This window comes from Centruroides vittatus, unplaced genomic scaffold (assembly GCF_030686945.1).
Source record: "Centruroides vittatus isolate TY-2023 unplaced genomic scaffold, ASM3068694v2 contig_679, whole genome shotgun sequence".
In the NCBI taxonomy this organism is placed as follows: Eukaryota; Metazoa; Arthropoda; class Arachnida; order Scorpiones; family Buthidae; genus Centruroides; species Centruroides vittatus.
The window spans coordinates 1-102774 of NW_027122425.1; the positions used below are offsets into that span (position 1 = coordinate 1).

General features: G+C 31.1%; 3 protein-coding genes across 3 annotated transcripts; 2 read left to right on the top strand and 1 right to left on the bottom strand.

Annotated features, from left to right (window-relative positions):
* Nucleotides 1-4252: 4252 nt before the first annotated feature.
* On the bottom strand, nucleotides 4253-5137 carry LOC136980092 (uncharacterized). Its single transcript, XM_067276131.1, has one exon. It carries the CDS (start codon nucleotides 5135-5137, stop codon nucleotides 4253-4255), a length of 885 nt encoding a protein of 294 aa, XP_067132232.1.
* A 1829-nt stretch (nucleotides 5138-6966) lies between these two features.
* LOC136980095 (uncharacterized) lies at nucleotides 6967-8214 on the top strand. Its single transcript, XM_067276133.1, has one exon. The coding sequence runs from the start codon at nucleotides 6967-6969 to the stop codon at nucleotides 8212-8214; it is 1248 nt and encodes a 415-aa protein (XP_067132234.1).
* A 14030-nt stretch (nucleotides 8215-22244) lies between these two features.
* Nucleotides 22245-70040, top strand: LOC136980093 (cytochrome P450 4V2-like). Its single transcript, XM_067276132.1, has 3 exons — nucleotides 22245-22412; nucleotides 69658-69724; nucleotides 69790-70040. Exons 1-3 carry the CDS (start codon nucleotides 22257-22259, stop codon nucleotides 69981-69983), a joined length of 417 nt encoding a protein of 138 aa, XP_067132233.1. The 5' UTR covers nucleotides 22245-22256; the 3' UTR covers nucleotides 69984-70040.
* The last annotated feature ends 32734 nt before the right edge of the window (nucleotides 70041-102774 follow it).

The window sequence follows — 102774 nt, forward strand, 5'->3', positions numbered from 1 at the left end:
CTAGCAGTGATTTGGTCAATTAAACGTTTTAGACCTTATCTATATGGAAGATAATTTACGATTTATAACGGATCACAGACCTCTTAGGTGGCTTATAAACGTTAAAGATGAAGTGGTTTGGAATTTAGCATTACAGGAATACCAATTCAAGATAATACATAAACCAGAGAAGGCACATACAAATGCAGATGCACTTAGCCGAATGCCCTTGTCTAAGATTGGCAAAATGCGACCCATATATAGTAAAAAACAAATTAGCGAACAACCAGTGAAACGATTTCTTTGTACCCAAATGAAGAAACGATTAATGAAAAATCCGTCCTCTTCCTGGAAACAAACCTAAATGCAGCAAACTTTTATGTAGACTCAGATCAAACCCTTTACCATAGGAAACAACAATAGCTGAAAAAATGAGGTTTGAGACAGATTAGTAATTCTTCAATTAATGATAGGATACATCTAACCTCTTAACAGTGAAAGACGTAAATAGTCGTTCAAGGCGATCGAGTGGCAGTGGTGAGAACGACTATAGTCGTTAAAAAATTCTTATAAAATACCTGGACCATTTCGTGAAGTCGTAGAATTTTCACGAGTAGTTGGGTTCTCCAACTTTGTTTTGGGAATATCCTTTAGTTCTCAAGAAATTACAATAAAAAGAGAAAATTAAAATAAATATGAAATTTTAGACGGCCATCTATCGACATAAATCAAATTTAAATTTCCTGTTGTCATCTGACTGGTTATAAAAATAATATTCCTAATTAGCTCGCGTCAGAAAAAAGTAGGTGTGACTTCTGTAAATGACGCTAATGCGGAGAGCACCGATACAACCCGTAAATGTAAACAGCCTCGCGTCATTATTCTAACTGTCCTTGTCTGACCTACTTTTTGTAAAATCAACATTAGAATAAGACGTAGTAATTTATAGTAAAACGGTCTTCTCTAATATTCATAGTACTTTGTACAGCTTGGATTTCAATTTAATGAGTATTATTTAGTTTTCAGAAACATTGCAAATACATCATTAAGTAGGAGAATAACGAAAAACTTTATTTTTTAGTATAATACAATTTACAAAATCAAAAGTTTTTATATCGTAATATTACAAAAAAATTACATCGAAACATACAAAGTCAACTAATTTACTTAAGTTCAGTTCATTATACAACTGTCGATACTTTTGCCTTCCTCAGTTTTGTCAAACAAAATTCGAAATCTTTAATTAATCCTATAATATTTAGGCGCCATTACTATTCGAATGATATATCATTATATCAAGCTGAATTTTACATAATTTGCGACTGTGTTTACAAATATAACTGAAAAATATTTTTGATATAAACACTAGGCCATAATTATCAAAACAAAATTCTTCAAGTATAAATTTTTCGAACATTTTCTGATCGAGTAATATGTAATAATAGTTTTATCTATTAGTCTTGCCATATTCTACATTCTATGTTCACATCCATTCAGTTTCATCTAATTACACTTTAAATGTAAAAAAATCTACCAACAAATTAATTTGCTAATAAAGGGACTACTTGCTAATATTCTTCTTTGACGTAGTTCTAGGTTTTAGCACTAAATTAGTAGATATGTCTAAATAACACGCTTATAAACACTAAAAACCATAAATGTTTCGAAATTAGAACTAGATAATTATATGCACAAATAAATTAGTACACCTATAATACATGCCTTCATTTATATCCAAACAAAGATCAGTTCTCGCTAATTGTCGAAAATAAATTATTTTCAACTTTTCTTTCTGTAAAGTAGCATATTCTGAAAAACAAGTTCTATATTCAGAAGTAAAATTTTCACCTTTTATCCAGTTAAAACGACGCAAAATGTATGAATCCACGGAATAAAAATTTATCGCAGTGAACTTCGAAAAAACGAGAAACACAGAAAAACCAAACCGCACTTTATAAATATTTGCCGCCAGTTGATTCATATAGTGATGCTTCTTTGAAAAATTTTATCACATGACGAAAAGTTTTTGAATAAATGCTAAAAGTTTTAAAAAATTCTTTCGTGAAACCCGATGAATTTAATTAATACACAATAACTAAACCTGTTTAATAAAGATAAATAATCTACCGCTATAATTATGAATATTAGATGTAAAAAAGTTTACTGCGCAAATTCTCCCGCCAACTATACCTAACGGAAAAACTTAAGATGTCAAATGGATTTAAGCTTTCCCACTAAAAACTGAAAATTTAATATAATTATTTATTTATTAAATTTCGTCGTTAGATAATTTTTTAGTCGATTCAGGAAGACGTAGTCTGTTCAAAAAATGATTTTTGGGTCCACCATTTATTTCTTAACTGTGTTCTAGAACACCCTTTTTGACGACCAGACCTTTCCTTTGAGGCTGCTAGGCCGCCGGGTTAAAATAGTTCCTTTAAAAAACACAATAAAACATCCAAATTAAAACAAAAGTAAAAATTCAGAAATTGGCGGATCTTACAGACATCTTCAATTTTAATCTATCCAGTGGCAGACTTCCAGACTTTTATATCCACTTGAGAAGCGCTGTTTAATGCAGATTTCTGGTGTCCCCCTGGTGACGAATTAACTTTAAAATTTTGGTTATTAAATTTCGTCGTTAGATAATTTTTTAGTCGATTCAAGAATTTCTTCATAATTATTTAATTAATCCAGTCAAATTTTAATAATATAAATTGTCTAAATCTGTTTAATAAAGATTAGTAATGTACTATCACTAATATGCAAATTAGATATGACAAAGATCAATATGGGAAAATTTCCGTCAAGATAAAAATAGCTTTCGGGCACATGATCACTAAGAAATACGAAGAAATATGTCTAAAGTTTAATATTTGTGTACAAATTAAAAAATTTTAACTAAAGTCATCGTTTAAAATTTAATGTTTTTGTAAAAATTAGTAAACTGTAACAAATTTCATCAAAGACAACAGAATAATTTTCAGCTTATAAAAACTCTACAATAAATGATTATTTCTTCGAAATACGTCGATATGCACGAATAAATAATAAATATGTAATAATGCTTTTATCCAGTTTAAGTGGATATTGTAAAAATTAAGCTATTTAATTTGTTTGGCCTTTATAATTTAGTTCCCGAATATTTTACTGTGAAATTCCATTTAGTAAACAGAAACAAAGACAGGCTGTTAATATAAACAGGACAATAGAATAATTTTTACGTAAATTGAGTGTAAATACAGAAAAAACGAATTATATTAAAGATGGGACAAACAAGCTTACATCCCAGAACAGAGCTTATAATTCGTTGTCATTTTAGCCTGTTCCTACTTCGATGTTTTATGTTGGTAAAAAGTTAATGTTTTAAGATGTTCTTAATAAGAAAGAATAAAAGTATCGAAATATAATATTCACACACACAAAACTATTCATGTATGTCAACATTAGAAATTTGAAATAAATTATAAAATGTCTTCGATAGACATATCGAGTGATTGTCTGTTTCTTCAGTCTTATTTTGTTTTTCTACGTAAAAATAAGATATCTTTTAGAACTATTGATAATATAAACATTTTGTTTCGTTATATATTACCTTCAATTACAGATGCAAAGTTTAATACATGGAGCATGTGAGAAAAGTCTTATTCTATCGATTATTACATTTTTATGAATACATCTGAGACTAATGACAATATATATTAACCTTACTGTAAGTGTTAATATTTTATTTAAAATCATTTTAAACGTTATTATTACATCAAATTATAAAATGGAATGTTCCAATTAGAAAAGTAAGAGGGAGGGGAAAAAAGCCATGCGTGGGGAAAAAATGAGTTTTTATCTAACTTATAATACAATTATACTTAATATTTACGAGAAATATCGATAATATCTTCTTTGGAGAAATGTATTTTGATATAACACAAATCTAACACCTTAATCTTTGCCGAGAAAGTTTAATTTAAAACGAACGTTTTCGACCTATTCTATAGGCCAACCTCAGGCTACATCGAGAAATGGAACAGTTCCGCTTCCAGAAGATCGAATATAAATTATTTTAAATTTCAAAAAATTAACAACGGATTAAAAGATGATACATAATTAACTAATATTGTATAAAATTAAAAAACAAAATTAACAACGGATTAAAAGATGACACATAATAATAGTTAAAATTAATATGGTATAAAAATTAAAAATAAACTCAGAAAAACTTTTTAAATACAAGCATCAACTAAAACTAATGCAAACCAAAAGATAAAGATGTAAATTAAGAGTTTCTTGCAGAGTTTTTAACTATATAATTCCAGGCCGATGGAAGGCCCTCAGCGTTCCTCGCATTTATACACGCCCTTTCAAGTTTGCTCTTGTAAATCTCTATCTTCTCAGCGGTCCTTGCCAACGTTGGGGAGCTCACGGGTTTTATAATGTCCGCTTCATCCCATTTAACTATCGAGCTTTCGGTCTGAGCCATTTGAAACAGTACCGTGGCGTTGGAGCTTTTTCTGATGTTATACTTGTGCTCCTTGAGTCTTACACTCAAACTCCTTGTCGTAACGCCGAATATAATCTTTCTTAATTCCAGCTGTGCGTTCTCGTATGGTATCATATACACACCTGCTTTTTCTTCCTTCTTAATGCTATCCTTGTCATTTCTTAAAATCTTATAAAGGTTCGGGGCTTTTTTCAGAATTATTGATGTCTCATTGCGGTTCGCAATTTCTTTCATAATGCTTTTGGCATATCTGTTATAAGTGAATTTAGTGATCTTAGCGGGACCTTGTTTAGAGCCTCTTGCTACGTTCTTCTCGTACCTTTTAACCATTCCTGTTATTGCGCTTTTCCTTATCCTAAGGTTTTCGGCTACCCGTAGAATTCTGTTAATTTCCTTTGCTCTGTCCATAACGTTGTCACAATATAGAAAGGCCCTTCGGATTAGAGCCCGGAATGCCGCCATCTTATAATGATATGGATCATTTGATTGCGAGGGGATATAAAGCGGACTGTGCGTTGGTTTAACGTAAACACTGGTAGATAAATGCCCGTTTTTGAACTGGATGTTGATGTCTAAAAAATGAATTGTTACGGAACTTTTCTGTTCTAATTTCAGTTTTAGGCCGTCGTTATTACGATTTGATGCTATCAATGAACTCATTAATCTTACGATTATTCTTCCATAATATTAAAGATATCATCTACATATCTTTAAAATATACTATATCCTTACGGAAGTCAAAGAAAACATATCTCGATGTAGCCTGAAAATGACCTATAAAATTAGGTCGAAAACGTTCGTTTCAAATTAAACTTTCTCGGCAAAGATAAGCTGTTAGATTTTGTTTATATAATTTTTTGCTGAGCACGTTTTATTTAATGTTATTATGGCGGCACTGGTGCAACATTACAGAACATACAGGAAGTTAACGATTAAGCTGATCAAAGCTAGCTGTAATTGAAGTTTTTAAGAGAATGTTTGAAAAACAATGTTTTTCTTCATGTCAATTCATAGTATCAGTGTCCCAAAAGAATGCCTTTCACTGAAGGTGAGTTTTGTCTAGCATGCCTTCGAAAGTGTATCAGGATAGCGAAAAACAGGAAATATGGTCTTTTGCGTGAGATTATCGACTTTGAAAATACAGTCAAACCTGTTTTTATGCGCTCTTTTTATGTGCGATTTTTATTTGTGCGATTTTTTTAATGCGAATTTTTAATTTGTGCGGTATAGTTGGCGACTAGTCTCGTGCGATTCGTCGTGTCTCACGTTGATTTATTATAGCTAAATAAACTTATTATAGCATAAATGCACTTATTATAGTAATATTATTGCATAAATATGCGAAAAATGAAATAATTTACTTTTTAAGTCAACAAAACACCACCTGGACAAAAATATGTAAAACAGACGATAGACCAGACGATGCAGTCAAGTGCTGACATCTGTTGTCAATAAATTCTATTTCGTACGGTTTTGAGTTATTTTCTATGTGAGACTTTTTTTATGCGGTCCCTGTTGACCGCATAAAAAAATTATTTTTTTAATTGTGTTGCGAAAACTATTATTTACAGCCATTCGTGAAGTTTCGTGAGATTTTTTTTAATGCGTTTTTTTTTAATGCGGTCCCTATCCCCCGCATAAAAACAGGTTTGACTGTAGTATATATAATGATGATCTGGAAAAGTTAATAGAAATTAACAAAGGAGTTGTTGGACTAACGGACAAGTTTCATAAGAATTTGACGAGAAAAGTATATTAAGAAAATGAAATGGATTATCGCTAAGCAAGCATAAGAAAGAATAAGAAAAATCTTGCAACATTTGTTGTGTGGGACCAGGTAGAGGTACCAGAGAAGATTAGGGAAGTTCTAGAAAAAGGCCCGAACTTCGTCCCTGAGAATCCAAGAAATTGGGAAACCTCGATTCAAGAGATTGAAAGAGGAATCGTTGGGCTAGATTCGTTAGAAAAAGATTATTTTAGGTGGAAAACGGTCATTAAAAACCAAGAACGTTGGAAGCTAGGAGAGCTTAGGAATAACGATATTCGGGTTACTAAGCGTTGGCTGGATGTAAACGATTTACTGGTAACAAGAGCGGACAAAACTAAACATTTGGTGATCATGAAAAGAGAAACTTACAAAAAGGCGATAGAAGATTACATCGAAAAAACGGAATGTGAAAAGGTTAACGTTAATATTATTGAGAGCATTGATAGACGGGTCAAGAAGCTAGAAGGGACAAAGCTTTCTACTGTTTTACCTTTTATTAAGAAGTGCCGGAACCCAAGGCCTGCTATTCCAAGGTTGTTTGCATTCGCTAAAACTCACAAGGAGGGTAAACAAATTAGGCCGATAGTAGAAAAGTGCAGAGGACCGACTTTTGTCTTAGAAAAAAGATTACACAAGTTTATCTCCTCCCAACTTGAAAGCAACGCACTAGTGGCAGCAAGATCCTGGAACTGTGGTTAAGGAAATTCAACACATATCGTTAATGGAAAAGGAAGTAGGAACGGTATTGGATTATGAGAGCTTATATCCGTCCATAAGAATTCTATCATGCAAGGAAGCACTACTCGAATTATTGTTCAGCAGAATCCCTGAATTGTTACATTACAACAACGAAGTAGTAGAACTGGCTAACCTGATATGCTACGAATCTATCTTCAGCTATGATGGACAAGCATATAGACAGAAAAGGGGGATTCCAATGGGAAGTCCGATCTCAGGAATTCTTTGTGAGTTGGTTGTGAGGAAACTGGAGAAAAGAGTTTTGTTTGACTTCCGTAAGGATATAGTATATTTTAAAAGATATGTAGACGACATCTTTATATTATGGAAGAATAACCGTAAGATTAATGAGTTCATTGAAAGCATCAATCGTAATAACGACGGCCTAAAACTGAAATTAGAACAGAAAAGTTCCGTAACAATTCATTTTTTAGACATCAACATCCAGTTCAAGAACGGGCATTTATCTACCAGTGTTTACGTTAAACCAACGCACAGTCCGCTTTATATCCCCTCGCAATCAAATGATCCGTATCATTATAAGATGGCGGCATTCCGGGCTCTAATCCGAAGGGCCTTTCTATATTGTGACAACGTTATGGACAGAGCAAAGGAAATTAACAGAATTCTACAGGTAGCCGAAACCTTAGGATACAGGAAAAGCGCAATAACAGGAATGGTTAAAAGGTACGAGAAGAACGTAGCAAGAGGCTCTAAACAAGGTCCCGCTAAGATCACTAAATTCACTTATAACAGATATGCCAAAAGCATTATGAAAGAAATTGCGAACCGCAATGAGACATCAATAATTCTGAAAAGAGCCCCGAACCTTTATAAGATTTTAAGGAATGACAAGGATAGCATTAAGAAGGAAGAAAAAGCAGGTGTGTATAGGATACCATACGAGAACGCACAGCTGGGAATTAAGAAAGATTATATCGGCGTTACGACAAGGAGTTTGAGTGTAAGACTCAAGGAGCACAAGTATAACATCAGAAAAAGCTCCAACGCCACGGTACTATCCCAAATGGCTCAGACCGAAAGCTCGATAGTTAAATGGGATGAAGCGGACATTATAAAACCCGTGAGCTCCCCAACGTTGGCAAGGACCGCTGAGAAGATAGAGATTTACAAGAGCAAACTGGAAGGGGCGTGTATAAATGCGAGGGACGCTGAGGGCCTTCCATCGGCCTGGAAGTATATGGTTAAAAACTCTGCAAGAAACTCTTAATTTACATGTTTATCTTTTGGTTCTGCATTAGTTTTAGTTGATGCTTGTATTTAAAAGTTTTTCTGAGTTTATTTTTAATTTTTATACCATATTAATTTATTATGTGTCATCTTTTAATCCGTTGTTAATTATGTTTTTTAATTTTATACAATATTAGTTAATTATGTATCATCTTTTAATCCGTTGTTAATTTTTTGAAATTTAAATATATATATTCGATTTTCTGGAACGGAACTGTTCCATTTCTCGATGTAGTTGAGGATGGCCTATAGAATAGGTCGAAAACGTTCGTTTTAAATTAAACTTTCTCGGCAAAGATAAGGTGTTAGATTTTGTTTATATAATTTTTTGCTGAGCATGTAATATTTAATATCTTGATAAAATTAATTATTTATATGAATGAAACTTTCAATAATACATTAGTTACAGTGAATGACGTTCCTTTCTTACCCTTTCTGTAGTATGTCTTGTGTATTAAATATAGTTATCTTGATTAAGCATAATAATGTGTAAAAAAACAGAAAAATTTTGTTAATTTGTAAACGCAGATACTATTACATAACAAGCATACTGTATCTTCTGTATATTTACAGTCAGTTATTCGCGATTCAATTTTTCTAAATAAACCTGTTTAATCCGTAATTTATTTGATAGAAAAAAATTGTTCATGGCTGTTTTTCATATATCTAATGTTTTTCTCGTAATATTATTTCTAATATCAGAAAGAAATATATATTTCTAATATAGACATACATCATTATTTTTTAATTCTGAATATTATTAATATTATATTTCGATACGTTAATCTTTATTCAGTAAAAACAAAGTACGTTTATTTTGAAAAAATTAACTTTTTACCAAGATAAAACATTCGAAGTGGAAACCAGGCTGAAAATGACAATGAGTATATAAGCTCTGTTTGAGAGATGTCAGCTTATTCGTCCCATGTTTGACATAATTCGTTTTTTCTTCTATGTACACTCAATTTCGTAAAAATTATTCTATTGTCCTGTTTATAATTAATAGCCTGTCTTTGTTTCTGTTTTACTAAATGGAATTTCACAGTAAAATATTCGGAAACTAAATTATAAAGGCCAAACAAATTAAATAGCCTAATTTTTTTCAATATTTACTTAAACTGGATAAAAGCATTATTACATATTTATTATTTATTCGTGCATATCGACGTCTTTCGAAAAAATAATCATTTACTGTAGAGTTTTTATAAGCTGAAAATTATTCTGTTGTCTATGATGAAATTTGTTAGTTTACTTATTTTTACAAAAACGTTAAATTTTAAACGATAAAAATAGTTAAAATTTATTAATTTGTACACAAATATTAAACTTTAGACATATTTCTTCGTATTTTTTGGTGATCATGTGACCGAAAACTATTTTTTATCTTGGCAGGAATTTTCCCACATTGATCTTTGTCATAACTAATTTGCATATTAGTGATAGTACATTACTAATCTTTATTAAACAGATCTAGAAATTTTTAAATTATTCAAATTTGACTGGATTAGTAAAATAATTATATAAAATTTTTAGTATTTTGCAGGAAACCTTCAATCCAGATTACGTAAGAGTTATCCATTGGTTCGCGGGAAGAATTTGCGCAATGATCTTTTTTATATCTAATTTTCATAATTATAATGGAAAATTATTAATCTTATATTAAGCAGATTTAGTTATTGGTATAAGTGTATTAATTAAATTTATCGGATTTCATGAAAGAATTTTTTAAAACTTTTAGCATTTATTCAAAAACTTTTAGTCGTGTGATGAAATTTTCATAAGAGCAATACTATATGAATCAGCTCGTGGCAGAATTTTTAAAAGTGCGGTTTAATGTTTCTGTGTTTTTCGTTTTTTTGAAGTTCACTGCGATAATTTTGTATTACGTGGATTTATACATTTTTCGTTGTTTTTAACAAATAAAAGGTGGAAATTTTACTTTAAATATAAGAACTTGTTTTTTAGAATATGCTACTGTACGAAAAAGAAAAGTTGAAAATAATTTATTTTTGACAATTTGCGAGAACTGATTTTTGTTTGGATGTAAATGAAGGCATGTATTATAGGTTTACTAATTTATTTCTGCATATAATTATCTAGTTTTAATTTCGAGACATTTATGGTTTTTAGTGTTTATAAGCGTGTTATTTAGACATGTCTACCAATTTTGTGCTAAAACCTAAAACTTTGTCAAAGAGGAATACAAACTTTTATTAGCAAGTAGTCACTTTATTTCCAAACTAATTTGTTGGTAGATTTTTTTACATTTAATGTGTAATTAGATGAAACTAAATGGATGTGAACATAGAAAGTAGAATTTGGCAAGACTAATAGATAAAACTATTATTACATATTACTGGATCAGAAAAATTTATACTTGAAGAATTTTGTTTTGATAATTATAGCCTAGGGTTTATGTCGAAAATATTTTTCAGTTATATTTGTAATTACAGTTAATTCGAATAGTAATGGTGCTTAAATATTTATAGGATTAATTGAAGTTTTCGAATATTGTTTTAAAAAACTGAGGAAGGCAAGAGTATCGACAGTTGTATAATGAACTGAATTTGAAGTGAATTAGTTGACTTTATATGTTTCGATGTAGTTTTTTATAATATTACGATATACGAACTTTCGATTTTGTAAATTGTATTTATACTAAATAATAAAGTTTTTCGTTATTCTCATACTTAATGATGTATTTATAATGTTTCATGAACTAAATAATACTTGTTAAATTGAAATCCAAACTTTACAAAGTGCTATGAATATTAGAGAAGACCGTTTTACTATAAACTACTACGTCTGTACTACAGCTTACTCTAATGTTGATTTTGGAAAAAGTAGGTCAGACAAAAACCGTTAGACTAATGACGTAGGCTGTTTACTTTTTCCGGTTGCATCGGTGCACTCCAGATAGCGTCATTTACAGAAGTCACACCTACTTTTTTCTGATGCGAGCCAATTAGGAATATTAATTTTTTTAACCAGTCAGATGACGGCGGGAAATTTAAATTCGATTTATGTCGATAGATGGCCGTCTAAAATTTCATATTTATTTTAATTTTTTTTCTTTTATTGTAATTTCTCGAGAACTAAGGATATTCCAAAACAAAGTTTGAAAACCTAACTACTCATGAAAATTTTACGACTTTACGAAATGGTCCAGGTATTTTATAAGAATTTTTTAACGACTATAGTTGTCCCTCACCACTGCCACTTGATTGCCTTGGATGACTATTGACGTCCCTCATTGTTAAGAGGTTAATGCACTTAGACATTAAATTTGCTAATTCGACATTATTTAAGCGAATGAATATGTTTTTAAAACTATCTAGCAATAAATATTCTCGAGAATTTCCACTTTCATATAGTAAATCTATGGAAGATGTACATGCTGTTAATTGGCTTTAAAATTTTTGTTTTTACGTTTATTACGCTCTAATTGGTAATTTATATTATGACTGAATTAACTTAACGAATGAGTTTTTTTAGACCCATCTAGTTAACATTTTCCGGTGAAGGACCAATCTATGTGATTAAATCAGAATGTAAACAAACGTTAAAAAAAGCTATATTCTTTATTTTAGAGCCATAATTCTACTACTTTTAATATTATTTGACTTTACTTAGACAAGAAGATATTTTTATCAAATTTCTACTAAGTACCATCTATCTCAGGCTACAGTTTTTTTAAATATGCAACAATCATTATAAAATTGCTAGTTTTTATCGTTTTTCAGCTCTAATTAGCTAATTTATTGTTTTTAGAGAGTATTTAGGTGAGTAAACATTATTTTAGAACTGTGAAGATATCAATTTTTTTGTGAAAGTGAACATTTCTCTTTGCTGTTACATAATATTAGAAATTATGTAAACAATTGCATGCAAAACTGTTTAGTATAATTGAGTTATTTTAGAAAATTGCCGAAATAATATAAAAATAATGTTTTTTATACATTATAACTAATAAAACTTGTGTTGACTTTAATCCTCGTATGACTCATCTACTCCCCTCCTAGGAGAGTAATTACAGAAGTAGGTGGTAAAATGACAATAACTTCTCACTTGCTGTAGCTAACAGGCTATGGTTTGTTTCCTTTTCAAACGAAAGATATGTGTAACTAATGAATCTACGATATTTTAGCGAATTTCTATAAATAAATAATTTTTTTCTTTTTAGTTCGGAAATTTAAAATTTTAATATAATTGTAAATTCGTGAATAACATAATACAAAACTACGATAAACTGTAATATGACTTTGCTAGAAAACGAAAAAAAACAGACTGAATGTAGCGCGAATTTGAAGCGAGATACCACATTTGAAACGACACTTGCATCTGTAAACATGCTTTTCTTGCGAAACATCGTGGTTTTGATAGAAGAACGCAGAGTTTTTATGAAAATTCTGTATATGAATATTTTTCATTATCTTATTATCAGAGAAAGATTTTTATCTGTCTTACATTGCTTGAGCCACACTACCCCCTGGAGTTTGTCATGAAGAGAGAAATAGTATATTGTAAACAATGACATTTCACACCATGAGGCTATACAAGGGTGCAGTTCGTTTAGTACAAAAAAGAATTTTTACACAAGTACAAACAATTTCTTATATCACAATAATACTTATTCTATAATTATTAGTTTCTAGCTTTATATGCTGACATAAAAGCTTAACAAAAAACCTACAGAAAATCAGAATAATTTATATTACGCCATTTTATAAAATGCGTTTCTAAAAAATTTTAGTATAAAACTTTATTTATTTTATTATCTATTATTTAGAAACTTATTATTTTTCATATAACACAAAACTGGCAAGGAGACACTTAGCACAGGCTTCAGTGCAGATACACAGCTTGAATGACCTTGAGAACAGCTGATTGTAAACTTTTCGCGGGATGTTCCAAACAACGCCTGAGGGGGTGTAAGTTTTCTACACACGTCTGAACTAGTTACTGTAAATACTCGAATGTATTTCGTTATTTTCTATTAATTTTCATACCAGTTTCTTCTTATTATTTATATTATTTGCTAAGCCTAATCTCATTAACCTAACATTGTTTTTTTTGTGTTTTACAGGAAAAACACCCACAAAAATTTAAAAAAACATTTTAATACACCAATTTATGAAATACATTTCTAAAAAATTTTAGCATAAAACTTTATTTCTTTTGTTACGTATTATTTAAAAACGAATTATTATCTGTCACATAACAAAAAATCGCAGAAGATCACGTGACACGCGCCGCAGTTCGGTGTACTAAGCTTAATGTCTTTGAAAACAGCTGTTTTGTTCAAGTTGGTGGGTTATTCCCGAGTAAATTTCACGAAAAGACTGGTTTTTAGCCAGATGTGCATCAGTTACCGTGAAACACTCAAATACATGTCACGAAATTTTCGATCATGAATACTCTTTCAATAGGTGAAGACCGCAAAAATGGTTCAAAATATAAACTTCTATTGGATGTATAATTTCAAAATTTGCTGAGGTCATAAACAACATCCAATAAAATGTATCCAAAGCCTTTTCTGACTTATCTCGTCCATAGGGAGAATAGAAACGATTTTTGAAAACTTGAACGTGCATAGACGTCAACGAGACTGTAGCAATTACGTAACGCTTGACGGCTATAGACGTCAATTGGCGTTAAGGGGTTTTAAGCACCATTTCCCTTAGTCACGTAAATGATTTAAATAAATTCTGTTAACCTTTTTTTAATAGGGTTGTTTATTTATATAGCACAAATTTAGTACAGCAACGCATTTATATAAGCTGTTATTCCGTGTTTTTAACTATCAAAGCAATAAAACTAAGTGAAGATAGTAAATGTAAACAAAAACGCAACACCCCTTTCCAATTAAAAATTCTCATAGTTTTTATTGAATCCGTGTCTTCTATTTCTTGTTTTGTTTGATGTTACAACTTGGTGAATTTAAAGACACGTGGCAAGATTTATCGATATTTATTTCATCAAGTAGTGACATCAAACAAAACAAAAATTAGAAAGTCTCTGACAACGTCAACCCTCTGAGAAGATAATAAACACTGTGGGGAGTCAATTGCTTCTTGTAAGGGGAGAACTAATGCATTTAGAACCTTCTGACTTCTTTCGTTCGAAAGATAAGAAAATAGTATGGTAAAAATTTCTAAAAAACTTTAAGTTAAAAACCAAGTAGAAAAAACTACTCTTTAATATCCGACTTTGAGTGAGTTAAGAAAACAAATAAACAGAAACGAAAACATGCTATACTTTTTTCATAATTTTATTGGTTCTATTTCCCAAATGCATTTCGCCAAGCCTCATCAGTGAGTAGTTGAGTTTTGGTAACCTCCGTTCCTTTTATGCTGAATGATGTTTTCCCAGCATGCATCTATCTGCATACCGTCATTCAGATTGATTAAATTTGCATATTCTTTAATACAAAAATGTTCTATTATTCTACGTTTTAAACAATCTTCTTCTTTATAAAGTATTTTTATATTATTTCTGTCTATGTTACAAAAATTATTTTCATAATGTAGGTACCACGGCGATTCTTCTCTTTTTAATCTTATTGCTGCCTCGTGCTCTTTTAGACGTACTTCTAACTTCCTTCCGGTTTCTTTGACGTAAGACTTCGTTTGTGGACAAGTACAAGATAATTTATAAATTACACCTGCAACATCAAGTTTGTTTAACATATTGGCATTATCTTTGTTTATGACATTAACTATATTTAACAATTTGTTTTTTTGTTTTGCCACGATACATATAGAATACTGTTTGAAAATTAATTTATATCTCTCATAAAGTTTATGTACATACGGAAATTTAACATATATAATATTATCAATATGATTCTTTACATTATATCTGTAATTTACAAATTGATTGTACCACTTACATAATAAATTCTTTGGATAATCATTCAATAAATATTTTTTAAAAAGTTGTTTTATTTCTTTATCTATGTCTTCTTGTAAGGATGTCCTGTTCACTATTTTTTTAAGGTCCATAGTAAAGACGTTTTTTTTAATTTCTACGGGACAATATGATTTGTAATTAATAGTCTTTTTTGTATTACATGATTTTTCGTATTCCGTAAGTACGAAAAATCATGTAATACAAAAAAGACTATTAATTACAAATCATATTGTCTCGTAGAAATTTAAAAAAACGTCTTTACTATGGACCTTAAAAAAATAGTGAACAGGACATCCTTACAAACAGACATAGATAAAGAAATAAAACAACTTTTTAAAAAATATTTATTGAATGATTATCCAAAGAATTTATTATGTAAGTGGTACAATCAATTTGTAAATTACAGATATAATGTAAAGAATCATATTGATAATATTATATATGTTAAATTTCCGTATGTACATAAACTTTATGAGAGATATAAATTAATTTTCAAACAGTATTCTATATGTATCGTGGCAAAACAAAAAAACAAATTGTTGAATATAGTTAATGTCATAAACAAAGATAATGCCAATATGTTAAACAAACTTGATGTTGCAGGTGTAATTTATAAATTATCTTGTACTTGTCCACAAACGAAGTCTTACGTCGGAGAAACCGGAAGGAAGTTAGAAGTACGTCTAAAAGAGCACGAGGCAGCAATAAGATTAAAAAGAGAAGAATCGCCGTGGTACCTACATTATGAAAATAATTTTTGTAACATAGACAGAAATAATATAAAAATACTTTATAAAGAAGAAGATTGTTTAAAACGTAGAATAATAGAACATTTTTGTATTAAAGAATATGCAAATTTAATCATTCTGAATGACGGTATGCAGATAGATGCATGCTGGGAAAACATCATCCAGCATAAAAGGAATGGAGGTTACCAAAACTCAACTACCCACTGATGAGGCTTGGCGAAATGCATTTGGGGAATAGAACCAATAAAATTATGAAAAAAGTATAGCATCTTTTCGTTTCTGTTTATTTGTTTTTTAACTCACTCGAAGTCGGATTTTAAAGAGTAGTTTTTCTACTTGGTTTTTGACTAAAAGTTTTTTAGAATTTAAGATTTTACCGATCCATTGGCTTTTTTAAATTATTTGATTAAGTTTTCAAAATATATGTAGCTAAGAAATCTTTCAAATTAAACAGAACGTTGGCAGTTTTTTAAATTTTTACGCCTTTTCCTGAAAAATTTTAAAATTAAGTATTTTTTAAAATTTGTATTACATTTAATTATCGTAAACTGTTAGACTTTTTGCGACAAAAATTGAAAAAATATCGATTCTAGCTTCGATTTTGAAGCGAGATATCGCAATTTATTATTAAATTCAGCGGAATTCTGATTATATGCTGCGAGAAATCTCGTTCTCGCGCGTGAAAAATAACAGCGACAAAAATTTAAAAAATTAATTTCGCGAATTCAAATTGTGCTAACTGTACAATTTTTGTTTCTCGCGTAATTACTTTATTTACGTATTGTCACAAATGCATTTTTTGATGAAATTTCGAGAATATTATTAGTTATAAATAACCGAATTTTCGCATTCGACATCATGTGGTAAATTGCCGAATTTTCGAAGGTTATACATTATTTTTTCGATTGCTTCATTTCGTGCACAGAAAACATTTATATCTATACCATCAACAAAAAGTTTTGATAAATTGAATAATATTTTAAGCAAGGTCAAGTTTTATATTTTAAGTCGCGGTCGAGTTAAGCCTAACACACGACTATATCATATTCAAAATTAAAAATAAAATTCATGTGTAGAAATATAAAGAAAATATCTGTTAAATTTTAAATACAACATTCATGTGAGTAAAACAAAATAATAACTTTGTCAATTGGTCGATTTACAAGTCAGAAAGAAGCATTTGAAAATAGGGTCATAAAACAATTAACGTTTATTGACTTTTGCGATACGGCGTACAGCGAGGTATATTGACAAATTTTTGCAGTAGTACAAAATTTTTTACTGACTTCACTTGAAAATGTGATATTTTTTCCGCATTTACAAACAAACCCGCTGGCGATCAGTCAAACTTGAGAGAAATTACGGCGAGTTGAAATTTGATATGTTTATTTTTTGCGTTTTACGTATCAAATTACATTAAATTCGACACAAATAAAGCATTTGTGTTAATAAGAAAATATTTTACACTGTTTAAAAGTAGAAAAAATAAATAAAACAAAGATGTAATAATAATTTTTGAAGCGAAGCCAAAAGTTTTACAATTTAAAGATAAAAAATGGATTTCTGTCAGATGCCGCACGATAAAGGGGGTGGAATAATCACGCGACTATAAAAGGGATATTCACGACTATATGGTTAAATATATAGTTTATTGTAAAGTAGGGAAAAAACATTTCATTGAAAATTATTAATGTTTGCATTTTAAAACTGTTACTAACTTTCTCTTTCAAAACGTCACATTAATACAAGTTTAATATTTGATTATATTTCAAATATGTGAGAATAAATACAACATTAAATACACAATAGGAACTTGAAACAGAATTTATTTTGAAAATCAAATATTTTTATTACTGAACAATTTATCATTTGATTTTTGATGATAATATATTATTATTAGTCTATGAATGTATACGTGACGATTTGTATGGATGTTTTTGATATAGTGTGTTAGTTATTGACAGATTTGGATGGATAGGCACGGGAGTATAGATTTGCAAGACATATTTCAGTGATGAACTGGTAACTGATTGAGATATGAAAACAAGAATAGTGATTTATTTACAAGTTTAATCAAACTCGAATTCATTAAACTTTTAATAACTCAAATGCGGTATTAATACAGTATTGTGGGAAACGCCGGGAGGTAGGACGGAAGTCGGACCTCCTTGTTCTCGGCGAATAGGTCGGCAAGACCCGCCCCACTGTCAAGGATGGCTAATTTTGCGCGATATCCCGACTTGTCGGGATCGGTCAGTTACTTGTCAGGTCGAGTGGAGGAGTGTGTGTGGGGTCGTCGATAAAGAAAGGCAATATCCGTATAACAGGACAACACAGATAATGGTTTATTGGAACATAGGAACTACTACAGAAACGCTACGCATCCCGTCCCTAATCGCGGGAGAGAGAGAGCTCACAATTGTTAGGGGATTCATACCTCTCGGTTATCGATTTTGATCGAGAATATACTTCGACTCGGACGTCTTTCCTGGCGGAGCGACAGGTGGGCGGCAGGATTGGCTTGTCGGCGGAGGCTTCGGCGTCTCGACTTGGCCTTCGAGTCGGATACGGTGTCGCCGGGCAGTTCGTCTTCTTCGGACGTCAGCTCCCCGTTCTTAGAGATCTCCCCCCTATTTATACTCTAAGTCCCTTCCGCCACGATCACCAATCGCGAGGGAGGATGATGACTTGAATTCCGTGACTCAGGTCGGATCCTGAGAAGGAGGGAAGTGAGTTTGACGGCGGAAGATTGTACATCCTTCGAAACTTGATCGTTATCGCGGATCTCGATCGTTATCTCCCGAGAGGACTTCGAAATAATTAAAATTTAACATTGGACCGGCCTAATACGGGTCTCACAGTATTGTTCATAAACTTGCCAAAATTATCATTTATATAAAATAATTGATGTTCGTCTATCGAATAAAACTAATCAGAAATTTTTTGTAAAGCGTACAACGAACAATAAATGTCGTGTTATATACGGCACACGGGAGTGGTTTTTCTGTGACTTACAATTTTAAATATATGACTCGATTTGAAGCGGCTAAGAAACCAAGAAATTATTTTCCTGTTTTACTTCATTCGAATAGATTTTTCGGACTAGCCGATGTAATAAATAAATAAATTTTTTCATAATTAATTTAAGAAACTATTATAGTACAATTTTAAATATAATTTTTAAACATGCAACAATCTTTGTGTTATATTTATGATAAAAAATAAGATACAGATCGATTCTAAGCGCGAAATATCGCAATTTGAAAAAAATCTTTATTAAATTATGAAACATAATGAAATAAATAATTGATTACGAAAATACTGTTATAAACGTTATTGTTTATTAAAATAATAAACAGAACATTAACATAATTTTTAAATATTATTTTAAACGCTTGTAAATATCAAAATATTTAAAAAATTTTATTACAAGTTTTTATTAAAGGAATAAAGTATTTAATTTTTCTAATTTTATTCTATTTTTCCTTAAATTTATATTTGAACAGCTTTTTGAAAATGTTTTCTCTGTCCATACTGAAGAGCAATTTCGAAAAATTGATAACAGGCATGAACGCTTTTGTCGTCACAGGTCTTCTCAAAGGTCAAAAAATTCTAGACAAATCTTTAAGAAGTCAATAAAATTAACACCAAACATTTTAAAATTATTCGACACTTTAAATAATTTTTAATTTTCGGATTTGTTCAATTAATTAAAATAAATAAAATCATATAAGAATTTTTGTTTTAATTTAATAAAGATTTATAAATTTTAAGTTTTCGAAAGTATTTTTCTTATATAATACTTCAAAAATTTTATTGCTGTAGGAGTATGCAGAACCGTCTGAATCAGTTGATCTTAAAAAACAATCGAATTATCGTAGTTACTCACGTATATGACAAAGTTTTTATATGTTTTTTACTGCATCAAAAAGCTACGTTGTCCAATACGCCCTATCAAACTATTCTTTGCATTTTTGCTATAATTTTTGTGAACCGTGTAGAGTTTATGAGCAAGGTGCTATGTATGTCAAGAGAAACGTCGCTTTCAGAGATTGTACGAAAATAGCTGGTCACATAGCAATGATTATAAGTGTAGTGATTTTATATTTGTTAAATTGGTATTTTTAATTAATATTTGCACATTTTGAATCAATAAAAATAAAGTTTTTCCAATTATGCTCATTATAATTTTTAGGTTTTTTTACTTGCGTGGACAATTCAGGAGATTCCTTTGTTTGTATTTGACCTTAGGTCATACATGTGTTAAATTAATTCAGTTTCCTATTATGACTTATACACAATTTTCGCCATATATCGTGATATGCTTTTGAAATGATATAAATATTTTATAGTGCAAAGTAATTTTATGGTATATTATATATTGGTAAATGAACAATGCTAAGAATTTTTTTGTCATAAAAATGCAGTATATCATATGTAATGCACAAACGTACAGAAACAATTTTACTAGTAAAAAATATAACAATAACATTTTCATAATTATTGGATATTATTTATGACATCAGGATGTACAGTATGTTAAAAACATTACTAAAGTGAAATATGTGCATTGGTAGTTTAAAACGATTAAATTAATTTAATAAAAAAATTCCATTAAAAACAATTAAGCGTTAATCGTGTTTCAGTAAAAGTAATTACCTAATTACTAAAATAAATCGTAACTTGCAGTAAAAACACATTAATATCTAATGTTTTTTCATGAAAATTCACAAATTTTTAAATATTTGACAAGCTTTACGTGTGCCATCTTTGTAATGAAATTTTAAAACTAAAGACTTTCCTAAATTATTTATTTATCTGTTTATACATTATGATATAAATTTTGTGTGTTTGCATTAAGAAGTGAAATATTTATACAATTATTTTTAAAGCCTCTCTTTTTATTAAACAAAAAAATATGCTATGTATAAAGTTAATATCTAAAAATAAAAAAAATGTTACTTTTCATATGTCTCATAAAATTATTAATATTTATAATTGTGTATTTTCACAAATTTTGAATTATGTTGAAATATCTAAATTTTTTATTTAAAACACAAAAAATAACAACAGAATTAACATATTATATACATTGGTGCCATTTCGAGATCAGAATAGTACCTATCTTTTACATATTCAAATAATATATTTAATATATTATACAGAAAAATAAATTTAACTTATTTATATATTACAAGATAATAATTAAAAGTTATTATCTGTGTTTTTTTATATTTATAACTTATTATTAATTTCACAATAATAAATTCATTTATTATTCTAATATATTTAAATTTAAATGTCATAAATATCTAAACAATAAAAAATGAATTTATTTACTGAAATCATGCTTTTTAAATGATGGAAAACATTTAATAAATTTTAAATTATTTTTAATTTCTTAAATAGCTTCTACATCATAGGAATGTCACAGAAATAGAATGGTGTCCATCTTACCTGTTGCAGGTGTTTCTGCGGTCACATGACTTGCCACCAGTCTTCAGAAACACGTGTTTTTGTTTACAATGTCATATTTTGGAAATTAATTAACAGAATTGAAACAGAAATGTGTAAAATTGCGGAAAGCGATGCAGTACAAATATATAAAGGCATAAATTAGTACAAAAACTAACAAAATAATAATAAAATTTACAAAAGTCATACAAAAGTACGCTTGTATACATTGCATGTATGATTAAAAAACATTAACCAGAAATCATAAAAACTATAACCAAAATATATAATGAAGTAAATAAATCTGTGGATATTACAAAAATTATCAAAAAGATTAAAGAAACAGAGAGGAAAACGAACATTTACCTCAGTACTAACATGACCTTAAATAATTTAAGCCATGGGTTTATTTAAAAAATCGAAAATGACAAATTTATTTTAAAGTAAAATCAAAAAATTTTACCATGTAAAATAAAAAACAGAAGAACATAACCGCAAAAATGCATACATCTAAGATGTATAGTTCAAAAAAAAAAAAAAAAATTGTTATTATAGCCTTTACTCTTAGCCAACAGAAAATTCTGCAATTTCAGCATTTCTCCTCGAGACTCAGCTGGCAAAAAATTCTGCCAGGGGTATTATATAAGGAATAAGAATAAATTTTAATAAGATAAACTTGATTTTGTAATAAAAGTAAATTAAGTAAATGAGCATTAAATTTACTTTTTACATGTAGCTAAATCTTTTACTGTAATTTACTTTTTACATGTAGCTAATTTAATTTACATGTACCTAAATCTGAATTTATTCTTATTACAAGTGTATGATAACTTTGATAAAATTACATACTTTCATAACTTTACATTTCTATTAATAATTTTTTTATGAAGGTTATCACACATCTGCGATGACTTTATGCTGGTGTTTATATGAACTGGGAAGAAACAAAGAAATACAATCCAGAGTTCAAGAGGAAATGGATTCAGTATTTGTTAGTGATTTTCGACGCCCTATTTCAAAAGAAGACTTGGACAAATTAATTTATTTAGAGTGTGTAATTAAGGTGAGAAACTTCAAACTAATGCATTTTATACTAATTTCTCCTATTAAATATACACAGGTGTGGCTGGTATAATACCGTAATTAGGTTTCGAAAAAGTGCCATGTTATTAAAATCCATGCTATCCAAAAGAACAGAGTATTTATAAAACATTAAGTTAAATGTACAAAAGTGTATTATTGTTTTCTGTTACTAAGCGTTTATTAAAGCGGTTTGTTCATGTGTTTTTTTAAAGCAATCATTCATGTAGAATAAATAATTTAATAACAGCTATAATTAAAATTAGCGTATGATGCTTTTATATTTAGTGTATTTGAACGAGAGCGTTTTTTCACAATGTATTGGCATCTTTCGAGCTTTCTGTACATCTGAATTTGAAATATCACCAAAGTTTTTATTTTTTAATATTTGAATTATAATTGTTAAAAAATGACAAAAATATAAATATTATGTTATTAATTAAAACATTGTTCTTGCGGCTCAAATTCAGCCAAGCACAGAGTTATTTTTTTTCTAAATTTCTGTTTAGAATCCAGAATTGTTTGAGTTTATAACAGTTCGAGTACCGAGATACCGCTGTATTTCATTTGTGATTATTATGAATGATTGCTTAACCATTAACCCTTCTAGTACCTGCTGAATAAATTTATGTCGTGTGCTTGGTGGGTTTAGAAGACCCTCAAATAAAACACTACATTATATGGCCTGTAAAAAAATTGAAATATTACGTTATTATATATATATAATAGATTTATATAAACATATTGAAAATTAAAACAATTTATTATTTACGTAAACTATTTATTCACACGACTACATAATAAAAAACATTAACTCTTTCTGTCATAACGAACATAAAAAGTATTTTTCTTTGGAAATCATGAAATAATATAATATAATCATATTCTAAGTATTTTGCCTTAATTTTAATTGCACATAATATAATTATGTGTTAAGGCATTAAAATTAATCTCTTCAGTTAAAACTTGAAACCGAGAATTCAGGCATTTTTCACATAGTAATTTTTCATGATCCATGCAAACAGGTCTGAAACAATTTTTACAGATTCCCAGCCGCTGTCTAAACGTTTATCTACTGACAGCGTGAACGTGTTAAAAATCAAACAAACATAAAAATTAAAATTTTTTACAAAAAATATTACTTCCACTACACTAACAACAACGAGGAAACTATCAGGCACATCCTCACCAGCCCTTACCCTTCAGATGACCCACAGCAGGATGACACTACATAAGTGGTTATCCACAGTTATACGTTCACTCCACCTAAAACAGACAATCACCTACTTCACCTACATCGAGTTTTCGAACGCCATTCATTCTCTCACCTATAACAAAAACCTAGATCTTGACAACATAACCACAAACATGATAAAACACGTGTTTGTGGCCAATACTACAGCATTTGTAATTCTGTTCACTATCTGCTTAAACTGGTTTTTTCCTACTCAGTGGAAAAATGCTAGTGTCAAATTGATTCCCAAATTCACCAGTGCTAACACTAACAAACAAAATTCAGATCATTCTGCCTTCTCCCAACTCTGGGAAAAGTGTTAGATGGTGTAATGATTAATACAAACACTTGGCATCTACACAAATGTAGAGCCCTGCATCAGAGTCTGTTTTGCTTTTTTTGAAAACAAAAGTACAGCAGATGCCATCGACCAGGTCGTTAGTTACATCTACCAGGCTAAACAAAACGATCGGCATACCGTAATTATTATTCTTGACTTTAGAGGCAGCTTTGATCACGCTTGGTAGCTTTCTATCTCGCACACATAAAACTCATCACTGCTCTCAAAATCATTACAAACTTCTTCAGTCCTATCTTAGCAGCAGAAGTATGGGTTGTTTGATACAACACAAAATAATCATTGTCATATCTATCACTCGATGCTGTCTCTGGGATCTAGGTCTGGTCCTGGTATTAGGCTGGTCCAATGTTAAATTTTAATTATTTCGAAGCCCTCTCGGGAGATAACGATCGCGATCCACGATAACAATCAGGTTCGAAGGATGTACAATCTTCCGCCGTCAAACTCACTTCCCTCCTTCTCAGGATCCGACCTGAGTCACGGAACTCAAGTCATCATCCTCGATCGCGATTGGTGATCGGGGCGGAAGGGACTTAGAGTATAAATAGGGGGGAGATCTCTAAGAACGGGGAGCTGACGTCCGAAGTAGACGACCTGCCCGGCGACATCGTATCCGACTCGAAAGCCAAGTCGAGACGCCGAAGCCTCAGCCGCCAAGCCTATCCTGCCGCCCACCTGTCGCTCCGCCAGGAAAACGCCCGAGTCCGACTCCACTCCTCGACCTAAATCGATCACCGAGAGGTATGAATCCCCTAACAATTGTGAGCTCTCTCTCTCCCGCGATTAGGGACGGGATGCGTAGCGTTTCTGTAGTAGTTCCTATGTTCCAATAAACCATTATCTGTGTTGTCCTGTTATACGGATATTGCCTTCCTTTATCGACGACTCCACACACACTCCTCCACTCGACCTGACAAGTAACTGACCGATCCCGACAAGTCGGGATATCGCGCAAAATTAGCCATCCTTGACAGTGGGGCGGGTCTTGCCGACCTATTCGCCGAGAACAAGGAGGTCCGACTTCCGTCCTACCTCCCGGCGTTTCCCACAAATTGGTTTACAGGAGTGGGGTTCGATAAAGGAGAAAAAGGGCCATATTCGAATTCGGGACTTAAAAATAAATTGCGATAATGGAACCCAATCCCCAACCCGCGGCAGGGCCTGCTAACCCAGCGGATCCGCCACCGCTCCCAAATCCAGGACCGAACCCTCTGACGTTAGGCGGTCTAGGCGGGATAATCCCGTTGCTGCCTGTATTCTCAGGAGACCCGCAAGGCTCCCGTGTAACGGATTTTTTTGATTCGTTAGCGGATATCATGAAGGTTGCAGCATGGTCGAAAGCGCAAATGCTAGCAGTAGCGAAGTTAAAACTAGCGGGAATAGCCCGAGAATTCGTACGAAAGGATCGGCGAATTAAGGAAGTCGACGATTTCGACGAATTTAAGCGACTTATGCTCCAGCGTTTCGATAGAGTGCCTCTCACTTTTCGATTAAATCGGTTTTATTCCTGCGTGCAAAGACGGGATGAAGATGTCCAAGCGTATGCCGCACGGTTGCAAGCGCTAGCGACGGAGATAGAAATCACCCCGGAACCCGGTGCGGATGCGGCTGAAACCGCTATCATACAGCGTGTGCAAAGAAAAGAGTTGGACGAACGCCTAAAGGTCCAATTTTTGAACGGAATCACGCCGCGGATCCAACAAAGGGTAATGAGTCACGCCCCAAAAACCTTTGACGAGGCCTTAGATGCCGCAATTAACGAGGAAACAATTGAGGAACTCACCGCGCGTTCACGCGGAAACTTGCGGACAATTAACCTGCGCTCAACCGAACATCCCCCGTTAGACGATTTAACGCAATTAACAAAGACGCTGGAAGAACTTAAAGGTAGAGTGGACGGGCTCACTCGAGGTACAACTCCACGCAATTATAGAACCCCCTCGGGAAGACGAAGCGATCGGGGCAGTTTCCGGAACTCCACCTATGCTAGGACACCTACCCGGCAAAATGACTATCGGCCGACTACTTCCCGACGCCGGTTCGATCAGTCGAATGTTCGAGCTACCCTTAACTCCGATAGGAACAGGAACTCGCCCTCTCCCTCAGCTATTAACGAAGGCGAGCGTGCGACACCGCCTCCGCCTCGAAACTATTCGCCTGCGAGACGGGAAACCGGTAACGAACAAAATAGGGTCCGATTTCGATCCCAATCACCGGAGAACTCTCAGTCCAAATGGAGGGGCAGAGTACGAAGCGTTGACGGGCGACGATATCGATCGCACCCTCGAAGGAACCCTTATCCTACGGCTAGGATTCGGCCGCGAACCCAGAGAAGGCGAAATCAGCAATCAGAAAACCCCTTGAAAGCAAGGAACCGAACCCCGTCGCCTCTGGCCTCCATAACTTCCTTTCCGGCGCAAAGCGACGCCATCTTTGAGTGTTTTATCGGAGGAAATCCGGCCACAGTTCAAATAGATACGGGAGCGAAAGTGTCTCTCTTAGCCAAATCTTTTGCTAATTCAATGATAGAGAGGGTAGATATCGATAGCGATAAGGAAACCGATTTAAGAAGCGCGACGGGCCATTCTATACAAACCTACGGTATCATGAGCCCTACCTTCGAAATCGGTCGATTACAATTTCCCTACACTTGTTGTTTGGTAGATATGGATGTTACTTGCCCATGCGATGGTATTATCGGTCGGGATATGATTACTGATAAGGGCTTTATTATTGATTTAAAGGGAGGAGAATTAACAATTCCCCCTCAGACCGTAATACCCTTTATAACCTCCCCTAGAGCTAGCGACCGAAGAGAACGGGAACAGTTTAGCGATATAGATCGGGAGAAAATCCCCGACCATAGGAGAATTCAAAAAAAAGCGGAGGATAGAGAGGACGCCCAAAGGAAGTGTAGTAGAAAGAGACAATTTACATTCTCAGGTGAGCGAGAACGATGGAAGGGACATCGTGTTAGTGGAAACCTGTCGGCTTCCCCCTTTAACCGACAATATAGTCACCGCCACTATTAGAGGGACCAGAGGGATAGGAAAAGTAGGAGTAATAGAGTCGATCCCCTTCTCTCAGGAAGGAATATCGGGAGCCGATGTGTTAGTTGCCCCTAATAAGAAGGGACAGGTACCCATTCGGATTTGCAACACTACTCGTAAGACTATTAAATTAGAAAAGGGTACAAAGGTCGGAAACTTTTTCGAAGCAGAGGAAGAGACCGACCCAGTGAGAGTCAGAAAGGAAGGGAAAACGGCGACAATGTCGAAAGCTGAGTTCAGCCAGCTTTTTGATTGGAGTAATATCCCGGAAGAAGAGAAACAGGCTCTTCTAAACTTACTATACAAATACCGACATGTTTTTGCTATAGATGACTATGATTTGGGCTATTGCGATATTGTACAACATAAAATCGATACTGGAGACGCCGCGCCTATATACTCGCCGCCCTATCGAATCCCTTACGCTCAACGGCAACAATTAAATGAGATTATAGACGAACTCTTAGCTCATAATATTATCGAACATTCCACTTCTCCGTGGAGTTCGGCCGCAATTTTAGTTAAGAAGAAATTGGGCGGGGTCCGATTAGTCATAGATTATCGTAAGCTTAATAAAATTACGAAGGTAGACCCTTATCCCCTTCCTTTAGTGCATGAGTCTCTTAGTCTAATGGGACAAGCGACCTATTTTTCGACAATGGACACTATTTCGGGATTTTGGCAACTTAGCGTGTGCGATAAGGAAAAGACTGCTTTCTCCACCATTGATGGTCATTATCAATGGAACAGATGTCCCATGGGGCTTCGTAATAGCCCTGCGGCATTCGAAAGAGCTATGGACTTTGTCCTTCATGGTCTAAAGGGAAAGACCTGCCTCGTCTACATGGACGACATTTTAACTTTTAGCTCTGACTTCGCTAGTCACCTCAAACGATTGGAACAAATCTTTCAGAGGTTAGGAGAAGCGGGAATTAAATTAAAACCGAAAAAATGCCACTTCCTGCAGCGCCAGATAAAGTTTCTAGGACACGAGATCTCCGCGCAGGGTATAAAACCCGACGCCGATAAAATACAATGCGTATTAGATTTCCCAAAACCGGAAAATGAGCGGGACGTTCGATCCTTTTTAGGTCTAACAGGGTATTATCGACGACATGTAGACGCTTATGCGAAAATCGCTAAGCCCTTAACAGATTTATTAAAGAAAGATACGCCATTCGAATGGGGACCAACCCAACAGGAGAGCTTTGAAACCTTAAAGACAATTTTAACGTCAGCCCCTGTATTAAAGTCCCCTGACTTTACTAAACCCTTTATCTTGGCTACCGATGCCTCCAACACGGCCTTAGGAGCGATTCTAGCACAAGAGGAAAATGGTAGGGAGAAACCCATAGCATACGCAAGCCGGCTGCTGAGAAAGCCCGAACTAAACTATAGCACCACGGAAAAGGAGTGCTTAGCCACTGTGTGGGCTGTGAAGTACTTTAAACCCTATCTATACGGACGCAAATTTACGATCATAACCGATCATCGCCCCCTACGATGGTTACTCGATTGCAAAGATTCCACGACCAATTCTAGGCTATCGCGATGGATCATTTTCCTCCAGGAATTTAATTTTGATGTTGTTCATAAGGCAGGCAATTCTCACAAAAATGCTGACGCCCTTAGTCGTATACCCATCCGACAAATATCGGAGGTTGAACCTATTTTCTCCGTGAGCCAATTAGCCGCGGAACAGCAACGCGATAAGCGGTGGAAGTCTCTGTTGCAACTTTTACAAGACGGAGTTACCACCGGAAGTTATAACAATCTCGAGGTAGAGGAATTTTATATTAACGAAGTCGGTGCTCTATGCCATAAAGGAACCGACAAGCGACACACGGATTGGTGGGAACAAATCGTCGTTCCCGTACAATTAAAGGAATATATTCTCTCTACATTCCATGATAATCCAATAGCCGGACACTTGGGAGAACAGAAAATGCGAACAAAAATCGCTAAGTCCTTCTATTGGCCTGAAATGGCAAAGGAAATACGCAATTATTGTCAGAGTTGTCAAAGCTGCGCAAAACATCGTCGACGAGGACGACGCACACAAGCTGAATTACAATTGTTCTCTCCTCTTTCTTACGTGTTCGAACGAACCGCGATGGACATTATCGGACCACTTCCTCTTACCACTTGCGGGAACAAGTACATATTAGTATTTGTTGATCATTTTAGTCGATATGCGGAAGCGATCCCACTACCGGATGTTAGTAGTAAAACAATAGCGAAGGCTTTCGTCACGAATGTCGTATTACGCCATTCGACGCCGACGCACCTACTCACAGACCGAGCGCCTAATTTAATTTCCAAGATGTTTACAGAAGTATGCAAACTGTTACAAATAAAACGCCTTCTTACCACAGCATACCACCCCGCCTGTAACGGCGTAGTCGAGCGATTTAATAAAACCTTAGTTGATATTTTATCGCACTATGTAGCTAGCGATCAACGCGATTGGGACGAATGGATTCCCTACGCTTTATTTGCCTATAATACCTCTATACACGCATCGACCAACGAAAGTCCTTTCTTCCTTTTGTACGGACGGGACCCTACATACCCATTTGAATTGGTGACCAGTCCTATCACGAGAGTCTATGATGTTGAGGAAAATTTTGCTTCCGAATTAACCCAACGCATGAAACATGCGCACCAGACCGCACGTCAACACTCCGAACACGCGGCAGAGCTAAGGCAAGAAAGACATCGAAAACAAAATAAGCCTCCCCAATATAAATTAGGCGATAGAGTACTGTTAAAGGAAGTCGTCACCCCGCGAGAGAGTCGGAAAATCCCACTTTACCGATCTGTTCCCGATTCCTCGGACCTATAACCATGAATTAATTGCCATTACGTATAGTCTTTAGGACCCGTTATTTTTGGATACCATAGTACAGTATCAGCTAACAGCCACGCCAACGGGATGTCGACTTATCCAACGTGCACCACCATTCGCACATTACAACCCACTCAAATTCCAGCCATCTACTCCTCAACCGAGGACCAACTCTTCCTTCCTCCTAGCACTTTATCAACATTCTATCAACACTTACCTGTGATTTCCGTCAACCATCGCCATCTAATATCCAGTAATATCCCATCAACGTACGAACCGACAACAACTGAACAAAGGAAATAACACACCCACGTGTTTCCTCGAACTACAACCTTTGTCTTCGACCTCCAGACCTCCAACCAATCACCGATGTTTACTGCTAATTACAACAGGCATCCGTCCACCGACGTCGACGAATTACCATTGTATCAATCCGATACTACCAGACAACAGAACGACCCATGTTAACTCAGCCTATGTTTTGTATATCCTATTACTGTATCGCGATCAACTCTGTACCGCTTTATAATATGTATCTATATATGTATCGTTATAGATGTATCTGTAAAATACGTACGAATTATTTCTCAACGATCTGAGAGAGAGCACCCTTCATAAAAGCGAACACCCGCGACAGTCAATAAAATCAAACTGGTCCCGTTTAGGACCAAGTTCGATTTCGAAAGTCCGAGGCAGTGTGAGACACGTATTAGGCCTGTCCAATGTTAAATTTTAATTATTTCGAAGCCCTCTCGGGAGATAACGATCGCGATCCACGATAACAATCAGGTTCGAAGGATGTACAATCTTCCGCCGTCAAACTCACTTCCCTCCTTCTCAGGATCCGACCTGAGTCACGGAACTCAAGTCATCATCCTCGATCGCGATTGGTGATCGGGGCGGAAGGGACTTAGAGTATAAATAGGGGGGAGATCTCTAAGAACGGGGAGCTGACGTCCGAAGTAGACGACCTGCCCGGCGACATCGTATCCGACTCGAAAGCCAAGTCGAGACGCCGAAGCCTCAGCCGCCAAGCCTATCCTGCCGCCCACCTGTCGCTCCGCCAGGAAAACGCCCGAGTCCGACTCCACTCCTCGATCAAAATCGATCACCGAGAGGTATGAATCCCCTAACAATTGTGAGCTCTCTCTCTCCCGCGATTAGGGACGGGATGCGTAGCGTTTCTGTAGTAGTTCCTATGTTCCAATAAACCATTATCTGTGTTGTCCTGTTATACGGATATTGCCTTCCTTTATCGACGACTCCACACACACTCCTCCACTCGACCTGACAAGTAACTGACCGATCCCGACATGGTCGCTATCCGCGCAAAATCAGCCATCCTTGACAGCTGGGCGCGAGTCCCCCTTGCTGACCCTAATTCGCCCGAGAACAAGGAGGTTCCGACTCCGTCCTAATCCTCCCGCGTTTACCCACATATGGGTGTTGATACAAACACAAAATAAACATTGTTCATATCTATCACTTCCGATGCTGTCCTCTGGGATGCTAGGTTCTGGTCCTGGTTTCCTGGCAACATAAGCGCCATAACTCTATTCTGGCACGTTAGGCGTCACTCTGCCTCCTGGCTGCCTCATATCAGGCTGATGCGGACGACACAATTATCCTAGCGTCACACAGGAACAGTGAATCCTTTACAGGACCTATGCCAACCGACATGGTCTCAATTCAACATTCTTTAGTGGAGCATTGAGCATAGGCAATCACATTAACACACATCAAATGCGAAAGCATGACAGTTGGTAGGAAACTGCGCTACTTCTGCAGAGAAGCTTACCCTTCGATTAGGTGCTTACAGAATAAAGCAAACAACAAAATTAAATTACTTAGTCGTTATTGCTTGTATGATGAGACTTAAACTTCACACCTCACACTCGAAAATACATTTATGCCAATGGCAGTAAAATAATGGCACTAGCGCTCTTTATTTATTATTGATTAGGAATACTTGGGATATTAACCTCTATAACACTAATAAGCTTATTTACAGGCGGTGCAGTTATAGCCAGCACTTGTCTTATGCCATTTCGGACACTGGAGCCACTGTGGCTGCAGTCTATAACCATAGATATACTGTTATCTGTCAAAAGATTGCAGCTAAATCCACATTTGTATAGCTTAATAAGACCTCACCCACTAGTGCCCTCTAACGTAATGTCAGGGTTGACCCATATTGGACGTTATAAATTAAATGCATTATTTTGGCAAGAAATCATTGTCACCGTGACCCTTGGCTTAAATTATAAGTTCGATTTCAGATGTCAAAAAATGATTAGACGTAGGTAAGATTCCTCCTCGGTTCTGAATCTTTAATCGATGAATATCCAAAATAATTCAAGCATCCAACAAAAAATACCCTCAATAACTTAACAATTACCACCCTCCCACCAGTCTGCCCTGACATTTAAGCTTCAAAAGATTCAGATGATCATGGTCCCTGTTTAGGATTTAACCCTGATGCGTTTTCAAGACACGTGTGATGATGGTGGGTGTCTGCTTTTGTAACTTACTCAGCGTTTAAGATCTTCAACGATCGCTCTTTCTGTCTAGGTACAACACTTGCTAATTTACAGGCAGAAACTTTTTGATATTTATATGAGCTTAATTCACATTAGCCATAAAAAGTACTGAAAGATAAACACTTACATCTATCGGCATTTATTCCGACAGTTAGGGGTATCTTTTACAACAGGGATTGCAAAGTTCTGATAGCTGCTTAAAACTTCAATCCGCCCTCAATAAATCACATTCTCAGACACTTAGTCAACAACATTAAAATAGAGCTTCAAGATAAGGTTCCAGGCTCATGCGGGAGAAGTTTTTAGGCAACAAAACTGCTGACTTCTTGCCAAAAAAGCTGCTAAGAGTCTTCTACTCAACTTAGTTACTTTCAGTTACATTCCTTACCTCTGTACATCAACAATCATGTCAGAGAAGCAAACCTTGTTCTCTGGTGGAAAACAGCTGGGACTTTGACAACTTACTGGTAGGCCTCATCTACCTCTTGTCATTTCTCAAAATATCGACACTCTACTGTGATTCTTTGCCACTTTTACCCTAGTTACACCCTCACTTCAGCTAGCTTAACAGGACAAGGCAACTAAGAAGCAATACTTGCATAGTTTTAACCTGGGGACAAGTCCACAATGCAAATTTGTAGTATTTCAGGACGGACTTAGACACCAACATCACTTAGTGTTTCACCTGGCATATGTGACTACCGAATCACATTAGGTTATAGTTTTAATGAGAGGTCTGTTATTTCTTGACGGTTTACCAACTGCCTAAATATTTTTTCAAAAAAATTTTGAAAAAATTAATATCTCTTCTAACTTTCTTAACCCGAATTAGACCATAACTGGTAAAAAATACCCCCCCAAACTTTTTGAATAGCCAATGCTCATTTCTGAAAATAAAAATTTATTTTACGGTCTGACAGGCCGGTGGGACTCACGGTTGGAAATTCTAGAATAGAACGAATTAATTTGTTGCTGTTGCCGGAAGCGGATGCGTTGCCCAATAACTTTATCGCATTTAGAGTTGTCACGTGGTTGTTTATTAAATACTTAACGATATTAGTATTTGTTTATATATTATCCTATATTTGTTTTTATAATAAATGTTTTCAAAAGTAATGCCTCAATTAATTTTATTAATTATTTAATAAATTTTTAGTTTTCTCTGTTTTTTCACAGTCTCTTTGAATATCCCCCATATATTTATTTATAACTTTTATAATTAATTTATGATTACTTCCTTTGTATATTAGAACCGATGCAAGTTCGACTTTTTTCCAAATTCTTACTAAACTAATCAGAGACTCTGTGAACTACAGAGATGGTGTTCGGTGTAGTTTATAAATTGCCAGGAAAATATCTCTGTTCTCCATTGGCAAAAGATTTCTTGGAAATCAAATGTAATACAACTTGCTATAAAAATTCAGCCATTGTCCTTATCACCAGTCAACTTTTCCAGTTAGACAATTCTGAAGCAAGAGTCTTACTCCGTCAACACGTAAATAAATAAAGAAAATCAGAAAGTTAGCTAATTATACACCTGAAACATTTACGGAATTAGATAGAAAGAAAACTAATTATCAACTACACGACAATCAAATATCACATAGCTATCCTTATTCTATTATATTCTGATAATTCAAATTAATCTGATATAAATACTTTTAATTTATAATCTGCATTGTATAATTTATCGCACTTTCCTGTCTTTCGACACAACAAAAAACAAACTGAAAAAGTCAGCTTGAATCTACATAACCAAGTATCTAGTAAATGAAATCACTTTGCGTTTGATTCATGTTAGCAACTTTTTTGTCGTTGCAATACACAACACGCAACAAAAAAACTCAAAAATAAATTATGAATAACACAAATCTGTGAATTATTATAGATTTTGAATCAATTGCATTTTCACAACATTAAATGTACCTGTATGGAGATGCATTTTTTACAGTTCTTACCTTTCGAATCTCTTTTTTCTTTTCTAACTATGGCAGAACATTTTTTAGAGTAAGGCAGGATGTGTATCTTTGCTGATTTTCATAGCTATGGAGTATAAATTTGTACCATTACAGTACTCTCGATGATCGTCATTTCTGCAACTGTACACATGCTTTTTTATCCTCGGCGTAACCTTTGTGAGTGTGTCCAAACCGCTGACGTTTAAAGCAGCACAGCAGAATTGTAAAGTATAGGCGAACTGGGTAACGGAAATAACCTGCCACAAAAAAATAACAATGTCAGTTTGTTAAATGTCAATATAATGAATGTCAATATTCTGTAGGTATTAACTTGTCATCTGACAATTGCAAACGCATTGGGCTGCAGTGACATTTTGTTTCTGAGAGGACGATCTGAATATCTGATTTGTACTTCAGACATCAGATTGATCTCAGACTTAACCGCACGTGATGAGTTTAAACTCCTGTGTGGGAGTAACATGACTTTTATGTCTCCCAGGGTTTTGTATGCCAAAAGTTTGCTGATTGTTGAGGTGAGGCTGTTTCTATCAGCAGGTTTCTCTAGCCTCCATTTTTGGGAATTTTTTCTAGTGCCCAATGGTTGATTTAAATATTTTTTTTGCATAAGGAATTGGAGAGTATTATTGATAGTGGATTTACTCAGCAGTCACATTTACTATTCAAGTAGTTTGTTGCAGCACCGGAAGATGCTGGTGTGTTACTAGAAAGTTAACTTATCTGTGTTCGGATTCTTTTGTATTTTTGGAATCCATATTTAAAAAATAATACGTCACTCTAGTGACCCCACCCCACCATGTGGGTATGACAAGGGATGCCATCACATGAGTTACTTCCATAGAGTGTCACACCAGGGTTTACTGGAGCCATACTCTTACAATACAGTCAAGAAAAAGCACCATTCTTGTCTTACATGACAAAACTGTCAAGCAGGGACATGTCTGCTGGTCTGTGATCAATCTGTTGTTCTAGGTTATGAGGTCAAAATGACTCGATAATTAGCTGATTGATTCAAAATGGAGCCTGATTTCAGCCTTCTGTTTATCTGAAGCAGGAGGCAAAAGCAGTTTGTTCGGGATGGTTTAGTTTGCCCCTAAACTAACAGGATCCCTCTTTAGGCATACAAGACACCATGCATGGCAAACACGTGATTGGGCATTCAGATCCTCAGGGATGGTAAAAAAGAGTTACTAAACCATCACTTGGGAGGTCCCCCTCACCATAAACATACCAAACCCACATTAATTAAATTAAGCGTGACAATTAAATTATCAGCATAGCTAACTGTTTCCCTCTTAGTGTGAAACTCTCTCTGTATGTGAGTGACTTTCAGATCTCCTGCCCAGTCTAGTAATACCAGCTTTATCGTGAAACAATATCGAATCTTCCTTAACTTGGCATACACGATGTGTCCAAGACCGCAATTGGTTTTAACTTTAACACAAAAGAAGATTTTGGTGCATTCCACTTCTGCAAAGACATGGTTTGCACCTAAATTCTGTTATTCAAACAACATGGTGTTTAAATTCCAATGAACAAGGCAACGTTCCGGGTGTTTTATTTAACCAGGAATTGACATTCTTGCCACCACAGTGTGCAATTTGAAGATTAGATTAAAACGTCTAAAGTCTCTAATCATATTCAAGGTGATACGCTGCTTATCCTGGTGAGCAGACAAATGTTGTATGACATCAGTCCCTTATCTGCTTGAAGCTGAATTATGGATGCATTGGTGTATGGCTCTTTGTGAAAATCTGCTTTTCAAATGCTGAATTAAATGCCCACATCGAGCATTTTCATTATCTGCACTGGTAGCTTTTCAAAACTTCTGTTCCAAAAGACTGTTGGATGTTTATGTTCCTCCAATATCTTCCAGAACAAAACACCTGACTTTCTCTTATTACATTTACCTGTCGTCCCGCGCTAGCGCAGTGAAATAGAAATCATGCACACTCGATCTGATTCGGCACCGAATTAAAAAATTAATTAATAAAAATCTAGCATTGAAAAACGAATATTTTTACTTTAGTATTGTTTACTGATATATTTGTAATCGATTTAGTCAAAATTTTAATTTATTTATAATTTATTTGAAGATTTTAATTTTTTAATATTAGAAGGTAATTAGCATAAATTGCAAAGTGTCGTGTTTCATCTTCGCTCCCGTTCAAGTTTATTGTTCAAGACACACGCCGATGTTTGATTTTACTTCTACTGGTGATTAGGTCTTTATTTCATTTTGGTTTTTTTTGGTTACAAAAGATGGGGAAACGAGTGTCACGTAATTGCTTACCTTACATTTCACCACAGAAATTTTATTTCCTTGAAAGTTTTATTTTTTTTCTGGATTTTAGTTATTATTAACTATTTTTTTGACAGATTCTCTTATTTAAGTGTGTTCTGAAGTTGCAGGTATTTTTGTAAATTAATGTTTTATGCATTTATGTTTTTTCTTCGATTTTTATATATAAAAATGTAATAAAATTCAAAAATTAATTAAACGTTTTCGGAAATGCCGAACTATAAGTACAGTTTGTTTTACAGTAACATTGCATACAGAATATAGTCAATTATTTTGTAAACGTACTTAATATTTTAATTTTTATAAATTATTTAAATTGATGCATTGCGACACGCGCAGAATGGATTAATTACCGTCGCGCATTATTTAAGATGGCGACAGGACTCGATTCAATTACTTCCTCGTTTCAGATGTTAATTACAGAGTGTTATTTTAATGTAATTTTAGACATAGTGTATGTTTATTATAACCAATAATCTATATAGGAGTAATACATATTACTGACTGTATTTAAAAACTAAAAAAACCGAACAAAAATGTATTGGAAAAAAATATGTTTAAATAATACCAATATGTTTTACATCTATTTTACTTTTAAAATAAACTGTGCGTTGCATCTCGGCCGTTTGTAAGCGAAGTTTTATGATTTCAAATGTGAAAGCTTGCTTGTCGCAATATAACAGCAGGATTTATAAAGCAAATTAATGCAATTTTTATAACAAAGTAATAAAACGATTAGCAGTTTGTTGTTTTCACAGTGGAAGTCTAGCAAGTCTATTATATTTTGCTGGAAAAACAAGCAAGCTTCACTACTCTAAAAGTTGTAAAATAATACAATTTCGTAAAATTTAACAAAAGCCGATGTTAATAAATGAAAGTTGAAATTATTTATAATCAGTTGATATTTTATAAGTTTAATTTTTTGCATTTATGAAACTAAATTACGAAAAATATAAATATAAATTTTATTTTTATTACATCAATAAGTATTTTCTACTGTCAGATAGTAGAAAAAACGTAAAAAATTGAGGATGTAATCGTAATCAAGCATAAACTGTATAGGGTGTAAGCATGACTACGATTACATCCTCGAATTTCTACGTTTTCTCTACTATCTAACAGTATAATATACTTGCTGGTGTAATAAAAAATGAAATTTTTATTTAAATGTTTAGTAAATTAATTTCAAAAATGCAAAAACTAAACTTATAGAATATCGACATTCTATAAATGATTTCAACTTTCATTTATTAACATGAATTTTGTTAAATTTCACGGGATTGTATTATTCTTCAATTTCAGAATAATAAAGCTTGTTTATTTTTTTCCAGCGAAAATAATAGACTCGCCGATCCTCCTCTGTGAAATACAACAATCTCCTAATTGTTTTAGTACTTTGGTTTTCAAAAACTCCCCTCACTGTTTGGCTGAGGGTCAAATGGCTAACAAATTCTGTGTGTACATTCCTTGTAATTTAAAAAAAATTGATTCTAGTAGACGATCATACAGCAATGGTAAAGAAACTTACTGTTTATTTACAGGGTTTTTTATTCAAATGCATTTTGGGTTAGTTTATGCTCTGTACCTCTCTTCAGTGCTGTCAAAGAATACAATTTATGGTGAGTCTCCCGACAAATTAAATAACATGTAAGGTAAAATACAAAAATATAAAATTTACATATTATATGAAAGTACATCTTAAAATTATGTTTCTATATTTTAACACAGGTATATAACCATTTCTAAAAATTTTTTTTTAATTATTGCGATTAATACAATTTGATAAAATAGGTACAGTTATTCAATTAGGTTTTTGTATGAATCTTACATTTGTAGTAAACCAGTATTATTTCCAATGAGGCAAGAAGTAAAAACTAACAGCAGACGTTTATCCAGTCTTAACCGAGTTACAGTATACCGTTAAGTGCTGTAATGTTATCCAATTCATACTTGGCATTCCGATCATTGGGGTGTGCTTTAAACAATGTTTAACGTATGGAGGCGCCTCTATTAATTGTACCATTGGGGGTCTATTGACATACAATCAGAAATATTAATTAGATGCATCTTTAGGGTGTTTCTTAATTTCAATGTGCTTTTTAAATTTCCTTTCGTATGGGTCCTATTTAGAATGTAAAACTTTGATATTGTTTTTATTAATTTGACAATCATTTTCTATTGCGTGCTTGTACCAACGGGTGATGTTATGTTTTAGGCGAATAGCAGCTTCATGTTCTTTAACTCTGGTTTCTAGTAATTGACCTGTTTTGCCAATGTAAGTTTTCGAATTATGAGAGTTGCATTCTAGTCTGTAAATTGTTCCAACATTTTTAAGGATGTTTGTTCTGTTGTTGGATTGTTTATTAATACTATTATAGGATAGAGTGAGATATCTTCTTGGTTAAAGATGGTGCCAAACTGATGAGTTTTTTAAGGATCTTATTACAGTTTTAAAAAAAAATTTTTTATATATCAGAAGGCCTTGTATCTTTTGTCTGATTGGTATTTTGTATTGTACTTGTGTTTCCAGTGTTGTTATGCCACGCGAGTAATTTTGATTTAGAATAGTCATTAAGTAAAAATTTAGTTTCTAACTCTCTTAATTTGATTTTCTGCCCATTTATCATTTGATAATCTTGTATAGATATTTTTTTAGTTTTTTGACATAAATATTCTTTTTTATATTTTCTGGATGATATGAATAGTAGTTTGATGGTTTTGTTAATGCTACTGCTTTTTGTATGTTACAAACGAAAATTAATTAAGTGTATTCATTTTTTTTTGTCCACGTAATTAATTTTATGATTGTTTTCTTTTTCTATGTCAAATTAGCTGTTTTGTTAATTTCGTTAGCGATGTTGAAGATAATATCATAGTTTGTTATTTTGTTATTGTATATTATTAAGTAAGAATCTGTGTTTTTTATTACAAGTTTTATTCCTGGTATATGATTTATTTTTTCATCTATGTTTTTCATGACTAATTAGCTAATTTTTGTCCCATCTTTGAGACCATACGGATGCCATTTACCTGTCTATAGAAGTCATTATTAACTTTAAATAGTTTTTCGTGTATGCAAATTGTATTAGATTAATTAAAGTTATACCCACATTCAGCATAATGAAGCTTTCTTGTATTAATTTCCATTTTATATTCGGGTACATATTATTTACATCAAAACTTATTAATTTGTTAGTGTTTTCTTTGTTTATTTTCTGTCTTCTGTTAATAACTTCGTCAGCGTTTTTGAGCTATAAGTAAGTAGTTCTATAATTTTAAAAAAACGAAATATTTAAAATTAACTAAAGGTCTAAATTTTTCTTCTTCTTTGTGGGTTTTTAATCTTAATATTTAGTTTGAAGGTTTTATTGTTTTTGAAGTTAAGTATATAATTTTTGTTGCTTTTGCTTATTTTATTATTAAATAAGTTACTTTATTTTGTAGTTGAGTTGCTTTTTAATTTCATCATATGGGTTATTCTTTAATTTAATATAAGTTATGTTATTAATTTGTTCTATAGTTTTTTTTTAAATTATTAATATCAATTATTATCAGTTGATCAGTTTTTTCAGCTTTAATTATTGAAAAATTATTTGTTTTAATGAGATCTATTGTATTTTTTAAAGTAGCATTATATTTGTTGATTTTATGCTTATTATTTCGTTTAACGTGTTTTAACTTTTAAAATGTTCGTAGCGATTAAACTTCCTTTTTTTTTTTAATTGTCAATCTTGGACGCTTTGTGTAAATGGTGGCAATCATACTTGTTGTTGTATCGTAAAACGAAAAAGTTATATTTAATTCCTAATGCTAGGAAACGTTTTACAAATTTAGGTATTTTTACAATAGATTTAATTAATGATTAAAACTATTAACAGATGACAGAAAATAAACAAAGAAAACACTGACAAATTAATAAGTTTGATGGAAATAATATGTACTCGAATATAAAATGGAAATTGATACAAGAAAGCCTCATTATGCTGAATGTGGGTATAACTTTAATTAATCTAATACAATTTGCATACACGAAAAACTATTATAAAATTAATGATGACTTTTATATACAGGTAGATGGCATCCGTATGGCTCAAAGATGGGACAAAAATTAGCTGAATTAGTCATGAAGAACATAGATGAAAATATAAATCATATATCAGGAATAAACTTTTAATGAAAAACGCAGATGCTTACTTACTAATATACAATAACAAAATAACAAACTATGATATTATCTTTAACATCGGTAACGAAATTAACAAAAACATCTAATTTGACATAGAAAAAAACAATCATAAAATTAATTACCTAGACAAAAGAATAATAAATACACTTAATAAATTTTCGTTTATAACAAACGAAAAACCCAGTAGCGTTAACAAATCTATCAAACTACTATTCATATCATCCGGAAAATATAAGAAAGAATATTTATGTTATGAAACTAAACAAATATCTATACAGGAATATCAGATGATAAATGGCAGAAAATCAAATTAAGAGAGTTAGAAACTAAATTTTTACTTAATGACTATCTCAAGTCGAAATGATACGCGAGGCGAAAACAATACTGGAAACACAGGTATAATACGAAATATAAATTCGACAAAAAAAATACAAGTTTTTTCGATATATAAAAGAATTTTTGAAAAACTGTAAATAAGATCCTTAAAAAAACTCATCAGTTTGGCACCATCATTAACCAAGAAGATATCTCACTCAATTTATAATAGTATTAATAAACAATACAACAACAAAACAAACATCTTTAACAATGTTGGAAATATTTACAGACTAGAATGCAACTCTCATAATTTGAAAACTTACATTGGCAAAACAGGCTAATTACTAAAACCAGAGTTAAAGAACATGAAGCTACTATTCGCCTAAAACAACATTTCCCCTTGGTACAAGCACACAATAAAAAATAATTGTCAAATTAATAAAAACAATATCAAAGTTTTACATTCTGAAAAGGACCCATACACAAAGAAATTTGAAGAACACATTGAAATTAAGAAACACCCTAAAGAGCATCTAATTAATATTTCTGATGGTATGTCAGTAAACCCCTAATGGATCCAATTAATAGTGGGTGCCTCCATACGTTAACCACTTGAAGTCTTTACTTACGTCTCCAGTCTAATTCAAAAAATTTGTTTGGTTTCGAATATTAAAAAAAACATCATTAGAGTTGAAAAAAAAATTTTATAAAAATTCTTTTGAATGTGCTATAGTTGGTTTTTTGAATGGCACCTTTTCCTCTGGATTGCAAACTTTACAGGGTATGCAATGTTGGCGTCTCTGCATGACTCGCGTGGTGCTGAAAAGCTGCTATTGGTAATTTAGCGTCAGTTAGCATTTAAAAATAATTTAAAAATATGAACGTAATACAACGTAAAATGAAAATAAATGTAATGACAAAAATAAAATTAAAAGTATATATATGAAAATTAATATAATATTTACAAATATACATCTATAATCAGAAAAAGATAAAAAATAGAAAAATGAAAATAGAATATAATTGACAATATTAAAAAATATTATTATAGTACAAGTAGTAGTGGTTGGAAAGCTTTGATCAAAAAATTAATTTTATTTTAACAATAATGCGAAGTTTCTGTATTAATTATTAAATGTTTTCTTTTACAAATTTGAATTAAATTAATTTTATTTTAACAATAATGCAAAGTTTCTGTATTAATTATTAAATGTTTTATTATCTGAAAAAAAATCAAAACATGACAATTGTATGAAATAATATAACACCAAAATTATTTTTGAAGTTTTTTTCATTTTATTTAAGCTTTTCCAGTTTTTTCATTTACTATCTCATACATGACACATTTCTGCAAGTAAGTGGAGTAATAAATTTTGATGATTGTTGACAATATATTCTCGGTCTATTTTCTGATATTTTAAGATGTAACACCAAGAAAGTTCATTTTGGAAGTCGTCAATAAATTGCTGGTCAAGTATTTGGTAACGAGAAACATAATTCCAGTTTAGATAATGTTTTAATACGCGTTAAGTCATAGTTTTTAATTGTTTGTATTTTAAAATTTTTTTTTATATCAAACTTATGTATGTATCTCCTAATAAAATTATTTGAAAGAATCTGAAATTCGGCAACTTTATTCCAATTAAATATTGTGAAAAGCTGGTTAAGAATGATTTGTCTAACACCTGATATTCGCAAATTAAATCCCATTTTGCATATTTAATATGTTTTTCAATAAATGAAGTAGAGAATATATAGTTTTTCCATAGGATTTCCCAATTTAACTTATCGGCAAATTCAGAAATGAATGTGAGAGATAAATCGTTTCGTTGACTAATGATATCCCAGTCAATATAATTTCTTAAATGACGAATATTATTTTCTTCTAATGGCGAAAATGAAAAATCCCCCCAATCAATTAGCAGTTGAGTATTGTCTATAAAAAGACAAAATTGTTTTTTGTTAGGAAATATTTATTTAATTAATTACATAATACGATACATTATTCATATTGATAACATTTTATTATATGGATATTACAATAGAATACATTATTATTCAAATTGAATACATATGTAAATGGATAACATTATTTAAATTGAGTACATATATTAACAGATACAAAATTATTTATTACATTTTATACAGTCACATCTTGTAAAATATTTGTCATATATTGGTAATGTTATTTTATCATTTATTACAAAAAATTTACATTCATATGTTTTATTTTTAGACAGTTTTAACCCGGGAGGGGTCGCATGACCCATTCTGACCCGCACCCCCTATTTCATGATCGACTGAATCGTTAATAATTAAGTTTTACCGATGTGACTCACAGTAGCTTCCTAAATTTATTGTTATTATCGGAACATATCGCCGTTACTCAGTTTTTCAGAACGCTTTAAGAGATAATTGCTCTTTGGGGTCATGGTGACCCGCAGCGACCCTTGACGTCTGCGTAAATTTGTATTATTAATGTAATGTAAATAAAATAAATATAATTTTTTAAAATCATAAAGTGACATACCTTTTCTATGATAAAAATAACTTCTATCATCACTAATTGTTTCATGTTTTTTTAAATAGTTAAAATTTTTCAGATACTTATAAAAATTTTCCCCAAAATTTAATATGTAAATTCGAATGTTAATAAATAATTAACTAAGGCTTACAAAGTAAACATATATATTTATTAAATTACTAAACAGAATGAAAAATAATATTTAAAAGAAAAAAGTGAAAAAAGTTGAACTGTTAAGAAAAAAATTAATATCTAAAATGCGGGTCGAGGTGACCCGCAGCGACCTCTATCAGTTGTTGACCTTTGCGACCTCACCCGGGTTAATGATGCTGCTTTAAACACAGATAAGTTTTTTTACAAAACACTACGTATTACATAAGTATGTTTTCGTTTGCTTACTATTAAAAATTTGTATTGCGAAGATGATGATGATATCAAAAAATCTCTAAGAATTAAGAGTAAAAGCTGTAATCACTGAATGATACCACATCTATTCCATTATCTAGAATAAATTTTCATTATAAAATGGAAAAAGCGAAATTTTGTTCTGCAGGTATGTTGTTACTACATGAATTTTGCTTTTAATCCCATATTGCTGATGTCTTAATAGCTTTGTGTTAAATAAAACTTCTACTACTCAGACACCTTATACCTCTGAGAAATTATTAATTTAATTATGCAAACGTTTTCCACCTGTTCCACAGGTCATCTTCAAGCAATTTCTTACTTCTGGAATGTTATCTCGTGCAGGTTCGAATATATATGAGCACGATATTTCAAAATTTTTTAAAAAACCGTTGGAACATTCCATGTAAAATTTAAAATATAAACAATAATAAAAACATTAATAAAATTGATTCAATAAACATATTGATCCGCTAAATAATAATTTAAGGGACGTAAACTAACATAATATATATCTATATTTTTATAGGGGATGAGGATATGCTATATGCTTGATTAAATGGGGTGTTTGTCAATCATGAATTTCCACGCAGTTGGCAAATTCGTTGCGTCTTTATAGTTCAAACATCTACCTGTTGTCCCTGATTTGTATATTTCAAATTTTTCCATGGTTAATGCTAACGATGGTGAGCGTACTTGTTGGATAACTTTGGCTTCATTCCAATTAATTACTGATCCCTCAGTTTGTGCCATTTTTGATAAGGTGGTAGTGCAGTGCCCTTTACTGATGTCATACATATGTTCTTTTAGTCTTTTGTTTAAGCCTCTGTTAGTGACTCCTATGTATTCTTTATTCAGGTCCAATTGATCATTTTCGTATGGGATTTTATAGACCCCAGAGCATTCATCCGCTTTTGTGCTATCTTTGTCGTTCCTGAGGACACTGTAGATGGTGGGTGCGCGCTTAGCAAAGCTGATTTATAATTATCTAATGAAAATGTTGTAAATTTTTCTGAATTTATTGGAATAATTTTAATTTTTGATAAATAATTTATAAGGTATATTTTTAAAAATTAAATGCGAATCATAACTAAAAAATGTGCATGAAAAATTGTGCAATATAATTGTGATAAACGTTTTTAGTCTATTATTTAAATTGCATTTATTATGAGCCCACCCTCTAAAAAATCCTGTTTGGTGATCGTGGTCCATTACACGGATATCATCATCATCAAATTTTTCATTACAAATATGACATAAATATCTTGAATTATTAGTAACAGTATTTAAATTAATTTCAACATTATGACTTATTTTACTTAACAAATTATTCAACTGGTTTTGAATATCAATAAAAAAATTATTAACAGCATTATCACCACAATAAAAATTAGCATATATTATTTTATCCTCGTTTTCAATAATTATAATCGAATAACATATAGGTTTATGAATTTCAACAATTTTAGTAAAATTTTTTAGGATTTCTTACGTTAGAAAAAACCTTTTCCAAAATTGATTCAAAATCTGCAAATATGCAGATTGGGTGAAATAATGATTTTTCATGAGAATGAAATTTGGTGATTGCTTCTTTTCCTTTCGGGATGGATACTTTTTGATATTTATGATTAGAACAAAATTTGAGATGGTCATTTAAAGTACATTCTCTTTTAAAACCATTTAAACATCTTTTGCAAAATTTTCTTGGTGAAAATTTGTCTGACATTAGTCTATTAAAATTTCTAATTAAAAAATAATGAGATTTATATAATAACAAATCTATTTCTTTTTCAAAATGAAATTTGCTTATATAAATCGGATAAATTAGTTTGTTTTCGTATCCATATACATTAATATTTAAACAATTATTTTTTTCAAATATTGGAATATTTTTAACATTTACAGGAAAATTTTTAAACTATTTATATTTAAATATTTTAAATATTTCCTATACAAATATATAGAATTTTTGTTGGTATTAACTGTTGGATACATATTAGCAATTATACAATATAAAAAACATTGATTGTCTGAACATTTTATATTTAACACACAATGTTTATTAACTATATGTTTTGGAAGAATAATATTACCACATCCTCCAATTTCATTTTTGTATATTCCTATATGAACATCTATAAATATAATTTCTTTCAGTATCCACCCTGATCCATATTTTATAAACTCATCAATATGGTTTAAAATTGTATCAAATGCATTCATTAATTTTTCATTAATCATATACGAGGATAAAATATGCTCAACACGGCTAGAAAAATAAACATCTTGATACTCTATAATATCATCTTCTTTATATTTTAAAAATTTAGTTTTTAAATTTATTAAAAATTTTCTTCTACAAACAAAATTATCCTTAGCTAAAATATTATAAATACTAGATGTTATTTTTTCAAAAAAGACAGATGGATCAGAATTTTCTAAAATAAGAGCACGATAAGTTTTAGCATAACTTCTAAAAGCTTTTTTCCTTAATATAAAAGACATATTTTATACATTTACACAATTCTCTAAATGTTCTGTTCATTGCATCAAAGGCTTTTTTTATAAAATTTAAAGTCGTTAATATTAATATTATATTTGTTAGGTGGATAGTCCCCTTTCATTTTTGTCAACGAAACATATGTGTTAGAATAGAATTCTACTACCTCCATGAATTGATTTTCACATATTTTGAAGTTAAACTAGGTAATTTTTTAAGATTTACCTTTATCTAGAGTTAGATCTATCCCAAACTTTTGGTCGAAAGGCAAACTTTTGATTTTTCAACTCCTGATCTTCTATATTTTTAGGTTTGGGTCCTCTTTTTTTACCAACACTCTGTTTTGTGTTAAAATCATAATCACATTTTAAAATTAACATTATATTTATTGAATTATTTTAAGTAAAAATATTTAAAATCTAAAATAAAATACTTACCTTCTGAAGACATTTTTCTTAGATGTATAAGTTCTCAGCGATGTATTAAGCTGGTATCCTTGACCGTGTATTAAGCTAGTCTTTCACATACAGTATTTATACTATTGCTAGACACAAAAATAACAGATAACATAAATGTGAATTAATATTTTTAGACAGCATTTTTTAACAACAGGATATTCATTAGTAATTTTGGATTAACAAATGGGTAGGAACAGGATACCAATTAATAATTTTAGAATAAGATGATGTCTATTAAAATTCTATAACTGTACATAACAGGAAATCTAAAAAAGTATATCGATAATAGGATACCAAATAATAATTTCAGAATAATAAGATATCTAAAAAGGGAATCGAAAACACATTGTGTCTATTAATATTTTAAGAATGTACTTCAAAATAACACACTCCTGTTGAATTTAAGTATAAATACAGCATTAGAATCAGCACTTAATAACTTCTACCAAGATGAGTTCTAAGTATATTTTTGTGTATATTCTCTGTTGAATTTAAGTATAAATACAGCCACTAGAATCAGCACTTAATAACTTCTACCAAGATGAGTTGTAAGTATATTATTTGTATATATCTATATTAAATAATTTACAAAAATTTTTATTTAAATAATTTTATTATTTTTCATTGAAGTACAATATTGGTTATACATTATTGCACTCAAATGTGCTAAGAAAAAATGATTTTTCACAAATTTTTTTACGAATCCATCATTATAAAATTTGTCTGTTGTACTTAATTCTTTTAAACATTGATTTCTATTCATTTTATATAGAAAATACAAACAGAAATATCCACATGTTGTTGAATATAAACTCTGATGAACTATATTATTCCAGCAGACAATTTTTAAAATTTTGTTTTATAAATTTCATAATTTTCGTTTTTGTCGGTTTCATTCCATAACTGTCATAGCAAAAACAAGTTTTTTCGGTAAAGAACACAGATACCCAATGACTCCCAGGCTTATTTTTTCATATAAATTAATTATAAACGATTTACGATTAGCAATGCAAATGGGTAAGTCATTAGATGCAAAAACACCTCCAAAAGTCCTTTTTATTTTCGAATCACTTGAAGCCAGTCTCTATAAAGTAATGGTATTCATTAATAGTCCAAAAACATACTTCTTGAGTGATCCATTTCTAGAGTATTATTATATTCCAGCAAACAAATAACATTCACAGTTTCTAATATTGCAGTTGAAAATTTTAATTCGATTGAGATATTTCCTTGTTGATTAACACTTATATGCAATTCTGATGCAGAATGATCTGGAGTAAAATCAAAACAATATAAAGTATAGCCATCTTTATTCGTCGTAAGATATATTTGTAAATTTATGATGGTTAATGCATTTTATATCTTCAAATAATGATATAAAATTTCTTGCATATATTTTATTTGTATAATCAGGAGTATATGGTTTTGGGGAAATCATTTGATTGTCTTTTAATAAGCATATATAATTTAACTGTAATTTTTAAAATTAAAAGGATTGTATTTTACATTTCCATTAAATGCCAAATTTGAAACTAAACCAATTGTAATTCTATAAGGTAACTGACCGATAACAGCATTTGATATATTTGTAGACTGAATTCCACTACTTAAATTAAAAACTTTAATATCTGTTCTGCGGAATGGAATTTTTATATCATCTGTTTGCAATGCTTTTTCTACTCCAATTTGAACTGATGAACTAACATCTACTTTATTAATTTTTAGAGATGCATTTTTAATAATGACTTTATAATTATCATTATTTGCCATTAAAGCAAAATTATCTTTTGATCTTTCTTATTTAATTCGTAAATCAACATTATTAATTAACAGTTTAGGTTGATGTGATAAATCAATATGAAGTTGTCAGACTAAATCTATTAGTCTTCTTTGTTTACTAATATTAAATCTTTTAGCCATTCTTTCATAATTTTCTATGGAATCCATATGTTCTGCAGTACCTTTAAAAAATAATGCACTCGTTAAAAAGGTTTCTTGTGCTTCTTTTGAGTAAAATAATATGGTTTTTCCAAAATTGCTCTGTAGGGATAATTAACCTGTGAAATTACTTGTTTGTCGTTTAGAAAAACAGTGCATTAAGAGAACAAACTATTTAAAAAATAATTGACAGAAGCAACTTTTTTATGTACAGCAGTATCTGTTTCATTTTTCTTTACAATTTTTGCTTGAACATGTAGATAAATTGAATGTAGATCGATATAATTTTTACCAGAACCGGATACATAAAATTCAATTGGTGCTTGACTATCCGAAATTGTAGCGACAAGATGTAATATAACTTCTGATGTATTGTCAATAGCTAGTTGAGTTGAAACTGTACTGAATAAATCCAACTCACTTTTGGTGCATGGACAAGAGTGTGGATCCATTTTCTCACTCAGTAAATAGTTTTGTTTTCGTTTTTTATTCTGTGACTGAATTAATTTTTTTATTTGTTTCCTCATTATACCAGATCCACCTTGTACTTTTTTAATTACATTATCTTTTATTTCGGAATCAATATCTTTTTAAATGTGATTTTGTAGACTATTTAAATAATTTCCCACTAATTACATTTGATCCAACATTCGATGCGAAGTTTAATGTTTTTCGTTTTAGATATTTTCCTACTTTACTAATAATAGAAATAAATTTACTAAATAAATCTCCAAAAACTCCGTATCCTGGTTGTATTTTCTGTCCCGCAAAATAATTTTCTGTTCCGAATTGTCGTGTGAGAGGAAATCGTAACTCAGGTCTGTATATCGTTTCTCCCGCTTGATTACAGTAATAATTTACACAATTTGTAAGATCGACTTTCATTTTGTACTTTCAAACATGAACTAATATTAACAAATAAAATTAAGCACTATTTATAACTGCTTAAAAGATAGAACTAATAATGTTTTTTTCTCCAAAAAAGACAATTTCTTTTCCACCAGCAGTTCTCAACTCGATTTTAATAGTATCAATATAATTTTTCTTCAAAGGAAAATATAAAGGTGAGGGATAAATTTTAACTGTTTGATTGGTCTTTTTTCCCATAACTGGTGTAACTCTTAGAAGAAAAGCTGTTATATCTCCACATAATAAAAAGCAACAATACTTAAATAAATAAAAATTGCTGAAATTCCTGCAAACAATTCAAGTTCATATTCACTTACATATTTGCCTGCTGAAAATTTCTGTATTTTAAATTTTAATAAATCCTTCAATTTGTTTCCAAATTCAATTATTATATTTTAAGAACTTTTAAAATGATTTTGTTACTAGGAAGTAATCCTAATTTAATATATTTAAAAATTCCGAAAAATTTTTCAGCTGATGAATATAATCCAATAGGAATAAAAAATTTTTCTTCTACATCGATTTCTTCAACAACTTTTTTATTTTTTTCTATTAAAATTATAAATTAATCCTTGTACAATACAGGATTTGATAGATATTCCTTAGACCCTGTTCTCAATATTAAATTTAAAGTGCCTTGTTTAAATATAATTTTTTTCAGTGGAAAAATTTAATAAATAAAGTAATTTGTGAGCACTGTCTTTTGTAACATGCAACTCGAATCCCTCTTTCACATTTATTTTTACATCTTTATAATCTTTGTCTAAAACGAATTCTATCTGAGTTAGACCCAGTTAAGAAAACTATATTATTGTTTATTCAATCAAACAGTATTTCTCCTTCATTTTTGACAGTTGTAGTTAGTGGAATCGTATATGTTTTATCTTCTATTTTTTCCTTCTAATTTTAAGCTTAGTAATAGAATAATCATTGTTATGATTAAATATGAAAAACCAGTTTCTAGGAATAATAACTTCGCTCAGACCGACTACCCATTTTCCATGTGAATCAATAGCTAGACTTATTTTCCAGTGAAATTAGACTGCTTATTTTCAGGAAATAAATCCATGCTAGCATTGCTTATCAGAGTTACAAAAAAGTCAGACTGCATCATTTTGTTACTTTCTGTAATTTTTCTGTATAAAATTTTCCTTCTAAAATTTTCGTTATTTAAATCTTTTAATATGTATGTTGGAGGTTGGAATAAAAAACGATCATGAATAATAAATATTTCATTTGTCCAACCTGGTAGATACCCTCAAATAAATGTTTTACGTATTTTCGAAATTCGAACAAGATCACCAATATGAAATTTAAATGTATTTTTTTTATACCATACAACTTTTAAAAATCGCACTGTGGAGCAAAGGTGTAACTTCTGAGGGAGACATGCCGATATTTTATGAAAACTATTATTGTAACCTTTTACAATATCAGATAATTTATCGATATATTTAAAAGAATTACGATACGTAAATAATCTATATATTTTATTCCGCAGAGTTTTATTTAATCTTTTGACAACAGCTGCTTTTGTATCAGAATGAGTAGAATAATGATTAATTTTAAATTTTTTAAAAAGATTTTTTTACTAATCTATTATAAAATAATTTTCCTTTGTTAGTTTGTAAATTTTTTGGAATGTTTTTTCTAAAAATGATTTCAAAAGCTTGAAAAACTGACTGAGGTTTTTTATCTTTTATTGGTTCCACATAGCAATACTTAGTAAATACATCGATTACAGTTAGTAAGTATTTTACTCCATTATTAACCTCTTAACAGTGAAGGACGAGAATAGTCGTCCAAGACGATCGAGTGGCAGTGGTGAAAAACGACTATAGTCGTTAAAAAATTCTTATAAAATACCTAGACCATTTCGTGAAGTCGTAGAATTTTCACGAGTAGTTGGGTTCTCCAACTTTGTTTTGGAATATCCTTTAGTTCTCGAGAAATTACAATAAAAGAGAGAAAATTAAAATAAATATGAAATTTTAGACGGCCATCTATCGACATAAATCGAATTTAAATCTCCTGCCGTCATCTGATTGGTTAAAAAAATTAATATTCCTAATTGGCTCGCGTCAGAAAAAAGTAGGTGTGACTTCTGTAAATGACGCTATCGGGAGAGCACCGATGCAACCGGAAAAAGTAAACAGCCTACGTCATTAGTCTAACGGTCCTTGTCTGACCTACTTTTCGTAGAATCAACATTAGAGTAAGCTGTAGTAAAACGTAGTAGTTTATAGTAAAACGGTCTTCTCTAATATTCATAGTACTTTGTAAAGCTTGGATTTCAATTTAATAAGTATTATTTAATTCAGAAACATTATAAATACATCATTAAGTAGGAGAATAACGAAAAACTTTATTTTTTAGTATAATACAATTTACAAAATCGAAAGTTCGTATATCGTAATATTATAAAAAACTACATCGAAACATACAAAGTCACCTAATTTACTTAAATTCAGTTCATTATACAACTGTCGATACTCTTGCCTTCCTCAGTTTCCTCAAACAAAATTCGAAAACTTCAATTAATCCTATAAATATTTAAGCGCCATTACTATTCGAATTAACTGTAATTACAAATATAAATGAAAAATATTTTCGACATAAACCCTAGGCAATAATTATCAAAACAAAATTCTTCAAGTATAAATTTTTCTGTATAAATGTCAGCGATCCAATGTGTGACCTACTTTCTCTAACGTAGTAAAACAAAGTAAGTTGCAGTACAACAATACACATAAACACAAATAAATTAGTAGCTCAATAATACATACTTTCATTTATATCCATATGTTATATCCAAAAGTCAGTTCTCCCAAATTGTCGAAAAATAAATTATTTTCAACTTTTCTTTTTGTAAAGTAGCATATTCTGAAAAACAAGTTCTATATTCAGCGTAAAATTTCCACCTTTTATCCGTTAAAAACAACGCAAAATGTATGGATCCACGTAATAAAAAATTATCGCAGTGAACTTCGAAAAAACCAGAAACACAGATACACCAGACTGCACTGTACAAAATTTTGCCACGAACTGATTCATATTTTAATGCACCTGTGAATAATTTCATCACATGACGAAAAGTTTTTGAATAAAAGCTAAAAGTTTTTAAAAATTCTTTCATAAAATCCGATGAATTTAATTAATACACAATAACTAGATCTGTTTAATAAAGATTAATAATTTTCCATTATAATTATGCAAATTAGATATAAAAAAGATCATCGCGCAAATTCTCCCGCGAACCATGGATGACTCTTACGTCATCTGGATTGAAGTTTCCTGCAAAATAGTGAAAATTTTTATATAATTATTTTACTAATCCAGTCAAATTTAAATAATATAAAATGTCTAGATCTGTTTAATAAAGATTAGTAATGTACTATCATTAATATGCAAATTAGATATGACAAAGATCACTGTGGGAAAATTCCCGCCAAGATAAAAATAGCTTTCGGTCACGTGATCACCAAGAAATACGCCTTAAATTTAATGTTTGTGTACAAATTAATACATTTTAACTAATGTCATCGTTTAAGATTTAATGTTTCTGTAAAAATTAGTAAATTGTAACAAATTTCATCAAAGACAACAGAATAATTTTCAGCTCATAAAAACTCTACAATAAATGATTATTTCTTCGAAAGACGTCGATATGCACGAATAAATAATAAATATACAATAATGCTTTTATCCATTTTAAGTGGATATTGTAAAAATTAAGCTATTTAATTTGTTTGGCTTTTATAATTTAGTTTCCGAATATTTTACTGTGAAATTCCATTTAGTAAACAGAAACAAAGACAAGCTATTAATTATAAACAGGACAATAGAATAATTTTTACGTAAATTGAGTGAAAATACAGAAAAAAACAAATTATATCAAAGATGGGGACAAACAAGCTTACATCCCCAGAACAGAGCTTATAATTTGTTGTCAATTTCAGCCTGTTCCTACTTCGACTGTTTTATGTTGGTAAAAAGTTAATGTTTTAAGATGTTCTTAGTGAAGAAACATAAAAGTATCGAAATATAATATTCACACACACAAAAATATTCATGTATGTCGACATTAGAAATTTAAAATCAATTATAGAATGTCCTGGATAGAGATATCGTGTGATTGTCTGTTTCTTCTGTCTTATTTTGTTTTTCTACGTGAAAATAAGATATCTTTTATAACTATTGATAATATAAACATTTTGTTTCTTTATATATTACTTCAATTACAGCTGCAAACTTTAACACATGGAGCATGTGAGAAAGTATTATTGTATAGATTATTATATTTTTATGAATACACCTGAGACTCGTGACAATATAGGCCTATATTAACCTACTTTAAGTGTCAATATTTTATTTAGAATCATTTTAAACGTTATTATTACATCAAATTATGAAATGGAATGTTCCAAGTATAGGAGTAAGAGGGAGGGGAAAGAAGCCATGCGTGGGGAAAAAATGAGTTTTTATCTAAATTATAATAAAATTTACTTATATTTACGATAAATATCGATAATTTTCTTTTGGAGAAATGTATCTTGATAAAATTAATTATCTATATGAATGAAACTTTCAATAATACATTAGTTACAATGACTGACGTTCCTTTCTTACCCTTTTTGTAGTATGTCTTATTATTAAACATAGTTTCCTAGATTATAATGTGTAAAAAAAAATGGAAAATTCTGTTAATTTGTAAACGCAGATACTATCACATAACAAGCATACTGTATCCTCTGTATATTTAAAGTCAGTTATTCGCGATTGAATTTTTCTAAATAAGCCTGTTTAATCCGTAATTTATTTGACAGAAAGAAATTGTTTATGGCCGTATTTTATTTATATAATGTTTTTCTCGTGATATTATTTCTAATATCGGAAAAAAATATACATTTCTAATATGGACATACATCAATATTTTTAATTCTGAATATTATATTTCGATACTTTTATCTTTCTTCACTAACAACAAAGTACTTTTATTTTAAAAAAATAACTTTTTACCAACATAAAACAGTCAAAGTAGGAACAGGCTGAAATTGACAACAAATTATAAGCTCTGTTCTGGGGATGTAAGCTTGTTTGTCCCCATCTTTGATATAATTTGTTTTTTTCTGTATTTTCACTCAATTTACGTAAAAATTATTCTATTGTCCTGTTTATAATTAATAGCTTGTCTTTGTTTCTGTTTACTAAATGGAATTTCACAGTAAAATATTCGGAAACTAAATTATAAAAGCCAAACAAATTAAATAGCTTAATTTTTACAATATCCACTTAAAATGGATAAAAGCATTATTGTATATTTATTATTTATTCGTGCATATCGACGTCTTTCGAAGAAATAATCATTTATTGTAGAGTTTTTATGAGCTGAAAATTATTCTGTTGTCTTTGATGAAATTTGTTACAATTTACTAATTTTTACAGAAACATTAAATTTTAAACGATGACATTAGTTAAAATGTATTAATTTGTACACAAACATTAAATTTAAGGCGTATTTCTTGGTGATCACGTGACCGAAAGCTATTTTTATCTTGGCGGGAATTTTCCCACAGTGATCTTTGTCATATCTAATTTGCATATTAATGATAGTACATTACTAATCTTTATTAAACAGATCTAGACATTTTATATTATTTAAATTTGACTGGATTAGTAAAATAATTATATAAAAATTTTCACTATTTTGCAGGAAACTTCAATCCAGATGACGTAAGAGTCATCCATGGTTCGCGGGAGAATTTGCGCGATGATCTTTTTTATATCTAATTTGCATAATTATAATGGAAAATTATTAATCTTTATTAAACAGATCTAGTTATTGTGTATTAATTAAATTCATCGGATTTTATGAAAGAATTTTTAAAAACTTTTAGCTTTTATTCAAAAACTTTTCGTCATGTGATGAAATTATTCACAGGTGCATTAAAATATGAATCAGTTCGTGGCAAAATTTTGTACAGTGCAGTCTGGTGTATCTGTGTTTCTGGTTTTTTCGAAGTTCACTGCGATAATTTTTTATTACGTGGATCCATACATTTTGCGTTGTTTTTAACGGATAAAAGGTGGAAATTTTACGCTGAATATAGAACTTGTTTTTCAGAATATGCTACTTTACAAAAAGAAAAGTTGAAAATAATTTATTTTTCGACAATTTGGGAGAACTGACTTTTGGATATAACATATGGATATAAATGAAAGTATGTATTATTGAGCTACTAATTTATTTGTGTTTATGTGTATTGTTGTACTGCAACTTACTTTGTTTTACTACGTTAGAGAAAGTAGGTCACACATTGGATTTCTGACATAAAACTGTCGGCTTTTTCAGAGTGAAGCGGACCTTTCTCAATGAAGTGTGTTTTAGGGAAGTTATGCTTTCTTTTTCTGATGCATGCCAATTGTGAAAATTGTTTTTAAAATTAAATATCGGTCAATGACGATAACATATGTTATAAATGTGAAGATGAATATAAAAATATTTCTACATTTTTTTATTGTTTTGTTGTTTCTTAAAGATTAATTTATTTAAATTTATTATATGTCAAGTAAGTTTATTTACAAAATGCTAATATTTTAATTCGCTTTAATATTTCGGTGTAAATTTGAACAAGGAATTTTAAAATTTTAAATAAACGATATACTGAAATTTTCTTTTATTTACAATGATTACGTCACTTCTACAGAAAGTAGAACATGAGACGACCTTCACCCACATTTCAGTCTGGGGGGAAAGGCCGCCAGGCGTCGTAGTTGTAAACGTAACAACTTTTACGTCATCTATTGTTGTGGATGAAATTCGTTAACTGTCAATTACATTTTCTTGAATTTGATTCGAAGGTTGAAAAAAATCGTCATGACTTAAATGCCTAAAACTTTAAAAAATTATATAAAATTGAAAATAAATTAAAAACTTTTGAAAAAATCGTATCGGATAGAAAATCAAAAAAGAATTTAATATAAATTTGAAAAAAAAATTTTTAGCAAAAAATTACCGCGAAAAAAATTCACATATAAAAAAATTATGTGACAATAAAGAACGATTTTTTCTTTACAAGACGTAACTGTTTAAAATTTTTTTTCCTAAACGGAAACGAGAAAAACGCGTGGGAAAATTCTTAAAATTTTTCCACGGTTTACCTCCACAACTAACTAGTAGCGCGGCGTCCGACTGTTTCACTGTTAAGAGGTTAAATCTAGTAAATTGTTTTAATACAACAATGTACACACTTAGCAAAATGTAAATAAGAAAAAAAACAAAACACCTTATGTTGCTGAGAAAAAATTTAATAAATAACTTTGCAAACGTTTTCAGCCAAACCTGTTGGCCATCTTTAGGCTACATATATTTGAATGCAAACAAAATGGAACAAAAATTTAAATACAAATAAAATAACGGATAAAGTATACATATAATAAAAAAATATTAATATATATCAAAGAAATATAAAAATATGTATAGGTTAAATAAATAAATATTAAGCCATTACATAATAATAAATTACATTAAATTCTAATAAATGCAAAACATGCATTATTAATAAATCATATGAAATATTAATAAATGCAAGATATGCAATGATAACAAAATCAAGGCATTAAATTAAGAGCTCTTAAATTTTTTAATTAAATACTTCCAGGCTGAAGGCAACTTTTCAGCATTCCTAGCATTAATGCAGGTATTATGCAATCTGCTCTTAAATATTTCAATTTTCTCGGCGCTAAACGCCAAAGTCAAGGAATGTACAGGTTCAAGGGCGTTGCCAGCCAATGGGCCAGGAGGGCAAGATAATATAAATTGATAGAGGATATGAATTGTATGTAGTTAAAATAAAAACGATTCATAAATCATAAGAAGCTTAAAAAGATTATTTTACTTAAGACATACTCTTCTTGGGTTTTTCGCGCAAAAATTATAAATCGGGCAATAAATGACTTAGCATTTAAATAAGTTTTTTCGCATGTCTAGGGAGGGGCAACTGCCCCTCTGCCCCCTCTGGCAAACGCCCTAGTCGGTATTACATTAATAGCCTGCTTTGCCCCATTTGACTATCGAGCCTTTAACCTGCGCCATCTGAGATAGAACTGTGGCGTTAGATCTTTTGCTGATGTTGTACCTGTGTTCCCTTAATCTTATCCCTAGGTTCTATCAGTGATCCAATGTAGTTTTTATAAATGCCTAGTTCTTGGTTTTCATAAGGAATTTTGTACACTCCAGCCAGTCTTTCTTTATCAATGTTGTCTTTGTCGTTTCTTAATAACTTGTACAGGTTGGGAGCCCTCTTGAAAATTAATTTTGAATTTCTGCGGGCTGATATTTTTTTCATGATAGCTTCTTTCTTTCTGTCATACGTGAACTTTGTGTATTTGCCGAAATCCCATCTCTGAGTTTTTGTTTTGTTAATCTTGTGTTTTTGATTAGTGCTGTTATCATATCCGCCCTGTACTCTAGAGTTCTAGCGATATGTGATATTCTGTAGATTTCTTTTTGTCTATCAAGATTAACAAAACAAAAACTCAGAGAGGGAATTTCGGCAAATTCACAAAGTTCACGTATGACAGAAAGAAAGAAGCTATCATGAAGGAAATCTCAGCCCGCAAAAATTCAAAATTAATTTTCAAGAGGGCTCCCAACCTGTACAAGTTATTAAGAAACGACAAAGACAACATTGATAAAGAAAGACTGGCTGGAGTGTACAAAATTCCTTATGAAAACCAAGAACTAGGCATTTATAAAAACTACATTGGAATCACTAATAGAAACCTAGGGATTAGATTAAGGGAACACAGGTACAACATCAGAAAAAGATCTAACGCCACAGTTCTATCTCAAATGGCGCAGGTTGAAGGCTCGATAGTCAAATGGGCAAAGCAGGCATTATTAGACCTGTACATTCCTGACTTTGGCGTTTAGCGCCGAAAAAATTGAAATATTTAAGAGCAGATTGCATAATACCTGCATAAATGCCAGGGATGCTGAAGGATTGCCCACAGCCTGGAAGTATTTAATTAAAAGATTTAAGAGCTCTTAATTTAATGCCTTCATTTTGTTATCATTGCATATCTTGCATTTATTAGAATTTCATATAATATATTAATAAATGCATGTTTTGCATTTATTAGAATTTCATGTAATTTATTAATATGTAATGGCTTTATATTTATTTATTTAACCTATACATATTTTTATATTTCTTTGTTATTTATTAAAATTTTCATCTGTTATTTTATGTGTATTTATATTTTTTTATTTCTTTGTTATTTATTATTATTTTTTAATTATATGTATACTTTATTCGTTATTTTATTTGTATTTAAATTTTTGTTTTATTTTGTTTGCATTCGAATATGTTTAGTTTGATGATGGCCAACAGGTTTGGCTGAAAACGTTTGCAAAGTTATTTATTAAATTTTTTTTCAGCAACATAAGGTGTTTTGTTTTTTTCTGTTTTATTACAATTAAATCGGCTTGCCATAAGTCATTAAGGTAAAAACTTTAGTTTTTCTTCGCGAATATTTAATTCTTACAGGTTTATGAAGTGTATAAGTCAGTTGAGAAGATAGCCATTTTTTAACAACACATTGTGTAAATTAGATTTTTTAACTAATTCACTTACACCACCAAAAGATGCTGGAGATTTAGGATTATAGTATATCGATTCTAAAAGTTTTTTCATTCGAAATTATTCTTCCTCTTCCTCTTAGATTTTTTCCACTGGTGAAATAGTCTTGGAGAGAAAATTTCTTTGGAGGTCTTGACTGATGCTGGTTGATACTGTGTTTTTTCAGCTAATGTTGTCAAACTTTTGTTTCCAATCTACTCTTTAGAAATGTTTATTTTTTTTAAACCGTCTCAAAATTTTTTAAAACCAACGGGAACTTATGCGGTTTTTCTATTTCTCGTTACATACGAAATTAAGTCTACTATATGACTTTCAAAAATAGGTTTCTCATCAGTTGTTAATTCATCTTTAGAATTCCATCCGTAATGACTTCTATTTAACTTATCAATTAAATGTGGTATATATTTTTTATATAATTGTGGTACAGATAAAATTATTTGTTTAATAAATGCATCATCGACAGCTTTTTCTTCAGGTTGAGATTCTGTTTCTTTGATTTTGTCAGATACAACAGATACTCTAACAGGTTCTTTTGGCGCATGAACTGTTTCTCTGATATCTCGAAATCAATTGACTTAATAATTTGACTTTACTCTCATCAGATAAATCATCAGTCTCAAGTAATTCTTCGATATTATTGCCAATTCTTATTTCAGGTCTTCGATATGCTGACAACAATTCAGGAGGGACAAGAGCCATTTGTTTCGCCATTAGATTCTTTTTCCTATTACTTTACCAATTAGTCAACCTGCCATAGACAATAACGGAGCCAGTAGAAGAGGAAAAAATCCACCAGATTGATTAACTAAAATTTTTTTTTAGTATTTAAAGGAACATGTCTTTCACTTAATTTCCCGATAATTTTTTTTATATTTTTGTAATTTACGAACATCGGCAGGTATATTTCCTTTCCGCAAATTATCGCATATTTCACCCAAAACTTTAATTTTATCCGGAGTAGCTTCTTTCAATATTGCTTTTCGTTGGAGGAGTAGTCTTAGACAAAAGTGCTAACATATGATAATTTTTCTTTACGTTTTTCATTTTATTGGTAAGTACATCCAAAAAATATTTGTTCGTCAGGATAACACGAATCTCTCACAGAAAATTTCTTATTCGTTTCAGGATGAAAATCTAATAACAAATAACCGAATTCTTTTTCTGTCGCTTTTTTATATGCATCCATAAAAAAATCACATTTACCAGAGAAAGCTTGCTGCCCCAAACAAGTTACTTGACTTTTATTCCGATTATTTTTAAATAATATCAAATAATGTGTGTTTAAAGTTATATCTTTCATAATTCTATTTTTTGGAAACAAATTTTGCATTATCACGATCATGCTTACATTATAATGATGAGACTCTGTTGTAAACAAAAATGCAGTTTTTGAACTGAGTTCATGCATCAAATCATCAATTATTATTAAATCCCATCCTTGCACGGATTCAGGTAAGCCATACATGAATGTAACATCTTTTTCCTCGTGAAAAAACGGTAAATATACGAAATAACACCATAGAACTTTCTTTAATGTCTTTTCGTAAATTTTGTTACGAATAATTTTTTATACTAGTGTTGTCTTTTCGCATTGCGAGGGTCCAACGATTATACAGTTACTAGGATGTTTGAAATACATATTAATTAAACTTATAAGCTTTAGTAAATTTATAATGCTCTGATCCACAAATTATTTTCCTAAATATTAATATATTCTTTCTGTTCCTTTTTATATAAATTTGATTCATAACTTCTGAACATTCTTCGAACGAATAATATAATTTATTACTAATTTCATAAATTCTTCCATTCTTGTCAACAATTATAAAACAAACTTTTCTATCTTCTTTCCATATTTCGTCGTTAACTTTAAAATAACGTAAAACAATAGGGAGATTATCAGGAATATCGAAAAACAATTATTTACCGCAGCAATACACGTATCTGTAGACTTGTACAAACGAGGAAAACAGAATAATTTCTATCACTGTCGTAAGTAATAATAAAACCATATCTCTCCATAATTGCAATTTATAATCTTGGTATTAAAAATAAATTCTAACTTTCCTTAAAACTCAATTTATATCAAAAACCGACTAATCATATATCTTCTATAAAATAATTAATTTATAAAAACATTTAATAATTAATACAGAAACTTTGCATAATAGTTAAAATAAAATTAATTTAATTCAAATTCGTAATTAGAAAATTAATTTTGTGATCAAAGCTTCCCAAACCACTACTACTAGTACAAAATAAAATAAAATTAAAAATTTAGTTTTGTATAATATATTTTAAAGCAACGAGCTGGACACAAGGCCACCTTACCCTGTTCACATTGGTATCTTGTTTTTTTCGAATTTTTTCCACTTGTCGTCATGTTTTTTTCAACTGATAGCACAGCCTCTAGTTGGAGCAACTTTTTTGTCGGTCGGCGGAATAAGATCCGGAAAACATTTTTTTGTAAGTCTAAGTAGACTCTGGGTTCTTGTCTGACCATGTCTGCTGGTCATTTTCTCAGTGTGGTACATAGTAATGAATCATTCTATCAGAGTCATTCGAAAAGACAAATTAGTTTTTTTCTTACTATTTTTTGATACTGTACATACGCATTATATAAACAAATATCAAGTAATTGAAAAAATATTTTTTTGTAATATTTCTTCCCTTTTTTCACCACAGTATAATCTTGGAGATGCTGATCTAATAAGTCAACACCTCCTACAGTGTTGTTGTAGTCAACAACAACTTGTGGCTTCATTATATCACTACCAGTTCGCGTTTCCTTTCTTACCATTGCTGGACTGTGGAATGTAGAGAGGAAAGTGACTGTTCTGCTGTCCTGCCATTTTTGAATCATCACTTTACCTTTCTGCACTGCCACAGTCTTTCTTTTTTTAATTTTTCTTTTGACGTAGTACTTTCGGAACATCTTTCCTTGTTGTGCGTAGTGTTCCACAACAATCAGTTTTCACCGTTATAAGGTAATCTGGTAATTGTAGAGAAGTATAATAATTATCCGTAGTTAGATAGTATCCCTTGTCTAATAAGGGTTCCAGTAATGTTAATACAATTTGGGTTGTAAATAACATATGTTTATAATTTTGATTTAGGCAAGTATTTTTTCCTGTGTAAATAATAAAGTTACATAAATATCCAGAGTTTGACTCACAAAACATAAAAAATCTAACACCGTAACAAGACCGTTTCTCAGGAATGTACTGCTTCCAGGAAAGATTGCCTTTGAAAAACAGCCGTCTCTTGTTAATGCTAATGTTTAATGTTTTTTTCCGAGGGTATAAAAGCAGGAAAATTTTAAATTTAGGTCTTTTACTATTAACCAAATTTTTCAAAGATTGGGATTTTTATGTGTTTGAGCATTAAAACTGTTGTTCTCTGTAAAATGCAAATTTTTCTTATATCCATATATCTTTTTTTTGTCATTAATTTACCAAAAATTGGGGTGTTTAGAAAATCATTCCTGGACCAGTACATTTTCTCAGCTGGTTTGTATAACAGGCCTTGTAACATACAAATTGTAAAAATATGTATTTTCTATGACTGTTACCGGATCCCACTGATTACTAGATGACTGTGCCTGATGCATCGCGAAGTTATTAGTTTTAATCACAATAATATTTATGAGTTGCAAATCAAAAAAACAAAAGCAGAAAGTATGCTAATAGGTCAAATGCATCTGTAAGGGTGAATTTACATCCTGGATTTTCCCGAAAAAGAAATTGCAAAGGAGCTAGAAAAGGACTATCAAGATTTAGTTTCACCCAGTTTTTGGCAGAAAGGACGTCTCCATTGTCGCTATTGTCTGACAACACATCATGGCTAACGGTGATTTCTGAGTTACTGTGGGACAGTTCTTCATATTCAAAATCTGAATCTGACATTCTGACAATAAAAAAATTATCTAAACACCCGTTATATTCACCTAACGCAAATAAAAGAATTGTTATTATTTTCCCGAAATATTATATTTTTTATAAACTTACTTGATAAAATAGCAAAATATATGTAGTCAGACAAATAATAGCGTTTTTCCAACTGTCTAGCGAAAAGAAAAAAATTATCTAAAAACCAGTTATAACAATTAGGTTAATGTGAGCCTAGGTATACAAAATGGGCGACCGTCGACAATAACCTAAATGCGCCTGTATTTAAACTTTTTTAAAACTAAAACATTTTTTAAACGTAAATTTGCTACTTACTTTTTCCCTCTGCTTTTGGTTACTTGTTCTACTCTTGGACCAGAAACGAAAAAAAAAGTCATCATACTACCTATAAATTCAATCGATGCATGGACGAAGTGAATTACGAGATTCTATACGTCAGTGGTTCGAACAATATTTGCCTGTATTGTACATAAGTTTTACTCCTCTTAAGATATGCAATCTTACGATTCACATCTCTCGCCTTTTCATCTACGATAGGCAGCGTCTCCACAGAGGGTGGCACCTGCGATTCACGGCCACCTAGCCATTCGTGTGTCATTCACGTTGTTTTTCGGGTCAGAAATCACTATTACATATCCTTGGTTATGACGAAATTAACACGTTTAAGACACTTTTAAACACATTTACCACACTATAAACACACATTAAACTATGTTCAAACACATTTAACTCACATTTACGCACATTTAAAACTATGTTTAAACACATTTAACTCACATTTACGCACATTTAACTCACATTTACGCACATTTAACACATTTACACACTAAACGCACATTTAAACAACGTTTAAACACATTTAACTCACATTTGCACACTTTAAACACATTTACACACTTAAACACACATTTGAACCACATATACACCCTTTACAAAATTTTTACCTCACTTACACAATGTTAACACACTTTTAATACGCTTTTATGACATTTAACACGCATTAAACACATTAAGGACACGTTTAACATGTTAATTATCATTCAGAAAGTTTCTCCTCTGAACTTTAGACTTCAAGTAATTTGTACAAACTTTAAAAAACAGACACTTTTAAAAAAATTAACAACGTGCATAATCAGTCTACATCGTAACCAAAATTCGAAATTCACATTACAGTATTTTTCATGTTTCCTGGAACGGAATTTTCTGATGGATATTTGCATACGAAGGCATCATTACTATCAACGCCATCTACATTTCTTTTCTAAAAACACTTGCCGTCGAGGTTACCGGAAGCACCGCCATTTTGTATACCTAGGCTCACATTAACCAACAAGTATTATTATTCTTTGGAAATATTATATTTATTATAAACTTACTTGATAATTACTGGATAAATTTTATCTAGTTGGTATTTCTATGAGGCACTAGATTCAAAAGAGAACGTTTCTGCTAGAAAGCAAGACGAGTGAAAATTTTTCAAAGCATTCGATAAGAGAACAAAGAGATAGAATTTCTGGGAACAAATATCTGACATAATTTATTGCAGTCATAAATTGTAACATTTCAGAAACCTGGTATCAGAAACTTTTGTACTTACAGTACAATACACATTTTCTATTTAGCAAATTTTTATTAGAAGTTTTTCATCTAGGAATTGATAATTACATGCAGGTGTTTGGAAGTTCTTTTTAAATGCTTTTATACTTAAATAATTTTACAGAAATATGAATAACATATCACCATTTATGATTGTTGAATATAATATATATATGTTTACAAAAATTTATAAAATTGAAGACATGAAAAATCACTAAACTCTTTTGTATAAATATTCGATCAATCTGTTATATGTTGCATAGACAAGTATATTTTCTAAAAAAAATTCCTGCAGCTTTCTAAACTGACGTAGATATACAATATGGCTTATAGTTTACAATGCAACTGGTTTGGAGCATCCGCTGAAGTTGTAAAAGTAGGTCAACACACATTTGTGCATTGATGGCGTATATTTGATTTTGTTTATGTTATACTATTATAATAACAGAGCACTATAATAAGCGATCATTACCTTATTATATGAAGGACTATACATGTATTATTTTTTTATGTATTACGGAAGTACCACAATAAACCGGAATTACTTTGTTTTTTAGAAAGACTTGTGGCTGGATAATTCTGAAAAAAGTTTATAAACGTAAAATAGTATGAATATACATATAAATTTAATAAACTCGAGTAAAAATAAATGAGAGTAATGATTTATGATTGTTTGCATATGTTTATAGCTGACAAAGTATCTATGAGAAAGCATGGCTTTTTGCATAAAATTTACACCCCACAAACCCGAATCGATGCTTGTTACTTGAAAGATATTCAATTAGCTATAATCTTCCAATTACAGCTCATCAAACATGTAAACAATGGTATGTTTTATCCAATAAACAAAAGCAGGTTGTTCTATAGCAGTGGTTCCCAACCAGTGGTCCGCGAACCATTAGTGGTCCGCAAGAGCTAAAATATGGTCGCAAAAGATTTAAAACTTTTATTCATTTTAAATTATTATTCTTACATTGATACAAACTGAATTTAATTTTTACTAAAAATGTCATGTTTTCTATTATAATAGTACTGTTAAAACATGTTACTCTTGAGTTTAACGATTACTTACGTTAAAAGTTGTGATTAAAGTTTATTTTTTTAAAACCTTGTGGTCCTTGCTAACAACAATGAAATCAAAGTGGTCCCTGGTCAAAAAAAGGTTAAGAACCACTGTTATATAGGTATAACATGGAAAGGAGGAGTTTTGTTCAAACTGTAATCAAGTCTGTAGCGATCAAAGCTTTCATTTGCTTTTTTGTATGTGTCTTTTGACTGTCTCAATAAATAAAGGTAATGCCACCACCTCCGGACCATAAATATTTCGCGAAATACCGTCTTCTTCCATTGTAAAGCAATTAGAGATAAGGTGGAAAATTATTGGCTGATAAAATCGATAGTCGACCTTTTTTTACACTGTAGTTGGTTACTTTCTGTCTATGTTGATATTAGATCAACGAATCAGTTTCCTGTGAAAAGAGTGGAGCTTAAATTTTTAATAAGTGCCATCCCTTCAGGCTACAGTCTTTGAAATATGTAAACAATCGCTATAAAATTACTTGTTTCTATCGTTTTTTAGCTTTAATTAGCTAATTCATTGTTCTTAGAAATTATTTAGGTGAGTAAACATTATTTTAGAACTGTGAAGTTATAAATTATTTGGGAAAGTGAACATTTACCCTCGCTATTACATAATATGAGAAAATATGTAAACAATCGCATGCAAAATTGCATAGTATAGTCGATTATTTAAAAATCGTCGAAACAATATAAAAATAATGTTTCTTATACATTATCGCTAAGAAAACTTGTGTTGACTTCGACCCTCCGATGACTCATCCACTCCCCTCCTAGGAGAGTAATTAGAAAAGTAGTGTGAATAATCACAATAGCTTCTCACTTGCTGTAGCTAGAAGACTCTGGTTTGTTTCGTATTCAAACAAAAGATGTGTGTGACTAATAAATCTACGATATTCTATAAATCCTATATGCCAGTATTGTAACTGTAAGTGTAAAGCACATACTGTGCAGGTTAATCTGCTTTTGAGTGGAGGTGTAAACAGAAGTTCAGAAACACGAGTCTAACAAGGGTTTTTTACCAAATCTTGACAAGCTACTGGACTTTCTGAAAGTCACGGATATGCGTAATTAAATTTAATTATCTATTTATTTTTTTAATTTTATATACCCTGTCTTGTTCAATAGTACTGTTTGTTATGTTTGCTATTGTTTTTTTTTGTTATTAAAATTTTATATCTATATATATAACCGAGACGAGTTGATAATAATAATAATAATAATAATCAGCGCAGAGCCCAAACAGTTAGGAGTTGAAAGTTGAAATTTGGTACACCGTTAAAATACGTCACGAAAACGCACACTAAGAAGAGATTTTTCGAAATTCTTCCCAACGGGGGAGAGGGACAGGATTATGCCTTAACACTTCCATCAACAATGGAAGTGTTAAGTACTAATGGAAGTGTGAAGTAACAATGGAAGTGTTAACAATGGAAATGTTAAGAGCCCAAACGGTTTAGAGTTAAAAGTTGAAATTTGGTATATAGTTACGGTACGTCACGAAAACGTACACTAAAAAGGGATTTTTCGAAATTCCTACCCACGGGGAAAGGGACAGAATTAAGGCTTAACACTTCCATCAACAATGAAAGTGTTAAGTACCAATGGAAGTGTTAAGTAACAATGGAGAACAAGAGAAAGAGAGTGCAAGATTTACGGGCGCTGGAGAGAAAAAAAAAAGAGTAATGTGTTAGAACATATTCGATTTTCAAATTTAAACAGATTAGTTCGGTTTTTCTCGACTTTTCTTCTTTAGAACATTCGATGAAACTCGAACGATATAATCAGAACACGCCGTGAAAATAGAACAATATTAGAATATTCGATTTTCAAATTCGACCTTCCTTTAGAAATATTTAGTTTGTTGATTAAATTACTCATTTTCTTCTGTAACTATAACGTAATAATTTTAATCTTCGCTGTCATTACTTTTGCCCGAGCAACGCCGGGATTATCTGCTAGTTATATATATAGTTTGTTTTTAATTTTACTATCTGACATGGTGCAGCATAGCCTGTACAGCTCTTGTGCAAAAAAAAATTCATTAACCGAGCAGAATCATAGTTTTGTAAAGGAAAACAATTTACTTATCTCTTCCTGATTATTGTCTAAAGTTGAAGATGTAACACGTGGGCAAGACAGTAAAGTAAGAGTGTGTGTCGTAAAGGGCTTGTCACACAAAAAGACCGATAACAAAGTTAGCAGTCTTACCAATATTAACAGAATAGCTGTAATTGAAATTTGTCAGTTGAAAAACTTGTAACAGTACTTATTTGAGTCTAGTAATTGTATTTATTTACAGCGGACTTCATTGAAACATGCAGACACATTCCATGTTATAGAAATTTGTATTATTTGCTTCCTGATAACGCGAATTCGTATAATGCGACAAACTTAATATTCAATTATATCGTTTGATAATGCATATCTAGTATAACATTGGAATGTATACGAGAATTCGCTGTATATAGTTTTTTGTATTAAAATCTCACTGGTATTTTGAATGTATTGTGTTGAATGTTTCGCATTCAACACAATACATTCAAAATACCAGTGGTGAATGTGAGACATTCAACACAGAGAGTACGTTCTGGTCCGAAAGTAAGTCAAGTCCTGTAGCAGAAAAAGTACAGAATAAAAAACGTCTGTGAGCCATAAGTGTTTTTTCCTTCAGTTCGAATTGTAAGAGAAAAAATTTTCTACAGTCCACTAACAAGAAGAAAGTCAAAAACATGGTAATTACGAAAAAAATGTTTATTTAAAAAAATTTTAATTCAACTTTTTCGCAGTTGAATAAAATTTTCAAAAATACGTAAATTTGTAAGAATTAATTGATAGCCTTAAAATAGCAGGTGGGATACTTTTATCTTTTGGAAACCAATATTTTTAGCCTCAGTCACTACTAGGCATAAAGCAAATTTACTAAAAAGGAAAATATTTTTGAATACTATAATATAGCTACTGCTCTATTTACATATTCTCTAGTTGCTGTGAATCACCTGAAGATTGCTCTCAAAAAGCATAAAAAGTACTTAAGTAAATAATAGCCTAAATTTAAAACAATTTTTTTGAAACTGAAAATTATCTAATAAGTTCACTATAGGTTTGTTCATATACTTTTTAAATTAATTATATTGTAACCTTTTAATATAATTTTTTAGTATATTTTATTTTGTTATCCTTATAAAAACACCAACTAAAAAGGGAGTCTGAATTAGTCAGAAATGCATTTTCAGTCTATTGTAAATATTTTAGATTCAATTGTTTTCAAATTTTTCTTATTCTTAAGTAAACTTAAATATAAAATAAAGTAACGAAATTTTTTGTAATATCGTATTAACTAGTGTGATAAGCCTTAAAATTTGTGTAACTAGTTAGGTTATCACAAAAAGTTAATCTTTGAAATTAGTTTTATTTGTTTAAGAGCGAAAATAAAAATAATAATATTACATAGGAAACAATGAGATTGTACCCAGCTGCTCCATACACTGGAAGAATTTCTGCAGAAGAATTGAAATTTGGTAAATGTTTTGTCGAAATAATGATATAATTATCTAATAACATAACTCCTATGTTATTTTAACAGGTGATATTAAATATCCAGAAAAAACGTCTTTTCTCATTCCAATATTTCATTTGCATCGAAATCCGATTTATTTTCCAAAACCGAATGTGTTCGATCCAGACAGATTTCTTTCAGAAAATTCTTCTAAAATAAACAGCTCAGCATACATCCCATTCTCGGCAGGGAAAAGGATGTGTATTGGTAAGAATTTTTGATAGAATTATAACTATGTCATTATTAAATTGTTTTTCAGTTTATTTCCCACATATTTATTTTTTAAACACTTATTGTGTTTGATTAACAAAATTTAGATAGAAGGTTCCTAATATGTGTATATTACCTAATCGTTTCCATTCGATTTCATTTCTTTTAATGCACTGCCTGGATAATCACAGTGACAACAAAGAGTTCTCAAATTTTTTGTCAAGTTTTTGGTTGTATGTCTAATTAAATTATGTCTAATTACATTAAAGGGTTTTCGGTGTTTGCTTAAAATTCGCATTATTTTTTGTCTGGCGGCTACATATAATTTGATAAGTATGATTTATTATTAATAATTTTATGTGGATATTTAGAACGTTCTGAACAGGTTTTGTAACAGGATAGTGTTTTCATTGCTTTATTTTTAGTTTATAGTCATAAGTAGTAGTAATATGAGTGGCACTAATCACAAAATTAATTTTTCTAAGTATTTCAATATAAAGTATGAAAAATCTAATTACAAAATAATTTTTTAGATTTTTAAATTTTACAAGTTCATACTATTGATTTCTCGAAGTGAGTGGTAATTTTAAAATAATGTAACACTGATATTATTTAGAAAATTTTTTTATTTTTACGTTACATTAATACTGAAAAAAAATTGGAAAAGAATAAAAACACTAAAATTCTTACAGTTTTTTAAGTGTTTTTAGTTTTTTCTCAGTTTATCTAAAACAAGACGCATTTCTCCACGTAAAAATGAGCAGCACTAATCATAAAATTAATTTTTTTAAATATTTCAATATAAAGTGCGGGCCATTCTATTTACAAAATTAATTTTTATATATAAATGTAATTCCATTCTACTATTTTTCAAGTTTATAAACACAAATAGAATTATTTCATATTACACAATATTTGTTGAATAAATTAAAATGCTATAATATTTAATATCTTAACTAATCTATTAACTAAAATATAATAATACTAAAATAAATATATCTTCTAGTTACTTTTTATTTATACTTAAAAATATTGCAATTTCAGAATATTTTTTAATACTATAAACTGAAGTTGTGCTGATAAAATTTGCTTTAATATCTGATAAAATATTAAGTTGGAGTGTCAAATAAAATTATTACAAATAAGACGTTTTGTTATAAATATTTGAATTAATTTTTTGAAAGTGACATTTTGAAATAATATAACACTAAAATTATTTTAAAAAGGTTTTATTGATAAGATTACACAAATTTGTACTATTATCAATACTAGAATTAAATTAGGATTATAAAATAAAATGAAATTATTTTCAGATTTTAAATAGTTTTATTATAAATGTTTATATTTAAATAAACTGTAATAAATTTTAGTGTTTTTATTATTTTCAAATTTTTCCTGTATTAGTGTATCGTAAAAATAAAAAAATTTTCAAAATAATTTCAGTGTTATATCATTTCAAAATTACCACTAAGAAAAATTAATATTAAAACTTTCTTGTAAAAATTTACAAATCTAAAATATTATTTTGTGATTAGAGTGGCCCATACTTTATGTTTAAATACCTGAAAGGTTAATTTTGTGATTAGTGCCACTAATATCACTACTATTGTCATACTTACAAAGGAACTGTAAGCGTTTCTTTTAATAAACTTTAATAAAATTAGTTAAAAATTACGTTAAAAGTATACAAACTCTGTATTAAATTTGTAATAATTACAAAAAGTGTAATCAGAGTTAAGCTTGCATTGCTACTCAAAATAAATATTACACGATTACTATTCAAGGTCTGTCTGACTCTCCCAAAAACAATGTTTATTTTGTTAACAAATAGAAATATAAAAATAAAACACATTATTTATAAAAAAAGATATATTCAGTAATAAAATGACACACAATTACTTGTTATCTGAACAGTTTGAACATACAATTATTGAGCAAGTTTCGCAAATTGGAATTTTACAAGAGAAACAAACACTGTTCGTTTTTCGATTTTTTTTATAGGGGCAAATTTCGCAATGCTTTCTTTTAGATGCAACATTAGAGTCAGCTGGAACAGATCTATCAGGCAGTGGCAGTTTGAACACTGTTGATGTTATCATACGCAACTGCTGGAATATGTTGAAATTGTAAATTCGCTGTCGAGGGAATTGTAGGCATAACTCTGTGTGAAATCGAGGGAGGTAGGAGGAAGTCGTGTCTCCCCTTTCCGGTAACAGGTCGTTGACCTTTCACTTGTGAGATGGCTAAAGTTTCGATTTCGGTTTCGAGAATCGGGACTCTTCGTGTCGGTCGAGTGGATAGGAGGTGAGATGGGGTCGACGATAAGGCGAAAGCGATATTCGAGTCAAAGAGAACACCATTTAACAATTAAAACAAGATTTATTGGAATTAACAAAAGACACAATTACAAAACATAGTCTAAATTTCCTAATTCGCGTAGGGTTCGAGAGAGAGAGCTTACAGTTTCAGTTCATACCTCATAATACGTTCCTTATTGAGTAAGCACTTTGATATCCAAAAGGTGGAGATAAGTATCCGAAAATGGCACAGTTTTATAAAGTCGAGACTGAGCGCAGAGACGTTGGACTGTAGGTCCAGAGCGGTGACGACGTGCGATGGCGTTCGTCCGGCAGATGATAAGAGACTCCTCCTGAGGGGAGAAAGAAGTGATCTTTATAGCTTTAGGCTGGGAAAAGTGGTCACGTGATCGAAGGTTGATGGTGATTTGGGTCATAGCTGTTTCCAGGACTCAAAATATATGACGAATTCATACGTTAACTATAAACTTAGGTTGCAAGATGATCTGTATAAAACTTAAGAACAATAGATAGTTGATAGTTATAGTGCCGGGGACGCACATTTTCTCGGCTAGGACCGTTTTTAGCCAAGATGTTTATATTAAAGGAAAATTCCTAAAGCGAATTATTACAAGTTTAATTCTGATGGAATTCCAGATCTCACACTCTGCCAATTTAGCAAAGGTAGTTAGTTCGATTTACTGACCTTCCACTGACTGCATCATATATAATTTTACTATCTACGCCTGTAATATTGACCATTGCGTAAAAAATAACACCATCGGCGACTGTCGAGTAGCCCTGGCAACTGAAATGTCTGCACATTTAGCGAATAACAGAATAGGCGGGTTGACACCTTGGACTAGTGTCCAAGGTGTCAACCCGCCTATTCTGTTATTGTAAAATGTAATTATTTCCGGCTTATTCTGTTGATCAGGAACTATCTTGCTATCGTGATGCATGCAAGAAATGATAACTACAGCTATGGATTTTTTAGAACATATCATGTTATTGTTAATTTAGCTGTGACGCCAAACAAAGACGATTCTACTTCTCTTGTTTTTATGCGGTAAAAATTCTCTTAAAATTTCTGTCTTATTTGACTCCACAGTCCCCACATATGTTGGTTTTTGAGTCCACAGTTCTTCTACTAATTCAATGGACGAGAATCAATTGTATCCAGTGATATTCCAATTAGATTTCCGAACTGGAGGTATCAAGCGGAGAACAACTTCAGTTGGTAAAAGCTTGTCATTATTGGTTCTAGATCGGTCTGATGTTTTGCTGTAATAAACTTTTGCATTTACTATGTACCGTATTTTACGGACTATAAGACGCACTTTTTTCTTTGAAAAATTGCCTCCAAAATTCAGGTGCGTCTTATAGTCTGTAGAGTCTTATAGGTATTTTTTTAAAAAAAATTGCTAAAAATTAATGTGCGTCTTATAGTCTGTAGCATCTTATAGTCCGTAAAATACGGTAATGGGTTTTGGCATCATCAATGTCACTAACTTCAGACCGGATTTGGCAAGATTTTTGGCATATACATGCGAAAACCACATCGATCTCTGAAAGGTGCTAGCATCTAATCGACAGTACGCGTTGCTCCAGGAGAATAAGTATTTTGACAATGACTTACCCATGCACAGAAAATATCAAATATTGCCGCAAACTTGTTATTTTTCGCCCTGTCTCGTCTAGTGCTAGCATCATTAAATCTCAAGAAAGATAAGAAAAATCTAAAGCGGCAGTGAGTCATTGTATAACGAAAAATGTCACGTCCAGTACCATGTAATGCCCAAAATAAAGATAAGTTTTCATGGTTCGATTTCAATAAGCCTGCCAAATACAGCAATCTTATAAAAGCTCGTAGTTCTGTAATAATTGTTAGGTTTATAAACGTTGGTCTCCAAATAACGCGAGATAAATGAGCTCGTTTAACCCTCGGGGTGCCTGGCGAAGAAAATTTTGCCGGCGCCTGGAAGGAATCCTAAAGACCCGGAAATAATACACGACATTATATGGCTTGTAAAAAAGTTTCAATATTATCTTAGTATATATATATATATATATATATATATATATATACTATATATACTAAGATAATATTGAAACTTTTATATATATATATATAATAGGTTTATTAAGACATTTAAAATAAAACAATAATTGATTTACGTCAAATATTTATTCACCCGACTACATAATAAAGGACATTAATTTTTTTGTTGTAACAAAAATATTAACTTTTTTTCCTGGAAATCATGATGTAATCTCATTGTAATTCAAGTATTTTGGCTTTATTTTAATGGCACATAATTTTTATGTCTTAACAGATAATTATATTGATTTTCTTCAGTTAAAATTTGAAATCGAGAATTCAGGCATTTTTCCCATAGTGTTTCTAATGTTCCTTGAAAATAAATCTGTATTATTTTTTACAGACGCTCAGTAGCTGCTTAAACGTTTATCTACTGACACCGTGAACATGTTAAAAATCAAACAAACACAGAAAAATATTACTTACAATTTTGCAACGCGGAGCGCCTGGTGAAGACTGTGAGGCCCGGCACTTCATTCAAATACGTCTTGTTCGCAGGATATCGCGCAATGAACTAAAAATTTTGTGGGGATCGCAAGAGCATGAACATAACTGAAGCTACTAATACCTTAAGTCGCTATTGCAACTATTAAAATAGTTATTGACTCTAATTACTATTTTAATATACTATTACAATAACTATTAAAGCAGTGGTTTTCAACCTTTTTGTACCTGCGCCCCTCTTTAAAAAAATTGCTGCGCCCCCTTAATTTTTTTAACAATCTAATTTCATAAATACTCAAAGCGCGCTCAGCTGCAAACGCGAAAGCGAAATGTTCTCGTTCCAGCAAGAGTATGGATGGATGTTTTAGCATTTGTACCCGAAAAATTCGTGGCGAGGATTGTGGATTACGTATACATATTTTGCTGATTCATTTTCTCGACATCTATTCGACTTTTTTGGTTTATATTCGAAAATGGTATTTTTGAAACAGCTGCATGCCCCCCTTGAAACAGTCTCGCCCCTCCCTAGGGGGCGCGCCCCACAGGTTGGAAACCACTGTATTAAAGTGTCAATGATTTCGGAAGCAGGTGGATCTGCGAATGGGGAAATCTCTTTGTCTATGTTTTCTTCGATGTCACTCAAACTGTCGTGATCACTAAATATTTCTTCATCGCAAGAATCGATATCACTGCAGTCAGCATCATTTAGTATAGAAGACAAAGCGTTTTCTCTGTTATCAGCAGTAAAAAAAAAAAAAAAAAAACGCCGAAGCAAAGATAGAAGCATCTCAACTTGCAGAAATATCCTCCATTTCAATATCTTTATTATCAAGCAGTACATTCCCAATCTCTTCGTTCGTATACATATTTTTAAAACTAAAACCTTCGTCAAAAACAAACCCAAAATGACAAAAAAAAACAAACAAAAATACGGCAAAAGTTGACCTTCGAATAGCAACGACATAGGTAAGTAAAAACTATTGACTTTTTAAAATTGTTTTTTCAGTGTAAAATATGTATTATTTTAAGAGGTTTAAATACGCACATTATAGCATAAGTTTTGCCGTATTTTTGTTTGTTTTTAATGCTATAATGTGCGTATTTAAACCTCTCAAAATAATATATATTTTACACTAGATAAAACGATTTTAAAAAAACAATAGTTTTTACTTTCCTTCGTCTTTGCTATTCAAGGGTCAACGTTACATTGTCTTTACTGTTATCGTGTGAAATATGTACAAAACGGCTGACAGACACTAACCATGTGCAAGCGCAAGAATAGACATGAATATTCACGAGAGGGAAGTGGGATGCCTAAGATGTATTGTAAAAAAAAATTCCAAAATTTACAGGGTTGGATAGACCCATGAGTAGCAATGCAGGGTTAATAGAAATCAAATGTCATACTTTTATATATTAGTTCAACACAAATATAAAAGTGTTTAGTAGTGAATGGGTCGCAGAGGAAAACAACGATATTATATCTACAGAGTAGAATATATGTCATATGAAAGATTACATTGCGAGGATTGCCAACACAGCATCTGACCAATATCTTTAACTTACCTGATGTCAGACCGTGGGTAACCCCTCTTTTCGGTGGATGCGCTTCTTTTCGGTCGCTCACCTCACTGCACACTGCGAGCACTGTTTTCACGGTCGATGTAATTGAATCTCTTTTATATAGTTTTGTAAAATAAATTTGTGACAACAACCATTGAACTCCATTGTTTGTTCTGGAAACATTTATTCAGCACTTGTAGCTGACAGGGTCAGAAGACTAGCTGCACTCAGTAGTATTATCTGGCTAGAAAATAAATAAGAGATGGCAGAGTGTGAAGGCAAAGGCAAAAATACAGAAAATAGAACAGGGACTGAAAAAAGCAAGCTTAGGGCATCTTCGCTAAATGTATTAAATCAAAGTAAAATACAAAAAATACAGAAATAAAATAACAAACATTACAATAGTACCAACGAAAATGTACCAAACGCTTGCCCACTACCACTTTGAGAGACCAACATAGTTAATATCTACATTATATACATTGGACATCAATTATTGAAATGAACTTCACACTACACAAATGCATTCAATCTCGTAATGATCGATAGTCAAATTCCAACACACCAGTTAAAGCAAGGTAGTCCATTAGACTTTTAAAAAGTCTTTGGTCCATGACAAAGTTTTTCATTTTGCATGGCCACTTAGTTCTTGGGAAAATGCAGTCCTTAGTAGTGTTTCTCAATCATGTGTAAAGTTATTACTATCAAATATATAATGATGAACGTCTTGTATTCAGGTGTTGTAACAGCAACATAAAGGAGTGTTTCTGTGTCTAAATGGATGAAGGTAAAACTCAAAATTTCTATGTCCGGCAAGAATTTGTGAATCTATATATGTGATGGAAAGCTGCTTAAGTTTAAGTCTTGTCTTTATGATGGAGATGAAAGAGAATGTTTTCCTTCTAGTGATACCATTCTCCCATTCTCTCTGCTGAAAGCTGATAGCAATAGCATGGACAATGTTGATGATACTGGTGTATGGAATGTCGCTTAATTCAGGAGGAGAAAAAAAGGTTTTACTTATCTTTGCATGTTTATCAGCTACCTCATTACCAGCTTAGTCTGCATGCCCTTTAATCCAAGTTAACAAGATTGAATTACTGTTGTTTCGGATTTCATGAAACACAAAATGAGAATAGTAACATGTTAAAGTTTTGAGAATTTGGACAGTGATTTGGCTATCACTGCAAAAACTTACTATTTGGTTCTCAATCCCCATGTTGTTAAGATGATTAACAGGTTTTAAAATAGCAAACAATTTAGCTTGAGAGATTGTACAGAAGCTTTTTAGCATGTATCGAGCAGTATACATCGAAGATGTCGACTTATTTTTCATTATAATATATGCTGCTTTTCTCTTCTTATTTTGTTTTGAGTTGTCAGTAAAAAACTGCGTAAGTAGCAGAGGATATCTTCCAGAGATTTTAATAGCGATACATGTGTATTTTCCTGGATGATTGTAATGATTTTCTGACGCAATGGGCATTCTGTGACTAGCCTGTTGAGGAGTAATATACTCATGTTAAAAAGAAGATTAATGAGAATATAGTTAACAATGTCATCATCATTCTGATATGTGATTCTATTTTTTTCTACGTACCAATTTTACATCACTTTTTTGCTATAATATGTAGAAGATGCACACCTGCAATTACTTGTATAGACGAAGTAGAGGCCGATCGATATGCCTTGCAAAGCCAAACAAGTGTAGAAAAGTCGAAGTAGGAACAGACTCAAAATGACAACAAATTATAAGCTCTGTTCTGCGGATGTAAGCTTGTTTGTCCCCATTTTTAATATTTTGTTTTTTTCTGTATATACACCCAATTTACAGAAAAATGATTCTATTGTCCTGTTTATAATAAATAGCTTATTTTTGTTTCTGTTTACTAAATGGAATTTCACAGTAAAATATTCTAAAACTAAATTATAAAAGCCAAACAAATTAAATACCTTAACTTTTACGATATCCACTTAAAATGGATAAAAGCATTATTACATATTTATTATTTATTCATGCATATCGACTTCTTTCGAGGAAATAATCATTTATTGTAGAGTTTTTATAAGCTGAAAATTATTCTGTTGTCTTTGATGAAATTCGTTACAATTTACTAATTTTTACAGAAACATTAAATTTTAAACGATGAAATTAGTTCAAATTTATTAATTTGTACAGAAATATTAAACTTTAGACATATTTCTTCATATTTCTTGGTGAGCATGTGACCGAAAGCTAATTTTATCTTGGCAGGAGTTTTTCCACAGTGAACTTTGTCATATCTAATTTGCATATTAGTGATAGTACATTACTAATCTTTATTAAACAGACTTTGACATTTTATATTATTTAAATTTGACTGGATTAAAAAAATAATTATGTAAAAAATTTTACTATTTTGCAGGAAAACTTCAATCCAGGTGACGTAAGAGTCATCCATGGTTAGCAAAAGAGTTTTTTATATCTAATTTGCATAATTATGGTGTAAAAATTATTAATCTGTATTAAACAAATTTAGTTATTGTGTATTAATTAAATTCATCAGGTTGCTTGAAAGAATTTTTTTAAACTTTTAGCATTTATTCAAGAAGTTTTCGTCATGTGATAAAATTTTTCACAGGAGCATCCTATATGAATGAGTTGGCAGCAGAATTTTGTAGAGTGCGGTTTGGTGTTCGTTTCTCGTTTTTTCGATGTTCACTGTGATAATTTTTTATTACGTAGTTCCATACATCTTGCTTTGTTTTAACGGATATAAGGTGGAAATTTTACTTTGAATTTAAATCTACTTTCAGAATATTAAAGAAAAGAAAGAAAATTTTAAAAATAAGCCAGGACGATTGGTTACAAATAAAGAAAAAAATATATTTTTCTTTTAGACAATACATCAGAAATGTGTCTTTTTATCTAGAAGTCTTTTTCTCACGCAGTTGAGGGATAAGGCAATTCCACTGCGGAGTCGACCTTTTATTTGAGGCTACTCGTCTGCCTCACGATGTAAAATAGTCTATTATTTTCCTCTAGTGTGGCAACACAATTTAAGAAATAATTTACAATTTTTAAAAATAAGCCAGGACGATTGGTTACAAATAAAGAAAAATATATTTCTCTTTTAGACAATACATTACGAAATGTGTCTTTTTATCCAGAAGTCCTTTCTCACGTATTCCTCTGCTTTGTCTTATCCCTCAACTGCTTGAGAAAGGACTTCTGGATAAAAAGACACATTTCGTAATGTATTGTCTAAAAAGAAATATATATCTTTTTCCTTATTTGAAAAGAAAGAAAAGTTTGAAAATAGGTTATTTTCGACAATAGCAAGAACTGATCTTTGTTTGGATATAAATGATAGCATGAACTATAGGTTTACTAATTTATTTGTGCATATAATTATCTAGTTCTAATTCCGAAACCTTTATTGTTTTTATCGTTTATAAGCGTGTTATTTAGACATCTCTACTAATTTAGTGCTAAAACGTAGAACTACGTCAAAGAAGAATACAAAGTTCAATTAGCAAGTAGTCTCTTTATTAGCAAATTAATTTGTTGGTAGATTTTTTTACATTTTGAGTGTAATTTGATTAAACTAAACGAATGTGAATATAGAAAGTAGAGTATGGCAATACTGATAGATAAAACTATTATTACGTATTACTCGATCAGAAAATGTTCGAAAAATTTATACTTGAAGAATTTTGCTTTAATAATTATGGCTTAGGGCAGTGGTGGGCGAACATTTTTAATGGAAGGCCACAAAGTTTAAGAAATTCTAGAGGGCCAGAATTATAGAAAAAATGCATTTTGTGTTAACGCTTTTAATCGTAATATTATAAAAACATTACAGCATTACACACAAATGTTACAAATTATATTATACCTTAAATAATAATTAATTTAATCTTTATTCGAAGGCCCTGCCATGGTAGGCGTGTAAGACATATGGAATTGTTTTTGATTTTCCATAATATTTTCGAAAGCAAGTTCCAGCTGTTACAAAGCAACTTTCAGCAGTGTATAAAGGTTTTCATCAGTCAATCAGTTTCTGATTGGGTTTTTCCGCAATTTCATGGTCGAGAAAGACTGTTCGCACACATAAGATGACGCAAATATCGTCATAATTTTTTGGGCGTGAGCAATCATCTTTGGAAATTCAGCTTTCCATAGTGCTCTATAAAAATCTTGTTCTGTGGAATTCAAGAACAATTGCTTTAAATGAGTAGTGCACTGCATTTCAATAATTTCCAACTGCAATTCTGCAGATACATTTTCCAGATCTACATTAAACAGCATCGAGAAAACATCTAGCAATGATTGAATGTTCTTAAAATCTTGAAACCTAATTTCAAATTCTGTGTGAAGTTTTTTCAATGCCTGACTGAATTCTTTTTGTTTGTTCTCACTCACTGGTGACATGGATTTTAAACGTAGAAAGTGAGTTAAATCGTTTTCGCCATGCTGTTATAAAACAGAATAAGCTGAGTTTTAAATGATTTCAGACAACCCTAAGTCTCATCTATAAATTGGTTCTTTCCTTGCAATTTTTTATTTAATTTGTTATAGTGTTCGAGCAAATCGGTAAAAAATGCAAAATCACTACGCCAATCTTTGTCTTTAAACACTTGGAAATCAGGCCATTTGTCTGTTTTATTATTTAAAAAATCTTGTATTTTCTCTTTTAAATTGCAAACACGTTTAAATGCATATTCACAACGCATTCTCTTAACAGTGGAACAGTCAGACGTGGCACTAGAACTTAGTTGTGGAGAAGAAGCATGAGAAATTTTTTAAGAATTTTCCCACGCGTTTTTCTCGTTTTCGTTTAAAAAAAAATTTTGAACAGTTACGTCTAGTAAAGAAAAAATCGTTTTTTATTGTCACATAATTTTTTTATATGTGAATTTTTTTCGCCGGTAACTTTTTTCTCAATTTTTTTTCAAATTTATATTAAGTTCTTATTTGATTTTCCATCTGTTACGATTTTTTCAAAAGTTATCAATTTATTTTCAATTTTATATAATTTTTTTAAAGTTTTAGCTATTTAATCTTTTCCATGCGGTTAAGTACCAATCGGTCTGTATCACGTGACTTCTTCGTTTATCGGTGATGCAAAACGTATTGATCGGTCCAGATTAAAAAATTAATCAAAAACTTCGATTAATTTGCGTTATATTCAAGTTTTTCAGAGATCTTAGGTTTAATTCGCTTTTCTTTATGTCGTTTGTCTTTGTTTAAGCTAATAAATGTTTTGATACTACCTCTGGGTCATAAATATTTTGGTAAATACATCTACTATTCTACAGTAAATCTTCGCAGTTAACTACACAGTTGGCTGAAAACAATCAAAGGGAAACTCCTTCGACAGTTTTATTGGGTCTCTTCTCTCTTTGTTGACGTTACTTTAACTAATTACAGACTTATGAAACGAAAAAATTGCCGCGAAAAGCCCCGCCTTCAACCTTCAAAGTAAAATGTAAACAATCACTGTAAATTCGCTTTTTAAATAGATTTTTAATTCTAATTAACTAATTTAATGCACTTAGAAATTAAATTAGCTAATTCGAGAATATTTAGGCGAGTGAAATATGTTTTTAAAACTATCTAGCAATACCTTTCCCGGATAACTCCACCTTCTTATAGTAAGTTTATGCAAGGTGTTCGCGCTGTTAATTTGGCTTTAAAATTTTTTTCAAATGAATTCATATATATTTTAATACATTTAATTATTTTACAAAAGTAAAAGCAAAGCTCTACGACTGACACAGTCGTACAGCTTACTAATCGGTGTCGCTTCACGATAACAATCGAGTACTCTCCCAGCTAAGTAATTAGAGACATAGTGTAAGTAATGGCAATAACTTCTCCCCCGCTCTAGGTAGAAAGCTGTGGTTTGATTTGTTTAATAGAGGACAGATGTTTCTATCTAACAGATGTACAATGTTCAGCAATTCTCTGTGAACAAATTTTTTTTTGTTCGTAATCTCTAAATTTGTTCATAAACTTCATATTATTTTAAATATGTATAAAATTAAAAATTATACAATCGTAAACTATAATATGATTTTAATCAAACACAATAAACAAATTGAATATATCGCGATTTTGAAGCGAAATATCGCGATTAAAAAAATTACCCAAAAACGCAAAAACGCGCCGCATAACAAATTCTACCTATTTACTTAATGATAAAGATTTTCTGCATGGAAAAAATTGAGTAATGACGATTTTTTCAACTTGCAAATCAAATTCAAGAAAATGTAATTGACAGTTAACGAATTTCATCCACAACAATAGATGACATAAAGGTTGTTAAGTTTACAACTACAACGCCTGGCAACTTTCCCCCAGACTAAAATGTAGGTGAAGGTCGTCTCGTGCTCTACATTCTGTAGAAGTGACGTAATCATAGTAAATAAAAGTAAATTTCAGTATATCTTATATTTAAAATTTTGAAATTCGTTGTTCAAATTTACACCAGAATATTAAAGCGGATTAAAATATTAGCATTTTGTAAATAAACTTAATTTAAATATAAATTTAATTAAATTAATCTTTAAGGAACAACAAAACAATAAAAAAATGTAATAAATATTTTTATATTCATCTTCACATTTATAACATATGTTATCGTCATTGACCGATATTTAATTTTAAAAACAATTCTCACCATTGGCATGAATAAAAAAAAAGCATAACTTCCCTAAAACACACATCAGTGAAACGGTCATCTTCACACTGAAAAAGCGGACAGTTTTATGTCAGAAATTCAATGATTGACCTACTTTCTCTAATATAGTAAAACAAAGTAAGTTACAGTACAACAATACACATAAACACAAATAAATTAGTAGCCAAATAATACATACTTTCATTTATATCCATGTTATATCCAAAAGCCACTTTTCTTGAATTGTCAAAAATAAATTGCGTTCAACTTTTCTTTCTGTAAAGTAGCATGTTCTGAAAAACAAGTTCTATATTCAGAGTAAAATTTCCACCTTTTATCTGATAAAAACAACGCTATATGTATGAATTAGCGTAATAAAAATTTATTGCAGTAAACTTCGAAAAATCGAGAAACACAGAAACACCAAACTGCACTAAACAAAATTTTGCTGCCAACTAATTCATACACAGATGCTCTTGTGAAAATTTTATCACATGTCAAAAAGTTTTAGAATAAATGCTAAAAGTTTTAAAAAATTCTTTAATGAAACCAAATGAATTTAATTAATACACAATAAGTAAATCTGCTTAATAAAGATTAATAATTTACCACTAAAATTATGCTAATTAGATATAAAAAAGATTACTGCGCAAATTATTCTGCCAACTATAAGTCATGGGAAAACTTACGACGTCAAATGCGATTAAAGCTTTCCCACTAAACACTGAAAATTTTATATAATTAATTAATTAATCCAGTCAAATTTAAATAATATAAAATGTCTAGACTTGTTTAATACAGATTAGTAATGTAATATTACTAATATGCAAATTAGATATGACAAAGATCAATGTGAAAAATTCCAACCAAGATAAAAATAGCTTTCGGTCACATGATCACCAAGAAATATGAAGAAATATGTCTAAAGTTTAATATTTGTATACATATTAATAAATTTTAACTAAAGTCATCGTTTAAAATTTAATGTTTTTGTAAAAATTAGTAAATTGTAACGAAATTTCATCAAAAACAACAGAATAATTTTCAGCTTATAAAAACTGTACAATAAATGATTATTTCTTCGAAAGAAGTCGATATGCACAAATTAATAATAAATATGTAATAATGCTTTTATTCAGTATAAGTGGATATTGTAAAAGTTAAGGTCTTTAATTTGTTTGGCTTTTATAATTTAGTTTTAAAATATTTTACTGTGAAATTATATTTAGTAAACAGAAACAGAGACAGACTATTAATTATAAACAGGACAATAGAATAATTTTACGAAAATTTGGTGTAAATACAGAAAAAACGATTTATATCAAAGATGGGACAAATAAGCTGACATCCCTCGAACAGAGTTCTTATACTCATTGTCATTCTCAGTCTGGTTCCCACTTCGACTGTTTTATGTCGCTAAAAAGTTAATTTTTTAAAATAAAAGTACATTGTTTTTAGTGAAGAATGATAAAAGTATAAAAACATAATATTCAGATATAAAAATATTGATGTATGTGCATATCAAAAATGTATATTTTTTTTTATATTTAAAATATTATCACGAGAAAAACATTATATAAATGAAACACAGCCATAAAAAATTCTTTTCTGTCAAATTATGGATTAAACAGGTTTATTTAAAAAAATTCAATCGCGAATAACTGACTTTAAATATACAGAGTATACAGTAAGCTTGTTATGTAATAGTATCTGCGTTTACAAATTAACAGAATTTTCTGTTTTTTTACACATTATTATGCCATAATCTATAAAACTATGTTCAATACAAAAACATACTACAAAAATGTTAAGAAACGAACGTCAGTCATTGTAACTAATGTATTATTAAAAGTTTCATTGATATAATAATTAATTTTATTAAGATACATTTTTCCAAAATAAAATTGTCAATACCACTCGTAAATATAAGTAAATTATATTATAATTTAGATAAAAACACATTTCTTTCTCACACATGGCTTCTTTTTCCCTTTTCTTACTTTTATACTTAGAATATTCCTTTTTATAATTTGATGTAATAATAACGTTTAAAATGATTTTATATAAAATATTGACACTAAAACTAGGTTAATATATATTTGCATTAGTGTCAGATGTATTCATAAAAATGTAATAATTAATACAATAACACTTTCGCACATGCTCTATGTATTAAAGTTTGCATCTGTAATTGTAGGTAATATATAAAGAAACAAAATGTTTATATTATCAATAGTTCTAAAAAATATCTTATTTTCACGTAGAAAAACAAAATAAGACTGAAGAAACAGACAATCACTCGATATGTCTATTGAAGACATATTATAATTCATTTCAAATTTCTAATGTTGACATACATAAATAGTTTTGTTTGTGTAAATATTATATTTCGATACTTTTATCTTTTTTTATTAAGAACAGCTTAAAACATTAACTTTTTACCAACATAAAACATCGAAGTAGGAACGTACTGAAAATGACAACGAATTATAAGCTCTGTTCTGGAGACATAAGCTTGTTTGTCTTTATCTTCGATATAATTTGTTTTTTTCTGTATTTACACTCAATTTACGTAAAAATTATTCTATTGTCCTGTTTATAATTAATAGCCTGTCTTTGTTTCTGTTTACTAACTGGAATTTCACAGTAAAATATCTGGAAACTAAATTATAAAAGCCAAACAAATTAAATAGCTTAATTTTTACAATATTCACTTAAACTGGATAAAAGCATTATTACATATTTATTATTTATTCGTGCATACTGACGTATTTCGAAGAAATAATCATTCATTGTAGAGTTTTTATACACTGAAAATTATTCTGTTGTCTTTGATGAAATTTGTTACAGTTTACTAAATTTTACAAAAACATTAAATTTTAAACGATGACATTAGTTAAAATTTATTAATATGTATAGAAATATTAAACTTTAGACATATTTCTTCATATTTCTTGGTGATCATGTGACTAAAAGCTATTTTTATCTTGGCGGGAATTTTCTCACATTAATCTTTGTCATATCTAATTCGCATATTAGTGATAGTACATTACTAATCTTTATTAAACAGATCTAGACATTTTATATTATTAAAAGTTGACTGGATTAATAAAATAATTATATAAAATTTTCAGTGCTTAGTGGGTAAGCTTCAATCGCATTTCACGTGGTAAGTTTTTCCATGACGTATAGTATGTGGAAGAATTTGTGCAGTGAACTTTTTTATATCTAATTTGCGTTATTATAGTGGTAAATTATCAATATTTATTAAACAGATTCAGTTATTGTATTAATTAAATTTATCTTGTTTCATGAAACAATTTTATATAACTTTCAGCATTTATTCAAAAACTTTTTGTCATGTGATAAAATTTTTACAGGAGCATCACTATATGAATCAGTTGTCAACAAAATTTTGTACAGTGCAGTTTGGTGTTTCTGTGTTTTTAGTTTTTTTGAAGTTCACTGTGATTAATTTTTATTACGTGGATTCATACATTTTGCGTTGTTATTAACGGATAAAAGGTGAATCTTACTCTGAATATAGAACTTGTTTTTCAGAATATGCTACTGTACAGAAAAACAAGTTGAAAATCATTTATTTTTGACAATTAGCGAGAACTGATCTTTGTTGAGATATAAATGAAGGCATGTATTATAGGTGTACTAATTTATTTGTGCATATAATTATCTAATTTTAATTTCGAAACATTTATGGTTTTTAGTGTTTATAAGCATGTTATTTAAACATGTTTATTAATTTAGAGCTAATACTTAGAACTACGACAAAGAAGAATACAAACTTTAATTAGCAAGTAGTCCGTTTATTAGCAAATTAATTTGTTGGTAGATTTTTTTTCATTTTTAGTGTAATTAGATAAAACTAAATGGATATGAATATAGAAAGTAGAATATAACAAGACTGGTAGATAAACTATTATTATGTATTACTCAATCAGAAAACGTTTGAAAAATTTATACTTGAAGATCTTTGTTTTTACAATTATGGCTTATTGTTTATATCGAAAACAGTTTTCAGTTATATTTGTAATCACAGTTTTAAATTATCTATAAGTCAGCTTGATATAATGATATAACATTCGAATAGTAATGGCGCTTAAATATTTATAAGATTAATTAAAGATTTTAAATTATGTTTGACAAAACTGAGGAAGGCAGAAGTATCGACAGTTGTATTATAACTGAACTTAAGTAAATTAGTTGACTTTGTATGTTTCGATGTAATTTTTTGTAATATTACAATATACAAACTTTTGATTTTGTAAATTGTATTATACTAAAAAATAAAGTTTTTCGTTATTCTCCTACTTAATGATGTATTTGTAATGTTTCTGAAAACTAAATAATACTTATTAAATTGAAATCCAAGCTTTACAAAGTACTATGAATATTAGAAAAGACCGTTTTACTATAAATTATTATGTTCTACTCTAATGTTGATTTTACACAAAGTAAATCAGACAAGGCCAATTAGAGTATTGACGTAGGCTGTTTACATTTTCGGGTTGTATCGGTGCTTTCTTGGTAGCGTAATTTACAAACGTCACGTTTGCTTTTTTTTGACGCGAGCCAATTAGGAATATTAATTTATTTAACCAATCAGATGATGGCGATAAATTGGAACGTCGGTAATTGAAATGACCGGAAATTGGAACGATTTTCAGTCAAACTGTGTCGTGCAGAATCGAACGTTTTTGATACTAGATTTACTTCTAAAGTATAATTTTCATGTTTTTATATTTTTCAATATATTTATTTTGTTCGTACAAAATGCAGAAATAATTTTTAACGATACAATAGCCTTGATTATTATTATAAAAATTTTCGTTAGGCTTAAAATCGACGAAAATTCAACAGGAAGCAATACGCAACAAAGAAAAATTTGAACATTGGACAGGTTAATATATTTATTCGTACAAAGTCGGAAATTGAAACAAATGACTAATTGGAACAACCCCAGTCCCCAATTGACGCCAATTTTCGACGCTCTACTGTATTACAAAAAAAAAACTAGATTAAAACATACAAAGTCAACTAATTTCATAAAAATTTAAAATGTTTAAAATACTTAAACACCACGAGTGCAAATACCTAATTTTCTTTCACTTCAAAGCAGTTGACACAAGACAAGCGGAATTCCTCAGACAACAATACTTTTATTACACAATTATCACTATATGCATTACGCTACAAATAGTTTACTCAGTGGTTGCTCTGTTTAACAATATTCGCGCTTCTTATATTAACAAATACATCCCAACATGCATCAGTGCTTACTCCTGTATTCAAATTAATTGTATTTGCATAGCTACTGATACAATAATGTTCTACAAATTGTCTTATAAATACATTATCTATTTTATGAAGAATCTTTACATTATTACGGTCAATAGTACACATAAAGATTCTTCATAAAATAGATAACGTTTTCATGAGACGGTTTGTAGAACATTATCTTATCAGTAGCTATGCAAATACAATTAATTTGAATAAAGGAGTAAGCACTGATGCATGTTGGGATGTATTTGTTAAATATAAAAGCGCGAATATTGTTAAACAAAGTAACCAGTGAGAAGGCTATTTGTTGCGTAATGCATATAGTAATAATTGTTTAATAAAACTATTGTTGTCTGAGGATTTCCGCTTGTCTTATGTCAACTGCTTTGAAGTCAGAGAAAATTGGGTTTTTTCACTCGTGGTGTTTAAGTATTTTAAACATTTTAATTTTTTATTGATCCTAATACCCGATCTCATTGTTTTATTTATTTTAATATATCAACTAATTGTCGAAACGTAGTGATGACTAATACTTGACTTCGTGCATTCCTTGTCCGCAGAATAACTCTGGAATGAGTTGTCCGATCTTGAGGAAATTTTCTACGACGACTCACCATCACTCAAGGATGAACTGATTAAAATTTCAACTTTCAAAAATGATCCGTTTTTGTAGAACTGGATATAGGTGTTTTTCTTCAGTATGGATCATTTTTGAGAGTTGAAATTTTAATCAGTTCATCTTTGAGTGATGATGAGTCGTCATGGAAAATTTCATCAAGATCGGACAACTCATTCTAGAGTTATTTTCTTGACAAGGAATGCATGAAGTCAAGTGTTCGTCGCTACCTACACGCACGTGTAGAAGTGCCATCTGGTGGTCGGAAGATATGACAAGCATTAAAACGGTAATTTTGAAAGGTAAATGTTGTCGCTAACTGGACACACAACAAATATAAAGAATCTTTATTGAATAATAAGTTTAAACAAGTCTTCTTTTTAAAACGTGGAGCAGCAGCGATCAATATTGATGGCTTTACGATCCATTCTCTCCTTCGTCTTCCTATCGTTAGTACGAAATTTCGATCTCTAAATGGAGAAGCTGCGCAGAGATTCCAAATTGAGATGAAGTCGCTCAAATTCATCATCATCGATAAAATGTCAATGATTGGTGCAAGAATGCTTTACATGATCGAGAGAAGATTGAGAGAGATAAACCCCGAGAAAGATGAGCCGTTTGGTGGATTCTTTATCTATTTGTTTGGTGATTTTCGTCAGCTTCCTCCTGTTAAAGATACTCCTCTCTACTCGAGTGTTTTTTACGATGTAATGTCCCAACAAAGTAGATTCGCATTTGATTCTTTTGAGAAGTTTATTGAACTTAGTAATTCTCATAGACAAAATAGCGCAGATAGTTCCTTCACGGATGTCTTACAACATCTAGCTTCGGGTGATTTCTCTGATACAGATCTGAACATTCTGACGACAAGAAATCGAGTCTATTTATCCAGAGATAAACTTGATCAGTTCCAAACGGCAGTAGAGCTATATCCAACAAACGAGCAAGTTAAACAAAGCAATGAAGACTACTTGCAGTCAACTGGATGCCCTTTTGCTTATATAGCAGGGGTGGGCAAGCAAGAGTTCAGTGGGAGCCGAAATGTAGGTTTTGCAAAATGCATGGGAGCTGCAGTTCTGTACTATCGTGGTGGATAGTATGGTAAGGCCAGAAAGGATAGCACTTTCAGCAAGAGCCGCATGTAACTCAAAAAGAGTCGCACTTGCCCATGCCTTTTATATATCACCTGAAAACACTCCAGATATTGCCCTGCCTTCGTCCAAAGATGACTCAAGCTCTTGGTCTCTCGGTCCCTCCAAGTTTTTTAATCTCTCAGTATACTCTCAGTATCTCTCAGTTTTTGAATCTCTCGGGATTAAGTGTTAACACTTCCATCAACAATGGAAGTGTTAAGTAACAATGAAAGTGTCAACAATGGAAACATTAAGAATGGAAGAGTCAACAATGGAAGTGTTAAGTAACAATGGAAATGTCAACAACGAAAGTGTTACGAAACAATGGAATTGTTAAGAGAAAGCGATGTGCAAGACGCAGTTGCAGTTTTTTCGTTTTTGCGGGAAATCGAACATATTTTTAGACCCATCTAAAAATTCTGTAATTAACCTGGAAACGGGGGACCCAATTCTTGCATTCCGTGAAATTTCAGAATCATTCTGAGAGTCAACTTATGGGTGCAAGGAGGTCTCGTCAATGGTATACTAGGAACTATACGCTACATTATATATGTTCCTAATGCTCGCCCTCCAGCTCTTCCTCTGTTTATTTTAGTGGAATTCGATAGCTATCGAGGACCTTTCATCTATGATAATCTGTTTCCAATAATCCCCATAACACACACTTCGAACGATGGCAGTATATTGCCATCTCGTAGACAGTTTCCCCTTACCTTAGCATATTCGATGACTACACATAAATCACAGGGATTAACTCTTCCAAAAATCAAAATAGATATATGGAAAAAAGAAACAGCTATCGGTCTTACCTATGTTACATTGAGTACAGTGAAAAAATAACTGACATAGTATTTTTAAAGAGTTACAATAAAGTTCACAACGAGTCAATCTGTAAGTCCAAGGCCTATAGTGATAGACAGAATTTCATGAGACATCGGCATAGCAATTAATTAATGGCTTATTCAGACCTTATATTCGTACCTGTAAATTATCCAATAGAAATCATATATATTGTTGAGAACGAATGATTCTTTGTTTCTTTTTTCCTCATAATCTAGAAAATAAAGGTGCGAGCAGCTTCGTTTCGACTACACGCTGATGTAGCGTTACTTAACTAGTTTACTTAAATTCAGTTCATTATACCACTGTGAGCTGCCGGGGAGGTCGGAGGAAGTCTGACCACTTCTTCCAGCAATACGTCGATGACTTACTCACTGGCTGTTATGATTTGTTACGCGTTACGCAAGTGGAGAAAGTCAATGAGGTTTAGTATTGGACGTTGGCAACAGTCGAATAAAGACACCATTTAACAAAACAAAGGTTTATTGAAGTTAACACCATTAAAATGTTACAACTCTAATTCTGCTAAATTCCATTCTTAATATTCTAGCCATCTAATGCACAGAGGGGGCCGAGAGAGAAAGTTTACAATACTAAATTTTTTATACCTCTCGGAAAATCTCAATGGGATATTCCTTTAAAAGTTGTTTCCAAATTTCTTCTAGTTCGTAGCACAAGGTTCAATGTTTCGGCTTCACAAGGTTTTAAAATTTTGGCTGCGTAGAATCCGAGACTTTGACGCTTTGTTCCTCGACAAAGTATCAACCAGCGTCTCTCCCAAAAGGAAAAGAGAAACTGCTTTTACAGAGTCGCGGAGGGAAATTATGTCACGAGACTGATTCTTTAGAAGTTAAAGTTGTGATCAAAATTAAAACAAGTGAAGAATTTGGACGTTAAATGTGAACTTTACATCGTTATCGCATGAGAACGTTTTCTATTAATGGAAAAGGTTATAAAATTCTTACAAACTCCGAGTTTCGTTTCATATGTCATTAGGGTAGATACTGTAGAAAAACAATAGGAAAAATTCCGGATTTCACAGAACTGTCAATATGCATAACTTCATCAGTTTTGTCAAACAAAATTTGAAAACTTCAATTAATTTTTTAAATATTTTAAGCACTATTACTATTTGAATGATATATTATTACTGTACATCTAACCCAAATTTTACATAATTTGTAAATGTGATTACAAATATAACTGAAAAATATTTTCGATATAAACACTAGCTAATAATAATCAAAACAAAATTGTTAAAGTACAAATTTTTCTAACATTATCAGATTGAGTAATACATAATAATACTTTTATATATGTCTTGCTATATTTTACTTTTTACATTCACATCTGTTGTGGCTGTAATTGCCTGGACCTGCGATTTCCGACTTTTCTTGTTCTATCGTGTTTTTGGTATTTCGAATTAGTAAACATTACAGGAGACTGTTGGAGAACGACCGTTAGTTTGAATATACGATCGACGATTGGCCAATAAATATCGTACAATGGTCAGACGAACTGCAGGCCTCGATGTGCTGATTGGCAGATCAGTGTTAGCTTCAATTGTTATAAAAGTAGTAGCTTTAGGCGGGAAGTTTAAGTTGGTATGAACTTTGGGAAGTCGGTATTAACTTCGGGAAGTTTGTTTGAACTTCGGAAAGTTTGGACTTCAAGTTGGTCAGTTAGACTGTCGGATGGCCGAGCGGTAAAGGTGGCAGCCTATCGCTCTGGGGGACTCGGGATCGAATCCGAACGGGTCGAATAATCCCCAGGAATTTTTCGGGGGGTGATCCGTTCGGATATGTCGGGCCCCATCCCTCACCACCCGGTCGCCCCATTGTGGGCCTGGCCGAACCCATAATGGGCCTACTGAAAGAGGCCCTCTTAGTGCCCACAGGGCGAATAGAGTTAAAAAAAAGTTGGTCAGTTAAGAGCTTGGATAGAAGGTGTTTTCGACTGTTGCTGCATCATTGAACGAAGTAAGGGATATACGACTAGCTACGCTAGAGAAGTGCATCGCAAGGTGTCCTTTCTGACGCAACTTTTGAGGATTTAGTGTCTGTTTGTTTATTTTTGTCCGATGGCGATAATTATGTTTAATTAATTTTCTGAAGACAAAGTCCTTCCCGGAACATGGGACCACCATTTTTAAGTTCCAAACATTACACTTTTGGCGACTGACCTTTCCTTTTAGGCTACTGGCCGCCAAACAGTCCTTTAAAAACACAAACATATATCTAATTAAAAATATTAACATTTGTAAAGAAGCAGGAACTGGTAAAGTACGGACGTCTTCTATTCTCCATCATGCCTTCTTGGGGTTGGTTCGGCTTTTATCTACAACGAAATAGGCGCTGGTAAAATGTAGATGAGGAAAGCTACCCCCTGGCGACGATATTTTAAAATTATATTTGTTAATTTTCGTCCGATGGCGATAATTATGTTTAATTAATTTTCTGAAGACAAAGTCCTTTCTCGGAACATGGGACCACCATTTTTAAGTTCCAAACATTACACTTTTGGCGACTGACCTTTCCTTTTAGGCTACTGGCCGCCAAACAGTCCTTTAAAAACACAAACATATATCTAATTAAAAATATAAACATTTGTAAAGAAGCAGGAACTGGTAAAGTACGGACGTCTTCTATTCTCCATCATGCCTTCTTGGGGTTGGTTCGGCTTTTATCTACAACGAAATAGGCGCTGGTAAAATGTAGATGAGGAAAGCTACCCCCTGGCGACGATATTTTAAAATTATATTTGTTAATTTTCGTCCGATGGCGATAATTATGTTTAATTAATTTTCTGAAGACAAAGTCCTTCCCGGAACATGGGACCACCATTTTTAAGTTCCAAACATTACACTTTTGGCGACTGACCTTTCCTTTTAGGCTACTGGCCGCCAAACAGTCCTTTAAAAACACAAACATATATCTAATTAAAAATATAAACATTTGTAAAGAAGCAGGAACTGGTAAAGTACGGACGTCTTCTATTCTCCATCATGCCTTCTTGGGGTTGGTTCGGCTTTTATCTACAACGAAATCGTTGTAGATAAAAGCCGAACCAACCCCAAGAAGGCATGATGGAGAATAGAAGACGTCCGTACTTTACCAGTTCCTGCTTCTTTACAAATGTTTATATTTTTAATTAGATATATGTTTGTGTTTTTAAAGGACTGTTTGGCGGCCAGTAGCCTAAAAGGAAAGGTCAGTCGCCAAAAGTGTAATGTTTGAAACTTAAAAATGGTGGTCCCATGTTCCGGGAAGGACTTTGTCTTCAGAAAATTAATTAAACAGATTTAGTGTCTATTATAACGCTTAATTTGTGTGTGCTTGAAATCTACGTTGTAAACATCTTTTTAATGTATTCCATAGCTGTTTGTGAACATTGTAAGTTTATGTAACGTTGTCTTCTCGTTATAAACGTTTGTAAATTGTAAACCATAGCTGTGATTTGAATCTGACTGGTGCAGTCTTGACAGGATTATTTTGGATTTTCGCATGACGAAAGCGGAAGATACCACGAATCAGAAGGGCTGATCTGCGATGCAAAAGGCGGATATAGGAACAGAACCACATCTGCGACCATTGATCCAGGTAAAGTATTTTCACTCTCGCTAGCACAGAGTTGCCTAGACACGTGAAATAGCAGTAGTTACAAACAAGGAATTTGGAAGATGATGAGCCAGGGATGTCAAGCAAGCATAGTCAGAAAGGACAAAAGCAGAGGGAACGGGACGAAAGTTGGCTGACCACAGGACACAGTACAGGTGGGTCAGGAGACGAACTCGAAGCACAGGTTACGGATTGAACTTGCGAAAATCAACTCTGAGACGATAAGAGCAGAAATAGAATTAGAACGGCTTAAATTACGCTTGGGCATCAAAGAAAATTTTGATGATTTGGGGCGGCAGGAACGGCAGACAGGGCCGAAAGGGCTTCAAGTCAAAAGTAACCCACCTTCGGGGATAGAATAAACTTGTCAGAGAACAAGCCACGGGTTGAACTTGATAAAACAAAGAAAACTAACTAGCAGAAAACAGTTTGTTCCAATCAGCGGGTAGGCGGCGAGGCCAAATGCATGCTACCCAAAGTAGCAGATCGCGTGGTGGCGGAGGCGAGGACAACCAAACTCTCTGGGCCATCAGGAAGTGGGGAAGCAAAAGATGAAATCTTGGTAATGTGCGTAGAAAAGGGGCCTTTGTCTGTAGCCAGATCAAGGACAAAAATCTCTATTATCAGAATAGCAAAAGTCCCCGGCTAATGATAGAGGAAAAGGTCAACTCACAAATAGACAAGAGCATTAGAAAGGTTAGTAAAGTTTTGAAAATACGAGCGGATGTGGTTCAGGATGACCAACCGTAAGTTTGTGAGTCGCCGAATAGAATTAAGATAGTAGGCGGCAGAAAATGTATTCCAGTTAAAGTTGTTTCTGGAGCAGAGACTTTGTTTATAAGGGAATCATTAGCCCCTACAGCAGTGATCAAAACGAAGGAGGAAATACAATGGCTTAGAGCTTTTAATCACTGGATTGATACAGAAACGATCCCAGTAGAGTTGGGGAAGGAAGGTCCCACGGGATCACGGGAGTCCGGGGCTGATGTCGCGTGTTGTAGCAGGCAAGTTAAATAAGGCCCTGGATACACCAGTATCAAAGGAAAATTACCGAAAGGTGTCAGACTGGAATAGGGATATACAAGAAAAAGGGAAGGAACTTGAAAGTAGATGGAAGTTGTCTTTTCCAAGCGAATAAACCGGAACTTTTCTCACAGGCAGCAGGCAGCAGAATTTAAGTTTGTACAAATTTCAAATCAATTTAGATCACAGCTGAGCAAATAAATATTTGTGAATGCATAGAAGCAAAATTTAAAATTTTTTGATAAATTATTAGAAATTTTAAAAGAATTATAGGACGTTTTTGATAGTCATATCGTGTGATCGTCTGTTTCTTCTGGCTTATTTTGTTTTTCTCAGCGAAAACAAGATATCTTTTATAACTATTGTAATATAAACATTCTGTTTCTTTATATATTACCTTTAATTACACCTGCAAACTTTAACACATGGTGCATGTGATAAAGTATTATATCGATTATTACATTTTTATGAATTCACCTGAGACCCATAACAATATATATTAAATTATTTAAGTATTATTATTTTATTTAAGAGTCATTTTAGACGTTATTATTACATCAAATTATGAAATGGAATGTTTCAAGTATTAAAGTAAGAGAGAAGGGAAAAAATTCATGCGTAGAAAAAATGTGATTTCATTCAAATTGTAATAAAATTTAGTTATATTACGTGAAATATCGACAATTTTCTTTTGGAGAAATGTTTCTTGGTAAAATTAATTATCTACATAAATAAAACTTTCAATAATACATTAGTTACATGACTGACTATCCTTTATTATCTTATCTGTAGTATGTCCTATTTATTAAACATAGTTTTTTAGATTATAGCATAATAATGTGTATCAAAACGAAATATTCTGTTAATTTGTTAACGCAGATACTCTCTCATAAAACACATACACTACCCTCTGTATAATTAATGTCAGTTATTCGCGATTAAATTTTTCTAAATGAACCTGTTTAATCCATAATTTATTTGACAGAAAAAAATTGCTTACGGCCTGTATTTTATATATTTAATGTTTATCTCGTAATATTATTTAAAATAACGAAGAAAATATACAGTTCTAATATCGAAAAACATGAATATTTTCGTATGTGAATGTTATATTTCGATACTTTTATTTTTTTTAAAAAGAACACGTACTTTTATCTTAAAATATTAACTTTTTAGCGACATAAAACAGTCGAAGTAGGAATATGGTGAAAATGACAAGGAATTATAAGGAGTTCTAGAGATATAAGCTTGTTTGTCCCATCTTTGATATAATTCGTTTTTTCTGTATTTACACCCAATTTACGCGAAAGTTATTGTATTGTACTGTTTATATTTAATAGCAAATTTATATTTCTGTTTACTAAAGAAAATTTCACAGTAAAATACTCGAAAACTCTAAATTATAAAAGCGACACAAATTAAATGGCTTAATTTTTACAATATTAACTTAAAATGAATAAAACAATATTAAATTATTATTTTTTCATGTATATCGACTTTTTTCGAAGAAACAATCATTTATTGTAGTTTATGTAAGCTGAAAATTATTCTGTTGTCTTTGATAAAAATTGTTACAATTTACTAATTTGTAACAATTTTCATTTTATAATTAACTTTTGCTCTAGACGGCACACATCTGTTCCGTGCACGAAAGTGGTTTGGTAGGTACGCTGACTGTTGCTGGTACAGATATGTTTTGGCGTTTTTACTTTAATTTTTTTTGAGAACAATGCATTTTATACATAAGCAGATTACATTATCGTTTTTTTCTGTTTTTATTCTACATCGTAGTATACTTTTTGGATTTTACTTTTAAATGAATCCGTTGCTTTCGATTTTTGAAATAAACTTACTGCTTAGATAGAAGTGTATCATGTTTAGTATTAAAATAATTGGGTTTTTTTTCTTTGTTTTTTAAATTTTTTTGCTAATTTTCGTGATATTACAAAGCTATTTAGTTCGATACATATTTCTATTATACTTTTCATGTTTTCTGATAATTGTTTTTTTTACGACAGTTTAAACTCTTTCCGGAACATTTCTGCACTGGCTCATTTATGCGTTGGGGTTTTAAATTTTTTTTTGAAAACTATATAAACAAAACATGCAATCGTTTTCTTCCGTTATTATTTTACATAGTTATTTGTTATTCGTATTCGATTTTTAAATAAATTTGTCATTTTTGATTTTTTAAACAAACATACTACTTGGATACAATGAGTCATGTTTAGATTATAATGTAAATTTAAATTACAGCGTGATTGTTTTATTGTACTTGGGAAAATGTTTTTAGGCTTAACAATGTGTTTGTCAGATTACGTAATTAAAAAAATTACAATCAATTAAATTTATTCGCCCTAATAAATGTAAATTATTTTTATTATTTTGTTCTTGTACTAATTAATGCTCTTATATATTTGTTATTCATCGCTTTTTGTAATTTATTACATTTTTATTTAATTTTGTTAATTAATTTACTAAATATAATAGCAAAAAATGTTGAAAACAAAACACGTGTTTTTGCGGTCACGTGACCATAGAAACCACTGCGAAAGGTCAGGTGACGCCATTCTATTTCCTGTCACCTTCCTATGACATAGAGGTTATTTAAGAAATAAAAATAATTTAAAATATTACATGTTTTCCATTATTTAAAAGCATTGTTTCAGTAAATAAATTCATTTCTCATTGTGTAGTTATTTAACATTAATTTCATTTTAACATGATAGAATAATGAAATTATTATTATTATAATTATAAAATTTATAAAAGTTATCATAATAAAACATATAGTAATACTTTCTAATTATTATTGTGTATAGTATTTAATATGTTAAATTTCTTTTTAATATATAAAATACTATTTGTGTATGTAAAAGAGTTACTATTGTGATCTCCAGATGGCGTCGATGTAAAAGTTTAAAAACTTTCCCTGGCACAGAAATGCGCTGGCGTTTTTAATTTTAATTCTTTTGAGAACCATACATTTTAGACATTAGCAGATTACACCTTCGTTTTCTTCTGTTTTTATTCTACATGGTAGTATATTTTTTGGATTTTATTTTTAAATAAATTTGTCTTTTTCGATTTTTTAACATTTTTACGTAAGTAAATTCGATTACGTTATCACTTTTTTTAAATTAAAAAATTCAAGTAATTCAACAAAATTTAAAATTTTTCAAAATAGACAATTTTCAATGTTACTTGTAATTTGGTTGGTAAGAATATTCTACTTTTTTTCTATTATTTATGTTAAATGATTTTTTTTATTTTTAAATTAATGTTTAATAAAAAAAGAGGTTCTAAAAATGTTGTATAAATATTGTACTTGTTTTAATGCAAACACACAAAATTTACGCAGTGTATTAAAGTAATTTGAGCAGGTCTTTAGTTTAAAATATCGTTAAAAGATAGCATAGCTATAGCAAATCGTAAATTTTTATTAAACCACCAGAAATTGTTTTTTTACTGCAAGTTAAGATCTACTTTAGTAATTGCATAATTTCCTTTACTGACGCGCGATAAACGCTTAATTGTTTTTAATAGGATTTTTTTTATCAAATTAATTAAATTTACAATTAGTAATGCTTTGAAAAGTATTGTCACAATAATATTCTCGACAATTACTAATTTTGTTCATTATTAATAAGCTATTACATGAGAATCAACAACTAAATAAGCAAAGACTAAACATTACTCATGTTTAACATCATCCTTTTGCTTATAATTTCACAAATTTTGACACAACAGAAATACCAACAATGAAAGAATTTTTACCAAAACAAGCGACATCGATTACGCAGAGTTACCAAAGTCAAAACGCGTGAAAAACTAATTACAGTTCACAAAATTCAGGAAAGGAAAAGAGAAAATTAGAGAATATCTTCAATGCGCCAGAGAAAAATGATCCTAAGGATGGAGAAGGACTAGAAGGATATCACTTTATGAGTGTGTGTGCCTTTTTCATGTATTGTGACTTACAAAAACAATCGGAAATGATTTTTTTATGGTTGTCCCGTCACCCCTACTTTGATTACGCATTCCAACCTTCTCGAAAAATCGTTTAGACTATATTATTATGATTTAAATTAGTCTTCGATCAATAATACTTCGAACTAAATATTTGGTATCAAAGGACAACGCAATTTCTGAAATTACTAAGACGCGGCTTTTCTGTTGGTTTCTTTAGAACTGAACTACACTTATTTTGAGATACAAAAATCGACGAATCTATATTTATATCTATACTACTATATAAAGAGACAACGTATTTTTCGTTTGTGACCACTAACCGTAAAAACTACTGAACCAATCGTTTTAACTGTGGCATCCTTATCATCCCCAGAATGTTTACCACTAATCAAACTTTCAGATGCGGGCGAGGCCGCAACGGAGGTGCTAGTGTATTATATTTTCGAATGCACGTATAGTACAAAGTGAAAAATTTGCAATTTTTTTAAATCAGATGTACTGTACAGTACTTTGATCATTTTACAAAAACAAAAATGTTGAAATTTTTTACAGAATATAAAAGACTTACGTGCACTAATATCAGAGACAGACGCCTCTTCATCTATTTAATACAGAATTTATATAAACAATATTTATGACAGAATTATCTATTTGAATCTAGATTTGACCCTATTGATATAACTAGAAGAAATAATGAACATATATAGAAAATAATAGACAGAAAATAAAAATACAGAAAGTAATTCATAAACTAATTGGCTAAGTATTAAATTTAATTCGATGATACGTAAAACAACCTTATAATGTTTTAATTGCGTTTTAATCTTGAACTATTCTACAAAAAAAACACGCAATTAAAATGAAAAAGTTGGGTTTTTTTATATATATATGTCGCTTAATCATGCTAAATTATTTATGATAAGCTAACAACCGCTTCAATAAGAAAAAACTATTAGTTTTCGATGTTTCCGAAATGCCTTTTCTGAAAGCTTTTCTAGGACTATTATCTAAACCAGGTGGAATTGATTCACAACAAAGTCGTTACTTCTACTATCTACAATGTTTCGAATTATAACACTTTGCTCTTGCATCGTGTACTTTCTTATTTTAAATCGAAGCTTTGTTATCCACATGAAAACATTTGTTTTTATTCAAATGTTTTAATAATAAAATATGTTAATTCTGTTTGTAATTAAAAAACTATAAACTTGAATGTTTTTTAAATAAAACTAAGCATAATCGAACTTCCCAGGCAAAATATGATAAGAAAAGCAGACGAATTAAGTGTTTAGATTAATTAATTTTCATTTTTTTAGAAAACGTTTTGAATAAACTGAATTAATTAAATTATCATATTAGTCTATTTAGAAAATAATTATTATTTAAAAACTTGATTCTATTTAATAAAATTAAAATTTAAATTAAAAGTACTTCGTATATCATCAAATTACTTTTATTAGTTATTTAATTCATAAAACGATATATTCAAATTATTATCAGGCAATATAATAATCCGATATGGATACGCATGAATTGTTTTATTAAATAAACAATATATATCGTTTGAAATTTAAAATTAAAAAAAAATGTAGAAAAATTTAAAAATCCAAAACACCTTTGATGCATTGAAAATAATAAAAATATTTATAAAAATACTATTTCGAAATTTCATAAAAACTTTAAGAAATATATTTTCTAATTTAAAAAGTAGAATTTTCTCTTTTTCCGAACAATGTGAAAATTATAAAATCATTGTTGTTTTTGTATTTTTGGACGCATTGATAAAAATATTTCCTTTATGTCTGTGCATTACATACAATACGCTGCATTTTTATAACAAAAAAATGCTTAGCATAGTTCATTTACCAATATATATATATAATCGGAACAATTTGATGATGATGATAATAATAATAATAATAATAATAATAATAACTCTCCCGTGGTCACCACCTGGTCGTGGTGGGAGAGCCCAGTAATTTTACTGATCCATAGGGCAATGCAGGCTGGAGCATAAGCTCCTGGTAGGGACACCCATGCCAGTAAGGTCTATGGGGAGAAATGAAGCGAACAGTGACCACACCCACATTCTGTGGAGATATTCATCATGGTAATAACTAGATCAAAGTGTGATACCGGCTCGGACGTCGCCCGGGTTAACAAGGTCCGCGTTCGTGAATTAGGCAGAGGCTCACGTTCGAAAAATAAATCACAGTCTCCCTTGGTTACCGGTGGCGAAAGCAGCACCGGCCCAAGCATGGCTACTGCAATGCCCTCAACAAATGTGAGGAACCAACTCAGCCTTGGTGTTTCTGTGGCAATGCATCCACAGACCACAAAGGCTGGAAAACCACGCCAACGGATGAAATAGACAGTAGAAATGAACGAGTTTATCATCCGTACTTATTGCACCATCACAAAACTCGAAACAAACATGACAGCATACAGACAACAACTACACCATAGATTCACACAACAGTATCCTCATCTCACTGTCACCGAACAAAGGGTTGTTGATCAAAAAAGAACAATTATACACAACAACCTTATTCCACAAACAACACTTGAACTTATCAAACAACAGGTTGCTGATCAAATACATCAAGAGACAGAAACATTTAACATTAATGAAGATCATGTAACCTGTCAGGATAATCCAGCAACAAGCATTGATAATAACACACATACAACAATTACCACTAATGATACTACAGACACTTCCTCATCCATCACTGATAACATAAACATGGATTTAGTTAATATGCTCTCACTTATATTTCAGGAAACACTCACTAAATATACAGGCACAGATTCCACACAAAGACCACGAATACCAAAAATCAACACGTCAAAATAAGTAGGAAAAACACTAAATTATTTTAACACTCACTTACTACCACACAACATTCATTCAATTTCTACACTCGCAGACATTCATACATTAGTTTATGCTGGGGCAGTCACAGTAGTGACACACCATGGACTGAAAGTACAATCACAGACAAATACACAGAAAACACAATTCTATCACAAGCCTGCCTGGCAGAGAAGAATAAAAACACAAATAAATTACATTAGACAGCAATTAGGCAGGCTGACACAATACACTAAAAACAACATAACACCCAAATTAAGGAAACAGCTCAAAAACATTTTCAAGAAAATAAAAACACACACAAAACATGAACATCACAACACACGCATTACAGAATACATTCATACACTAAAACAAA

Bases quoted from the DNA above. Each gene is read 5' to 3' on its own strand.
- LOC136980092 (XM_067276131.1), bottom strand. From the start codon at position 5,137: ATGAGTTCATTGATAGCATCAAATCGTAATAACGACGGCCTAAAACTG.
- LOC136980095 (XM_067276133.1), top strand. From the start codon at position 6,967: ATGGAAAAGGAAGTAGGAACGGTATTGGATTATGAGAGCTTATATCCG.
- LOC136980093 (XM_067276132.1), top strand. From the start codon at position 22,257: ATGACTTTATGCTGGTGTTTATATGAACTGGGAAGAAACAAAGAAATA. The intron at 22,413-69,657 runs GTGAGAAACTTC...AATATTACATAG, and splicing joins ATTTAGAGTGTGTAATTAAG to GAAACAATGAGATTGTACCC. The intron at 69,725-69,789 runs GTAAATGTTTTG...TTATTTTAACAG, and splicing joins TGCAGAAGAATTGAAATTTG to GTGATATTAAATATCCAGAA.